The 142560-nt window shown below is 43.0% G+C and overlaps 4 protein-coding genes across 8 annotated transcripts in view; all 4 read right to left on the reverse strand.

The window, feature by feature from the left end:
- Nucleotides 1-598: 598 nt before the first annotated feature.
- Nucleotides 599-37771, reverse strand: LOC134548999 (alpha-2-macroglobulin-like). Of its 3 annotated transcripts, none has more exons than XM_063394317.1 (36): nucleotides 37538-37771; nucleotides 33371-33554; nucleotides 32515-32671; nucleotides 31902-31954; nucleotides 31195-31215; nucleotides 28191-28359; nucleotides 26292-26376; nucleotides 25460-25583; nucleotides 24602-24716; nucleotides 24366-24475; nucleotides 23797-23958; nucleotides 23305-23532; nucleotides 21942-22005; nucleotides 20566-20708; nucleotides 20070-20219; nucleotides 19692-19862; nucleotides 18882-18972; nucleotides 17372-17498; nucleotides 16868-17096; nucleotides 15654-15780; nucleotides 14949-15070; nucleotides 12542-12593; nucleotides 11819-11902; nucleotides 11535-11711; nucleotides 10582-10666; nucleotides 10241-10397; nucleotides 9878-9952; nucleotides 7580-7745; nucleotides 6384-6607; nucleotides 5807-6025; nucleotides 5336-5463; nucleotides 4884-4974; nucleotides 4238-4312; nucleotides 3720-3822; nucleotides 3115-3156; nucleotides 599-1708 (listed from the first exon to the last, which is right to left on the reverse strand). In XM_063394317.1, the coding sequence occupies exons 1-36, from the start codon at nucleotides 37624-37626 to the stop codon at nucleotides 1683-1685; spliced, it is 4425 nt and encodes a 1474-aa protein (XP_063250387.1). In that variant the 5' UTR covers nucleotides 37627-37771; the 3' UTR covers nucleotides 599-1682. The 3 variants fall into 3 exon arrangements, with proteins under 3 accessions (XP_063250387.1, XP_063250386.1, XP_063250385.1); XM_063394316.1 differs by having other exon boundaries at nucleotides 18879-18972; XM_063394315.1 differs by having other exon boundaries at nucleotides 18873-18972.
- Nucleotides 37772-45053: 7282 nt separating this feature from the next.
- LOC134549001 (ovostatin-like) lies at nucleotides 45054-70270 on the reverse strand. Of its 3 annotated transcripts, XM_063394321.1 has the most exons (37): nucleotides 70186-70270; nucleotides 70028-70100; nucleotides 69336-69519; nucleotides 68846-69002; nucleotides 67664-67716; nucleotides 66776-66796; nucleotides 65572-65740; nucleotides 64916-65000; nucleotides 63994-64105; nucleotides 63520-63634; nucleotides 63207-63316; nucleotides 61849-62007; nucleotides 61266-61493; nucleotides 60888-60945; nucleotides 60281-60426; nucleotides 59045-59194; nucleotides 58340-58510; nucleotides 57908-58040; nucleotides 57204-57300; nucleotides 56491-56719; nucleotides 55807-55930; nucleotides 55358-55476; nucleotides 54872-54923; nucleotides 53999-54082; nucleotides 52924-53100; nucleotides 52330-52411; nucleotides 51699-51855; nucleotides 51215-51289; nucleotides 50065-50230; nucleotides 49589-49809; nucleotides 48800-49015; nucleotides 48269-48393; nucleotides 48004-48094; nucleotides 47373-47441; nucleotides 46353-46458; nucleotides 45981-46060; nucleotides 45054-45265 (listed from the first exon to the last, which is right to left on the reverse strand). In XM_063394321.1, the coding sequence occupies exons 2-36, from the start codon at nucleotides 70090-70092 to the stop codon at nucleotides 45993-45995; spliced, it is 4374 nt and encodes a 1457-aa protein (XP_063250391.1). In that variant the 5' UTR covers nucleotides 70093-70100; nucleotides 70186-70270; the 3' UTR covers nucleotides 45054-45265; nucleotides 45981-45992. The 3 variants fall into 3 exon arrangements, with proteins under 3 accessions (XP_063250391.1, XP_063250389.1, XP_063250390.1); XM_063394319.1 differs by lacking the exon at nucleotides 70186-70270 and having other exon boundaries at nucleotides 70028-70137; XM_063394320.1 differs by lacking the exon at nucleotides 70186-70270 and having other exon boundaries at nucleotides 45054-45294; nucleotides 70028-70137.
- An 8618-nt stretch (nucleotides 70271-78888) lies between these two features.
- On the reverse strand, nucleotides 78889-111199 carry LOC134549002 (ovostatin-like). The gene is made up of 36 exons (XM_063394322.1): nucleotides 111047-111199; nucleotides 109307-109490; nucleotides 108490-108646; nucleotides 107517-107569; nucleotides 107015-107035; nucleotides 106094-106262; nucleotides 105349-105433; nucleotides 104574-104691; nucleotides 103842-103962; nucleotides 103503-103612; nucleotides 102501-102659; nucleotides 101548-101772; nucleotides 101278-101335; nucleotides 100109-100254; nucleotides 99586-99729; nucleotides 98052-98222; nucleotides 97345-97465; nucleotides 96189-96279; nucleotides 93881-94109; nucleotides 93541-93667; nucleotides 91992-92113; nucleotides 91295-91346; nucleotides 90866-90949; nucleotides 89708-89884; nucleotides 89152-89233; nucleotides 88104-88260; nucleotides 87561-87635; nucleotides 86064-86229; nucleotides 85333-85553; nucleotides 84054-84269; nucleotides 83808-83932; nucleotides 83523-83613; nucleotides 81038-81109; nucleotides 80385-80487; nucleotides 79543-79617; nucleotides 78889-79090 (listed from the first exon to the last, which is right to left on the reverse strand). Exons 1-35 carry the CDS (start codon nucleotides 111109-111111, stop codon nucleotides 79565-79567), a joined length of 4350 nt encoding a protein of 1449 aa, XP_063250392.1. The 5' UTR covers nucleotides 111112-111199; the 3' UTR covers nucleotides 78889-79090; nucleotides 79543-79564.
- Nucleotides 111200-142161: 30962 nt separating this feature from the next.
- The window catches only part of LRRC32 (leucine rich repeat containing 32), an 11531-nt gene continuing 11132 nt past the window's right edge, over nucleotides 142162-142560 (reverse strand). The window contains exon 3 of the mRNA XM_063394337.1: nucleotides 142162-142560. This exon is cut by the window's right edge and continues 3246 nt beyond it. The gene's annotated coding sequence lies outside the window, so the exon portion shown is untranslated.

Here is a 142560-nt window from a genome sequence, read left to right on the forward strand (position 1 = left end):
TATCATCTTACTCTCAGTGGAGGCCCATAGAGCTCCTCTGGGTTTTCTGAGTAATTTTTAATACTTATTTTTTTTCCCTCCTTCACAACTAGGCTTACAGTGCTTCAGCAGATTTCAATGGGGAGGACCTGGATTCACATCTTGTAATTTGGGTTAACATTTTTCATGTAAATTTTCTAGATGGTTATATTTTCTCTGGTCTAGATATCTCACAGGGATACAGAGGCAGTCAGCCTCAGTTCAAGAGATCGTATGGCACCATGTGTGTTTTACATACATGTTTCTACTTACAAAGGTGCCTTTCACCCTGCCAGTGTAAGCTTAAGCAAACATACCTGTAGGAGTCCCTCATGTAGCTTATTTCACAAATACAGACTCTCCTTCCTCTGGAAAAGCAATTGCCTCATGGTAGGAAAAAAAAAAGATGGCTATATTATTTCTAATTCAAAAGAAAATGCAATTTATCTGTGTTAGAAATTTTGCTCAGCTGTCACTGAAGCTGGTTCATTCCATAGACTCCTCTAAATATGAGGTGTCAAAAGGCCTTGAGTGTGTAAACCCCAAACATCACAGAAAACAAAGTGACATAATATTAATATCTAGCAAAATAGATGAAGAATTTTATTTGTTCCCAATGACACTGTTTGTACAGGCACACTAAACCAAAAATTGGATGGAACAGCCAGTGGTGCATACTTGGATGCACAACATACCATGATACCTAACTAGCATTTCATGACAATAAACAGTCACATATGATTTGTTTTGCATTCAAAAGTTAAAACCACAAATTCATGAGACAAAATGAAGAAACGGGGATCATTCTTGGAGGGGTGTAAGAGGCCTACAGCCAGTTTCACCAAAGCAACTATAATATTTAAATGACTGTATCATTTAAACTAGTCTTAGGCAGGTAAGTTAGTGGCAAATGCCATTAGCTTCTCCTTGGGAATCTCCCAGAAGTAGCAGACATGAGATTATAGAAACTTCCATGCGAAGGCTCAAGCTTCAGCTGGAGAAGAGGCCATTGTAAGTTAGCTGCCAAAGGAATAATGCATGCACACACCCCTCCTGCCCCCCTGGCACTCTCTAATCATTGAAGAGGGCAGACTCTGTCTCCTCCCACTCTTCTACAAACAAGAAACAATCCCAGGAGGGGGAGAGGCCAAATTTCACGTAACAGTAGTTGATCTTCCAGGCTGCATAATGGTGGGAGATATGGACAGGCCTTTGCAGAGACCAATTCAATCGAGGTTATGGTTTGCAAGCCAGGGCAGAGAAATTGTTCCCAAGAACTACCTATCCTTCTCCATTGATTAGACTGCATCTCAGATGATAAGTTCAGAGAACATAACACAGAGACAGATACATTTGAAAGGCTGATCCCCACTTAGACCATTCTGTCCTCTTTTTTGTTTTCCCCTCACTTGTTAGCCGTAGTTCCCTGCACACAGGCATTGTTAGATGAGTTACTCTTTAGCCTAAGAAGCCAGGGAGATTAAAGCTGTGACTGAAAGATGTGCAGGAAAAATCAGAATTAGGAACAAACTGTTCAAGAATCATTGGTGAGTATAGTTAATTTATTTGTAAAGTTCACTTTCCATTCCACGCAGGCACTATTAATCTATCATGCTGTGGTGGTGGTGGTGAGGCAGGCGGATTCCAGCATCTGGGAGTGTTCTTCAGTCGTTTCCCTGGTCTACTTCCTCTGCAAGGGTGAAAGAAGATGGGAGGGAACAGGAGTCAGAGAGATATGTCCATCCGCTTTCTAAGGTTGAGAGACAGAGGGAGCAAGATGTGGATGTGGAAGCCAGGTTGTGTGTGAAGCACAGTACAGGAGAGAGTTGCTGTTTTACCAGGGTGAAGGGTCATCCACAGCACTCACTACTTGTGTCACCTTCAAGGCAGCGAGAGAGGGTTGAAATTCTCCCTGCCCCACTGGGGGAGATAAGCAGAGTGGGATTTGTCACAACTGAGGTGTACACAGGAGCACAGTGAAAACAGGCAAGGCTGGTTGGTGTAGCAGTGTTCTGTTTAGTTCTCTGCAAAGAGTGGAACAAATCTATTGCCCTACTATACAGGGCAGGAAGGAAGATTGGCAATTGAGATCTGCCTTTTAGTCAGTGCGGGCCACCTTTGTATGTTTACACTAGTGGATGAGCCTCTTAAGTAGCAATTTCCCATCACCCTTTCCAAGGAAGATAAAATCTCTGCCTTTTAACTGAACCGGGGAAAAGTAGCCTAAAATCTAAGGTCTCCCCATGAGTCTCACACTGGACAACCAGACCACACCAAAATACCCTTTGGAAATGTTTCACTGCCCACTCAATGTTTGGACTTATGCACATTTTTCCATGAAGGGAGGCTGTAGGTCCAGAATCAGCAGAAAACTCCTGTATCTATGGACATAGCCCAGATTAACAAGCAGTATGGAATAGAAGTGTGGGAGTTCAGACTCTTCTACTTTTTGAGATAAAAACACTAAAGGAGATAAATGCCACCATTTACCACCTTCTCCAAGTTTAAATCACTTTTTCTCTGTTCTCAGGTGTCAGAGTCAGGTCCTGTGAAAAACCATTTCCTAGGAACTCTGCTTTCCAGAAGCCTCCATATTCCAAACACCTAAAACCGGGCAATTGATGGAAAGCAAGACCTGCCAGTCTTCATACTGAAAGACTCCATATAGGACAGGAGAAATAATCTTGGTCAGAGGTTTTTATAGAAGCTCCTAAATTACCTGTGCTCCTAAGCCAAACACATGTGGCCCAGCATTGCAGACAATCCCCCAGAGATGACAGTATCCTGTCCTGCCAGCTCAGACTCCAAATCAAGGCTGAGGGCTGGCTGCCCAGGGTCATGAGGCACAGCTGCCTCCTGAGAGACCCTGGGGCAGCAGGAACCTGAGCAGGAAGCAGCTGTTCCTCTAGGCAGCAGCAACCAAAGGCAAACTTGCCATCTCTGTAACTCCCATGCTGTCTGTTTTATGTGCAAGACCTGTGTCTGTAAGTTGGACCAATGTCATCAGAATTCAAGCAGGAAGAGACAAGTGCTGGCTGGAAGACCAAAAATATAATGAAGAAGAAGTAGAGAGCAGTGAAGGAAGCAGTAGCCTACCTGTGGTGCAGGGAGCACTGTATTCCTGTGTGGCAAACTCATCTGGGAAACAGAAGGGAAGGGAGAGAGTGAGCTGTCATGACCCCTGGCACTGCTGGCAGAGGGATGGGTGCCAGAGAGATGCTTTTCCCAGGCCCCCAGAGCAGGCTGGTGCCACCATTCCCAGTTTCCCCCAGAGACCCCAGTTGGGGTGGAGCAGCCCCAGCCCCAGTCCCAGCCCTGTCTGGGGGCAGTGGCAGCAAGGCAGAGCCATCGTGCACAGGCAGCCCCGGCAGTTTCCACCCCAGTGCACCCAAGGGCTGCTCACACACCTCCTCCCGGCACACTGGGCTGAGGTGGGGACAAACAGCTCTGTCACTGGCACCCTGGCACAGCAGCCAGGACAGCAGGGGCACAAGGAGCAGCAGGCCTGCCTGGAAGCACAGGCACGGCCCCGCTGCAGGGCCAGGAATGAGCATGGGAGCCCCGGCACGCACGGCTCTGCCCCAGCCCCTCTGCTCTCCCCAGCTCAGGCAGGGCTGGGCTGGCAGTGCCGGGCTGGGGCAGCTGCGGGTCCCCACAGCTCCCAGCCCCTCCTGGCTCCCACGGGCGCTGCCCCCACTCACCTGTCTCGTAGTAGTCGTAGACCTTCACCTGGGCTGGCTGCAGGCCCCGCACGGGGATGTCCCGCTCCACCGAGAAGGAGAAGCTCAGGGTCTCCCTGCCCAGCTGGGGGAGGGAAGCGGGAGAGGCTCAGGGGGGCTCTGCACTGCAGGGGCTCCCCTGGGCCTCTGCACTGACCCCAGGGCCCAGCACTCCCCCCATGGCCACCCATGCTCAGGGGGACACAGGGCTGTAGGACTGGCTGAGGGGCCGGGGCAAACCCCGGGACCCTTCCCCACCCTCAGGGAGGCTCTGCTGGTGTGGAAATCAGGGCCTGGTCTGTGCATGGGCTGGAGGGAATGCCTGCTGAGGGCTGGGACAGAGTTGCCTCCTATGAGACAGACAAGGTGAGTGACTTGTTTATGTTCTGTGTTTACAAGCCTGGAGATGTTAGCAATGCTCTCCATCTGCCTTTTGTGCCATTGCCATTGTGCTGCAGAGCTCAACGTGTGCCCCACGGCAGCCCTGAGTTAGTCCTCACCTGCTCAATGTACAGCAAAACATGGTTTGTGTTCACTTCTGTTCGCTGGATGTGGTAAAACCGTGTGTTTGAGAGCTGGAAAAAGGAGACGTGGAGGAGGTTGATGATCTGAAGGGAAGCTGAGTCTATCCTACTCAGTTTCTCCCCACCACTAAAATCTCACCATGTAGGTACTGAGAAGTAAAGCACAGGAAGTGTACTTCCCATGGGACTTGTCAAACACTCTTGTATGAAGCCTTGCATACTTAGACTACCCCCAGCTCCCACCATCTCAGGCTCTTTCACCTTCTAGACAGAAGAATGGAATGAGAGACCAGCAATATCATGCCTGTCATGTATGTCCCAAGGCTTCTGAGTCCCTGATATTAGACATGATGGTCTCCTTCCAGTTTTTGATCTGGGGCTAAACAGCACATAGAACGGCAAGCTACCACAAGAGGTTGAGGAGTGGGTAGGGAATGCTGCTTCTGGCATCCCTCATACACCCCTACTTCAGAGCTGAGGGGTGGAAGACCTGGAGGAAAAGATGGACAGGTCTAAGAGCGGAGAAGATACCAGGAAAATAATTAAATGCTACTTTAAATAAATAAATTGCCCCGGATTAAAAACAAATATACTCAAAGAAATGCTTCACACAGCACCCTACCTTCCTCACTGAGGACTTCAAGGGGACAAATCCCGACAGCATCTTCACATCAACAATCACCATGTTGGAGACATTGCGCTCCCCTGTGTAACTGAGGAACCAAGCAACAAAGATTCAGTGCCCATCAACTCAGAGCCGGACACACTTCCAGCATTTCCATAACACTTGGAGGGCACCCTCCTAGGTCCTGGCAGTCCAGCACCTTCTTCTCCAGCTGTCCCAGCTTCTCCTAGTCACCTATGCAGCCTCCCACTAGCCCAGCCCTGGGCTGATGCACAGCAGGACAAGTCCTTCCTCCACAGCCTCTCCTTACAGAACAGCTGCCTCCTGCCCACCTTCCCAGGAATGTGCTGCACTCCCAGGGCTTCCAGACTGGCTCACCGTGGGGACAACCAGACCTCCCCCAGCTCCCACGGCCCGACAGGAAAGCTCAGACCAAAACGCAGACTCACCTGACATTTATGCCGATGTCAAAGACCTTGTGAGCCTTGGAGTCCACACACGCCTCTGGCATTGTGTGCACATGAAGGGTGAAGGGCGCCTCCTCCTGCGTGGGCTGCACGTTGTACCTCAGGCTTGTCTGGGGGACAGCAGCAGCTGTGTGAGTGTGTGTGTGCCCAGCATGGGAGAGAGGGAACCCTCTGCCCCCAGCCGCCCCACTTCTCACAGCTCCTCCACACTGCTGAGGCATCCCTCCTTCTCTCCCACTCTCTCCTCCACACTCCTCTACTCTTTCTATCCTCTTTCCCGTCCCCACAGCCTTCCACTTCTCCCCTCTCTCCTGTTTTTTCCTCTTCTCTACCTCAATGGAAGGCCTCAATGATCTCAGGGTCTTTTCCAGCCTGGATGATCCTATGGTTCTGTCCTGTCCAGCCTGGCCAGGGGTTCCCTCCCAGGATGCCAGCTGTCCCCATCACCCTCACCTGCAGGTAGACGCAACCTTCACCAGACACCTCCACGCTGTACTCCCCTGGCACCTGGGGAAGGGGCACGTGCTGGAGCAGCAGCCGGTTGCTGGGGTCCACTTGGAAGTCTTGCTGGAAGTCCCCTCCAGAGCGCAGGGCCACTTTGGAAGCTGCCCCACTCTTGGCATAGGTGACAGCTCCGTACAGGGACAAGGCCTGGAGAGCCACCACTGTGTCCTGAAAGAGATGAGTCCCAGCACCAGGGGATGCAATTAGCCTCTCCACAGCCTGTCCTCCTACAGCTGCCCTTTCTGGCAGCTGGCACCCTCCCCTCCATCCTCACTTTCTCCTGTGTTAAGAAGAAAAGACAGAGGGAAAGAGCAGCTTCAGCACATTTCCCTTCCCAGTGGCACTACCTGACATCCTTGCCTGTAGCCTCTGGAGAACCTGGCCACCATGGGAGGTACTGCATGGATCTATTGCAGGGCTACAGTTCCCACCTTCCTGACAAAACTGCCTGTGCTCCCACCTGGCTCTCTGACATGTCCCATCTTCTGACCCTGATGTGTGGGGTGGCCGGAGGGCAGCAGCTCACCTGGGTGGAGGAGAAGCCTCCGTTGGGATTCTGCTGACTGGTGACCCACTTTGCAATCAGGGATGCAAAGGACAGCTCCTCCTGGGCAGGGGCTGGCTGCTGGGTGAGGTGAGCCAGGAGCACGTAGGCCGTCATCTCCACTTCCGCGGAGGGAGCTCGCGAGCGATAGTGCGGGAGATGCGCCTCGGGCTCCTTCCCAGGCCGCTGCCAGTGAACAGAGCCATCTTCACAGCAGGCAGAGAGAGACAACCAGAAATTGTTACTGTTAAACAGTGCAGGGCACTTCTGGATCGGCTGGTGCTCCAGCTGGGAGGACGGAGCCTCCAGGATATGTCTGCCATACAGGCTGAAGTGGGAAGGGTCACGTTTACACAGCTTGCAGGTTTTCAGGGAGTAGGAGACTGCTGAGCCTCAAGCCTAGACACCCCTTTGTCCTAGACTCCACATTCACGTGGACATTTATGGAATTGGGCACTGCAGGGAACCAGAGACCTCAGGAGGATGGCACTCCATCCCTCTGTGAATAGAAGTGCCAGGGTCAGGCAGGGACAAACTCTCTGAGGCCCAGTGGCCCAAAGGATGTGACCAGGGCTTATCAGTCACCTGCAGGTGGAGAAGGCAAAAGGTGGGGGGATACAACCTCCACAGTCCCACTGCTTGGCCAAACCCTCTGTCCAGCCTGACTTAGCCAGATTAGTTCCAAGTGATTACAGGATTCTCCCTGAGCACTCAGAACTTGTGCTGCGGCCTCCAAAATGCCCTGTATGCTCATTTTCTCTCTCAGCACACCCATCCCTTCTCTGGCTGACAATGCCTTGTGCTGTGCAAGGCCACCTTTGTTCTAGGTTGAGTCCATGCCCTGGAAGGAAGGAATGTTCCTGAGCATTGCTAAGCAGTGCCTGGTGTGGGGAGAGGAGAAGGCTGAGGAGAGGTGGGAGCAGAGCCACCCAAGGGCTCAGCACCGAGGGGATGGTGCCTGGTGCTTCCTGGTGAGCTCCCCTGGAGCAGAGAAGCAGGACCAGGCCTGGAGAGGGACTTCCCAAAAAAGCAATCCCTTTGCACAAGTCTTTCCTCTCCCTCCACCTTTCCCTATGCACAGAGGCCAGTGCCTGCAGCCCTTGCCCTACCAACAAAAGCCATTTTACCAAGGGCAGGTGTAAGGCTGGTGAAAGCCACGTCCCTCTGGGAGCACTCACCCTTTCTCACAGCCTCCTTTTCGAGGGAGTCCAGCAGTGCCTTCCGCTTTTCCCTGTTCCCTGCCAGGGCAAAGGCGTATGCCAGCAGTGCCTTGGTGTACACGTGGTTTTCTTTCTGATTTGCTGCTGTTTCCAGGCAGAACAGAGCATTCCGCACCACCGAGTGCTGGAAGGATAGAGAGACTGAGCTAGTGGTGATCATACTGAGCTCCATCTTGGAACAGGAATACCTGGAACAGGATAGTACCTGTGGACCCATAGGATCCTACTTTCTAGCCTGACAAAGATTTTACCATGGTGTATCCCTGCCCTGCAGGCCTAATAATTCCTAGAAAAATGGGCAGCCAAAAACTGTTTCTTTTCTTGAATCCATTTTTCTTTAACATGTCTTGTTGTAATGGTTTTTCCCAGTTTGATTTAAAGTCTGTGAAGCAGGGCTCCAATCCTTCTTCCTGGAGAAGAATTACTGGCCTCATTGTTTTCTGGGATGAGAGGAGTTCTCTGAAATACTTCCTTGCTTTAGGTGTACTGAACACTTGCTTTCCTCCTCCAGCTATCACCCTGAGACTCTTCTGTTCTCTGTCCTTTTCTTTTTGTTTGTTTCCCCTTTTCCAGGACATTTTGGAAAAAATACACTCGCTGAAAGTAATATAGATTCTATTTTGGTGGTGAACTCTGTCTCCGCACAAGAAAAAAGAACTGTGTTTATTTGTATTTTCTAGAATGTTTTTTGTGATGTTCACATTAGCAATGCATGTATTGGTTTAAGAGTGCAATCACTACAGCAAAGTAAAATGTAGCTACTTTACATGGTGTTATGACTAACAGACACTGTTACAACCTTTCAGCAAGACATGACTGCTCCTCATTTGTGATGGAAAAGCTGCTATAAAATTGAAAAAGTAGCTCTGCGGGGAGAGCATGACATGACCTGAAAGCTAGCAGCACACTCACAGCTTAATAAAGGGTCTAGAAGGAAAAGACATGTTCTACTGTTGCTTTATGCTTTGACTTTCACTATATGTGTACTGGAAGATGAAATCTTTTGTTATTCCTTTTGGAGAAGCAGTTCAGCTGGTTTTAAGAAAGCACAGAATAAAACCAAAATTGCTTGTGTCTATGCCTACTACTGATTGTAAGGTAAATGTTGAGGAGGAACGCAATCTAATGACCGGATGTGACAGTAGACACATGCTAAGGACAGTGCTATTAAGGTTTTTGTTAAGGTTTAATATGGCTGATTTTGCTTATAGAAATACTCTGTATGAGCCTTAATTACTGAAGGACTGTGCTAATCTTAGTTCACGCATCTTAACAAAATGCCCCCATACCCCACTCAGATTGTGACAAATCCTTTCCTTCACATTCAGTGGCAGTTTTGGACTCAGGGAGCTGGAAAACATCCTTATTATCCTATATGGATATTTATATATCCTATATGGCTCTGCCTGAGAGCTTGTCTTCTAAACACAACATGTAACGAAAAAAGAACGCTCTTTTGGTGAAATTAGTGCCATCCATGTCACCTTACTGGCAAAATAATTGCTTCTGCTTGTTCTTGCTACACAGGAAGAACTTTAGACACAGAACATTCCCTACTACGTTTGGAGCAGAGGGATTGCAACAGCCTGGCAACCACACTGGCTCAGCAGTCCTTCTGCTGTGATTCATACCCCAGTTTTAACTGCACCACCACCTTCTCTCAAAGTGAGGGGATCAGAATGACCAAACCCACACGGCCCTTAAGTATGCCTCAGGCTTTTCACAAAGTGCCATGATGGTATTCCCTACAAGTATACCTTATTCTTCAAGCATTAAGGATGGGGATTTCCCATAAAACCATCTAGAAGAAGTAGAGAGAATGACAATGAATGCCTGAGTGTGCCATCCCTTTTTACAGCCCTGTGATGTTGTACCTGTCCAGTAGGCCCAAGAGTGGTTCAACAGAATTGTACTATTCTGAGAAACAAAAGGAGATTCTTGTAGGTGTAGAAAACTTATTTGGCTCACTTCAGAGAATTAAATATTATTTAACTCACTGTCAATCCAAGCTGTATGGAGCAAATCCATTATCATCCACAAAAGAACTCAGAGAAATGTTCAGTGAAATGTGTATGTAGGATGGGACAGGGGAGAAAAATGGAGGAAGGTGTTCCTTCAGTCTAGGCTTAAAGGGAAAGACTATTCAGACAGGACTTCTTGTTTCCAAAGGTAAAGGGATCTTATAATCTGGGTGTGGGGACACTAGTAGGGCAGGTTAGTGCCATCTGTGGCTCAGGTTGGGGTGCAGACACGTACAGTTACAGGCAGAGGAATCTCCAGCAGTGCGATAGTGATGTAGGCTGCCAGGGTGACCTCGTCATTCACTCCACCCTGCAGGGAAACACAGAAGTATTTGTTGATCCCACACAGCGCCACTGGCTTCTCCCTGTGCTACATGTCTACACCCTGCAGGGACAAATTCTCCCTGGCCTCCTTTTCATGCTGTGTCCTTCAGAGGATGCTGCTGACCTCTTCCTGCTTCTGTGATAGCCCGCATACATAACTCCCCCCTCCTTCCCACATCCCAAGTGCTGAAATAACTCTGTTGATACCAGAGCGATTTATGGTCAAGTTCCAGCCTGACAGAACCCATGTGGAGCCAACCAGGAGACATGTCACCTTCATAGCATTGTTCAGGAGAGTCCCAGAACTGCGGAAACAGCCGTTCTCCTTCTGTTTTTGAGTAAGCCAGTTCAAAGCATCCTGGATGTGCCTCTCCTCTATGAAGATGTGAGGCCGGGCCTGGGCAAAGGACTTGAGGACAAAGGCTGTGAGCCTGAAAGTGATAGAGGGAACCAAGACATCCTGAGTAAGCCCTGTATCCATCAGAGGTCATAGGGCTCATTTAACTTCATCTCCACCTCCATTCCAAACTCCACAGTGACCAAGCACAAGAGAGCACCAAGGAATGAGAGGACATGAAAAACAGAAATGAAAAGCCAGAGGTACCGAAGTCTTACCAGGTATTTCCAACTTGCCCATAATGTGGCCCAAAGGTGCTGTAAGAACCATCCCGGTGTTTGTACTTCAATTGCCTTTGATACCCTGAAATGAAGAGTGAAAATGTATTTCAGTGCTTTTCAAGGAGCCATGCAAAGGAAAAGTAGCAGACATGGGACACACTGTCCCCCTTGCCTATGGCACAAATGTGACCTATGCTGCTCAGTATTACAAAGAAATTCAGGGCAACTCCTAGCTTGGAATATCTCTATTCTTGTGCTCTTCCTCTCTCCAAAAACACCTGAATAGTGGCTATCTGTGGTCATTGCTGCTCTCTGCCCAAGACTTCATGAGGAGAGGTAAATGCATTTCAGACTTGACAGAAATGGGAGAATGGTTCCCAGAGGAGAACTGTTTAAGAGTACGAGTCCTACGCAGGATAGGAATGCAGAAAACAGGATAATTTTCTTTGGAAAAAATGCAATTTTCTTGCAAAAATAACTGAGTCACAGCATCCCCTTGCTAGCTGGGAGATGCCTACTATGTAGATACTACTGAAGTTGTGTCTGTCATTGTGTCCTAACTAATGTGGTAAAATTCTGCCCTGGTCAAACATGAGCAATACTTTCTACATCTCAGTCTTAAGGAGAATTCAAGATCTACATAAGCAGCTGCCATGATTAATGGTTATGGTTATAGTCTGATTGATGTATTTCATATAACCCTTTTCCTAAATCCTAAGTTATTGCCAGCCCTGGACTTTTTCTGTGTTCCTGTTTGGATGCTGTTTTCTCTCACTCTGTACCTTCAACTGAGTGTAGGAGTCCTTCTTACAGATACTGTATTGTATACCCCTAACCTACCAGCACCCTGTTCCTTTCTAGAGACAGCCTCCAAAGACCATCCAGGCCAGTGGCCAACCGTGTCCTTATCTGGTAGCCAAGGGAAGGGGTGAACAAAGGCAAAAGCTCACCGCTCACTAAGTATCCAGTGGCCTTGGATTTGACCTCTTCACTCAGCTGCCCTGTCTTGTTCAGATAGTCCAGGACGTAGATGTTGGGTGCAAACAGGACCATGTTCTGCTCCCCACAGCCAAAGGGCATCTGGAGGAGCTGGTGCAGGTTCTGCATGGCAGTGCCCATGATGTCACCTGGGCAATGGGACAATTCACAGTGTAAATTGGCCATTAGACTGAGCACAGCCTGAAGTGACAGTGTTTCAAAACAGCCTGTGACACTTTGAGGAGGTTCTACTTACCTAGCACTGAGAAATATGCTCTGGCTGAGCCATCCACCACAGTCTCTGGGAGAACCAAGGAGATTGTCTCTGACACTGACTCCTCTGGGATAAAAAGCAGATTAATTTGGTTACAATTCTGGATGTATCTATAATGCATGGGTAGCAGCTATCCACAGGTGAGACACTACCCCCTGAAGAGGGGTTTCCTAACTTCAGCAAATCCATTAATCTGTAACTTTGTTGATGAAGTTTCCCATCCTGCAAATTTTGTAATGGGCCTGCAATACCCTCACACACAGATTGTCATGGACTTCTACATGGCACCATCAACCAGCCTTGACTGACCAATACACCTTTTCCAGCCTATTTTTCTGGACTGCTCTGCTTTGGTGGGCAGACCTGGCTTACTGAAGATTCTGGTTTGTGATTTTACATCTGGTAAATAAAAGGCAGTAGAGATAACAGTGTCAAATCCCAGATGCTCTCTTCTTGCATTGACCTGGCCAGCCTAATTTCTTAAAAGATGTGCTTCTCCCTAATTGTAGACGTTATTACACACTCAGGTCGTCTTCTACTGGAAGAATTGTTTTCACTAACAGTTGGACATGTATCTAGTCTGATTAATTTTATCAGATCCTTACACTTTTCTTCTCAGAGTGGAGCATTCACAAACCTTTTATTCCACCTGTGGCTTTAGCTTCTACCTCAGCAAAGAAAGTTTTGGAAAACAAATGCTCTTACCAGATGCACAGAGCACAGAGTTGTATGTGGTTTCCACTTCAGTCCCTTCCGGCTTGGGGAAAAAGGCAAGGGAAAAAAAAGGCAAAAAGTGAGAAACAACAGCAACAAAGAAAAGGAAGAAATATCAAAAGGGAAAGTAAAAGGCACTCTTTGAAAATTGCCTAGAAATTTTTCTCTTTCATATGCTAAACTGAGAATAATTGAGGACTGTAACATCCTGGCTAATTACAGCTTTGAAATGTAATATATTTTCTCTTCCTTCGTATAACTGAGAGAGGCCCTGCAGCTTCACAAGCTGTGATGGAGATAACATGCAAGGTGATGTTATCAACAGAGACATAGTACCCGATCATCCAAGCTGCCACTCACTGTGGCCCAGTCTAGCAGAGCTCTGCAGGCTGAGGTGATGGCCTGACACAATGGGAGGATATGTATGCAAGAGCTTTGACTGGTGGCAGCTAGAGCACTCCAGTGCACCTACAAGTGACATGCTATAACAGCCAAAATTTAAATGTGTGCCATAGTCATCGGATTCATGAGTTCTAGTCAAGTCTCCAAAGTCAGGAAAGAATCCCTCTTTTCTGTTGAGATGGGTGAAAATATTTTGCAGAAAACTCAGGAATCAAATGTTTACAAAAAACCTTTTTTTTGGTCAGAATTTATTTTAGTGAGAACCTGCACCATTTTTTTAACCTCTAAATAGGAGAGTTCCCATTGTTTCACTACTGGTTTCCAGCTTTTGCCAGCTGATATTTTCTTACCAGCATGTAAACAATGGTGTTATTGTCTTAACTTTCTCACAATCAGAATACATGGTCTCTAATTCTTCAGTGTGAAAAGACAGAAAAGTATTAAAAGAGCAGGAAAAAAAAGAAAAAAGAAAAAGCTTTTTGGATAAACTGTGACAGAGCTAAATGTTTCTGTTTGAAAAGGGACCTTCTTGTTTGTTTCAGTATGTCATTCTGATATGCAGTTAAATGAAAAATCCATTGTTTTGATTTCAACAGGAAACTAAAACATACAAACTGTAATTGTTTGAAAGATTTTCCTTTCCAGATGAGAAATTCCTGGGTGAAAAAAATCTCTTTTCCCAAAGAGCTCTCAGTGAGTCTTGGTTTCTCGAGGGGGAGGAAGATGCCCTGGGGCCTCTGGCACTCTCACTTCTCTCTCCCTCTCTGGGATGCACTGCCTGCTGCAGGGAATATTGTCACCCATGTGCTCAAGACAATGCAGCTTCAACCCAAGCATGTTACACTGTATCCATCCCTGCTAATTAATTGCTCAGCCTTGGATGCTAATCTCCAATTCCATCCCATCAGGGCTTGCTGTAGATTAATTACCACATCACAATAACAGGAGAGGATGAGCGATCTCTCAGACACCCTGACAGAAGTAGCTCTAGTACTTGTTCAGTAATTTATATTCCCCTGCCATCTGCGAGAAAGGACTTTACAGTGCTTTATCTTCCTGTATCTTCAAAGAACAAAACAAACAGTCTTTTTCCTAAAGGAGCATATGAAATTAGGAAATTTTCTTGAAATGTTAAACAGTTGTTCATGTATTATACATTCAAATCCATTTGTAAATAATTAAAAAAAAATCTAGCAGATAGGACATCATTACATTCTGGTTAGCAAAACATTTCCTGAAGCTACATGAATCCTAGCTCTGCCTTACTGAAAACTGGAATGTCTGCAATGTAAGGAGGACTTATTATTATATAGATTTCCCTATACAACAAGCTGGTACTTTTTGTTTGCTAATAGCATCACTGGGAATCTTATTCTGAGGATTAATTTATGACTGGCAACTGGCAATGTAAAAAACTATGTTTTTATCATTGCAAAACACTGCTTAAGAAAAGAAGTGTACAAAAGAATGTAAAAATGAAAGGTTAATTACACTGTTTTGAACATTCTTAGAAGTGTAATAAAAACAATTCAAAACAGTGGTGGTAGTTTTGTTTAGAAATATTTGTAGATTGTAGTGACTGTTCCATATTCCATAATACTGGCCATGGGCTGGAGGAGAAGCATAAGCTTTCTGGCTGGTGTTTTATTCACAGCCTATCTCTGAGATTTATTACAGGCAAACCCAAGGATTTCTCATTTATCTCTGATATGATGTGCCTCGGAAAAACCTGTCATTATTGCCTGCCTTATTATTCCTGTCCCACTATCTAATGTAAGACTCTGCTTTGACTGTGAGATGGCAACATTATGAGTTATTGGCTCTATTGGCCTGTGTTAGATTTATCAGTGCTTCTTTTGTAAAAGCTTGCAGAATAAGAGTCCCACAAGCCATTATTGCTGCTCTCAGGGCTAAACCAGGAAACCTTTATCACAGAGCAGCTCTTGCTGTCACTATTGCTACTTTTCTGTGCCACCAAAATTAGCAGCCCACGTACCTCCACCAGCAGCTGTCTGATGACCGTGTCCCTCCGCCCTTTCTCAGGGGTCTCCACAATGTAGTTCCCGCAGGGCTGCTGGTTCTGTAGGGCCTCAGTGGTCACTGAGAACTCCACCTGCCCTGGAGGAAACAGGGGTCAGTCAGCCCTGCCAGGCAGAGCCAGGGAAATGCGGGTTCGTGTTTGTGTTGGGGACTCTGTGATGCGTTACAGAGAAGCTTTTCCAAGAGGAGAACTAAATCTGAGACAGGGTTTTATCTAGATCCAGATGACCTCCTTTGTGATGGCCACCCAAGCAGGTGTTAGTCCATCAGCATGAAGAGCAGTGATGGGGTAGGTCTCATAAATCAGATGGTCTTTTTCTGGGAGGCTTCGGAGAAAGCAAGCTTTGATTATACATTTTCAGATCCAAACCTATTAAGACAAGATATTCTTAGCTCCAGAACTGGAATGTCTGAGTTCGTTGCATGCATTAAGGGAGTTTGTGATTTCTATTAAAATGTTGGGAAAGCCATGGCCTGTAAGACATTGTTTGTTTAGCACCTGGAAACACGACACTCTGTGTAAAATGTCAACCTCAGGGTTGGACTTCTGACATAGAGAAGATCCTTCCAAACAGGTTGGGAGTTGCCCAGATCCTCATACCAAAGATCTGATGCCATACACTGATATCTGATCCCAGTATCTTGTCATCTGCTCTCTTACCTAGAGATCTTGGTGTTACTGCCCAAGCAACAGTTTTCCTTTCATTCACGCAGATGCAGTGGGATTCTTCCTGTTTCCCCACTGGTACAGCCAGGAAATGAGTAGATTCAGCCAGAGACACACTGACCTGCCAGGTGTAGAGAGGGGTCATGAGGTCTGGACTTGCAGAGAAGCTGGAGTTATTGCAGACAATGCAATGTACATGAAAATAGGTAGTGGAGCTGGTTATATCATGTGACTGAGGACATTGTGGGTATTGCAGAGCAAGGACTGCCTGATAAAGGAGGAAATGACTGAAATTTGTACAATTGTAGGAGATCAGGGAGGTAAGTGTAGAGAACAGGGTCTTTGGAAAGGAAATCAATTCTGGGAAAATGAATAGCACAGACCAGTTGTGCCATGAATTAAAGATCTCCCTCATGATTAGTTAGGTAAAGTGATAAAAACACCAGCAGTGGGAAAGGTAGTAAGGGAACAAAGAAAAGTAGAATAAGGGAACAAGGAAAAGTGGAATAAAGAGCCTGAAAATAGCAAAAAAAAAAAAAAAAAATAGGAAATACAGGGACATAAGTGAGAGTGCATTGGGATGACTGGGTAAGTGCCCCTCCTTGTTTCAGCGTCATTCCTTTTAGAATAAAAATCTGTATTTATAAAAAACCTGAGCAAAGGTGATTGAGATTCTGTACTAATCCCTTCCCAAATTTTCTCTTGGCCTTTTTCATTAGAAAATAAATATAGGTAAGAATGGTGAAGCTATACAGTTCTCCTCAGTGTTTTAGGGACAGATGCAACAAATTACAGGGACTCTGCACATTCCAACAAATCTTCTGTGAAGTTTTGTGAGATGAAACTAAAGGCTGAACATGAATATCCACCCTGGTGAGCCTGGAGTTTCCATTTGAATATGCAATGATTCTGTCATCTGTGAAGAACCCAAGTTTTCTATTTCTGTAGAACAATGACATAAATTTGTGATGACAAGGCTTGGGGTCTCAGTAGCAGAGCTTCAGGCTCTGGATCAAATGCAGCTTTCAAAACTTTGGCAGGAAAACACATTCCCTCTTCACTGAATACTACAAGGATTTGTACATATGTACACCTACATGAAATTACATTTGCAGATCAGTCATCTGGCTTGAAACACCTTGTTAAAAGTGGCCCACTGTAGTCTTCCCTAGGCTATTAGGCTGAACAAAGCTGTGAACATCTCTTACCCTGATGCAGGCAGGCAGGTAGTTGAAAACGGTGGCTTTCAGCGTGAAGGACTCCCCACGCACCACAGAGTAGGGCATGGTGAGCTCGACAAAGAAGGGCTGGAAGGCTCTGAGGGACACTGTTGGGGACAGGCCAAAGCCCGTGGCTGCTGAAGTGCAGAATGCATTGGCTTTCCACTCTGTGATGGTGTCAGGGATGGTCACTTCCAAATCAGCTTTTCCCTCAGAGCTGGTGAGGCACAGAGAACAAGTTATATTCTGGTGTTCATTTATTCTCCTCTCAGCCTGCTGAACAACATCTGCTGACAGCAACCCCCTGACCAGATGGATACAGGCATTGGCTTTTGCATGTTCCTCTAAAGCATCCTATTCTCAATGTCCTTAAAATCCCTTTGTCTACCAGAAGTACCTCTTTCACTGAAATACCCATGCATCCACTGTGGCTTTAACCTAGCCCAAGGTTTTGGCCTAGTGACCACACTCTACGTTCCCTTAAATACTTACTTCACTGAAACTATGTCCCAAATCCATGTCTCAGGGAAGTACTTCCGGACTGTCTCCGTAGGACTGCCATCAACCATATCTTCTGCCATCTCGTAACTCAATTCTCTGTGCAGATTCATTGTAGAGACTAGCAAGTTTATTCAAGGACAGGAAGAAAGAAAAAGATATGTCAAACTCCATTTAAACCAATAACATACTTTCCCTCCAGGTAGTTGTTATTCTTAGGTCAAATTTTAAAATTGACAGAATGCCTTTGCCACCTTGGCCACTGGAAACTTTAACTTTTCTGTTGCTATCTCAGTATTTAATTTTTCTTAATGCTGCTGCTTTTCTTACAGAGATTGGATTCTTTCCCCACTGCCAGCAAACCCCTCAGTGCCAAAAACCCAAGCATGAAAATGTTATTGAGGGTCTATTTCTATAGCAATACAGAATCAAATGTGAAACTTATGGTCCCCAGATGTTACCATGGCAAACAGTTTAATAGTCTTGTTGAAGAACTGATTGCATTTATACATGACCAGAAACAGAAGCCACACTTAGCTCTCTGTCTATAAATTTTTTTAAAAACGATCATGGGTCTTTACATCTCTGGCCATTAACAAAAATACAGGAAGATGCTTTCTCACAGTGTTTGCATAATGTTGTGCCTTATGAAAAGCTTCCTCATCAGCCTTGGAAGACTTTACATCTTCTTAAAGTAGACAGCTCTCTTGAGCCATACTCTGATGACAAATCCTCCAGTTTGAAACCAAGGATCTCATCTCGTATGAGTAGGAGGCTATAAGCTGCCACTGGACCAAAAGTTACAATTGTTTAATAGGAGCTGAGGTACTGCACCATTAAAGTCAGTAACTGGGAGTGATATAGGGGAGACTTTTATGTAGATCTCAGATCTGTTTGAGAAAACAAGTGAACAAGACCAATATCATTCTCCTATCTTCACAGTCACTGAATCTGCAGAGAAGTGACACAACTTATCTAGCCCCTTATAGCCATGTAAGTGGGAAAACTGGGAACAGAACCAAATTTCTCAGCCCCCAGTGTTAAATATCAACCCACGGGATTGTAACACCTTCTCATTTGTCTTCGTCCACTTTTGCCCTACTTGTACCTCCAGCTATTGCTAGAATGTGGCTGCCTAGAAGCAGATGCTCCTTTTTTAGGTTTTCATAGCTGGACTCAGATCTGATGGGAGAAACCCCCACTGCTTTGTGCTGAAAGACTCTTTTAGTTCCTACATGCCCTCCTCTGTTGTAGGGGCTGGCGTGGCAGTCACCAAGCACACACAGTGCCAGCCAGGCACATCTGGCTGCCTGGGAAGATCACTTTCATATTTCACGACTAGGTCCAGAAGGGAGGGATCCTGAATTAGATCAGCATTATTTGAACACAATCAGATCTGCCTGTGTAATTAATATTCAAAGATTCAAAGAGGGAAGGAAAGAAGCAGGGTGGTAAATTTTAGGAGGTTGTGTGAGAGGTAAAACCAAAAAGGTACTAGAACCACTGTAACTTCTTTCCATCATGTGTTCTGGGTAATGCTCGCAGAGTTCAGGCTTATGGATCTTGCTGCTAGTGAAGACTTTTAAGCCCAATTCCTAGTAAACAAAGAGAAAGAAAAACAAAAAGTATGCAAAAAATAGTTTGAAAATAAACTTTATTTAGTATGTCAAGAATGGACGTACCTAAGTCTGGTATTGATCAGAATAAGAAAGGTTTGTATGTAAATTCCAGATAGGCTGGTTTGACACAGATGTGGAATCTCTGTCATGTTATTCTCATACTAAGGCTAAATCCTGGCATGATCAGGTGGAAAGGTAAGTCCACAGGCCTACCTTGGGGTCAGCTGCTTGGGTGAAAATGGCATTTGTGAAATGAACTGGAGTGAGGGTACCCAAAAAACTTTATGCAGGACACTTTGAATGGGTATGTGTGGATTTCTGGGTTACCAAATTAACTGATACTTTAATAAAGATCTATTTAAACCAAAGAAAGAAAACATGAGTGAATGAGGAGTTTCTAATATTATGGCACTAGAGGTAATTTCTCAGGACTGTTTCCTTACTGAAACCCATTTGCAGATGTCTCTACTATGAGGACACCTTTCAAAGTTTTAATGGTTTAGAGAAGCACTCAATTACTATTTATGGGATAAGTAGATGTGGGAACTGGGCCTGGTTATTTTCTTGCATACAAACATGAGCAAGTTTACAGCAAGTGAGCTTATTTCTTTATTAAAAAGCCCTTTGGGGCATGTGAAAATAAGAGAGGAGACTGGATTCAAAAAGGGAACAAAAGAGAAAAATGAAAGGCTTACTTTGAGAATTTCGTAGGCATCCCCTTCGCCGTCAGAAGAAATGGGTATGTAGAGAAATCCATTTAATGACAGATTGTCAAGTGACACACATGGATTTACATTGTCTTCTTCCAAATAGTAGTCTCTGAAGCTATAACCCTGGCTTTCCTTCAGTGGGAGAAGATGATACACCTGGGGAAATGCAAATAACAGGGAACAATGCAGCAGGTCACCACCTACAGGGACAGACACAACCTAACACTCCATTGGTAAATACCAGCTTCTAAAGAGCAAGTGTAAGGAATGCAACTATAAAAATACACAGCCCCATGTCTATAGTGTTGTTAGTGGGTACTTGCTTGGTTCTTGTATTTATTGCCAAAAGTAGCCGAGACTTACAGAGCTGGCAGAAAGCTCATCTTCAGGCTTCATAAGGAGAACACTCTTGTCCACTGCACGGAGGGCACACAGGGATCTTGGAGAGGTGTGGAGTTGCAGATGTGTGTTGGAAGCAGGAAGACCTTCCTTGGGTGCAAAATTCAATCTCACCTGCAAATCCAAAAGGAAGTTCAAGCAACCACTTCTATAGACATCGTTACATTATCATTCTGACACTCCTAGCTTTGTGAACTGAGCTCTGCTAGTGTCTAATGTATATTCACCTCTGATCAATGTAATTAACAAGGATGAGTGATTCTTTTTTTGTTGCTGTCTTGCTCCACTTTTTATTTTCATAGCTTTGTAGCTTATTCTGGTCACCAATCCTCAGTCAACATCTGGTCAGAACATTTCACGAACCCATTGTGAATTCTGCCTTCATTCCAGAAAGCTAAACTGAACTGCTTGTGAGTCCACAAGACAAACATGTGTTGCATAAACCATGACTTATACTCACTTTATTGGGGAGGCACATTTCAACCTGGAAATCTTCTGAACTGGCGATGACCTCCCCACTGGGTGAAGTGGTGTACACAAGTATCTGTGCCACGGGAGCAATTGCTGCCTCGACAGAGAAGCTCAGCCGGAATGTCCCGTAAGCTAACAGAGAGAACAAAAGGCTATTCAATATGCAAGAGGTTCCAGTGCATGCATTTGCCTTCCCCAGATTAAAAAAAAAAGTCAAGTTCACCCATGCTGAACATTTTTACTTATCAGGGGTTGGAAAACTGACACATAACTAAAATTTATGGCTGCTGCTGAAGACATCTGTATTCAAAGACTGGTTGTGAATTGACAAAAGACATGAGTTTGGAGGGCCTCAACCTGCCTTCTAGATTCTCCCCAATTAATATGTGGCATAATTTCTTGATGCTCTCAACCCTTTTTTTCCCTCAAGCTCCAAGATCTATAAAAAAATAGTTGAGGAAAAAAGAGGTAACATGACCATTGCAAGGGTAACAGGCAGTCAAGGTTGCAGAGTGGCTGAAAGAATAACTTGACAAGGTTACTGCTAAGCAAGTATCTATCTAGAACACCAAACTATTGCTCCAAACATGGTAAAAAATGTCCCTCTGTGCTGGAAAACTCTTTCCATCTAGGCCTGAGCTTTATGTCACAATCTAGACAAGGTGACAGAACATCTCTTGGTACCAGCCCGAGTGGGAGTTTAGTCACTGCTACTAGTGAGAATACAGAATTTTGTACAGCACAAGAAATCTTTTACTGCCATAATCTGTTTATAGCCACTGCAGTGCAACTCCTTCTCACAGACTTACAAAATGCCTCTCTCTTCTCATTTTCAAAAGTCATTAAAAGTTGCATCACGGCCTGTCTCTGTTACTGAAATGTGTAATCCTTGGACATTTATGCCAATAAATTTAAATGTGTTAATTAGAATATAGGAATGCATGCTTACAAGGGAGGAACAATACAAAAAAAATTAGGGAAAGTGAGAGACACAAAGAAATGGAGGCATACTCTTCCTGCTTGTTGTACATGTGAGTCTCACAACACTGGTAAGCATCCACAGTCAAAATAGGGTAGAGTGGCCATCAGAAAGCAGTGGTTTTAGGAAATGGCTGAAACATTATACTAATTTTTGGTTGAATTTTCTAACATGTTCTCATTAAAAAAATAGCACGTGTTGGAACTCAGAGAAAACAAAACTAACCAAAGCCACTTCATCTAAAAAGGCTTAATTTTGAAAATTCAAACATTAAGTGCAAAGTTTGAATGAAATGTTAAATTCAGTGCTTGAATTGAAGTAATTTATCTACACCCCCCTTCCCCAAATTACCATCAGAAATGCTAAAAAGGCATAAATCTGCTCACCATCTCCAGGATTCACAGTCAGATCATGGGTGTCAGCTAATACAATTTGTCCCTTGGCCATCACCTGTGTAACAAAAAAATCTTCCTGGAACTGTTGTTACCAGTGTTGAAAGGCAGGAGAAGGAATGTTCGCTGGTTTAATTGTAAGAGTGCGAGCAACACCAAGAAGATGCTAAACAAGTGCCAGGCTGGAATTTACTGTGTCTTTGGAGACAGAAATATTTGCTCCTAGGAGGACCACATTGCTCATACTTATCTTAGCTTTTGTACATATTACGTATTTATATCAGGTTCAAATGCATTTTGTCTCTAACCACACATAACTTTGGGACATCTGCACATTTCTAATAATTTGGAACAGACTGGAGGTCAAAAAATCTCCTCATTCCTCTCTCAGTTGCATTGTGAAAGAGTATGAAGAAAAATTTCACCAGGATTAGTTGTATAACTGCACAGAATTGAGACAGAAGACCACAGGCTGCAAAGAATAAGAGCTTGAACAAGGTGCTTGGAGTCAGGCAGTAAGCAATACCCTAAATGCTTCCTGTAATTCCCTTATTTCTAGAAAAAGATTCCTTTTGCACAGTCAAAAATGCTTTTTATTCAGTTACTTCTGATATAGAATATTTATTCCATAACACCATATTTGAATTTCAAAATATGGGATCCACATCTGTAAAAATGGAAGTTCTCTCACTGTTTGTTTACCTGCTGTATGTACATACTTAAAATCAGTGTTCCCAGGCAACTGGGATAAACAGGTATCTTGTCCTGCCATTGTTACCAGTCTTGAAAATAAGCACATAGACATATCTAGCACAGGTTTCTATTTTCGTTTCTGAATATCAGCTTAAGTTCCCTGATGTTCTGTGCAGTCCACCAGAACTGAAGTGCCAGTTCTACTGATATTTTTATTGTTCTATAAAGCTACTCTCCTCTTCTTTGCTAGTGTCATTAAATGGAATAACCAGAAAAACAAATTCAGGGAGAAAGACATTCTATTTTGATATTCATTTGATTCTTCCTGTTCTCCTGAGAGGGACTGACATGTCATTTGCTCACAGTTCAATCTCTCTTCTCTTATCCCCCAAATGAACAAATTCACAGTTCTTAATGCCAGCATGTTACAGTCTGTTCTAATTACTGTGTTCTCCCAAAATTCTGCACACAGAAGACAGAGGAAAGAGAAACATGAGGGAAGTGTATTTAGACTGCACTACTGCAGGCCACACTTTCTATTTCAAATGCTCTCCATCATTGCTGGCCATCTAGCAGTGCTCTGGTTGCTCATCATTGAACACAGCTAGAGGTGACACTGCACTTTCCGTGGTCATAGATCAAAGTAACCCCAAATATGTCTTACCAGATAATAAATGACAATTTTCTTCTGCTCCCCTGTGGCCTCTGGTGTGAAGATATAGTGCACCTGGACCTCTGCTGAGGAGCCACAACTTAATGTCTCAGGCTTTGGCTCAATTTTGAGGAAGCTTTTAGTGAGGGAGTAAGAGCGAGTTACTCTGCGCGTGGCATGCTCGTAGGATGGTGTCATCCAGTCACTGTCATAACAGTTCAGTTCAGGTTTATGATCTGCCTGAGAAAGAAGAATAAAAGGTTCATAGCCAAACGAATCAGGTATAAAGTTACATAAAAGTCCATAGAAAAAGTCTGGATATGTTCTGTTTTTCGCATTCTTAGGAGACTGTGGATAACCTGCAGGGAAGAGATAGAGAAGTGAGGTGACCCACCAGGAAACTTGCCTTACTTTCCAGTTGGCAGAAAAGACTGATAACCCACGGATAGACATTGCCCCTGTTGAAGAGAAAGACAGAGGCTTACCCCTGTCTCTGCCACTCACTCGGATTTCCAGGGAGAGTTCTGTGAAGCTGGTAGTGTCTATGGAAAACCAGGATTGTCCCTGCTCATCTGTAGTGTAATTCCCTTTGTATTTGTTCCCACCCACAGTAATCGTGATGGTTTCATTGGCAAGTGGAGCATCAGTGCCGTCGACCAGCTTCACCTAACAAGGCAATAACAAAATACAAGTTTTAGACTAGCAACAAAAAACAATTCCCAAGTAATACATCCTCTTCCCTCTTTTCCTCCTTGCCAGGCAGGATATTTCTTGATATAGAAGAACAAAGGAGAAGAATGAGGAAATGTGCAAAGCGTGCCCTGAATTGTCTGAGGGAACAACTAAGAAAATTCTCAGCAAAACAACCCAGTCAGCCCATGGAAACTATCTGTTAGGATCCTAAGTTCCTCAGTAGTTTTAACTCCCCCAGCCAGCTTCACTTGGAACCTCCACCAAGTACCACCTGCCTCTTGAACCATGTCACCTGCACACCCCCCTACTCCAGCTGATGGGATTGTGCCCTTGTGTGTTTGCTGTGCCATTCATTGCCCATGGTCTCAGAAGTCCCCTACCGTCCCAAAGAGTGGGATCCCTGGCTTGTACGCATGATCCAACAGGTCAAAGTGGATCCTGCTCATGGTGGATGTGATACCACAGGAGCCTGTTCCAGTCATCTCTATTCCTGAGACAGAGCACAGTAAAGAAGGATTATGAATGAATTTCTAGTAGTGTTACTCCACCTTCTTTGTGTTTGCCAGTCCTTCCTGTTATGGCCTGCTATCACTTTGCCTTCTTCATGCCTACATACCTGTGCCATCTTCTGTGATTTTGCCTTGTACCTCAATGTTCATCTCATATCCCTTGCGTAGGAGCTGAAACAGCTTGGTCCTCACCACACCAGAAACACAACCACGAGCATCTGCCTAAGTGAGGGATTGGAGAGAAGATTGAAATTCTGTGAACAAAGTTTGCACCTTGAGGAATGAGAATAGATACCCTAAACCCAACATGCTTAACTTTTGTTCATGAAATTCCAGAATTTCTTCAAGGGTTGTCTCCAAGACCAGAACTTGTGTGCACCCTGCTTCCTAGTATTTCATCCACACATTTTCTGTGTTCTGTGAGGTACCTGACACACAGTTTTCTAAGGGCCACACTGGTTTCCTTGTTAATTCCCTCCTGCCTAAGTTCTGTTTTTCTTCCTGTTCTTCCATTGTCTTCTCTCTTTATCTTGTTGCTCTTTTTCTTGTTGCTCTGCATTTACATGTACATTTACCCATATACAATAGTACCTCATCTCTGTTCCTTGTTCTCTATACAGTTTTCTTGTTTCCTCCTCATCTTTGCTCCTTGCTCACAGTCAGTCCCTCTCAGTTAGAAAATTCCTTCAAAGATTCTTTTCTCAGTTTGTGGAACAATGCCAAAGACCTCATGGTTGGCAGCTGGAGGTTTTTCACTGGTTTCAGTGGGTCAGGTTTTCATCATCAGTTCTGTTTCCAGTTTAATGATCCCTCTGTTAAGAATGCCTTCCTCTAAGATTCCCTGCTTTTCCCTGGAGAGAATGCTATCTCTGATGCCCTACTGTCTCCCAACATATTTGATCTCTTGAGACAACATTGCCCATTAATCTTCGGAAAAGCCATTGCATTTTGATTTTGGGACTCACCCGTCTCGTGAATTCTTCACACACAGATTCTGCTTCTTTTCCATAACAACTTGAAGCAGACTGAGAAAACTTCCGGCACACTTGGACATTCACCAATCCAGGAACAGGCTTCCCATAGGTGTACCTAATCACAGTGTGTTAAACAATGTATCAGATAAGGAGACAATCAGTCACAGTCACACACAGACACATCTCCTTAAAGACCTCTGTGGATGATTTCCTAATAGGTCTTAAAGGCTGACTAATCTGACATTTTAATGATTTCCATCATTTCCATAGTGAGATTCTTCCATCATCCACGGAAGATACATTCATCCTGTTCTAGGTGGGATATCTCTGCAGAAAAAGGTAGACTTCAGAAAATTATTTAAGCCAGGAGCATTCCTGTATTACAAACTTCTCAGGGTTCAGTGAAGAAATGGAAAGGCGACCAGGTATTCAGGAGTGATTTATGAGTTAAAAAATGAGAACCCTGGATTTGCATCACTAATTTAAATTATGTCTCATCTGACATCTTGGAGTATTTGAAGGTTCATTATTGGCAGTGAAGCTCTAACTGAAGAAATGTAAAGACAGAAAGAGAAAATGTGAAATAAACCGGGAAGAGAAAGATGCAGATTTGTTTGATATAATTTTTTAAGGAATACAGAGAAGACCCTTCACTTTGACTGTTCAGGCCAAGCAGCAGGTTCCGGACTGACAGAATTAAGTAAGTGTTCACTTTATGCCTGGGAAAAGTTTAAAAACCCTCCCCGAGCACTTCTTTTGGTCCTCAGCAAAAAGGCAGAGTGAAGGATAAGCAAGAGAGATTTACTGGAGCTCTGTGACTCACAGACCACAGACAGACACTGGAAGCTCGTTGTCCTTAATAGTGATCATCTTTGGGACCTTCACCAGGACCTCGAACCTGGGCAGCACTAGATGGAAGAGAGAAAGTCTGGTGTGAGGAGAGTGAATGAGAGCTGTGTACTACAGCAACCCAAGCAAAGAGCCAGGATCATCTTCATATGAACCTCTCTGTGGTCTTCAGCGTAGATCTCCACCCCTTCCATAGGTTTTCTCAGCCTTCACCACTCTTCGGGTTCAAAGGCAATTAAGGAAGTTTGTAGTCCCCACCTTCCCTTATTTGCAGCACAGCCTTATGTGGCACCAGACAGCTGAGCAGATCCCTCACCTGTGTCCCTTCAGAAGGACACGCTGGTCCTGTGTGTTGTGTTCACAATGCATAATTTGCAGATGGGACATTCACCACCTTTTTAATTTACCACACTGAAATGCCCCAATCACTGATTCTCTTGGCTGATCCTTACTGTCCTGGAGATCCAGAGTTGCTCCTAGGCTCACTAAGATATACCATGGGATATTGTGCTGTATGCCCAGAGAGTTCAAGTGAACCTAGCCACAGACTCTCAGATCTATATTTTCAAGTGGAAGAGGCAGCACCAAAGCCCAATATAAAGGGGAACAAATAAAATACGTATTTTGCTACCGAGTTTAAGTTACATCCCTCCTCCCATATTGCATCCTGCAGCCCTACGCCTCCAACTCCTCATGCCCCGGACTGGACAGGTAATGTCCTGCTTCCAGGTGGTGCAGCTGAGGGATTTTTCACAGTGCAAAGAAATAACAGCAGAGTGGGTGCACATCCAGGAAATGGAAAATAACCCCGGGTAATACAGTTTGGACATAAATTTGCCTCTAAGATGGGAGGCAAGGCTCAATGTTTCAACCCCAGGGCACATTTCCTCAAAAGACTGTAAGAGAAATGGCAATAGGAGAGATTCACAAGAAAAAACTGAAGAACAAAGGAAAGAAAAATCAGTTTAGTAGGAGGCTAACAAAGCGACATAACACCTTTGATTTTGTGGGGCATTCAGAATGGTCTTTGTGAGAGGAGGAACAGGCCATCTGTCACCGTGGCAGGTTGAAGCCTATAACCTTGTTTGTGATCAAATTATTCACCATTTGACTCAAAGCCAAATAAACCATCTCCCATAGACTTCAATGGCAATCAATGGTCTGCATATTCCAGAAACAGCAGGTCCTGATCAATATTTGGTCTTTGTGTAGAGTCAGTTGAGAGCCGGGGAGTGTGAAGCATTGGCCAATCAGCCTGCTCAAATGTGCACTACAGTCAGAACACACATCTACCATCACCTGAGAAGTTCTGTTAGAGAACTGGGGTTTAAAAGGCCCCTGCAGCAGCATATTTCTCCTTATATCTCTCCTAGCAGTCTGTGATATTCATGGCTTGCTCTTCAATCACAAGTTTTCTACCAAACATGTTTTCTAAGCTTTCACAGAAACAAGGAAGAGCATAAATAGAGAGGACTATGAATGGAGAAAGAGACCTTATGCAGATGATGAGAGATGCAAAATATAATCACCAAAATATTGTCATCTCTTACTTCATATCTAGTGCTACTTGCAACAAGCTGCTGGACCGGAATCAACTAAGACAAAGTCAGCTGAAATTGGTGCCACAAGCCACACACAGGAATTCTGCCATGCCCTGTGCTCCCAAAAGCACTGTGAGCAAATATAAGCTCAGGCAGGTTGCAGAGATGCTGTAAAGTCAGCAACCACTTCTGATACTTAGCACTGTGTGGCTCAGCCCCTATGAGCCTCATTGCCTGTTACATTCAGTCCCTCCATTCTCCATGTTGTTCCCAGGAAAATCCAAATTGAGTGGTCACAGGAAAAGGCATTACTGTCAAATTCCTCTCCTTACCAAATTCCTCCACACTGAAGGAGTGCTCCACATGGGACGAGAAGCTCTTCTGCACAACTATTTTGTAGGAGCCTTGGATGGGATCCGAGGTGAGGGGGAAGGAGAGTTGTGTAAAGCCTGTTTCTAGTTCCACCCCTTGCCACTGGTACACACGGTTCCTCTGGGGATCCTGCAGGTGAGGGTAACAGTGTCACGAGACAGCACAGGAGAGTGCCAGGGACAGAGCAGTGCAGTGCCCAGTGTATGCACATCCCAGCTGGGAAACACCTATCTGTAATTATTCAACAATCTGCAAGGTTCTGAAAGTGCTTACCTGTCACTTCTGCATAACTTGCATGCAAGAAAGCTTTTAAACACTTCTAACACCTAGCAGTGTTGTCTCCCCCTCAGCTCTACCTGTAAAGGATGGGGCCAGGAAGCCAGGCAAGACTGACTGCCAGGGTAACAGAATTGATATTACAAGTAAGTAAGGAGCACATGGAGAAAAAGAGGGAAGTTTCAGCTTCCTTGACTGGCCATACAGCATGCAACAGTTCTGTTTTCCCCCTGCTGAAATGAAGACTGCTGAAGTACCAGTACACTCTGCTGAGGAATCAGACACCTGAGTTATCTATGGGACTGAGAAATGTACATGTGTAAGAGTCCTAAGCTAATGTTCAGGTGGGGGAATGGTGACAGGAACAGAGGAAAGTATACTTCCACATAAAGACATCCAGCTGAGAGCCCTCCCTCCTGTCTCCATTCTCCCAATGCTGGAGCTGAAGTCTCACCACTACTACATTTGTGTATTGCTCATTATTAACTGACTGTCAATAATTTATCCCCTTAGCCCCAAATTTCTTGTAGAAGCCACTGAAACAGCACAGTGGTTCTGCATAGTTTAATGCATCCCTTTCAGGCTCCTCAGTAGGATGGTTAATGTTTATAGTCTTTCATTTTCTGCCTTCTCTTTGCATTGTACCTTGGCTGTCACCAAAAATTTATTTACTCTAGATAGGTGTGTGACTCAAGGTATGTGACTACGTGCATTTACTTCACTGAGATACTATCTCAGGGCTCAGGGAAAATGGGGATGTGAATGATATCTTCCAGCTGGAGGCCATTGGTCAGGGGGCAGAAGAGGTGGGCCCTGTTCCCAAGAAGCCACCTGGGAGGGTGGCACAGTCAGGAAGATGCATCCCATGGCTCTGACCAAATCCTCTTCATCATCCCATCCAACCCTGCTGAAAAGCTCACCACTCATTGTGAGGGACACCACTGGGCTTCCTCGGAAGAAGAGTTCAAGAAAATGTTTACATTTCAACCTGGGCTTGTGAATTTATTGCCATTCCTGTGATGTATCTCTAGGGAAGGCCTGAAAGCCAGATTGATTTCTTCCTCAGAAAGGTGTTCTATTTTTTTAAATTACATAAGCAACAGGTCAGGATAATAGCTCAGAAGTAGCAGACTCAAACCAACTTCTGCCTTTGTGCTTCACTAAGATAAATTAGTGACATCCAGCGTGTGGATTGATGGGCATTTATTTCCTTAGAAGTGCTGACTCCTGAGCTGTCACCTTTCTTCACTCCTGCCACTCTTTCCTTTGGTCCAGTCCAAATTTCATGCAATCATGCATGTAAACTGCACTGACAGGTCTGATCTGGCTGAAAAAACTACTCTGGAGTGAATTTTCTGCCACTGGAATTTCCTGCTCTACAAGAGTGCCTTGTAGACAGCTGTGAAATTCAAACAAAGGGCAATACTGGACTGAGAAGGAGCGTTGAGGAAGGGAGAGGTGATGGTGAGGATGAAGAAGAAGGCCTACATAAGCTGGCTTAAACAGCACAGACAAACACCATGCTTTACAGGATAGAGCTGAAAACACAGCTGGCCTTCCCAGGGATTTAAAATTGAAGGTTTTCATGGTATTGACACATACACACAAAGGTTATGAAATTATTCAGCTTGTTAGGAAAAGACATATTTCTGGAGGCAGTGGAGAGGATGTATTTGTACTTGCTCCTTTCATGAAATTCCTGTACTCAGTACATCTCATTGAAAGGGAAGGGACTTCATGGGACAGCCCTAGCAAAAGGTAGTTCTGAGATGCTCCCCTAGCCTGCTAATCCACACCTCCCGCTGTCTTACTCTTCTTTCTCCGATATTCACAGATTGTCAGCAGCTCACCAGCTTTGCAGCTCTTTTTTGGAAGTTTGTTGATGGGAAGAAGGAATGACAGCACCCTGAAGAGGATACAAAAATGGGGCACGGCCTGGTTTTGGCCTACCTTATGCCTCCTCTGCCTTAATGACTCTCCAGCTCTAGACAGAGATGGTGCAGAATGGAGACAGCAACCCCACACAGCAAGGAACAGTAAAAGGACTGACTACACAGGACTCATTATTCACATAAACCAAAATAAAATTTGTGCACACTAATTGCAGGGTCCGTCCATGAGCCCTCATCATTAGTTTTTTCAAAAGAAGATATCCCAAATAATAATTGAAAATTTTCGTTCTCATCTGAAAAAGTGAGTGCTTGCATCATTGAAACATCATTCCTATTAACTTTTGCCTACCACTGAAGTTAAACCATTAAAAAAAAAAAACAACAGACAAAAAGAACACGCTTGGGAAGATGAGACGTCTATACCTAATTTTGTTTGGTTTTGATAGCTTATTTAACACTGATCTCTAATTTCAACCACACTTGGCAGACAGAAACTCTCAGTTCTGACTGGGAAGAGGAATAAGCCACTTTGATGACCTCTAGCCAAGTGCAGTTTTGTTCACAGCATGACTTGTAATGGTCAATTAGTTTTCTCCTACAGCTCATTCTGTGATCAAAGAACCATTGTTGGAACTTATTTTGATGCCTAGCTACTCAGTCTTCCTTTAACCAAAGGGAAAAGGTCACACCCCCATGATTTTTCCCTTGTGCCTCAGCCTGAAGACGCCACTGCTGGGGACTGGTACCTCTGTGCCTGCACATTCTTTTGCAAATAATGATATAGCTGTCCACTCACCTGAATGTAGACAAAGGGAAACTGTGGGGAAAGAGCAAAAGAAAATCAGTGTTAGAAATAATAATCACACGGAAGTAATTTCCAGATTTGGATGAAAGGGCAGAAGAACAAACTTCTAAGAAGTCCTTTGGGTTGTTCCCTTTCTGCACATGATCTTTTTCCTTGGTTCTTGATGGCTAAGGGAATCTTTTCTATAATATTTTAGGGCCCTGACCATTTGTCTTACCACAGTATGAAGATGTGATGAAGCATGAGTTTTCAAAGAACTTGTCTGCATGAGGAACTGATTGTCAAATAAAATAAAAGGTGGGCTTGCACCTCTGACCAGCTCCACAAAACCAAGTTCTTGTCATGCTGTTCTCTAAGTGTGGGATTGCACCCACTGCCAGAAACAACTGCACACCTGTCACTGCCAATGGAAACTTGTCCCACATGTTTTTTTCAGTAATGAGATCCCTGCCCACATGCTTAGCCACGTACATTGATTTGCAAATCTGGTTTTAAACATCTATATGCTTCTAAAAATGGGGATTTTTTTCAGCCAATAGAGACAGGTGGAGTGAATAGGATAGAATATGGAACAGGTAAAGCACGGTGTGAGAGAGTATCATATGCTTTAAAGGCTGTCTTCAGTGGTTCTGGATGATGACAACACTGGAGTTAATTAAGAATGAAATCTGGTTAACATCAAGTAATTAAGGCTCTACCTTCTCATTCAGCGGGTAGAAGTCTTTGTCCAGAGAGACGATCCGAAACTGAACTGAAGAGCGTAACAGAAAAAAAGGAAATTACACTGTTAAATTTGTAGCTATCACCAGGAAGTGTCAATGTTTCAATAATTTACAACAGATTCATTCCACGCATCAACAGGCTCTGAATTGAGATCTCCAAGTAACAGAAACAATTACTTCAGGCTCTTTCTCTTGCAGATAGTGAGAGGCAGATAAATTTAGAAGCATAATCAGGTCTTGGCTGAATTGAATTATCTCTTGGGAGTGCCTGTCCTGCTCTGCTGATTCTGTTGCAGCCAAGGGAGACTGTGCTTTGCAGTCATCCCAGTTTTGTGCCTCCACTTGAGCAGAATGCATTGCAGCCTGTGCCTGTATCTGGCTGAGATGCTGTGCCTGGATAATGAAGATCAGGAATGATGAAAGTGCCATGAACTAGACCTCAGCTGACAGAATAAAGATTTACTGGGTTCCTTAGATCACTCCATGAAGACATCTGGAAACTTTAATGCAAGTCTGGCACCTCTGGAGAATGGAACCTTTAAGATTTTATGCTGTCAGAGTCAACAGCAGCCCAACAGCAGCCCAGTACCTGTCTGTCCAGGCTTGTAGATGGGTTTGTCTGTCTGGATGAAGACCAGGCTTTCAGAATTCTTGACCAGCACTGACTTGCGGCTCTTGAACTGCAGTGTGTCCCCTGTCACCGTCACAGTGAGAAATGCCACTGATGTGCTGTTGGATTTTGGAAGCTAAGGAAAATGAAGAGGACAGCTGCTTTACTGATTCACCCCATTGCACTGAGCGTTGAGGGAAGAAGTGCTAGCTGGGTCAGAAAGTTCCCTAAAGGGACAAAAAAGACTCAGTGTGGGGAGCAAGAAAAAAACATGATTGCCTTCCTTCATTTATATACTTTTCTTAGAGAAATATTGAACCTGATCTTATTTCATCATGTGATTTATCAAAAAGAAAATTAACCCAGATTCATTAATTAGGGTATGGAACCTGTTGCTTACATTACTCACCAACCAGCCTTCTGCAGTAAAAAATTGTGAATAAGCTCCAGAAGCAGCCACATGACTTCATGGACCTCACTGCCTTTAATAATTTCCCAGCTTCTACAATTTTCATTCCATGCTGACATTTTTCATCTCAGGCTTACACATATCAAACAAACATGGGGCACATTCTGTCAGTCAAAGTTCCAAAAGACTTCTCTAAAGCATGCATGCAAAGAAGTATGATGTAGGACACAGAATTTGATAATGGGGGAATATTAGTCCTCCTAAGACTACCACAGTCAGTTACCCAGATTGAGTTAATTCTTTTGTTTGAATTAGCTTAGGGGTCTCTGATTGCAGTGTGCCTTATTTCTCATTTCTGGGCTGTTTGGATCTACTATGCCACACCAATAAACACAAGAGATCATCCCACGAGGATGAGATACTCACAGAGAAAGGGATGCAGGTGAACACATCTTTCTCTGACACCACATCATCAATCAAGCTCCTGTTCTCCCCCTGGTACTCGAGTGTGGCACTCAGAGTCACAGACTCGTTCAGGTGGGTCAGCTGAACGCAGATTTTCTCTTGAGAATCCGTGTGTATCAGAAAGGGCACCAGCACCATGTATTGCCTGGGAACAGAGGGAAGCAAGAAAGATCAGAAATGTGAAACAGTTTTAAGGCAACAGTATATTAAGTGAAGGGAAATTAACAAATTAGCATGCCAAATCCATTGCCATCCCTGTGAATTGCAGGGCATATAACATGAGCATTCATTTTATTTTGGGTTTATACATATTAAATGGTCTAACTAATTAGCCTAAAAGCAGGAAAATGCTTGCAGTAGAAGGAACAATTTCTATGCTAATAGAGAGTGCTTTACAAAGGATGTTTTGTTTGGCTTCACAGCAGGAAATAAGGACGGTTTGAAAGGTTTCAGGCTGTTAATTGAATTTTGTATATCCCACAATCTCCTTTTGAGACTCAAAGGCATTAGCTAAAAACAGCTGAGGAGAAAAACCCACCCACTTGTCTGGCTGCTCCAATCTTTGCCTATCCAGGTTACCAAATCCTTCACATGCTGAGCAAAGATGTGAATGCTTGCAGTTTGGGACCTTATTAAGAAGAACACACAAAGGATTTCAGCCCGTAGTGTTTTATTGTAACTCAAGTGTACTTGCATCTTCAAAGAGCTTTTAACAAAGGTCCCTCACAAAGGACCCTTAAACTAAGCTGCCATTCAATAAAAGGGATCATTTTACTAATAAATCAAATTATTAATTCTGTCCTGGATTAATTGGTTGAAGAATAGGACAGCAGGGATAGGAATCAGTGAAAACCTCCAGAGTTTGTGTTGAGACCCCTCTTCTTCAGTATATACCTAGATGATCTCAGCAGTAAAATTTTCTCATAATTGTGCAGGACAAGAAAATTCTAAAAATTGACTTACATATTTGTGGAAAAGATTTTTTGTATGATGGAACTGAGTAGCAAAAATAGCAAATGAACTGTTCATAAAGGGAAAATAATAAGCCAGCTCCAACCACTCAGACTTGGGCTCTGTTGGTCAGTCTTGGAAAATTCTCAATCAGTAATAAGTAACAAACAGACTGTCAGGAAGTGTTCAGAATAGGAATAGAGGATAAATATAGATGTGTCCATCCAGAGCTACATTTCTGCCTGGGCTCTGGGCTTTCTGGGGAGTCCTAAAGCTATTGTGGAGGCAGTGGGATCCAGGCAGTACCTGCATTTCCTTCACCATGAGGCAGCACTGTGATGAAATGCAGTGAGGACCCTGCTGGCAACTCAGCTCAGGCAGTGCTGCTGCAGAAGCTGTGAAAGGAGGGAACTCCAGCCTCCCAGAGAGTGAGTTACAACTTGTGACTCTCTACCTTCTCCAACATTTCCTTTCTTCCACAACTTTCTTACCACGGCTTCAGCCCATGCTGCTTCCCCTAATGCCATTCCCCCTGCCCCCCATCAGTGGCACTGGCAATGTGACAATAACATCCAGTCTACAGAAAGGACAGCATGACCTAGTTCGTGGGGAATTTGGCCTCATTTCTCTTCCTGTTCACTGTTCTGCTGAAATTTTGGCCAACTTGCAGAATTTCCCCTTAGGCTGGCTTCCCTGCCTTGAAACAATATAAACCATGCTGTTTACAGACCTCTCTTTAGGTGTTTTGGGATGTGTTGTTGAGAAGAGACAGCAAATTAAATAACCATGAGCATTTTAACTAACTTTGGTCACAAAATCGAGGTGTAGACATTCCAGGTCAAAAAGCATCTGGGCTGACAAAAGAGACCTCAGCATGCAATGAGCTGTTCTGACAAGAGAGATGGTGACTCTGACAGAGACATGCATCAGGGAGGAACTGGAGACCCTAGAGATGGTGGCTGAGGCAAAAATGATGAGTTTGTCTATACAGAGAAGGTAATACTGCAGCTTAACGTGGAACAATGTCTGTCTGTGTATTGACTCTCAGCTACTTACTTGAACAAGTCAAAGAAGGCAGTGAATTTCATCAGCCCAAATCCACACCTGCCAATTCAAGTGTCATTATGACCTCACATTTATGACCAAATGCAGAGTACTCCCAAGCATGTCCACTGCACTGTAAAACAGCTTAGATGCACAACTAGAGTAGGACAATAACACCTTTGGCTTCACTCTTCCAGAATCATGGAAGTTTTGGTTACAAAGGACCTCTGGAAGTCTCAAGCCCACCTTCCCTCCTGGAACAGGACTTTTGCAAAGGACACCATAGATGTTTCTACCATCTATCTGGGTCACCTGCTCCGGTGCTGCACCAACTTGATGAATATGTTTTTCTAATATGTCATCTGAGCCTTAATTGTGTCTCCTGTCCAGCTGGCCACTGCTGAAACAGAAATAGCAGCAGCTGTTTCTGCCCAAAGAAGTGCCATTAATTAAACTTCCAACCAAGACTTGGTTACTTGCATAGAGCATAGTAACCAAGTCTTAGCTGGAAGTTTAATTTTTGTCTTCAGTTCAAGATGCTGTGCTGTATACAGCATCTGACCTCTCCTGCACCCATAACAAAACCACTACCCTTATGCTATCTGGCAGTTCACTGCTCAGAACTGCCTCACTACTGGGCTCCTGTCCTCCTTCTGTGGACCCCAACAATATCCCTCTCCCTCCCACCTCTCAGCCTTTCTTTGTTCTTCCCTCCCAGAATGGGGCTCAGGTAAGGGACAAAAAGTAGCCTACAAGAAAGATGGAGAGAAGCTATTGCCAAGGGACAGGACAAGGGGGAATGGATTCAAGCTGAGAGTAGGTTTAGAGTAGACATTAGGGGGAAATTTTCTGCACTGTGAGGGTGGTGAGGACTGATTGCCCAGAGAAGCTGTGGCTACCCCATCTGAAGTGTTTAAAGCCAGGCTGAATGGAGCCCTCGGCAACCTGATCTAGAGAAGGGTGTCCCTGCACGTGGCAGGGCAAGTGAGTGATCTTTAAGGTCTCTTCCAGCCTAGGCCATTCTGTGATTCTAGGAGTCTGTGTTGCCCACTGGTCTGAACAACATGGTTTCATTCACTTTCCCCCATGTTGGGCAAGAATGAATTAGGGTTACTTAATCTTAATTACTTAGTTACATGAGATTACTGTGGGGGGACCAGAGAGCTCTGCCTGACCCCAAAGCAGACTTGGTTGGCTGATCTACCCCAGAAGCACCCAAACAGGGCAGATGAACGAGGGGCTGGTGGTACAGTGCGAGTCAAAGGTCCTTCAGGCTGAGCCAGCCACAGCTTTACCTCTGACACACAGTGGCAGCGGTAACGCTGCACCTCCTGCCAGCACTGTGGCACCGCTCGTGGGCATCAAATCTCTGCAGCAAGCAGGGCAGGACCCGTGTGGATGAGAACCCCGCCAGAGGAAGGGCAGCCAGCGTCTGCAGAGGGACGCTGCTCCCACCCAGACATGAGGCTTTAGAGCAGCACTGTCCTGCGGGCAAGGCTGCGGTGGGCATGCCAGGCTCTCTCCCGCCGTGCCGTGCCAGGCTGCCCCTGTCCCCGCGCTCATGGGCAGGGCTCAAGCCCAGTGGCGCTACTGGGTGTCCGGGGAGCGCGCTGGCACCAGGCTCCGTGCCGGAGGAAGGGAATCTGGGTCACAGATCCTCTCCAAGAAACGAGTACAGCTGATGCTGCCAAGGGAAACAAACTGGCAGGAGAAAGGGGAACAAACCGGCCTGAAAGCAACAGGGGAATGGAGACAAGTAACTCAGTGGTTGAAACTAGGATACTGCGGGAAAGGTAAGCACCTGGGTTCTTGCATCGTGCCCACAAACCCCCAGGCCCCGAGAGGTTTCTAGGTAGAAACACACTGAGGCGAAGATGTGTGGGGATGCAGGTCTGCACTATCAGGACCGCGGGCACTGTGGGCAGAGATGGGGGAGGGTGGAAGGAGGGCACTGGCAGAGATAGCGGTGGGGAGGGGTCCCAGGGCCGGACAGCCGGGGGCTTACAGGGTGGGAGTGAGGAGCACACAGCCAGAGCTGCGCAGGAAACCCAGGGCTTGGTTATTAGCGGAAAGAAAACTGAAGGGAATAGGGAGCACTTAGACCTCCCTCCCCCCTCCGCACGTGTAGCTTACGGTTCTGCGTTGAGAGGAGTATTCCCAGGAAGGAAGAAGAGAAGGAGGAGGAAGATGTTTGGTTTGCTGGGCAGCTTGTCCTTCCCCATGGTGCAGAGCAGGTCGCGGAGAGCCAAGCAGCGCTGCTGTTTTCCTGCACCTTGTAATTCCCCCGCACTCTGTGCTCCGCCAGCCTCTTTATAGCTGCTCTCTGCAAACAGCCCGGGGGCTGGAGGAGATAAGGGCTGGGGGCCAGGGCCCATCCGGAAACAGGGAGAGGCGGTAAGGAGGAGCTGGAACACAGGGACACCATTTGGCCAGGGACTCTGCAAGTGGGGGAAGGGTATTTATTTGGATAATGCTTATATTAGAAACCTTTGAATGATTCATGCCCTGCTTTCCTTAACCCATCAGATATCCGCAGCGTTGGGGACATGAACTGTGTTCAGCACATGGTAATATTGCCTGTGGGCAGCACCCAGTCACAGCAATCTGGTTTAAATTTCCACAATACTTCTTTCACTGTTCCTCTTCATCAGCACTTTCAAATATGTTGTTTTGAGTTGGAATGACTGACACAAAAGATGAAATTAATAAGTTAATACAGGCCATCATGAATATTGATAAATTCCACTCACAGTGTGCCTCATTCTGCAAAGTTTCTTCTGAGCCACACAGTCCTCACTGCTTTGCCTGGCAAAGATGACACAAAGATTTGATGTGTCCTACACCTCCGAGTTTATGATCACTATAGAAAACATATTTTCCCTTGAAAATAACATAGTATATTGAGCTGTGTAATTTTCATTACCTTCACCCAATTCTGGTATAGTGTCCTCTGATTTCAGTTTCTATTTTTTAGCTTTGTAGGTGACTGCCAGTTGTCCAAACCAGAGTGGCTCGCTGCTGACTGCAATTGCAGGAAGAAAAGGTATCTGTGGTTGGGTGTAAATACTCTCTGTACTATCACAACAGTAGCATATGTGGGAGTCCTGGTCTGCTCCAGAAGTCTTAAGCAATTTTGGGACCTCTGCCACCAAAGGTAAATAATCTGAAGAAAGACACTTGTTTCTCTAATATGTTCCCATTCAGTCTCCTCAAGGACGGTAGCACAACGCTTAACCCTCAAGGCCAGAGAAAAGCAATAAATTGAACTTTAACCTTTGACTTTGAAGAACAGGCATGTGTAAAAAGAAAAAGCTATGGAAACATTTGTTGAAGACACTGATATCATGCCTAAGGTGGTCCATGCCCTTTCACCTAAGAAATGTTGGAAACCAGCAGCTCCAGCAAAGGAATGTCTCTCCTTAGTGCCTACTTCAGCTTTGTGAGGTGACAGGTGAGAAAAAACCCACTGTAAAACCCAAGACTTATATTAACTGCTCCAGTTAACAAATTGCATTAGCTGTTCAGCTAAAGGCGGAAAAAATACTACAGAAGAAGAAAGAAAATCAGTATTGTTATTTTAAAGGAAATCCAAATTATGATATTACTTTTCCCAGCCTGTGAATCTAAAGCAAACAAACCCAAAGCAATTTATTTCATATGACAAAAAAAGTATGACAGGAAAAAGTAGTCAGATAAATCAACAGGAATAAAAGCAACACCCAAAGACATAAAAAGGACTTTGTCATTGTAGAGGAAACAAAATAGTTCACAGACCACAGTGAAGGGAAGGTCATCTATCAGAAAATTTAAGACAATATGAACACTTTACAGCTTGCAACAGGAAGATACACAATAAAATGAAATACCATAAAATGGCTTAATCAGCTAAACTTCGAATAAAACTGAAAATGTCAGAATGAATAAAGATTATCCACTTTAGTTGCTTGTTGAATAATTTAACCCGAGAGAAAGGCCTGACAGCAGATTAATTGCCGTTCCCAGACGTGGACAGCTGGGCTGTCAAATATAACTGATATTTCTGTGGTGTCATATGAACAAATGAGTAAATTCAGGCATGGCAAAACCATCAAGGAATTATTTTCATTTTAATGCACTTTGTGGATTAAATTGCAAACCAGATTGGTAGCTGAATTTTATAAATGGTCCTGTGACCATATTTTGTGTGATGTGAGGTGGCCATCTGTAGGGTAAGACCTATACAAAGTAGGGGGTTTCTGTCTTTCTCAGCTATATTGTAACAAACATCCACTCTGTGTATAAACTTGGTCTTGCTTTAGAAGAAATTTACACGGTTTATTGTAAAAAAGGCTATAAACAAGGTTGTTTACCCTCAGGCATGAGAAATCTAGTGTATCTTTTTGATACTTACTGTACATAGCACACACACAGAGTAGGATAAATTGTTGAAATCCCATTATAAAATCCATCTAAGGTAACTAGTGAATGATGTCTAATAATTTAAAAACCTATAAACAGGAAACTGCTTGTGTGTTAGCAGATATTTTTGGATATTACAGAGAATTGAAGATAATCCCTGATGTAGTAATGAATAACAAGCTATTTTAATTTATACTTTTGTACTACTCAGAATTTTGCCAAGGAGGGGGGTAGAAAAAGCCAAAACATTTACAAATGTGTCTCAGAACAGCACTCGGGACAATCAACTGTGCTCTTTTTGAGACATATGACTCTTCAGACAAAAATACACCATATAAAAAGATGTATTAAATGCATACAGACTTTCTGTTTAGCTTTGGCTGTTAAGTTATTGTCTGAGCTACCTCTCTCCTCAGTTACAGGCATCTCATGAAGGTTCTTCTGCTGGCCCTGAGGTTATGTTCAGGTCAGGTTGAACAGTGTTGGAGCCAGGCTTTTCTCAGAGGTGCACAGTGGCAGGAGCAAAGGCAATGGGCCAAGCTTCATACAGAGAAACGCTGAGCACATGGAAGGGAAAAAGTGTTTCTCCTATAGGCTATGTAACAACAGAACAGGCACCCACAGGTGCCAGGAGAGATCTATCCCCAGAGACCATCCACACTTCATAGCACAAGGCCATGAGCAGAAGCGCCAGTGTGGAAAAAACCGATACTCATAGTGTGTAGGCATTTCAGAGCTTTCTCCCATTTAGATTTAAAGTTCACTTAGCCATAGAACAGTAAAACTCCAAATCACTGCCTCCCTCTGGAAGGCTGGTGGAAGAAGGCAGCAGAAGGCTGAGCCAATGCCACCTCCCTGTGGCACATGCTGTGCCCACCTGGTGCAGAGGAGTGCAGGGGCTCTCGCTGCTCAGCCCTGCCTCCCAGAGCCTTCTGTCTGAGCTCAGGGGGCCAAGGGGACAGGCTTTGTGCTTAGCTCGTTTCCTGACTTGCTGGCTAGCATAACCCAAGGCCATCAGGCTCTGTCTGTGCTGCAGCCAAGCCAGATGTTTGGTACCCAACACATGAGCCTTTTCCCAGTGCAGAGAGGAGCTGCTGTGTTTGTCCAGGCTTTTGAGATACAGGATGCTACAGGAAAGCCAAGCAAGAAAGTCCTACTGGAGTACAAGTCAGATATTGTCACATTTAATCCTTCCCCTTGCACCTCTGTTCTGTTTCAACTTGTTAGGCAGGGCAGAGTTGATGTTTCAGGTCAGGGGAAGGTGTGTGAGCCTTGGCAGTGTAACACAGCTGGAGAACACACCATTTATCAGGACAGAGTGTCCTGCTACAGAGCCTGTCCTGGGAACAGGACAAGACCTGTCCTAAGCAGCCATGGGCTCTGAAGAGAGAGCCGGCTGTGCATCCCACAGTCAATGCACAGGACTTCCCAGATGTGCTTTACCAAGGCACAGGCCTTGGGGACACACCTTCACAGCAAGGACAGCAAGGGGAACCAGTGGGACCTAGAGCTTATCACTGCTAGAGAAGAGAAGTAGAAAACATTTGGCACAGTTATGCAATTGCTTCCAGTAATAACCCAGCCTTAACCTCCCTATGGGTAGTGAGTCAAAGGGTAGGAGGCTGAAAAAATGTGTGAGGTTAGCACTTTAGCAGCATGCACAGAGTCCTGTCAATAGCCAGTGGTGATTTTTATTCCCATTACCTCTGACTGCCTTGTTCATATGTACCCTCTCTTCTCTCTCAAACAGGACTTTTTGAATCTCCCAGGTTATATGTGCACAGTGTGACAGCATGGGGTCCAGAAGCCCTGCTGAAATCATGTTCTTAAGGGAAACCCTGGTTTGCCCAGCAGGAACAGTGGTGTGCTAGAAAGGAGATCAGTGTGCTGAGCTGCAGGAGTATCAGAAAGGGGAAGAGTGAGACATTCCCGTGAAGGAGGCTATTAGGTGCTGTATGCAATGTGATGCTCTGCTTTTAGGATTTTCTTGACCCTCAAAAGGTGTCCTTTACAAGGTCAAGCAGAAAGAAGTTATCTCTTGCTGTGAGCTACGGGATTAGCTTACACTATATTGCTTTTCCATGTGAAAAATCCTTGAGGAAACTTTTCATTGTTGGTCTGAATAAAAAATTCAAATGTGTGAGTGGTGTTCCTAGGGGAATCCTTCTCTGACACTCGGTGTTTCACTGCCAGTGGTGCCAGAGAAGTGCCCACACTTCTGTGTCACTTGACTGATCAATCAGATGGTGGGGGTCACTTCAGTGCAGACAAAGCCCTACCTCCCTAATTGTCCATCAGGTAGAAATGATCTCAACAAAGGAATAATCAGAGAACAAGGCTGAGTTTTTTCCTCAGAGCAGTTTGACATCATCATTTGTTGACTGAAGGGTCTTCTGACACATTTCTGGTCTTCTCTGATCATTGAATTAGTTGGCTATTACTCACACTTCGTATTTGACACAGGTGCTGAGAAGAAGACCTGAAGATCTAAATCATACAGGTGGGATCTTGCTGTGCCACTGTTAATAGCTTGGAACTATTACCTGTGACACTCTAGGCATCACAGAGGATTTGAGTCAAAAGGTGGAGCAACCAAACTCCCTGGACTGAGGCCTCCTTTGTCTGACCCTAGCTAAGCATCTGAGAGGCCTGAGCAAGAGAATGCTTCTGCAGTGGAGCTCATTTTTCTGGAGACACCTGTTTTTTTTCTCTAGATTTTGCATCCTGCTGCCTGCACTGAAGATGAGACTCATTTTCTACTGTAAAAAAGTTTGTTCACTTTTCAAAGCAAGTATGATCACTATAAGTCCTCTTCTTAACTAGGGCACAACATCAGTCTTTTGTAGATCCTGGAGTGTGGACTCCACATAAGCAGCAACTCAATTCCCACAGTGAAAATAAACTCTACAAAGAATTATTTAGAGCATTTTAGTCAGACACTATGATGTGATTATATTTCATTAACTCATTTTTATTAATAATTTTTTAGTAATTAATTTTATTATTACTATTATAAGAATTGCATTTTGGAATGTACTTCCAGCAGAGCCATGCATGGACCGACAGAAGATCCATGAGCTTCAGAGCAGGTACAGGGACACTGGCAGACACCCACAGTGAAGCTGGGAATTCCCATCCATTGTAGTGTTGCTGACTCAATGTCCTGCACAACAATTTCAGCATTTTTAGACTGGGCTGTGCAGTACTAAGCACAGTAAGCCAGTGCATGTGCCTTTGAGCTGGCAGCAGTGTGGTACCCCGTGGCAGCTCTTGGGCCAGTGAGCCCGATCTTACCACATTTGGCCAACGCAGTCTGCTTCCCACACTCCCCAGATCCCTGGCATCTCAGGATTATCAGATGACAGAGGAAGAAATGACATTCAGTCCAGTGGGTGTCCCTGGCTTGGTCAGTCCACAATTCATATACTTGCTTCAGTTTCAGGTGTGTGTCACCAAACCTAGAGCTGAAATATGACGCCAAGGTTCCAGACGTCTTGGAGATGTTAGACTGTATTTTAAGAATATTGCTGTTCCCTGTGAGAGTGGAAGCCAGGGAGACATGATCTAGATGTAAAAATCTGGAGAAAGAATCTGAGCATGGGATGTGTACTAGATCTGACTGCAAACAGCAATTACCTGTTTGAGTTGAAGGATAAAATTGGGTAACAAACATTACATTTTCAACATGCAAAGGAAGAGATTGCACTGGGAAATGAGCATTTCATGTTTTAATAATCAGGTGTGGCCTAGCAGGAAGATAAGGTTTCAAAAGTATGATAAAAACGCCTTTTTTTTTGTTTTTGTTTTGTGTTTTGTTTGTTTGTTTGTTTGTTTGTTTGTGGTGGTTTTTTTTGGTTTTTTTTTGTTTTGTTTTTTTTTTGTTTTTTTTTTTTTTTTTTTTTTTTTTTTTTTAACCAGAACCTTGTTTCTTCTCAGGAAACTGTGTTCGGCAGAACAGAATAAAATATTTGGCCAGACCCGAGGGGATTTTTATGAGTTCCATGTGAGATGCTGAAGCCTTGACTTAATTTGTCTTACATTCCTCAGGAAGGTGTACACCCTGTATCCACATCTACTCAGTCTGCTGTCCTTTTCAACCTTGTTACTGTAACTATTGATTTCTCTTGCTTTAGTCCAGCCTGACTCTCCTGTAAATCGAGTCAGTTGCTGCAGTCTGGGCTGTGTCGGGAATGCAAAATCCACAGCCTTTCTTTTCTTCGTCTGTGGAACTTGAGAAAATGGCTTGTTATAGCATCTCCTGCATGACCAGCCCTGTGGAGTTCTAAAACTTTTTTTTTTTTTTCTCATTTTGAAAAGAAAATTAATTTGGGGAGAGGAATATCTCGTGTTGACCGGATGACTGATTTTCACCGGGAAAAAAAAAAAATGCAAGACCGCACGCAGCTTTTGGCAAATCTCCTTGAGGGATGGATCCTGTAAGGACACACCCTAGCCCTCGGCACTCGAGCAGTTTGCACTTGAATTCCTGCTCGGGCCCCTGCGCGGCGGGTTCCGCTGTGCCCCGGTGCGGCCCGGCTCCATCCCCGCTCCCGGGATGCGGCGGAGCGGGAGCGCCGGCGAGCGGGACCCGCGGCACCGGGAGCCCGGAGGGAGGGGCGGGGGCTGCTCCCGGGAAGGAGGAGCAGCTTCCGTGTTTCTTTCCCGAGCCCTCCCGACGTTGCTCTGCTGGCGTGTTAGTGTTTGCAGAAACCAGCACGACTCCAAGCGTGACGGAGTAGGGGATGGCAAGAGGTGCGGGCAAGCGGGGAGGCTTGCTGCTGGTGGCTGTGCCGTGATCCACCGTGGCCTGGTTTGGACAAACCCCGGCCAGACTTGTGGACTGGAGGGTCTGGCAGGGTGAGATCCGCCGTGTGGGCCCGGACACTTGCCTGGGCAGCGAGCTGCCCCTTCCTCACCCCGTCCCCGCTAAGCATGATGCAGAGTGGCTCCGTGATGTCCACACCTAAACCCCTACTCCTATGCCACAGGGGCAAGGGCAGTGCCCCTGCCAGGCTGGGGAAAGGTGCTGAGCTGTCCAGCAGCCGTGAGCAGTGGGTGCCATCTCTGGGTGTGGGGGGCACAGAACACGACGTGTATTGCAGCAGTGGCCAGTGGTTATCGGCTGAGGGATGGGACAGAGCGCCGCAGGCAGGACAGGCGTGTCCCTCTCCTCATCCTCACCCAGCCAGCAGTCACGACATGTGGACTAGCATCAAAATGCCTGTTCTGTGACACTGAAAAAAAGCCAATGCCCAGTGTAAAAGTGTTTATTGGTGGAAAGGAATACATGATTATGTTACAGAACTGAGAGATGTGCTGTGAAAGGAAACAGAGAATCAGATACTAGCTCAATCAACGCCACAGAGTCCCACTGTGATTCCTGAGGATGCAGTGGCCCTTTCCCGGACTTCATGACAGAAGAAAAAAGGGTGCTTGACCACTTGTTCAGCATTTATGGTGCTTCTGCAGGTGAAAATCCAAAAGAAAATAACCTCAATGAGAACAAACCAATAGCTGCAGGTTACAAAACGTGGGTATTTTTTTTTTCAAAATACAGGGTAGTCAGTTCTTTCTGTGTGAAACAGAAAAAAGCTGTACCAAGGTCTTGCAGCAAGCTATGCCTGGACTCCTCAGAAGCTGCTCATCAGATAGGAGCCAGCAGAATTGCTGTGCTGAGCAGGATGCAGACCTGACCTCCTCTACAGACAGGCAGCATCATACCTCTGTAGTTCTGACTAGTTACTACACTGCCTCCATGTTTCATGTCACCTTGTGTTCTCCTCTGATAATGTATTAACTGTTCAAGAAACAGTTTCTGTTGGTCCCTGTGGAAAACCTTGCTTGAGCCTGGGAAGCATAGGCTCCAGAGGGAAGACTTTCAAGGATGGACATAGGTAAATGGTTCTTTGGTATGTATCTGTGCTTTTGAAGAAACTTTGAAGGTATTTCCCAGCCTTTCCATTATTCTGCACTTTGGCTTTCACAGCAATGTGGTCCTCGCTTGGATTCCACTGGTGCCATGGGACAGGATCTGGCCACTGTCTCTGCCTGCTCTCTGAGAAGCCTCATGGAGAGTTCATTTCTTCAAGAATGGTTACTGCTCTACTCACTCTGCTTTTATTGCTTTATACTTCACTTTCTTATCTGCCTGTTTGGTTATTTTCTGGCTTTCACTTACCTTTTTGAATCCTTAGTCCATTTCTGCAACAACCTCTGCTTGATTGCAAGGTGATGAGTATTGAGCAACAGCATACTCTTCTGGAGAAGAATAGAAATGTTCTTGTTACCCTGGAGAACTCTTCATGTGCATTTCTCTGGAGGTGGATATAACCTATGCATGCTTAAATGGGAAATCCTTGAAATGTCCTTTATTCTGGTACATGTATTTTCATAACTTTCTCGTCATGCCTATTGGTCACCTTGGGCATGAGACCAAGGTCAGTGACGTGAAATGAGTCTCTCCCCTGGCCCTAGATCCATGTACTCCCCTGGCCCTAGATTCAGGTACTGATGGAGTTCAGAGGAGTGCTGGTGAAAATCAAAGACATACCTGTTTCATAGTAATCATAGATCTGCACAGGAGCTGGCTTGGGGTGGGTCACTACAAAGTCCTGCTCAACTGAGAAAGTGATTTCTTTCCTTTTCTTCTGTGAGATCTGGAATGGAAGGTCAGAGATCACATCAGTCTTTTTATTTGTACAAGACCATTTAGAACAGACAAGGGTGGTAACTGACAGGTTGCATATTCCAAATCCCACTGATGCCACATCTACAGATATTATCTAAACATGTTTGGAGAGTCCAAAGTGAAACTGAACTGAAAAGTTAATAGATTTTCTGTCCTGCTTGTATCACCTGATTCTGTAATTATTACATATTCTATTGCCAAAGGTGGAAAATTGTCCAAAGGGACTGAGTTTAGTTTTCCAGGATCTCCCAATGGTCAGGACAGTAAAGTCTGGTATTCCAATCCTCCCATTTCAGACGTGGACATTATGTGCCACCAAGAAACTGGGAATCAATTTACAATGTTCATCACTGGGGCATTTGCTTCTGTTAATTCTACAGTGCTCTGTGCAAATCATTTACAAATTAAATTCTGACTCAGGGATTAGATTACAAGTAAAATTTTGCAATGATCTAGTATAAGAGAAGCAAAGAAAATCTTTCCAGAGGAGAATGAAAACAGTGTTTCCTGTCTTGTTGGAAAGACCGAGATTTATAAGAAGTCTACCAAAAAGACATACACACAAGGGAGCCTCTTTTATGGTGATTATCTGCTTTTAACTGGAAGAAGAAAGAATTTTGATTAATTTCAATGTGCTTTTTTTTAAATTAACTTTTTGAATTTTTAGTTGCTGGTAGGACAAGTGTCAGTTTGAAGCTGTTTGGAAAATTGGGAAGTTACATGCAGTTTGGGAAGTAAGCAGCTTAGTGATTACAGTAGGAAACTGTTGAGGAAGAGAACAGGATATATGCACCATATAGGGTATATCCATATTGTGGTTATATCTATTACATGCTCTTTCCATCCTTTGTGAAAATCAAAAAGACAGTGACCAGAACTTACATTTTGCAGATAAAGGAGGACGTGATTTTTCTTGTTTTCTACTTGCATCACTGTATGACTGTCAATGAGCTTTGAAACAAGAAAATGGAGATAAATATGTTTGTAAAACATTACAAAACAAGTGCTGCCTCAGACCCTACTGCTCCATGTCTGCGGTATTCATTCTTCTCCTAGTCAAGTTTCAAGGGCTTGTAGTTGACTTTTAGAGTCAAAATGTTGCTGAATAGATGGAAAGGATGGACAAAAATCAACCACTTGACTTAGCTGGGGGTATGAGCTCTTTCCAAATGCACAAGTCACTGCAATTCACTTGGGGAATTCTGCCTGACTGGTGTGATCTGTGTTTCAGAGCTAGTCTGAGATGTTTCCCACCCTTCCCTTACCTGGGCAGTGCCAGCTCCCAGTTGCAGCTGCCAGCTGCTGGGGCTTGAGCTGAAACCCTTCCTAGATTTATGTATAGGAGTGTCTGTGTGTTCAAAGATCCCTGCAGGGCATTCCCTCCACCCCGTAATGAACAGTGCAGCCATGCAAACACCTCACAAGGTCTGTGGCTGAATGGTTCTTAACCATGCCTCTGGTTTTCTCCTCTGTCCCTGTGGGGAGTAATTTAGCCTTGCTCCTCTAAGTTTACCTTATCCAGGGACGACTTAACAGGAACAAAGCCAGAGAGCATCTTCACATCAATAATGACCATGTTGGAGCTGCTGCGTTTCCCCGTGTAACTGAAACAACAGAGGGCCTGTCAGAGGTCTTTTGGGAGGCTGTCTTACAGGCTGGTATCATCAGCATATTGACCAGCTTGTGGTTCTTAGCTTCATGAGCCGAAGTGAAAACACACAGCAACGTTCTCTGCATGTCTTTTCATCTGCCCAGCTGCTTTGCTGATGGCACATTACCTGCTAATGAGGACAATATCAAATTTTGCTGGTCTGTCCTGTGGGCAGGAAGCATTTGATGTCTGCACTGAAAGTACAAATCCAAAGGACCCCTCTGGAAGGTGAATGTTGTATCTCAGTGCTGTCTAGAAGAGGAAAAAAACCCTTTTGTTCAAGAATGCCAAAGGTTTTCTTTGCATTCCAAAAAACAAGTGTCACACATAGCGAATTTTTCTGGCAATGTTGTGCTTGGCTTTATGTGGAAGATCCTTGCTTACATCAATGATGAACACATAAGACTCTTTAACAATGAAGGTGCTTGTATCCAGAGTCACCTCCCAGAAGAAACCAGATGTTGATCAGAAAGGACTCTTTTTCCATGCCAGAACTCCCCAGGAGTCAGAATGTGGGATAGGGAAAAGAGTGTGTCAATGGTTTAGGGTTATCAAGCAATTAGGAAAAATAAAGAAAAGTCAGCCAGAAAATCATCAAAACAGTGGCTGTCTTGTATGCAAACCATGAGACCCAATGAAGAAGAAAGCAGACATTTACTTGCATAAGTACGCATCCACTGCCATTCATTGTCAGGCTGTACTTCCCAGGGACCTCTGGAAGGGGAGTCTGTTGCAGCAGGAGCCTGTTCTCATTGTTGACAATAAATACCTTCTCAAAAGGCTTTTTGGAAGTGATCTTGACTCCGTTTTGTGAAGCAGAGTTGTAGGTGGCCTCACCATAAGCAGCGAGTGCTTGAAGGGCAATGACTGTGTCCTGAAGAAAAAGAAAATAATAAAAGACAATTGGCTACACAGTGTGACCAGTGCAGAGGAGATCAAAGTCACTGTTGCAATACCAATCGCAGTTGCTTCTTCCTGAATTTGTGTATAATTCCAGGATTCCTGTACAAAAGGACCATTTCATTCTCTCATGTATGCTTTAGGGTAGGAGAATATCTCTCCTAGTACAGGGGTCTCAGAACATAAAATCTGAGCAGCAGAGTTCACTTCTAGAGTTTTTCATAGTGATGAAGCCTGTGTTTTCTGAGGATCTACGCAGAACTCATGGGTCATTTAACAGATGGGACTTGGCATTTTCTAGGGTCATCCCTGACACAAATATCTGTATTTATTGCTAGTCAAATTACTCTTGAATGGTTTTAACCTTTCTATAGTTAAGAAGAGAGGGAAAATATGTATTTCGGTATCCTAATATAAAGGTTTGGTTTCTCTCAGAGACAGCAAATAGAAAAGAGAAACAGGACTAGGTAGTCAGAGCCCTGCTGGAATCCTGAAACTGTGACCTGAGTCCTAGGACTAGCTGTGGAGTGGAGGGTAGTTCTGGCACCTGGGTAGATGAGAAACCTCCGTAGGGGTTCTGCTGCCTGATGATCCACTGCACAATCCCTGAGGCCTTTGTGAGATCCTCTTTGTTCCTGTTGGGTTTGTAGAGCAATGCCAACAACACGTAACTGGTGATCTCAACATCAGCTGAAGGGGCATGGTCAAGGAAGGAGGGAGACTCGTCTGATGGGGACCTCTCTTCCTGCTCCCAGTGCTGTGAGCCATCTGAATAAACAAAGAGAGGAACTAGTATTGATTACAGGTGTCATTGCTCTGTACTGCCTTGGAGTCTCACTGCATCCAGGGCTCTTCCTCAAAAGGACTCCCTGCAGATCAATGAATGCACTGCAGATTAACTCCACAGATTATTTGTGTGGTTTGGTTCATGTGCCCACACTCTCAGTATTGTCAAGATTAGACCATCAGTAAGATCTGTTCCATCTTCCCACTTCCCAGATTCCCCAAATGACTGAAACTCACCAACTTCCTTTGCTGACTTCTGTAACTCTTCAAGGAATGATTCACATTTTTCTGCCTTGCCAGCTAAGCAGAAAGCATAGGCCATGAGTGCCTGAGTGTAAACTTCACTGATATTCTTCTCAGATGCAGTCTCCAGACAAAAGAAGGCATTTCGGATTACAGGGTACTTAAAAACAAAAAAGCATATGGGTCTAATTCAGAAAAGTAGTCTTCACCTGCTCAAAAATTTGTTTTCTTTAAACTTGTTCCTCATCCTGTCACTATCACAGCAATGAGAATGGGACCTCAGCCTGTATAATGACTTCAGGGGAGAGAATGCAGAATTCGCCAAGGAGGGATTTTGCAGGAAACATCAAACAAATCAAGTAGCTTTCAGTGGTGTTCTTGACGAGGTTGATCTAAGTATTTCACAGATAATTCCTTCTGCTTACCTCCATGATAATTATTTGCACTGCATTTCTATGGTTAAGTTTGCTGTCTTGAACAAATCTAACTTAATGGTTTCTATCCTCACTGACTTTGGTGTAACTTTAATTCTGTGATGTTATACTAGGCTTACACCCACAAAAAATGTTCAGCTTGACTGTCCTCAGAAAGGATATGAAAAAGTGGAATCTAACTTATGTATTGAAGTCTAACATCTCCTCTCTAGTCACCTTTGTACTGCCAACTTTTTGAAAAGGACAGATCACCTTTTGCTCTGATGGACATTTGTTTTTCCAACATATCTTTTAGTTCCATTTTTTAGACTTTATAGATTTACCTGCAACAACTTACTTTTTTGACTGGGCTGTCTTTGAGGCTAAGCCATAGTCTATGGGTTACTACCTGTCATGTGTGGGTTTCTGCCTGTCAAGTATTTTTATTGGAAACTAAAGGATATCACTAAATGTTTTGTGTCTCGCAAAGAGAAGATCTAATCCCACTGAGGTTTGTTCAGTTTCTGCTCAAAGACTGGTGGTTTAAGAGGTATAGAGATGGGGATTTGCTCTATCACTGCAACCAGTGCAGATACACAGCATGGTCACCCACTATGGGAGCTCTCTCCCCCTCTTTCTCTCTCCTTACTACCTAGACAATTTAGCAGATTCTGGACTCCAGGCAACAACTGGGGACCAGTTCCATCTGAATATCAGGTAAGTCTCCTTACCAAACTGGAGTGCCCAGCTTCCAGCATGGCAACAGTGATGTAGGCAGAAAGCGACAGCTCGTCATCGACTCCTCCCTGAAAACAGCATGGAGAGAGGAATAATCAGTAAATGCCATATATGAGAGCCTTTAAAAATGAACTGCCATGCCCCAGCTCAGAGAGTGTGGGTAGTTCTGGAGGTAGCCCAAAGACAAGGAGAGCATTTGCATAGCTCTTGATTAGTTCACAGGAAGAGAAGCCCTTTGCTATTAGGTCCAAAAACAACACTCCTTCAAGCTTATAGTCCTGTAACCCTATCTCAGGTGCACATAACATGAACAGTAGGTGTACGAAAGCTGAGCTGAAAATAGTCATTAGAAGATGTGGAGAATTAGCCCTTGGAAGAAGACAGGCATTTGGAGCGAAATATCCTTTGTGGCAGTAATAGAAAAACATATTCTTAATGAAAAAATATAAATTTGACCAAGTAGTAGTTCTCTGCTACCTTCAAGGCATTGTTGAAGAGTGTCCCAACACTCCGGAAACAGCCGTCTAGCTTCTGTTTGCTTGACAGCCACAGCAGGGTTTGAGACTGGACACGGTCATCAATATAGATTAAGCGACCAGCTCGTGCAAATGATCTGTACACAAAGGCAGTGAGCCTGCAAGGGAAAGATGAAGCTGTGAGGTGAGCACTGGAAGAAAGAGAAGGAATCAGTCCTCCCATTCATGCTGTTGAAGAGCATGAATAGTTACAGCCAGCGTGTTGCTGGCTTGCTTTCTCTTTGTGTACTCCTCCAAGAGAGAATAGTTAAAGGAGCAGTAGCTAGATGGGCCACGGGAAGGATGCCCAGCACACTCTGTGGCTGATCCTGTCTACAGAGCACCACAGTGCAAGGGGTTTCACAGGAGACAGCAGGAGTATGAATCAGAAAGTCAGCTGGGTCTTTGGGGATCAACTTCTTTTCATGCACCCCACCTGGCAGAGGATGGAGAGACATTTCCTTTAGTGCTTTCCGACCCCCAGTCCTAGACAGCTCTGTACATCTGATCCAGCCAGTAAAGCTGCCTCTTGCCTGCACCATGGTAATTGAATGCAAATTCATGTCTGAGCCAATCTGCTCCCAGTCACTCACCAGGTGTTGCCTTCTTTATCTCTGGGGCCAAAGATGCTGTAGGACCCATCAGGATGTTTGTATGACAGCTGCTTCTGGTAGCCTGCAAGAATATGGAAAAGGAACTATTCTTGGATGTAAAACAAAACCCTATTTTGTTTGCTCACATATTTGTCTGAAACCACAGTGGGAAAGAATGGAAAGGCAATGTATATCTAGCAAGCAGGAAGGGAGCTCTAAGGGATCCTGTAAATGGAAGTATGGAACGTCTTCTCTTGCAGAAACACTAAGAGAATAAGCAAGCTCTCTCAGCTCTATGCTCCAACTGAACATGCAGGATCAGGATACATGCTGTGCCTGAGTGGGAAAAGAGAAGGGGACTGAGAGACGAAACCTTAATGAAACATGGCAGTTGAATGTCAGCAAAAAGGCACAAGATAAGAAGCTAAAGGAAAATAAAAATATGTCTTGTTCAGGGCAAATCCTTGGATCACTGGGCTGTGCTACAACTGTGATGCCATTGGCCGGGGTAGCCACGCTGCTGCTGCTGCTTCCACTCACTGGCCCTCAGCAGGAATTTCAGCACACATTGCAAGGGAACCACAAAGCTCTCACCGCTCACTAAGTATCCAGTGGCCTTGGATTTGATCTCCTCACTCAGCTGCCCTGTCTTGTTCAGATAGTCCAGGACGTAGATGTTGGGTGCAAACAGGGCCATGTTCTGTTCCCCACAGCCAAAGGGCATCTGGAGGAGCTGGTGCAGGTTCTGCATGGCAGTGCCCATGATGTCACCTGGGGAAGAGGAGATGAGAGGGGGGTAGTAGCACAACTCATGGCCTCTGAAATGAACAGTATTTTCCATTCCACAGCCAGAGTCCTAAAAGCCTAGCAGGGTTTGAGAGCCTTCCAAACAAACTTGAAATTCTCAGGGCCAAGTTCTGTTCTGCATTGCAGCCAACAAAGAATCCCTTCTCGCCTCTCCTTACATAGTCTGAATTGCCCTTACCAGAAACACTCCTTATTTCAGTGCCACTTCAAGCAGATACTTCTTGATGGAAATGAAAGGAACTTACAGGAAACTTCTATTTCCAGAGGATGGAAGGGAATAGCCAGAGCTATTTATTGCAAATATTTATTGCAAAATTAACAGCTAATGCTGCAAAGGGACCTTGATAATGCAGATGTATCACAGAGCACCTCTTAACTGTTATTTCTAGGAAAGGGAGCAGACACCCAGCAAGGGATTTCTGGAATGAGCTTCTAAAAGTCACCAACTTTTAGATTACAATTACAAAACAAGGATTTTATGGCTAGTGAGTTGTGTAACCATATCCATGTCCTGAAAAGACTGAATAGATTCTACTGGCACCTCTGATTTGTAGGTGGTTGTGTAGGAAAATGCCATACTAGCCTGAATCTGGCTGAGGACATAAGTCAGAACTGTGCTGCTATTTCAGAGAAAGAGTTTCAAATACACTAAATTTTAACAGAACAGTGAAGAGTGATGCAACTGATAGTTAAACTTCATCTCGTTGATGCAGAGCCCTGCTGGACAAGATCAGAATCAGTCTCTTTTCTCAACAGTTTCCCACACTAGGAGTGGAAATTCACATTTTGAATCCTGAAAGAGCTTTCATGTTACATTTTCTATATTTTCCTTTTTTTAACGTTTTATTAATTATATATTTACCAACAACAGAAAAGGAGGCTCTGGCTGATCCTTCCAAAACATTTGCAGGTAGCTCTAGAGCTATATCTTGAATAACTACATCATCTGTGGAGAAAAACATTTGTCATTTATACAGGAATACTAATTATAACAGTGAAATGCTCCTGGTACAAATTGCACAGTACAAAATTTCTCACAAGAGACAGCAATAAAGCGAAACTCACAGCATTCACCAAGAACATGAAGAGAGAAGGGGACACAGCAAAATCAAAATTGTGAAAAGTAGATCAAGTGGTGTAGTCTCTGCCATTGCTCAGTAGAAAACAGTAAAACAGGGTAAGGTTGGTGCTCACAGGTTGTAGTATCTGTGACCCTTGGGGATTCCTTCAGTGACACAGTTGGTAGAGCTGGTTGGTGAGGGTCCAAACAGATTTTTTGCCTCTTTTAGGCCAGTCAGGAAACCTTAGGAGCTGTTTGCTGTCAGCACTGAGATGGTGTGGAAAGCAACATTACAATTCCCTCTCCCAGTCCCACTAGAGGTGAGAAGCTGTAAGCTACAGGTATCCATGGAATAGAGGACAGCAGTCAACATGAGTGAATGAAACACAGGACATAATTTGCACAGAAAGATTGTGTCCCTGTGAGAGCTTCATAGCAGCCTTCCTGCAGCATCTGAGCACATCTGACCAAGGCACAGATGCTGCCTCAGTGATATGCACCAGACCACACAGGAATTTGGTAGCAGGGAACGGAACTATTACACTCATACTAGCTGTCATATGGACAACTCTGGGAAAAAGGGAAGGGAAAACATCAACAAACACTGCAGGAAAGAGTGCAGCCTCCAACCTTCCTTTCAGTTTTTCTGAAGACAGCGGTATATAAGACCCTTACCTTCTGTACAAATTAAGGAGTTTTGAGTCTTTTCCCTTCTGATTCCTTCAGGCTTCATGGAGATAGAAAGAAGAGACACATGCAGTGGATGAGACAAAAGCATGCAGAAGAAACTCGGTGAAAAAAAAGCCACCCCCTTCCCCAACCTCCTACATCATAAAACAGGTGGATTGAAGCAACAGTTTAAAAGTTCATGCATGATGTGGTTGCTCCTAAAAGGGAGATCACATCAGATGGAGTCCCTCATTTCCAGTTTCTCCTCTGCATGAGGGAGACACGCACTTGCCAACACCCACTGATCCTCATGGGAGAGAACATCAGATGGGAGTGGACTTGGTCAGACTGAACAGCCAAACGAAGGTGGAGCCATACCAGGAGTTCTTTAGAGAACCTGAAAAACTTTTACTTGCTTTTGGTACCTCTGCTGTGTGTTAGTTTCCTCATGAAAAGGAGCACAGAACAAACAGTAAGAGCTGTCAGCAGTACCTCAACCAGCAGTGTTCTGATCTGGGTGTCCCTGTAGTCAATACTGATGTTCCTGGGAGCTTTGTCTCCACAAGCTTCACGATCCTTGGTCTCTGCAGTAATGCTGAACACTACATTACCTTAAATAGCAGCAAAAAAAGGAAAAAATGTATGTCTACCATGCAGGATGATTGACAAAGTAAGAAATTTCATCTGCTGAATAAAATGAAGTAGTTCAACATAATGAATGGTCAGTCACTGTAGGTGAGACATATGGGAAGACAACTGGGCTCTAAAAATGGCAATGATAAACACACTGAAGCTGTGGAGAAGCTCTTTAACCCAGACATCTGGAAAGAACAGTGGTGCACAAAGCTCTCCAGGCTGGAAAAGGATTAAGTTTTTTTCAGGTGAGAGATAAATTAGTATCAATCTTGGAACAAAAAATCAAGTAGATTCAAAGTACTTACCAATTACTTTGGGGAAAATATTCCAGACATAGGTCTTTCTCTGCTTGGCACATACACATCTGTCATCCTCTGGGGAGAGGAATTTGGCTTGATAATCATGGGAATCCAACAGTGAAACATTAATCTGAGAACAGAAAGAGTAGTGTAATGGGAGGAAGATTTTGTACCATATTGCAAATGGTGCTTTATTGTCAGAGGGGATGAGACACTGTCTGCTCACTTCTAGAGTTAAGTGCAGAGCAGATTTAAGGCCTCAGATGATGATGTTTGATTAATCATCCATCAGATGTAACCTGAACAGTTTTCCCTCTTGCTTCTCTCAACTGTCTCACTGCTAACACAGGATGTTAAGCATCCTATGCACACCTGATTCTTCAGGAAAAGGCCTCAGTGAAGCCATTGGTGGCTTGCATAACTGTGGATGGTGAATGATACTCTGCAAAGCACTTGTTTATTTTCTCTATGGATCTTGAGACAGCTGCTTTACAGACCTGCCCTAGACACAGTTGACAATATCTTCCTTTGCTCTGTACTGGTTTCAGAGGACAAATCCAGTCAGGATAATCTGTTGTCAGCTAGAATGAGCAGTACCTCAGTCAACAGCAGATCCAGCCACCTGCACAAATCATTTTGATGCAGCTTCTGTGGAGATGGGGTAAGGTCTAAGAATGTGGCAGAACACACCTTAGTGCACCGGTCAAGGTAGTTGAAGACAGTGGCCCTAAGCAGAAAATCTTCTCCTCGTATGATAGAGTATGGCAAGGTCAAGTCAACAAAGAAAGGCTGCAAGGCTGTCAGGGTGGCAGGCACAGACATGCCAAATCCAGCCAGCTCTTCCACACAGAAAGCACTGGCTTTCCATTTGGTGATGGTGTCAGGGATGGTGTATGAGATGCTGGCTTTTCCCGTAGAGCTGATGGGATGAAAGGATGAAAGTTTTAGAAAGGGAAAAAATTTGGCTTCTCAGTAGAGACAAAAAGTTTTGAAAACCAGAACTACCCTTATTCTATCTGCAGAAATCCCATGTAAATCCCTGGAATTTATAATTTGAGAAAACTCCATTTGAAAGTTCTTCTGCCCGTCATATACTTGAGTTTGGAAAGACAACTCAGAGTTCTTGCTCTGCAAAGCTGTATTTTAAATAGAGGTGTCCTTCTTCTGAGGAAGAGAATATGACTCATGGTGCACACACTGTGGGAACAGGTGTCTTTAGGGACATCTTTGGTAATTTGATCATGGAGAAGAGAGGGCCATATGGGCAGCTCATAATTTAAAAACTAGGTCTTCTGGGCCAAAAAGGAAGAAGAGTTGGCGAGGCATTGCCACCTTGCAGACATCAGAGAACACAGTTAGTAATTCCTAAAGCAAGGCAAAGATATGAAAGAAGCAGTACTCACTTAATTGGAACAATATCCCAAATCCAAGCTTCAGGAAAGAATTCCCGAATAGTCTCAAGGATGAGTCTCCTCTCTCGTTCCTCCCTACTAGCTTCAGCTGGTAAGAGAGAATGAGAATTTGGTAAAACCTGTCTCATATAATGGAGATGCCCAGAAAGGACAGGGTTGGATCTGCATGGGCCAGCATGAACGACAGTAAGTGTTTTACTATTTCCCTTCTTACTGAGACTATACATAATGCCACACAAATATTATTAAATGTTACTTATATAACCCTTAGTTAGGTATCTGGTGTCAAAGGAAAAAGAAAACACTGAAGTGTTTCTGTCTCTCATGAGCATGAGACCTAGGGCTAAAACTCATGTCACTTGGCCCTTAGCTCTGATTACTGTTCTCACTCCCACAGAGTTTTCCAGCTAGCTCTGGTCAGAAGGGAATCAATTTCAACAGTGTTAGTTTCGTTAGTTTTTTAGTTAGTTCCAATTGCCAACAATTCCCAGTGTGAAACTGGACATGAATCAGAGGTGTAGACCTGAAAGACTCTTTTGGGCATTGGGCATTAGCATAAACTGTCTCATTCTATGCCAGGCCAATATTTAATATCAAACCCAAAGTGGTTAATGAGTACTGTCCATGTCTGTATAACAAGAATACCTCTTCCTTGAAGGAGATAGGTAAAATCTCTTTCCTGTCCTTTGTATTACCTGAAGATTTGACATGGTGTGCAGAAGCCACGTGTCCCGCATTCACCACGTATGGTTGACGCCTTACAGTCTCACCAGTGCATACAACTGGCTGCCGAACCTTTGAGTTGGTAAAAAATTTAATTCCCATATCCTGTAAAAAACAGATTTTAGCGTTAGCTGTAACCACACTGTAGCTGAGGTTTGTTCCATTCTTCCCCCTTTTGCATTACTGTGTTTCCACCACAGAGGTGCCCAGAGACGTGTGTAGAGACTTTTGGGAGACTTGTGTGTGCTGGAAAATCACAGTGGGCACCAGAATCAATTGAGAATAGAGGTCAAAGAGGAGAGTTTGTCATGTATGAGTTTTACTAATAGGGTTGTTTGCAGAATCTAACACTACATAAGCAGAAGCTCACTTCAGCATATTTAAGTAACGTACAGGACATTTACCCTGAGGAACTGATACACGTCTGGGCCTAATCCAGACATTACAGGTGTGTAATACAAGCCTTTGTGGAAGATGTGGTCAGATGAGACACAGGGCTCTTGGGAGTCTTCTTCTAGATTGAACCCATGGAAGATGTAGCCTTGAAAGTCTTGTAGGGGATGCAGGCTGTATACCTGTGAGGGGTGAGGAAACAGGAACTGTGTGTATGTAAACATCAACCTTACTTTACTGTCAAATACTGCAAACTGCCAAAACTGAGATGACAGCCTGTTTGAAACCATGCTGTGTTTCCTGGGCTGAGAAATGGCTGGGATTAGAGGGCAGTGATCAGTGGCACAAAGTCTAGTTGGAGGCCAGTGTACCACAGGGTACTCCAGTACCAAGTCTGATCTTGCTCAGTATCTTCCTTTATGATCTGGATGTTGCAGAAAGGGCCTACCCTCAGCAAGTTTACTGATGGCACAAAACTGGGGCACAAAATGCTGGAGGGTTGTGCTGCCAGAGACCAGGTTAAACTAAATCCCACATGAAAGAGGACTTACAATCCACAGGAAACAAAATTTGTTTATTGCGTACTAAAGATGGGTAATGACCAGCACATGCCAGAAGCTGTAGAGCTCTAACTCAGGCTAATGATCTCAAGTGGAGACACATTGTAATGGAGGAGGAAGAAGCAGTGGAAGCTGACAAGGCATTTGGCAGCTTACCATTTCCGTGGACAGCTCTGTCTCTGGCTTGAGGAGCAGCACGCTCTGATCCACTGCCCTCACAGCACAGAAGGAGTTGGCAGCAGCTTCAATGACCAAACTGACACTGGAAGCTGGGTGCCTCTGCTTTTCAGAGAATTCCAGGTGGACCTGAAATTCATCAAACAGGTGTTGGCATGGCTAACCCGTGCTGCTTGGGCTGCTCTGTGTGTGTGAGTGCAGGGCAAGGAGAGTGGAAGGATTTTCTGTTAAAGCACAAAAGATCTGCCTGGACAAGGATGTCTGGTCGCCACTGAAGCTGTTGACCAGGCCTCTGTTATAACAGGGACTTAGGGAATAAGCACACTTAGAATCCTGTGATAGCTTAAATGAAGTCTACCTCAAGAGATTTAAACCAAAGTGTGATTCTTTTGCTGTCATTATTGAACCAAATCAAACCTTGTTATGACTTGACTATGTGCAATAATCCCGAAAATGAGCAAATAATATTTTTCCTAGGTCCATGGCCCATGTTAGCAGACATATAAAACAGATTTTGAATCTATTCAGAACAAAATCTATTTCACATTTGTTTTAGATTAGAGGAAAAAATAGGAGGGGTAACTAGAAATGGATAACTAGAAGCATTTTGTTTAATGTAATTTTGGTTTGTCTTGTTCTATAATTTCATGCATTTTAGTTTTTAGGAGCTAAAGATTAGAACAGTCTTACTGCTGAAATGTGAGTTTATAATGATGAATAAAAATGTACCATAAAAAAAAAAGAGGAAGAAATACTTGAACTTTAGAGTGCTCTTTTGGCTTTCTTTTCTATGTGTGTGTATTTAGTTCTGGTAAACCTAAACTGAATTTCTCAACAGAAAAGTGTAAAAAATTAGATTGAATGATGAAGTGGGATAAGTCTAAAGTGTGTTCACTATGTTGAGGAACAGAAAGTCTAAGAACCGAATGGAACACCAGTAGAGTTTAAAAGAGGCAAAAATAATTTGGGATTTATATGGGTCTCCTGAAAAGTTTTTAATGTTAAAAGAAGATATGTCTTTTGACTATAAGGCCAGGAGGTAGTGGTAGAGGAAAGATAAAAGGCCAAAGAGAAAAAGGAAAAATGAAAGGAGTAATGTAGAGAGAAGTGGAAGGAAACAAGAAACAAAACTGGAAATCTCTTGTGGATGTATACACAAAGAATTTGGTTTTATCTGACAGCAGGTAAGGCTTGCTATATCTTAGTGCCTCTCACCTTGTTTTTGAAGCACTTCTCAACTGGCAATTGGACACTGTCTGCCACCAGCTCCTTGTCAGGGTGTAAGGTGTACACCAGCAGCCGAAGGGCTGGAGCCATTTTCTCACTGACCACAAGTGGAATGGTGAAAGTGCCATTTTGGCCTGTTAGGAGAAATAAAGGCACCAATAAGGAAGGAATAGCAAAGATCTACTGTAGCAGTAGCCAAACTCAAGAGGTGCCACTGTACCAGTCAGTGGAGCTATCTGGACTTAGATGACAAACTGAACAATTTTCCAGGTGACAGGCCTGGGTTTAATCCAGGAGGTCACAGATTTATTGTAGATTTGAACACGTGGCCCTATTCAGATAGGACCCTAAAGCAAACACTCTGCATTCCCTATGTCATCCTTTGGGAAGATCTGTAGAGAACACTACTTGACCAATATCAAATTAAGTAATTGCTGGACTAAACCTGACTTTAGAGTTGTCTTAGTGGTAGTGCTACTATCATGCACACAGACATGGGTGGAGAGAGATCTGGCCCTCCCTATAGCTGTTGTATTTAACCATCTGTGTGTTTGTTTGTTTTAATGCAAAAATATGGATTGGCAACTTAACTTACCAGCTTGGATATTAACTTTAACTTCCCCTGTGAGGACAATCTTGCCTTTTGCCATGCCCTGTGCAGAGAAGATTAAGACATATTGGTTGGCAGAAGTCGGAGAGAGAAAGCAGCAATCAGGTTCATTGTGCATTGACAGGACAATCTACAATGAGATCATAAATGCTTAAACATAAGCCTTAGGGCATGCTGAATGCTCCCACTGCTGCTGCTGGGGACTCTGTTGCTGGTCACAAAGTAGAACCAAAAGGAAGGGAAAAGGTGGACAGAGAATAAATACCATGAAGAGCACTCTTTGCTGTAATTCCTGTGGAGGGATTGACAAATAGCTGTCCAGTAAAGCCCTTTCAGCAAACCAACCCACAACATCGTACTTACCACGTAGTAGAAGTTCATGGTGTTGATTCTCTCGTATCCTTCTGTGTTTAAGACATAGTGCACAGTGATCATCCTCTTCTGCCCACATTTCAGCTCTTTCCACAAGGGCTCAATCCTCACAAAACTGCTAGTCCAAGAGTAGAAGCGCTGGACGGAGAGAGACGCTTCTGGGTAGTGAGGCTCTATCCAGCCTTCATAGTGGCAGTGGTCACTGGTTTTATAAACTGCCTGGACAGGAAAGGGAGTGGAGAAGAAAAGGAAAACAAACATGTATCACTGGGGAAGTTGTCATCACATTCTCACATCAGAATGGTTAGTTCACGTAATGCATATTTGTAAGAATTGCATCTAAAGGCAAACTGGTAAAGAAAGAGCAGCCTTGCATCAAGCCATTGCATTGCAACAACTCAGATGTTTTCCTCACTCCTCTTATGGTAGTTTTTGAGAGCTCTAGACCATGGAGAAAGATGAAGAAAGCATATTTTTATGACCAGAATTAAAACCTCATCCCATCTCTTTTTGGGTTCAGTTTGAAAGCAGCCATCTCTCTCTTTGTCTCTGTTCAGCCTTGGTTTGTACTCACTTTCAGACTGATCTCGGGATCAAACATTTCAAATGTGTCAATGATAAACTCAGCAACACCATTATGATCCGTGGTGAAGTTGTCTGTATTCTTGTTATTGACAAATAGCTGAATAACCTCATTGGTAATTGGAGAGTTGTTTTTGTTTACCAGCTTGATCTGTGAAAGGGAGTGAGAAACATGTTGAGTGTATTGTCTTTTTGTATGTAGGTACTGATATTTTGCACTCCTTTGCTCTCCAAACACAAGAATTACTTTTTCATCTTCCTTCAAAGCAATACTTGACAACTCAAACGTCTCTCTTCACTTTCTGGCAACTATCTGAGCTATCTTATGAGGTTTGGAGCTGGACCTTCCTCAGCATCTGTCACAGCACTGATAATGTCCTTTTGTGGAGCAAGAACTTTCATGTCTCATCTCTTTCCTCATCAGTCCCTTCTGACTATATAGTTACAGTTTAAAAACATATTTTCTTTTCTCCCTCCCTTTTTTCCTTCCTTAGTCTTGAGAATCTGCTGCTGCTGTTTTCAGTGTCTGAAAACCTTTTCTCCACATCTTTGTTTTCAACATTTTTCTAATTGTGTCTACACTGTCTCTGCTGTTTAGGTGTTAGACAGACAGACAAACAAGCAAACAAACAGCAAAATTACAGATCCCATTAAGTAAATGCTGTGTTGCTGGAAATGAGCATTCATTTTTATTTTTTTAAAGAAAAAGAACAGAGTGGGAATGGGAACTAAATAAGAAAGTTATATTTTCCCTTTACTGAGGGGAATAAAAACCACCCTTGAAAGACAATCTTGTCTCCTTTCGGTGAAACTTGTCTCCTTTCAGGTCTCCCTTATCCTTCCCTCATTAACAAAAGCAGAACTGAACGAGAGAGATTTATCCCTACCCTTTAAACCACTGACAGAGTTATGTGGGTATTGTCATGAAACAAAATAATGAAAAACCTTTCTGAGACAGAAACTGTTGTTATTTCCTTGATTTTTTTTGTGTATGTCTTAATTTCCTTTCCCGCTTTCTTCCCTCATCCACCAGTGTTTTTATTCATGTCTGGCTGGCATGTGATGATCACTTCTGAAGGGAGAGGCAGTGATTTATAGCAGGCTTAAAATGCAAGTTAGAGAAATGCTAGCGAATGAATTGTTCTGATTTGAAGTATTTCTGGCAGGATCAAACTCAGAATAAACTAATAGTCTTTAGTATTCAGAATTACCAGTAGGGCATTGCATGTAACTAAAGAAGACTGGGGAGAACATCCCCACTCCAAACAGTCTCCTAGGTGTTGCTATCATTGTTGTTATGTGATTTCCTGTCAATCGTCTTCAATAGAAGCCCTCCAAGCTCTTGCTTACCCGTCCAAAGTAAGGAATTCCTCTTCTGTAGTGGAGATCCGCATTCTCAAACTGTATGGTGCTCATCACCCGAGTTATGGATATAACCTGAGCAGCTGTAAACTGCAGGCCTGGAAGACATGCCCAGAGTCATGAGAAGATACCCTTAGTCCTGCCCAGAGCATCATCAGACTTTGCCTGGAGAGGATCACTGTGCTTGTACAAACGACCCTCCCCAGGGAGACATTCTTGTACTCCGCAAACAGAGGCTATCTCCTACTCTCCCTCTTGACCACACCACTTTTGCTCTTTCTGTCTGTCTGGAAGGGATCACCTGTTCCTTTCTCTGTCACAGTGGCTTTGACGTCAAGGTTCCTCACGTAACCAGTGCGGTGTAACTCAAAGATGTCGGAGCTGAAGACCTGGGAGAGGCAACCATCTGTCTCCAGCTGGACAGGGAAGAAAACAAATCCTGTTGTCAAGGACCACAGCTTGCAAAGAGTGTTGACAACACACAGGACCCTTCTTTAGTGAGTGGAGTCTTTTCCCAGTACTTTTAATGTGATTTATACATGTTTATGGGAAACTGAGTCATGAAGAAGAAACATGTCAATCCTTCAGACCTGCAGGAAACCAGGAAGAGAAAAGAGGTACCCTGACCTCCTAGCTAGTCATACAAGCAAAGAGATGAGTAGGGCAGAGAAGCATCAAAGAGAGAAAGCAAAGTGTGATGGGCAAAGGGAGAGAAACAAGAACACAGAAGAGAGGACAAGCATGAAGAAGAATGAATAATAATTATGTATCATACATTTTTGGTAAACAATTGACAAACTGGGCTTTTCTTGCACCTCCCGTATGAATCAAAATCCCTGCACACACTGAGCTGGACTTTCCCTTCAACAGGCTGGCCATAGGTGTACCTAGGGGAAGAGGAAATAACATCTGAGGAGGTCTACGAACAAATGCTTGAAAAATAATCTTAAGCTATTGGTGCAGGTATAGATCCAGAACAAGAAGTGAGCTGGGAAGCCAGAGCATGGAATAATTTCACAGGTTTTTCCTAAATCTCCTTCTTTAACAAAATAGAAAATACCATTCAGGAATCAAAATTAGGGTTTTTTCACACTTAAACCTATGAAACAAAGCTACAACTTGAATATAAAAACAAATAGCCTTATAGACATAATAAACAGAGCTGGCTACTGATCAAATTAAGACTTGTCTCCAATCTCCAGCTTAAACTGCAGTTCCAGGTTCACTGAAATCAAAGCAAAACTCCTCATATCTGCTAGGAGATCAGGATTTCAAGTCTGGATTTTAAATTACAAGATCTTGGTATTAGTATAAGCAAGGTCCTTCTGAATGACCAAGCTTGGAGGGGGAGTTAGCTGAAACAATAACCTCCTCACTAGAAATTAATGGTGCTCTGCTTTATGAAGGTCTCCCTTGGAAGTGGGTTGTTGGAAATGGATACATCCTACTTTACCAAAAGATTTATTACTCTCAAAAGGTTTATCCACCTTGTAGAACACCGTATGGAACTGAATACTTATACAATTAAAAAAAACACTCAAATAAATGAAAGCTCCAATGACCAAGTCAACCCTCACCAACCTCTTCTGGGGCCCTACATATTTTGGCTTCTTCTCTAAGCCCTGGCTCTTTCCCCAGTCCTTGAGGAGTTCTTCCATTTCAGTGTATTCCCTAACAAAGCTGCCCGTGGTACTTACAACCCACAGACTTTCACTGTGAATTCCGAATCCAGGACTGTAAGGCTTTCTGGTGCAGTGACTGTGACATCAAACTTTGGCAACACTACGATAAAGAACAAAAAGGAAAAAAACCCAACACTGGCATAATGTAAATTTGCAGACCCTCCTAAGATGAAAGCAAAAATGAGGATATATCTCATTGTTAGTCCTAGAGGGAATGGGATCTCAGAACTGCGGTGGCAATATGGTTAAGAACTGGTCTGATCTGAAAAGGCTTACTAAAGTATTTCTGCAACACTTTGAAGAGAAGACAGGAGTTCTGAAGTGAATTCTGTGATGTCTAGATGCCTTGCAGTGTTTTGGTGAAGAAAGTTCATAGATGGGACATAGCTGGGAAAAATTTAGTTTGTCTCACTGAAATTTGCAATCAACTTGCTGATTTCTTATGCAGGTTATTTTGCTGGCTGAGTGTATGAAAAATAGTAAATTTTTCTCTTTTTTCTTTTACTTTTCTCTTTCTTTTTTAATCTCCCCAGTTCTCATTGACAACTAATTGAAGCTGCATTTGCCAGGAAGCTGTTCAAAGTTGTAGCAGTCAATAAGGTAGCTTGATATAGAGGGGTCACCTCTAATAATGTTTCCTATGCTGAATAAAAAAAATGGGTGGCATTTACCGTATTCCTCCACAAGGAATGAGTGATTTGTTTTATCTCCTGACTTCTTTGCTACAATAATTTTGTAGTTCCCCAGGATAGGCTCTTCAGTGAGCGGGAATTCTAGCTGAATAATGTTCATCTCCGACTTCACGTTTTGCCACTGCAGGATCCTGTTGCCCCTTGGATCCTGAAGAAAAAAAGAATGCAGACTCACATTTTTTTTGTCTTGGAAATCTTTTCCTACTAGCACACAAAACAAAGAAGAAAACAGAGCAGGTTGCTTTAACACACTGGAGAAGCTGCTTAATGCATTTGCATTGACTTAAATTGCACCTTTGTAGTCTGATTATTCATGTCGTTATTAATGTTGTTAGAGTCTCATCTACTGTTCCCAATTTAGGCATGCTCTGCCAGCCTACTTATTAGTCTCAATTGTCAGGGAAAGTTGCATAATACTGCTCTTTCCTGCTCTTTAGTATATGTTGTTCTAGATTTGTGTCAAGAGGGGAGAGAGAGAAAATCTTCTTTGTGCTCTCCCTTCAGCCAAGTTTATCCCACACAAATCTTGGCCTTTAGCAACCCCAGCTTTTTTTTCTGGCTGCCAGAAGAAGGAAGGAAACCTTTCTTCTGCATTCTCTGGGGTGGCATTTTCCTCTCAGTATATGTTATGCTAGCTAGGCTAAAGAAAACTCATTCGCACCATTTCCTAGACTCTTTACAGCAACCACTGGAAGGAAAACACGTGGAGGGCTCAAAAGATGTATGCTCTCACTGCAAGGAAAATAAAGTCCCCTGACTTCACAATGTAACATGAAAACTTATAAGTATGCTGTCTAGACATGAACTGCAATTGTTTTAAAAATCACCAGAAAATGCCATGAAAGTACTGACATAGTTAGTAGTAGCATTCACAACCTCTATTTGTTCGCAGTTTTTAGCAGCACCAGAGTTACAAAAAGATATACCCCAAAATAAGTTGAGCAAACTGGGGGAAGGAGAGGGGAATCAAAGGCAGACATAAGAACACTACAAATATTGACTGCTGGAATGATTATAAATGTGTTTCCATGTCAAGCTCAAAGAGTATCCTTGTTTTCTGTGGAGTTTCTGTTAATTTCTGCTGGTGTACTCAGCAGCAAGATTTCTCTGTGTATGGACACGTTCAAACCCATGTAAGGACATGTGCCTGGAGTAATGCAGTACAAAGACAAAAATTTCTTACCTGAATTGCAATCAATGGGTACTGAAAGAGGAAAAAACAGAATGGAAGAAGACATTAGGTGCTTGAACAAACACAAATTCTTTTTCCTCAGGACTGTGAGAAGTCTATAACCATTAATCATAGAAGTCTATGACCATTAATCAGAGGTCCTCCTCTCTTGTTTTAATCAGTTTAACAGCAATTTTACTTGCATAAGAAGCTTCCATAAAGCAGAGAGATGAAATGAGAATGGTGGGACAGTTTCTGATCATACTGGTTTTAGTGCAATCTCAGAGCTTACGAGTGAGCAGAGTTATAGAGGTGCACACAAACCATGATTTAGGCTGTTTATTAGCATAATCATCTTTTTCTATCACTGTGCTATCTCCTGCATTACAAGCACATGTGAAGACCCTTCCATTAATTTCCTTATGCACTATGAGCATGAAGAGAGACTGCTGGCAGTAGAAAGAAGACCTCTGAGGAGATAAATAATTGTGGCAGCAGCTTTCTCTTTAATTTCCCCCATTTCTAAAATGGGCAAAGTGCCAGGTGGATGATTTACTGATGCCTGCAAGCAACATTTGCCTAACTGTAAGAGCAGGAGACCGAACCATGGGCTTTCTGGTCAGAGCTAAGATAATATCTGTGGCAACAAAGTGCAGGGGGGCTTGAGCCTCCTTCCCAGCAATAACAGAAGGTGTTGTGTCAGGAATTCAAACTGCTACACACTTGCCTTCTTCCCTGTGACTCTGATTAAGTAGTGGATTACAGCATGTGCTTAGGAAATCAGGTTAATTCTTTGGAATTTAGTCTCTGCAACATCTCACAGCAATCCTTTATGCAGAATTCGAGAAGAAGTTGTCTCCCAGTAATTTTAAATACAGGGGAGTATTACTGGTCACTCACCTTCTCCTGAACAGGTTTAAAATTGAGATCCAGGGAAACAACACGAAACCTCACTGGAAAGGCAAGGAACAGGGTGTTAGCACTGACCATAGTTTATTTAGCTCAGCGTGGTATTTTGCATTCGGTAGTACTTCCAGTTTCACAGGATCTTCCAACAGTCCTGTCTGCACAGGATGAACCTAATAAAATGCATCTAAAAGTAGAAGAACCCTATACAGACTTTGATTAAGGGTCTTTTCCCTGGCATCAAGTTCTTGTATTCTTTCATAAAGGTTTCCTTTAATGTTAGTCATGAAAAGTTTACTTTCATTAAAGTTTAGCCTCACAGAAAGGAATGACTGAACAAATAAGAACTTACCTTTTCATAATTTGATTTTGTCTGGTGCTTGCTCCAGCTCAAAACCAAGCCATTTGACCAACAAACAACCCATACTGGACACCTTGTTGGCATCAAATTCTAACTGGTAAGCTGTTCTTCATACTATGTATCTATGTAGACAGAACTCAGCCTAATTAAAGTAAAACCAATCTAGTCTAATGGCAGCATTATGTCACTAATCTCTGGGAAGAAGTCTTCTTCTGTTGTTTCTTGTCGTGTGTACTAGAAACCTCAAAGCCTAGAAATGAATTGAGGAATGGATCTAGAAAAATTGAGCTCTGCTTGATGGCCATGTGAGAAGCATGGATAAGGGGATAGCATAAGTGCAGGAATACAACCTGAAAATCTAATTTCCAAACACATTGTAGGTCAGAAGGTAAATAGCATGATTTTGTCTTTAACAACTTATAATTCATTTTAAAGTAACCCATTTCACTCTTGTTTTTTGGACTATTGTGATGCTGACCAGCACCACAGAGGGAAGTGTTGTTTTACGCCAGGTATTGATCTAATCACCTCTTCTCACTATCCTGGCCTGTCATCAGTAATGAAACAGATGCAGTGATAGCTTCTGTCACCTGAGAGGAAGGGATGAAGAAAATAACAGAGACCATGGGATGACAGTCTCCTGACATCCTGAAGATGATTCCCTAAGCTCCACAGCAAATAACTGTAATAGTTTTAACAGAACCTCTGAAGAAACTGCCTAGAATGTAGCTCAGCCTGAAAAACTCCAGACAGGGAAATTCTGTCTGAAGAAATTGCCTCCTAAGGCCCACGTTATCGATGGAATGGACACTCACCAGTCTGTCCTGGTTTGTAGATGGGTTTGTCTGTCTGCACGAAGACAATGCTGTCTGTGTTCCAGATCATCACTGACCTCCGCTCCTCCAGGCTGACGGTGGTGCCCTTGGCAGAGAAGGAAATGAAGGCCAGTGGTGCAGAGTGGGCAGGAGGAATCTGTGAAGAGACAGGAAAACATGGGGAGGTTGTTAGTCTTGAAGAGATTTTCTCCAGAACCTGTAGAACAGCAATGCCTGTGGCTTGGACTCCTACAACAAGGCACAATCTCACTTCTACCAACTTCACCACCTTCCTTGGGCTTTTTCTTATTACTTATGTCTACAAAACATGCCTCCTTGTCTGTTACCATGTTACTCTCCTATGCTTCCTTTTCCCTTTAACAAGTCTTATTTCTTTCCGTGTTTGTTCCTTTCCTGTGCTCTCTGCTTTAATTTTCTTGTCCCCATTTACATTTCTTTTCCATGGGGACATAAATTAAAATTAACTTACCTTGAACTTGAAGCATTGCAGACCATTGCTTGCAGTCATGGTTTTCTTTAAAATAGTGGTATTAACAGAGCTGTATTCTAGGATTACTCTGACGGATACTGTCTCGTTGAGGTTAAAGAACTGCAGGCAAACCTGACCTGGAGAGTCATTTTGGAGGACAGCAGGCACCATCAGGACATACTGCCTGTAAAATCCAAACATCAAGGTGATCGCATTCATATGTGAGGGAGAAACAGCCTCAACAGGATACAGTAAACACATAATACCATTATTCTTCAGTACCCACAAATTACTTTAGATTAAATAGGACAGACTGCCAGTGCCCCTCACTCTGTCCTGCAGCTCTAAATTAGCCCAGTCCATTACTGCCCACAGCAGTATTGCCCCCAGGTCTTGCCCTTTTGCCCTTTATCTGAGCCCTAGGCCCACCTGGTTTTAGCAAAGCACCCTGCTGTCCCTACTGCTGTTGCCTTTTCTAGACACATGTCAACTTCCATGGAAGTTCTGCAATAGGTTGAAGGTCTGATCAGATTAAATGAGAACAATTAGCTTGCCATCCCCATCCTGCTTTGGCTCTCCAGATATAAAAGATGAGCCCTGGCAGTATTTAATTTTTAGATAAAAATTGATAACATTGATTAGCCTTAAAGCCTTTTCAGAAATACTAATAGTAGTAATAGGGTAGTTCTTACGGCTCGGGTTCCTTTGCAGCTGTTATGTGCCAGAGAAGACCAGCCAAAAGAAACTTCAGCCACATTTTTCTCACTGGGAGACAGAAGAAAGAGATAAGTTCTCTTCCCATGAAACAGTTCCTTGCCTACTAGTTTAACAGCTCTGCAGCATTCCTCACCCAGTGCTCCAGAGGAAAGGAGTTTTCTCTTCACCTCCTCCCTGGCACCCTCCTTTGATGTTAGTGCCTTTATAACTGCAGCAAGGGGTGGAGATCCCAGTCTATTCTACTCCTTGCAAGAACCTCCCCTAAGACTACTGCAACAAAAATCAACCCACCATCTCCAGACTGTAACATTTCACTGCACTTCTCTGAATGTCTGCATGAAATGCATTTAGTGGTCTTGTTTTCAAGGAAAGGGGCTTTGGGTTTTACACTGAGACTTGTCACAGTACTGAAAAGCACAAAATGACTTAAACCCGAGTAAGTCTGTCAAACCAGATTAACATTTGAGGACTTCCCCCATTTTTCTTGGAATTCACCAACTGGATTGGCAGTCTGGGTGAAGTAGTCCAATTTTCCATACTTTGTCACCAGATTCTGGCAAAAATAATACACTGACTTCTCTTTTCCCTTGCTTCATAGGTATTTTGAAAATTAACTAAATGGAAAAATAGAGAAGCTAGAAACAGAAAGAGATCTAAAAAGACTTAATTACTTCTACCTTAGCCATTGAACACTTGGCAGTGCTGTTGAAGTTTGATTAATTTCAGCTCAGAATTAGCCAGTTGCTGGGTCTATGGGAATTTGTTAGTTCCCCAGGTTTCCAGTTTTCACACCTGTGTGGAAGCTAATGGAGCTTTTTTATAAGGGAGAAAGAAGTTCTTTTGTTCTTTTGTACTCTGAAGAAAAAACAAAGCACTCAGGTGGGCTAGTCCCCACAAGAAAAACAATGCTGGAAAGCAGTTATTTGAAAACTGTAAATAATTTTTTCCATTAATGTTGGTACTGGGTCCATCTGGCATGAGGTTTTGAAGTCAGCTTTCTTCACAGCAGCCTGCTGTGCTTTGCATTTGAGGCTAGAACAGTGTTCATGACTCAGCAGCGTTTTGGCTCTTGCTGAAGAGTGCTTGCAGAGTGTCAGGGCTTTCGACCTCCCCCACCTCCCAGAGAAAAGCCAGGAGGCTTGGGATGGCCAAGGGACTGTGAGGGGTCACAGCCAGGACAGATGGCCCAAACAGGCCAAAGGGAGATCCTGTGCCTGCCATATGACACCATGCTTAGCAATAACAGGTGGGGGAAAGGACGAGGAGGGACAACGTTTCTGGTAACAGCATCTGTCTTCTGAAGCAACCACTACCTTTACTGAGGCCTTACTTCTCAGGGAGTGGCTGACATCTGCCTGCCAATGGGAAGCAGTGAATCAGTCCCTCTGTTAGCTTCTCTTTCATGTGCACCTTCTGCTTTTAAAACTTCTGTTATTTCAACTCACTAATCTCTTTGACATCCTTTCTGGAAAATGGGGGTGAGTGAAAGATTGGGTGGCTGCTTGGCTGCCAGAGAGATACGGGTCCAAGGGCAGAGTACCTGTATGGGAGCATGATTTTCTCTAACATACTGATTTGTTTCATGACTTTCTCTTCTAATTTCTTGCTAGTCTGTGAAACTTCCTTCAATAGAAACACGGGGCACATAGGGTGGCAATGAAATGTTTTCCCTTATGCCTTCAAAATTTTCACAGAAGTATCAAACCATTTGGAAATGGAACATGTGGAATTAGCAGGTGGTTCCCCAGAGGTCTCTCTGTGGCATGGTGTGGGTGCTTAGAACACAGACAACAGACTGAGGTTCTGTTCTGAAAGCTCACCTCACTGTCATTTCTGTGCAGAGGATCTCTACAGATTCTCCAGTTAAGGAGCTTCCCTAAGGATCAGTCTTTATTTTCTCTGCAATGGGATACCCATACCAGGAGCTGCCAAGAACAGAAATTCACTGACAAGGGCTTGAACTTGAGCTGACATTGTGGAAAAAGGAGATAACCAGTATTGCAGGTTCTCACTTTTCTTGGCTTCCTCAGGTAGTTACAAATTTATTGCAACATAATAAAGTACTCATTCCAAACAAGTCACTTTGACAATCACCACAGAAGCTTTTTGAGTTTACCTTTGAATATTTAATCAGAGGGTTGAGTGGTTTAGGTGACATTCAAAGGTTGTAGAGGTAGAGAAGGGTAGTTGTGTATAACTTACTGTAATAACAAGCAGGTGGTTTGCCCCAAATATAGTCTGGATTTGGTCAGAAAGGGCACAATTGTATGTCCAAGAACTGGCACCCGTCACAATGTCTTCTGTGGACTTACACCTTCTGAACAGTAAGCAAATGAAGGACAAAGATGACCCATGCATCCTATATCCAGATAATTCACTGTACTAGTTTAAAACCTCCACCAATCACAATGAAGAAGGTGCATCTGATAAGGAAATAAACAAACAAAAGATGCATTAATCTGTGATAGAGAAGCCATTGAATTAATAAGTTTGCAATGAAACAAGTCCCCTGGGTGAAAAAAAAGCCACTGTAACCTTATCACAACAAAGGAAAATGGAGGTCATCCCATTTTCTTGGCTATAACATATAATAACTTTTCTTTCATAGGGGAATCAAACAATGTTCCACTGGATAGAACAAAAAGGTTGTTTTCAGGGCAAATATTTACAAAACCATTGACATTTGTTTTTTATGATTTTTAATCATTATTATTTGCTGACTGCATGTCTCTGCTTTTCATATCCCACCCATTCTTTTAAACTCAACTGCACATGTTCAAGAAGCTTGTGAAGATTACTCTGTAGGGAAGTTGGAGAGATGATACTTCATCACCAGGTCTGTATTTCAAAGAATCATGGAGTGGTTTGGGTTGAAATGGACCTTAAAGATCATCAAGTTCCAACCCCCCTGCCATGGGCAGGGACACCTTCCACTAGACCAGGATGCTCAGAGCTCCATCCAGCCTGGCCTTGAACACTGCCACAGATGGGGCACCCAGAGCTTCTCTGTGCAGCCTGTGCCAGTGCCTCACCAAGTTCACAGTCAGTAATTTCTTGCTAATATCTAATCTAAACCTGCTCTCTTTCAGTTTGAATCAATTCCCCCTTGTCCTGTTACTATAGGGGCTTTTAAGTAGTCTCTCTCCATATTTCTTGTAGCTTCACGTACTGGAAGAGGTTCCTGGTTTTGGGTAATGTTGGAGAAATGTCAGTATACAGTCAGATTGTCTTGCATTCTTGACTCAAAAAGAGGTTTTTGCCAGCCTAACTTTGAGTGTTACCCGCGCCATAACTTCAGACCTCAGTTACTTGTGCTTAGCTGTAGCACACAGAGAGAGATCTGTGTGTTTGTAGATGGAGAGAAATGAGAGGGAGCCTTGGCAACAGTAGAATGAGCCATCTGATTTAGTTAAATTTGATTTAGTTATCTTTGTTAAAAATGTCCCACCAGCTAAGTACAGATATCTTTCTGCCACTGAAATAATCCTGCTGCAGCCATAGTTCAACACCAAAAATTGTGCCTTTATGGTTGTGGTTTGGTTTATTTGAGGCACTGGATATGTTCCACCAGTACAAGATTTTCTTTACAAATAAAATCTGTCTTGCTGTGAAAAGCTACAGTAATACTACTCAACTGCAAATACTTTTTTCGTATAGGGCTGCTCAGTCACAGTAATTTCTGTGTCTTTCTGTGTGATTTCTTGACCTCAAATTCACTCACTATTACTGTGACTGAGCTGTATTTCTTTCCTGTGGAAATCATCAAATGGCTTTAGGAAAATTACAACAATCTCTGGAGCTCCATGTTTTGTTTCCTGTTTTTGAAGCATTTGTGGCTGCTAACATTTCATATAAGTCTAGTACTCCTTCTCACTCATGCAGTCTTAAACCAGCTTGGATGTGTCTGCAAGATCTGTAACCATGTATTTGTGGTGTAGGCACTGTCAGCTTTCTCGTGAATGGGTTAATTGCCGCATTCAGAAAAGGATCAATGCAAAGAAATTTGGTCATTACAGCTACAAAAACTAGTTGAAAAGTACTGAATCAACCTGTGATTTTGGCCATGACTGCGTCCTATAAAACCATCTCTAAAAAGACTAGACTGTAACGATTTGTTTAGGCACAGTAAAGGTCGAAATGCTTGGTTTGGCCCAGGTGTTTGGGGAACAATACTGAAACACGGTAACTGCAGATAAAGTTCTGCTTGGTCAATAGGGTCTCTAGTCAAGCATGCAAGATTTCTTTCATTGTTCTAAGATATGTGAGCCTTGGCAAAGTCCTCTAGCAGCTACAAGGATGGCAAGGTCATAAAAGAAAATACATGTATCCCTAGCAGAATAGTCACAGCTTGAAGTGGTTTTGATGAGTGATGGAATTTTTTTAAACAAAATGTGGTGGTGGGGAGGACTGCAGTTTATTTCAGGAGTCTACGATGCCTAGAAAAGGCAGCTTTATAAAAGATGAAGGTTGTTGAAGGTCAGCCAGTTGCAAGTCTTCAGTGACTTTGTTGAGTGTGAATGTGGAGGGGTCATCCATAACCTGCTTCCAAAACAGGGACCTTTCTCCACATCTGTGTAGAGACCGAGATCTGAGCAGGAATAACTGTGAGCTGAAGTATTAAGCCTGTCTTTGCTGTGGAGTTTTGGTGACAAATGCTAGTGAAAGCTGAGTGAACCTGGAATCTGACTACTGTCAAAACACTTGGACAAGCTTCAGAGTGGATACTAATGGATATAAAAATGAAATTATCTTTCCTAATTATACAAAGATTACCTGGCAGCTTTCTGGCTAAACTATGAAGGCAGTGCTATGGTTAGGCTGATAAGAGAGTGTGCATTTCATTTGGGAGTGCTTTGCAGTTTTACTGTCCTTGCATGGACAGGAACAAGAGTTTTTCAGCCCTCCTTTCTTTGTGGTCTTTACAGGCAGCATCAAGTGTTCAGCTCAAATGTGAAGAGGTCACCAATAAAAAATCCGAATAAGCCCCTCGAAAAATCTCTGGTACTTAGTCAGTTCATTCTTCACACTTGCAAATATAAATCAATTTTTTATTACAGGGGGAAAAGAAAATACTTAACAATGAGTAGCATTAAATGGGAAACATTTGACATGTAATCCATAAAATGTAACTAGTTATGGTGGGACAACTAGTCTGGCTGCATGTTACCCCCTAAATCTCTCCTACCTGAGGCTGGTACTGAGAAATCATCTTGTGTACCAAGAGCTGATGCAAGCTGCACATGGTGGTGTTGTGTATTGGCTTTTCTGGCTACCAGAAAGGTGCCTGAGACCAGCCATCTCCAGCATGCTGAGGAGTGCCCAAACCATTCTCTGACCTTTTCACCTCTGATCAAACCCCTAACTCTTTGTTTCTATTTCACAGCTGTGCACAACTATCTTCTCTTTGTAGCTGCAGCTTCTGCACTCTGAGGGTAGAAGCATTTGCTTTCATTTCAGGTGATAACTCATGACAGGCATATGTAGAAAGAAGTAGCTCTCTGAGGCTTTCATATTGCAATGGCTTTTCTCTGCTTTATGAGAAGCCTGTTCTTAAATTTCATTCTGCAGAAATGACTCATAAATGCATTGCAATGACAGATTTGTAAATGTTTGAGGCCCCATTAGTCCCTCTTATTTTCTTCTCCTTCCGTCCATCAGTTTAGAGTGGAATAGCCTTCCCTGGCTGGTTGCCTTTCTTCTCTGGATTGACTTGAGAAGGGTCATACAGTTCTGCTTTCCTTTAGGAATTCAGCCATCAGCCTAGAGATCCTACAAGGATTTTACTGAGGTAATCATACCCCTAAGGTTTTCCTGCAGCTTCAGGCACTGTTGACATAAGAGACTTGAATCTGAACTGTCTGAACTGCAGGTTGGTCTGTGAGAGGAGTACTACGAAGGAGCAATGTTTTCACATGTGTGTTTGGATGCAGCTTTATGGGCCAAAGGAAATTTCTTGGCCATAGCTTCTGGGCAAATGCTGTATGTCTAATCCAAATGCTCTGAGAAAAGATGGGTGGATCTCACTTCAAGGTTGTAAAATGATATGATCAGAATCAAGAGTTCATAGGAGATGCATGCAAGACATCAGACCTACCTCTTTTAGAGCAGGGACTACTTCTTCTCATTTCTTTGTAGTCTGTCTTCAGTGTAGGCATGAAACTGCTAGGACTTGAATGGGAAAGAGAGCTTGGGCTTACGAGTCACAACTGGCTGATAACACTAAATGTTGGAGGCTCAGTCTCTTTTTGAGTGCTTTGATCTTTTTGCCATGGACCAACATCTTGCTTCTAAACCCATTTTTTGTCGTTACAAATAATTTTTCTTTCCACTACGACATCCCAGAAATTGAACTTGTTCCAGGCACATTATGGAAGGCGTGCAAATGCTATTCAGAGCCTGCAGCTTTCTCTCCCTTTATCTGTTATTATTATCTACTTGGCAGCGAAACAATGCTCTTGTGTTACCTGATATATTAATTGCACCACTTTAGGGATGCCCCCCAGGGAGAGCCTGTTTGTGCCTTCAACCCCTGACCTTATGCCTGAAAAGTTTTTTGATTCATTCCCCTCACATAAAGGTTATGTTTTCTGCTTTGTCTCCAGTGAAAATATATTCTGCTGCTATATATTGAACTGCTGAGCACTGTACAAAACAAGCTGGAGGATCTGTCCTTGATGAAGGCTTGTCAGTCTTTATTACCTTTTATTATCTTCCTAAACAGCTGAGGTTTCCAAGTTGTCTCAGAGCAAAGAGGCTGGCTTCAGGCAAACAGGGAATAAGAGAAAGTCCTGATTGTCCTCTTTTGAAGAACTACAGGTTTTTTATTGTTATTGACTCATAAATGAACCAGGCAAAACTGTCTGCTGGAGAGCACTGTGTGGAAATGAGGGAGTGACTGGAGCATCACACCCATGTCTAGTGTCACTCATAGTTGCTCATAGCACAAGTGTATTGCTATTACACAAAACAGTGTCAGAGTTCTGGCAGTTTATACCTCTGGGAAAAACTTCCAGAGCCTGTCCTGGCACATTCCCATGGACTACAGCAGATAGGTCCCATAGGAACTGCACCATTTGCACGCTGAAAGAGAAGATTGATTTGTGGTAATTTTAGAGTTCTAGAGCACCTTTCTAACTATAGCAATCAAAGAAAACAGTGTAAATGTATTTGCCGTTTTTTGAGATGGGATATGGCCCTCACCATTTTCTGCTTGATTCACATGGTCCTACAAGCTCAGTATCTGATGCTCCTCTCAATTGTTACATCTTTTCATCTGACTTGCATTGAGGTTAAGCAAACTGAAATTTTGAAGCAGCAACTTCACATGATGCAAGCTCCATGAGAACAAAAAATTGAGTCATTAGTTGCACTGCAGTTAAAAGAGTCACAGAGGTAAAAGAAGGCTGTAAAATGCAGATTTTGCTAGGTACTTTTGCTGGCATTGTTCCTTCCACTCCCTCTCAGCCTAGTGTTTTGGAAATTTGTAGTAAAATTTAAATGCTGTGCGTTTGAAAGCATCTGCATTTCATCTCAGTTTCCATCTGACCAGGCTTGCAGTTGGCCATTCACTGGAATGGCATTAAACAAAGGCTTTTGTTTAGCAGCAGGCTGAGTTTACACAGCTGAGGAAGGTGGATTGAAGTAGCCTGGCTGACCCCTCTTGAAGCTCACACAATCTTTTTTGCTGACAGGGATGGGTGAGCAAGGGGGAGTTTGGGGTCAGTTGGCCCCTTAACCTCCTCAGAGTCATAACTTACTTCTCAGCATGTGTCTGTCTGTAGCAAAAGTCACCACAGGTCTCATGCAAACATGAAAACATTGCTTTCAGTGTGACATTTTCGGTCAAGGGTTGGGCCCAGGGGTTGCTTCTGATGGGAAGAGAAATGCTGGGGATAGAAACTCAGTGTTTTGCGCAGAATTGAAGGACTTGAAAGCCACTCACCTTACAAAATCTTTTTTCTCAAAATGTCATTATTTTTTTCACAAGGTAGAAATTTCTCCATAATTGTCAGGGAAGAAACTATTCTTGTTTCTTGATAAACCAAGCTTATATGCAACTTGGGGAAAAAAAAAAAAGAGGGAAAAAAAACCCCAGAGAACTTCATTCCCATATTTCTGTCCATCCTAAGGAGAATAACCAGAAATATAGGTGACACATGGGCTCAAAATGCTGCTTTATGCAGCAGTGTGCCCCTTCAGGCTCGCCTGCATGCACATGAAAAGCTGCTCTGTGCCTGATGCTTTCACATGCCAGGTGGTGCATGTAGATCATCAGGGCATGGGGCCAGGTTCTCAAGGGTGTTGAGGCACTTAGCTCACATCAGCCAGAATCTAAATTCACAAAGAGCCTTAGATTCCTACGTCAAATTCCTCATCTGTTTAGAGCAACTCTCTAGCTGCTTGCCAAGGTCTCCTAGGTCCTGGTGTTGCTGAATTGCTGAAGTCTGCTTTTTTTTCTGGACCCCAGTGCCACCCACAAGCTGAACACCCTTCTGGTTAGTTTCTGTTGGGCAGTTCTTAGGACAGGAGGCTGCAATTGGTGTCATCCCCAGGCTCTTCCAAACCAACATTTATGTTCTCCCACGGCTTCCAAATTGCTTTTGCATCTTTCTGGGATTACACTGAGCCTGAGGGTGTCTGTCATGACTTCCCCCTGTCACAGAGGTTCCTGCACTGTGAGGCAGGATTGGTTTCACTTGAGCTGTCCCAGTGCAAACCTGACATCCTCCTGAACAGTGCTCTCAGGGCGTGGACTGGACTGCTCCTCTCCCACCATATCCTGGGCTCTTGTGTTCACCCAGTTCTAGACAGACCAAGGAGTGGAGACTGGAACAAATACCATTGCCAATCAGAATGTTTTATTACAAAGAGAAACAAAAAACATGAGATGCTAATCTGAAGAAAACATTTCTTTCTAGATAGAGGCAAAACTTGTACAGAAGTTGTCTTCCTGTAATTAGAATTCTCTCATCTGTAGATGATTCAGTTCAATTGCCAAAAAAGGTGAGGATCAATGTAATTTCTTCAGGATTTTCCCTCTGGATAATGAAAAGACCCAAAACAAGTAAAATCTACAGAAGCAGCAGCAGCACGTTATTATCTGAGATTAGGATTTCTTGAGAGGAATCTGTGGCCCAGAACACATTTCAACCATTTACCTTTACACATATCTCCCACTGGAATATGTAATAAGTTTCAAAACAAGATGGATGACCAAAGTCAACAATTGCACAGTATCTCCCTTGTCAGGAAAAGGACTTTATTTGCAGTTTCTAATCCACATTGGACCCAGTTCTTTTTGAAGTGTGGGCTAGAATGGGTCATTCTGATATATAGCAATATGGGATTTGCTTATTCTTCATTATTCTACGTTTTTCATTGTGCTCACAAAAAAAAACCCCAACCAACCAACCAAAACCAAACAACAACAACAAAAATTTATCCTCTTCTTGTTCTATAACTGCTTGCCTGATATTTTCTGTATCATTACCTCTTCTGGCACACATCTGATTTCAGTTGGAAGATGGGGAGAAGGGTGTGTTGTACTCTGAAAGGGCATATTCATCTGGAAAGGAGAAAGGAAGAAGACATTTGTGTGAGAGTGAGAAATCATTCTGACCCCAGTCTATCTGCACCTGTCACTAACATGCTACAAAACAGAAGACATTTGATAAATTTTCTGGTAGACTCCCAATTGTCAAGGCACGCAGTTGCAGGGCTGCATAGTCAGAGACCAGTGCACTCTGACCATGTTTGTCAGGACACATCATTGCTGTCACCGTGCAAGATGTGGATCAGGTGGCAGAAAATGCACTCCAGGGTCAATTCTCTGACTGCTGCTCCTGATCTGCTAGGATGCCGTTCAAGAAAGATGGTCAGGCACTTAATTTTCTACTTCTGGTTATTTACACTAACTTTTGTTAAGTGGGACTGTAATTCCTACTTAAGTATTGAATTCCACTAATGAAGATCTTTTTGCTGTAGCCTACTATGACAATATTAAGTAAAAAACCTAGCTAATGCAGTTCAGGGAAGTCAGGAACACTGCTGCCTTTGAGTTACTGATTTTAACCATCATGTCCAAACTGCGGAAAGAAAGTGGAACCACATGTCTTTTTGTATGTGTTTTGTGAGACAGAAACTCTCACGTATCACTTTCTTATCTGCTTTATGTTGAAATGAAGCAAGAAATGTAAACACAGGAGGGCAGGAACTGTTTATGCTCTGCAAAACCTTTGCAGTCTGGTAATCAAAACCAGCAGAATTGCTAAGTGGAACTCCCCTTCTCTCTCCTTTGTCACAGGTTTTACCAAGGCCTGCTGGGTCACCTACCTGTTTCATAGTAATCATATATATGTACAGGCACTGGTTTGATGTCTGAGACAGGCAGGCTTTGCTCCACACCAAAGGAGAAGCTGATTTCCTTCTGGGAGACCTGGAAATGGCAAGACAAGAAGATGCATCAGAACTCTTCATAAATATCTCTAAGGCTAAGGTTGAACAGATTAATTTCTGAATCAGACTGTGTGACAATGTGACATTCTACAGTTCCCTCCAGTTTGTAAACTTGATGTTAAATCAGATAATTGTTGAAAAGATGTTGCTAATTATGTTTTGGTGTCAAAACTGTGTGCTCTTTTCTTTTTTCCTCTTCCTATTTCCATTGCCAATTGCCCAAACTTTATTCCCTCTTAGTGTGGTTTTCAGCACATCAGCATTCATCCTGCAATCAAAAATTCCTGTTAGTTTCTTTCCTTGCCTTCTCCCAGCTAAAATCACCTTTGGTACTCCTAAGACTCTTCTCTCTTTATTACTTTAATTGCAGTATATCTATTATCCCCTGTGATGTAGGATTGAGTGAAGCACCTTTACATCTTTTAAGCATGGGTATGGTTAATATGCTATTAATAAGGTATTTCTTTTATCTGGGAGTCTGTTTGAAACTTCCAATTTAATAAAACCAAAAGGAAACCTCCCAAGCATACCTTCTGGAGGTAGAAGAGTATGTGGTTGTTCTTGATGTCCACACGATCCACAACAGAACTCTCAGACTGAAGCTTTAAATAAGGGAAAATACAGCAATGTTAGCACTGCAGGCTTGCCAAGGAGACGTACAGATTCCACAGCAAAATGCATTTAAAGTGGCTGCTGTGCTCCTTTTATCCCACCCTGCCATCTAGTCGCCAAAACAAGAAAGGCAAGCTGAGTGTTTTTATAACCTGATGCGCGCAGACCAGTCACAGTGGTAAACAGTTCCACCAGTCAGCTTTGATACTTGTGACTTTCACCATCAACCTAAGATCTCCCATTTCAAAGAGAATTTAGAATTAATTTCTGGGCTCAAGCTGACTCACTTTCTCATCCATTGTATGTTTTAAATGAAAGTTTAAAAACACTTAGAAAAGAATGTGAACAATATTGTTTTAATATCAAAACATACAAACCTAAAGTATTCCAAACTTTAAAAACCAGCTATTTTTCCCCAAGTGTATATGAAGAAGAGTAGGATGTCAAACAGAATAGCATCTCAACAGAAAAAAATCTTCCAAAGAATATTTATTAATTTCATACAGTTCTAGCCAAAAAAATTCAGGCCTGAATGCTGAAAGATTATAAACACACAAAGGTATGAGCAGACTCTACAAAGAATTTCATTCTTCTTTTTATCTACTTGAAAATTACAGCTCATGATTTGAAGGTAACTCATCTACTGTGAAGCTGAATTGTATTAGGAATCTAAACGAGGTGCTTATCAGTGTTGTCTCCAGAATTGTCATCATCATAACCAAATTTCTGGATAGTAAAGGAGTAAACCTCCTTTTTTTTTTGTAATTTGTTAAACTGTACTGTAAGGAAGAAATAACCCTTGTCAAAGGGATAATAATGCAAAATTCCAATTCAAGCAATTTAACAATGGCAGAAGTATTTCTCCCACAGATTCTGTTAGGCTGTGTGACTACAGACTCCTACACACAGACACCAAGGAGCACAGGGAAACCCCAGGGAACCTGAGCAGAGCCACTGGAGCACTCTGATCTCTTCCCCTTGGGGCTGCCATGGGGCAGGGACCAGCCCATTGCCAGTGTGAGGCCCACCAGGTGAGTCAACAGCAGAATGTCCCCAGATCACCTTGCAGACTGAAGGGGAATGCTGCCTACAGACCATGGGGCTGAGTATGGGATGGTGGGAATCAAGAAAGTTATTCCAGGTGTTTAGGGTAAGAACCAGAAGTAACAAAGAGAGGGATAAAATCCAGTTGGAAGGAAAAAGGGTGTAAAATGAGATAAAATAGGTCAGTTGCACATTAACAGGTTGGTGGTCAGCACACTTGTCTGCCCTGCACCTGGTCACCACAGCCTCTCCTGCCTCCTTAATAATCTCTGCGCCTGGCAATTTTCCAGGGTGAAAGGCTCTCTATTCTGTATGAACGTGTGTGTAGGGACTGCAGGTCACCGAAGAGAGGATCAGAGATCACAGGGACAGTGTGCCTGGAGTGCCAGCATCCTGAGACACCAGACTTCAGCCTTGTAGTGGCAGGGGTGTGTATGTCAGCATGTGGTCACTAGTGATAAACCGGAATAGCAGCCAGCTGCTGAGTCAGGTGTAAACCTGACCCAAATGTTGGAGACACCAGAGGATCCAACACAGCTACCAAAGGGACCAGGGTGTCTGAGCCTGGAGAAACCATACAGTCTTGGAGGTGGACATTGGTCTGGAGCAGCTTGTGGAGACTTGCATGTCTCAGTGTGTATGTGTCGGTTTGACAGCACTGTGAAACCAGGGGAGCCCAGCTCGTCTGCTGCATGTTTAGGAGTGCTTACAGAGGCCCTCACCATGCACACCTGTGGGTGATGGGGACCTCAGTTCCAGGAACTGAGGTGGAGCTTAGGCCTTGAAGGAGGCACATGTCCCGGTGCCAGCAACTCCACAGAACAAAGGTCCGGGGCAGCTGCTGGGCAGACTGAGTGCCCGAGGCCACATCATGTGTTTGCATTTATATATGTGCTTGTGTATAATTATGCATTTATTTATTTCTCTTTTCCACAAATGAGATTTTAATCTGATCAGGCAGAAAAAGGGAACAGGACAAGGCCAATTGTGCTGTGTTTGTGGAAGTGCTGTCTTTCCTGTCTACTGATCTGTGGGACACGTATATTATGTATGGATGGATGTATATAGATGTGTGTAGTGTGCATGTCTGCTTATTGAGAATACAGACTGAACTTTGCTGTTGGTTGGACCTGGTGATATGAAATCTTAGCTCTTCTGGACTACTGGATTTGGCAACTCCTAATGGATTTGTCTTCAACATGTAAACAGCTACAAATTCAAAACACAGAGTATGTGAGAGAAGGCTATGCTCAAGGACTTTCCAGTATTCCCATAGGCTCAAATTTGCTAATCAGAGACTATGTTTATCAACTTCCTATGTTTTTAGGCTTTATCATTCACATTGGTCCCACTTTTTACCTGTTTCAGGGAAGATTCTTCAGGAACAAATCCCGAGAGCATTTTCACATCAATAATGGCCATGTTGGAGACGTTGCGGTTTCCTGTGTAACTAAAATGAGAAAAGTTCTGTTAGTCTGGTCTGCAAATGGAAAAGAGACCAGTGAATGACATTTTTAGCTCCCAGCAATCCTGTTTTTCTTCCTACAGCTGCAGAGCAGCAGTTAACTGTCTGTACTTAGATCCTTTCTTGGATGCTTTAGCAAACTGCGAATGCGAGGGGGTAGGTCAGTGAAAGGAAGTTACCTGGCTGAGAGGACAAGGTCAAACCTTGGTGGATAGTGACCTGTGCCAGACACATTTGCTGTCCTTACAGACAGAGAGAACCCTGCAGCTTTTTTTGGCAAATGGATGTTGTATCTCAGGGTGGTCTGAAAGAGATAAAAAGTGGTCACAGATTTAAAGGAGAACGTGACATATGAAGAGGAATAAACCATGGAGAGTCCCCTGCTTAGTTCCCAGAGGGTGGTGCTGAGTTCCCAGCTTGCTTACCTGCAGATAGACACAGCCAGTGCCATTCACCTCCACGCTGTAACTCCCTGGGATAGTGGGTAAGGAAGCCTGCTGCAGTAAGAATCGGTTCTTGTCATTCACTTGGAAAATCTTACTGGGGGTCTCCATGAAGTGGACTTCGACTGTATTAAGACTTTCTTTGGAGAAGGTGAGATATGCATACTGGGCTAAAGCTTGGAGAGCAACCACAGTGTCCTGAAAAGAATAACATTATCCCAAATTAGGTACCCAGGTGTAAGATGGTGTGTGGGATTAGTGCAGCTCCTGTCTCCCTGATGCTTTGTCAATACTCATAAATGCAGGGGGCCTTTGCAAAGAGCCAAGGAGACAAGACACAAGTTCTTGTAGAACTCATCCTGGTGGGCAGAAAGCTGTCCCTGAGCCACCAGTGTGCTCTGGTGATCAGTAAGTGCATCTGTGGTGCATTAGGAAGCACTTTGGCAGCAGGAGGAGGGACCTGATCCTGCCCCTCTACTCAGCCCTAGGTTGATGTGTCCAGTCTAGGCTCCTCAGCACAGCAGAGACAAGGAGCTCCTGGAGTGGGTCCAGAGGAGCATCATGACAAGAATGATTAAGGGACTGGATCATTTCTAACAAGGAAAGGCTGACAGAACTGGGCCTTGAGAAGAGACAACTGAGAGGGGATCTCACAAATATCTGAAGGGAATGTGTCCAGAGGATCCAGGCTCTTCTTGGTGGTACTAAGTAATAGAAGAAGAGGCATTGGGCAGAAATGGATGCACAGGAAGTTCCACCTGAACACGAGGAAGAAATTCTTCACTGTGTAGGTGACTGCTCATTAGAACAGGCTGCCCAGAGAGGTTGTGGTGTCTCCAGCACTGGAGATATTCCAGAACTATCTGGACACAATCCTGTGCCATGTGTTCTAGGATGACCCCGCCTGAGCAGGGAGATTGGACCAAATGACCCCCTGTGGTCCCATCCAGCCTGACCCGTTCTGGATTTTGTGATTCTGGAACAACAGATTTTAATTATCGCAGAAGACCTGGGATAATGTTGTGTGAGCAGTGACTGCTGTCCGTGGCTAACTTGGAACTCAGGTAAATTCCCAGTGCTTAAAACCAAATTACATGTAAAGCTATGAAGATTGCCTTTGACAAGGCAACCCATGCAAGCACCATTTATCCAGTATTATTCAAATCCATATGCAGTCAGAAAGATTTGTCATTGGTCAAGATTCAGCTTGCAGACTGTACTGCTCCAAGATGCTTTCTTTTTTACCACACCCAGTTGTTACCTGGCTGGAGGAAAAGCCACCATATGGGTTCTGTTGTTTGATAAGCCAGTACACAATGCGGGAAATGTAAGATAAGTCTTCTGGAGTGAGTTTGGCTCTGTTGAGCAGAGCCAGGAGCACATAGCTGGTCATTTCAATCTCAGCAGAAGGGGCACGGGAATAGAAGTCAGAGAAACGTTCTGCTGGTGGCTTGTTTTCTCTCTGCCAGTGAACAGATCCACCTGAAAACAGAGAAGTAGAGTGTAAAAAGCACAGAAAAAAAGGGGTTTTTTAGATCCTGGTGTCCTGAACTGGGTAAGTTTTACTTCTGAGCTGGAAAAAAAACAGGAAGGGATGGAAAGGGAATTTATTAAAGCAGGCTATGTAAGACAAAGAGGGATGCTAAGACAGTTGCAAACAGAGGCACATGACATAGTTAAGGGAAGTGGGTTTGTTCAGCATTACAAGAGGAAACTACTTGGAAAATTAGGTACACCTTGGGCTGAGGCATGCAGGGGAGTCTCTCTCCTCTCAAACTATTTCAAAATTTCATAGATCAGGCCACAGCTCGTACTTTTGTGAAGCCAAAAGAGACAGACAGAAAAACTCCTAGAGATAAATTCAGTAGCATAGCAGGCTTGAGATGGGAAGGGAGAGCATTCATGACAAAACTGTGCATCAGAACAGCTTACATGATATAACAGACCACTCCATCAGCTGCACTGCCTCCACCATGGCCATGCTGCACTTACCAGCCCTGACAGCTGCCCCATCCAGATGCTCAAGGAAGAACTGGCATCTTTCCTCTCTGCCAGCTAAGCCATAAACATAGGCAAGGAGGGCCTGGTTGTACAGGTTGTGGACCCCACTGTTAAATGCAGTCTCCAAACAGTTCATGCCACTCCGAACAACAGGATGCTGGTAATGCAAAACACAGTAGGGTGTCAGGTACTTGGATTTGTGTCTCCACACAGTCCTTTTTAAATACTCCCATCATTGCTTAAGCTGCAATCTCTGACTCTTCATGCTAGAAGTGTACATGATCCATGGCATGTTTAAGGGCCTACAGAGCGTATCCTGTAAAAAAATGCTCCTCAAGTCATGCTGCCTCCTTTCTGCATTTATTTAGAGGCAGCATGGCCAGAATAAGAGAGCACTGTTTCTTTTCCTGACTCATGAGATGCCTCTGTTCAAGTGAAACCTTTGTCCCTTGGTTGCTTCAGCAATAAAATATGGACCATTTTTACAGAACCATGTAAAATGTATTGAGACCTCATGATTTAGCAGGCTCTCTCAAATGGATATTGCTCATTTTCTAGCTATAACTACCAAAGTAACTATTCAGACCTTTTAGCCTTCTTCAACTATCTCTGTGAACTCTTCTTCATCTCAGACATCACCAGCACACCACTAACCATGTTGTGTCTCTGCAGCTTCACTTAAACGTGTGGCACCAGATTCTGGAGCTTCTTAGGAAGATATTGGAAACTAAATTCTTGTTGCTATAGAACTTTTTGATTCTGCACAATGTTTTCATCCTGTTGGTGTCGTGTACCTTCATGATGGCCCATACCCCATGTCTGAGGGATGTTCAAAGAATCAGCACATCTAGAACATGTTCATCAGATTTGGAACAATACTCCTCCTCCCCATTCTCCCCACACAAAGAACAAAGTCAGCATAAAAACAAGGCAACAAGGATATGCAGGAAATATATTACAGAGAACAGACCTAGGCTCTCATTTCCCAATGCCTAGTACTACAACCAGCAGCTCATAATTTCCTTCCATTATTAAGATTTCCATAGGGAAATGGAAACACAGCTTGGAACTAAATGCACAAAGTGAGTTTGTAGATTGAAGATTTGGATAGCTTGAACTTTGGACTGGGCAAATTCAGAGAAAATTCCAAAGTGGACTCTGGATGGAGTGGGCAAATTCAGTCTGGATTTTACACCTACTTAGACTACCATGGTCTAAAACAGCTGGATTCCTCAAGGGTGTTTCCAGTGAATCCACAGGCACTGGATATGTAACTGATTTGTAACACTTGTTAAATACTTCCAGGAGACTGAGGGTTCTGAAAATGACTGTCTACAGTCATCTACTGTCCAACAATCAGTATTAGAGTTCCTCATTGTAAAAGAATGCTGATGTGAGGAATGTGACTTGTGCAATGTGACTGTGACTTGTGCAATATGACTGTGACTTGACAAATGGCTGACTGGGCTAACAGCACCAAATACCTACTGCAGCAGAGTGTCCAGCCTCCAGCAATGATGCCACAACATAGGCTGTGAGGGAGTATTCAGCTTCTTCTCCACCCTGATGAAAAACAAGCAAAGAACTGGTTAGGATGAGTGTCCTAGAAAGAAAGAACGTATGAATTTATTCACAGTTCATATGCCAGTTAGATTTGAGATCAGCAGTATTTTCTGTCTCCCTGTGTGCACAGGAACAAGAAAGATCGAGTTCACACAGGATAAAGCCAAAGTAATTGACTGCATCTTCTTGACTGTCGTATGTGTATAATAAAGCAGACAATAGCTTGTGGCTGAGCACACAATGCAGGGGTGGAAAATAAAACCCAAGACGTACAACTCAGAAAGTTCTACTTGTTTTTACCTCATCATCAAGGGCACACATAAGAATTATGCCCTGCTTGTATAGGAGAGACACGAGGCAACAACACTAGAAAGAATAAGGGTGTGGTGAAGAGTAAAAGCCTGTGTCTTATCCCAATAAATCCAGATGGCAGGACTGGGAGACTGCGTCTATACTTATCTCAGTTACCTTCAAAGCATTGTTGAAATGTGATCCAGCATTTTCAAAGCAGCCATCTGTCTTCTGCTTGCTTGCCAGCCAGATCAGAGTTTGAGACTGGACACTGTCATCAATGTAGATGTAGCGTTTGGCTTGCTCCAGTGACTTGTACACGAAGGCAGTGAGCCTGCAGGGGATCCAGACACAGGAAGCAGGGACGGTGTGAACAAGACCAAGGACATTTACCAGTGCATAGGATATGCATAGGAAATTACATTAAAAGCATTTAATAGTGTTTGAGGTAAAAGAAGAAAGTGTTTTCTAAGTTTTAAATAAATAATATACATAAAATCCTGATACTAAAACATGACCTGATATGTCTCCATTACTGTGCTGAAACCATTATTTTAGAGCAGTGGAAAAGTACAGACACAGCTTGATGATTGATGTTAGTAATTTCTAGTCTTAGTTAATTGAATTGTGAAACAAATCAGGTTGGAAGGGACCTATGGAAGTCTCCTGTTCAACCACTGCTTAAACTAAGACCAACTTCCGAGCTGTGTCAGGCTGCTCAGTCTTTTGTCCAGTTATGTGAAAGTCTCTAGGGGTAGAGACACCCACACCCTCTCTGGGCATTTGTCTCAGTGCTACAGCCTTCTCCTGGGGAAGATTTTTATTCCCTCTACCCACTTGGAGTCATCTCTGTAGCAACTTGAGTAAGGACAAACTCTTGTCCTTACTCTGTGCAGCTCCAGCAAGAGTCTGACTCTGTATTTCCGGAGTCCCCACCTAGGCAGCAGCAAAGTTTATCCAGTTCTCCCATTAGCTTCTTCTTCTACAGGCCAAACAAACCCAGATCCTTCAGTTTCCTGTTGAACATCATGTACTCCAGCTCCCAACAATCATACCATCCTTTTGTTACTCTCTTTCCTGTTATTAATTTCTCCTTTACCAGGAGATTCAGATTAATTGAACTATATTCATTTAGTCTATTAAAAATAAGAATCACTGAATACTTGGATTGTTTTTCAAAGCCTAAAGGTTCTGTTCTAGGGAAATAGAAAGTGTCATCACTTACCATACACTCCCTTCTCCATCTCGCAACCCAAAGGAGCTGTAGGAACCATCTCGGTGTTTATAGGAGAGCTGTTTCTGGTAGCCTGAAATCACAATAAAGAAGACACATTTTGTGATCGCAGAAAAGGATTAGTTCTGCTGTTTGTTCAACTGAAGCAGTAAGACTTTTGGATTTAGTATTCAGTCTGGCGAATAATGCCAACCACTCTGAATTCCAGCTGCTTTTGCTCCTGAAGCAATGACATGCTGCTTTTGGGGTGCTCTCATTGCCTGCTTCTATGCAATTGTTGTGGTACTGGATTTCAGAGATCAGTGCTCACCATGTAGAGCTGAAGAATTCAAGGCAAACAATCACAATACTACATCACAGAATCACAGCTTATTCTGAGTTGGAAGGGACCAACAATGGTCATCAAGTCCACATCTTAACCATGTAAAGAACCCCCAAAATCACACCATCTGCCTGATAGCATTGCCTAAATGCTTAAACTCTGTCAAGCTTGGTCCTGTGACCATTTCTCTGGGGAAGAAGATGGAAGAATCTGAAAACCTCTTACCTCTGGATAAATAGCCAGTGCCCCTGACTCTAATCTCTTCAGTCAGCTGCCCAGTCTTATTCAGATAATCCAGGGCATAGATGTTGGGTGTGAACAAGGCCATGTTCTGCTCCCCACAGCCATAAGGCATGTGGAGGAGGTTATCTATGTTCCGCAGGGCTGTACCCAAAATGTCTCCTGAAGAGTGAAAAATGTGTCAAGTCAGCTCAGTTCAGACAGGTTTTTATTACACAGCATTATACATTGGTCCATACTTTGTTATTATGGACCCAAGGGCAATGACTAATATAGAGTAATCATAGTAACCAAAGGCATGTCATAGAAGAAAAGTGCTGAACTGTCCCCATCTTTCATTTCTTATCTGGATGATGGACAGCTGGGAGAGACTGAGACTGTGAGAGAAAAAATGAGCACCAACACTGGCTGGCATGGCTTCTGAGAAACAGCTATGACTGCTTGGAAGGATTTGGTTTCCCTGCCCTTTACAACCTGCTTCCTGTTTTTGCACAGACGTGAAAATGTTGTGTGGGGTACGATGCTGATTGGCTGCTGAGGCTGTAATTGCACAGCATCACACACCTCACACAGACACAGGCACCTAAACCAACTGTGTTTAGAAAACAATCTGAGTTCAGAACCTCAAAAAATTTTCACTGAAGAGAACCCTCAAATCTTAATAATGACTTTCAGATTAATAGAGTTGATTGGGACCTGAAACTTTTATTCTATGGGAGCTTACTCTCTTAAAATGTTTTTCATTATGCAAAATGGTAAATTTGAAACTATGCAGTCAGCAAAGTTCTGAAGATTTCTTTCCAAGAAATTAAGATAATTTTTTCCAAAGAAGTCTGCCTTATGCTACTTTTCATCTGAATTGGCTGTTTTACTATACTGAACTGGATATGTAAATTCAGTATAATCTGAAATATAATATAAATGGAAATTATTGGACCATTTTGTCCTCTCTTGATATGAGAGAACTCATATCAAGCAAATTTTGCCTCTCACTGCCATTTTAGAAAGTAGAAAACTTACCTTCTAAAATCAGGAATAATTACTACTTCACCTTTACATAAGGTTTGTGTGTGTATACACAATGGCACTTGGTGCAGCACAAGAGAAATGCCATTTTGCATTTAGTCTAAGTATTAAACTTACCAATGACAGAAAAATAAGCTCTGGCTGATCCCTGCACTAGGTTTCCTGGCAAGCTGAGAGATACTTGTTCAGAAATCTTTTTGCCTGGTAAGAAAATGTGAAAAGAAGAATTGTTAAAATTATGGTGTTTTTTACAGAAGTCTTGGCTCTTATAGTCTTCAGTCTGGGTAAGGAAAATGCCATGGAGATTTGCCCAATGAACCAAAGGTATCTGAAAATCCTGAATTTTTGCCTAGCACTCTGACTCTGTGTCCTAGTCACCCTAGGACACCCTGAATATCTCTTTCCTCCACTGGAAGGGTCTCTGGTTTTGTAGGACAAGATCTACAAGACAGTGAATCAATTCCACTTAACTCCCTGGAATGAATGAATAAATGAATGAGTGAATTAATTAATTAATTAATTAAATAAATAAATAAATTGACTTACCTTTTGCACAGACGAGGGAGCTCTGAGTCAACTCCTTTTTAATACCTTCAGGCTTGTTTGATTGCAGTGAAGTGGTCAGGAAGAGAAAAAAAAGTGCAGAACATCACCATGAAACTATGACATTTAGCAGTGTAAGACAGTATGTGAATATGGCTATCAGACCATGCACCTTTAGTGCCCAGTCCTACCATAGCTCCACTAGAATATCTCTAATGGCTCCTTCTTTTACACAACATCCTTTCCAGAGCACCTTTCTACTCAAAGAGAAGTTAAAAAACAGGTATTTCTAGCCTCTGAGAGGGACTCTGTCCAATTAATCCTATGTAGCTGTTGCTTTATGCTGCTCAAGATAAACCCTTTTCCTTTTATATCCTCCCTCCACCCTCCTCCCTAGTATTTGAGTCACATGCTAAAGGTGCTTAAAAGTAAGGTATGGAATCTTCTCCCTTCTGGCAACCTGGGCTGTCAGGACACATGCTCATGGTCCCAAGAAGAACACAGTGGGAGGAGGACAGTGGATACTGTGACCACCATGATTTTCACTTATTTTGATATGGAGAAGCCTACTGTACACAAGTACTGTGCTCCCTCCACACTGTAGTGCAATCCCTCCCTCCCTCCTAGTTGGTTCTAACCCTCAGCCACAGGAATTCCAGTTTCCACAAGACAGAAAGCACCTGCAGATTTCCTACCATACCTCAACAAGCAGGGTTTGAAACAAGGTGTCCCTGTAAATGGTCTCATCTTCTGGAGGTGTGCTGTTTCCAGTATCTCCAGTGTTCTGTTTGGCCTCCGCAGTGATCACGAATTTCACCTCGCCTAGAAAGCCACCCAACAGCCCAAGAAAATGAAATTATCTTCAATGTCTACAACTACCCCTGGTTTTGACTGCCTCTTCCAGGCTGATGAACTGCTGAGAAATATATTTGCTCTAAAGACAGCTCAGTAAAACCAAATTCCATCAAGATTCCATATCTGTTTGTTAGTAGAAAGGAGTGCTTGCCTGGGGCCCTGGAATGAGGAGTGAAAGACGGGTGTTGGGGGTTAGATTTGGTTTTGGTTTTTTTTTTTCCCTCTTCTCACAGAATTTTTTCCCATAAGTTTCCAAGAAGCCTTAATGACTACTTAGTCAGGACAAAAAGAGTGCTTGAGGGATATGGCAGCACGAAGCTACACCTATTGTTTTTGAGTCCCTGGGAGTGTCCCTCAGACGGGAGAGATGATTAGCTTTGGGGAAAGGCAAAAAGACAGATCTGGGGGAGGGGGAGGCACTCTTGCTCTCAGCGCCGAGGAGGACGGTCAGGCTGCCCTCTGCCTCTGCCTCGTCCTGGGAAATCTATCGTCATCTGCTGTGTACCCGGGAATCCTGAACTCGCTTTCTCCAGCCTCTCCCCTCACCGTCGCTGCTTCTTCGGACCTTTGAGGCTCTCCTGCTACTCTGTAGCCCTGCACTGCCCAGCCCTGCCGGGACACCCCTGCTGTTCCAGCTGCCAGCGCAGAGCTCCTCATCTCATCCACCAGCCCGGGACTTTTCCTTCCTTCCAGTTCGGCCTCTCAGAGTCCTGCAGGGGCACCCAGATCAAACTGCTCTGGGCTTTTGTAAAAGAAAGCCCTCAAGGTTCTTGGTTCTGTTTATTATTGATGCTGTAGTTGTTGTTTGTTTGTCGTTTTGTCATATATACTAGTAAAGAACTGTTATTCCTACCCCCATACCTCTGCCTGAAAGCTCCTTTAATTTTCCTTTTAATTGGAATAATTTGGAGGGAGGGGATTTGAATTCTCCATCTCTAGGGAGGTCCTGCCCCTTCCTAGCAGATATCTGTCTTTCAAACCAAGACAACGGGTTATCCTGGCCAAAACTCAGACATTAAGTACCAATTTCCACCTCTTCTTAGCTTTGTACTGAGTTTTCTCCAGCCTAGGGCAGTGTTGCAATAGTTTAATTATAGCTCTTCTGCCTTTATTCATATTTCAACTTTTGGAGCACTTACATATGCAAGTAATTACAACTGCTTTTAAGAAAAAAGACAACGTGGACTTGAAGGCAATGCAGACTAACACAGCTACAAAACCAGGAAGGAGCAGTGTCCTTATTGCCCATTGAGAATCCAGTCCAAAATTATTAGTAAATTTATTAGCAATTAATGTCCAGAAATGCCTGCTTGTGGATTATTGATGTTGCCCTAAAGGGTTGGAGAAGAAAGAACAAACAGAGATATATCAAGGTGGTAAAAAGACAAACTTACCCAGTTTTTGGGGGCTAACAGCCCAAATATATGTTTTTCTTTCATTGGCACACACAGTTGCTGTGTTGCCCCCTGATGAAAGGATCTCTGCCTTGTAGTCACTTGACTGTGCCAGTATGGCACTGATCTGAGACAAAGAAAGAAGGAGCAAGGTTACAAATGAAAGGGAATGGCCTTAAAATCAGGCTGCAGAGCAAAGGAGGCTGCTGCATTACTCAGTATTTATTGTGTTTTGCACAGCACAGCACCCACACCCTCTGCTGAAGTTCCTCCTTCAAGAGCAAAAAGATCTCTGGGAAACAAGCAAACCACATAGCAAGTAAAAGGGAGCTTGGTATACCTGGACACACTTGTTGAGGTAGTTGAAGACATTGGCTATTAAATTAAACTTTTCCCCTCGAGTGACAGAGTATGGCAGGGTGAGGTCCACAAAGAATGGTTGAAATGCTGTCAGGGAAACAGGTGAGGAGATGCCAAACCCAGCGTCATCCTGCACACAGAAAGCACTGGCTTTCCATTCTGTGATGGTGTCAGGGATGGTGTATGAGACATCGACCTCTCCTCTGGAACTGAAGAGAATAAGAAACACAGAATGAAAAATGGTCTTTAGAATTTTTCAAGACAAGTTATAGAATAGGCTTTCTGCTTGAGTTAGAACTTCTTTCATCTCACTTTCCATAAGATACTTTTCCATATATTAAAAAAAAGTTGTAATGTTGAAGTAAAGAAAGAGGTTAACTACATGTTAGAGCACTCAAATACTCAGCTTTTTAAATTTAGAAATACAAATTGTTGAAAAACCACTATGCTAAATCATAGAGATTAGAATCAATAAATTTAGATTAATGTTCTAGAACAGCTTCTGAAGGCATAGTTAAGATGGAAATATTCTCATTGCAGATGCTATGATAGCCTGAAAGAAAATAAAATAAACTGAAGTTTTTGCTGCTGAATTAAAAATTGGATGAAAAATAACAAGTTCGTTCTCTCTCCTTAAAAAGTGCTTTTATTTCACTCTTAGCCCCTATTTATTTCTCCCCAACAGCACGACAGGAAACAGGACACAGAATATTTGTCTGCAATTGTCATTGATCAAGATGGGAAAAGTAGACCCACATCTACAAAGCAAACATATGTTCCATAGTCCCTTCCCATTTTAGCTTGTCATGGGTTGACATTTGACAAAATGCCAATGCACCTATGAGGATATATTTTACTTAATGAACTCTTGTGAGATGTGGTCAAGAACAGAGCAGAGCAGGCCTACTTCTTGAAACAGACAGACAATTTATTATATTACATAACAATGGACAATAGAAAAGGAAAGAAAAAACCCAGCCACCCAAAAGCAGAAGAGAAAACCTCCCAAAAACACTGCTTCTCCTCTCCCTAATTCTATTCTATACATGCTCACTCAGTTGTCTCTAGCACATTACCTTCATCTACTTGCTTAATCCCTCAACAACCCTGGGTTCTTAATCTAAATCATCATCCTTTAAAATTTAGACAATCTACATTCTATCTAGGACGAGAGGAGTCTCTCTCGCACTACAGACCACCCCCCCACAGGAAACACAGGTCCACCATCCCGTGTTCCCACGTCACCCATGGCACTGCCTCGAAGAGTTTGCCAGGGTGACACTCTCTTTTCTATGTCTGGCACTCTCACTGCCGTCCATGGACTTGCACTGCAACAGGGCTCTTTTTAAGGATGTTTTGGCCAAGTACTAAAAACTAGCTATCTTCTCATTTTGGGACTCAGGTCCCCTCTATTTACCCCTGGGGCCGGGGGCTCCAAGAAGCAGGCCAGAACGTCTCTGGGTTTGAGCCAAAAACATTCACCCACACACAGTCTTATTTATAGTCAGGAGGGTCCAGGGTCCGTCTATGGCTATCATTATGCAAGAAAAGTCCAGCCTCATAAGCTACTCTTCTTCATTCCGGCAATCGAAGGGGCTTCTTTCTATCTCACATTACCCTCTCGGTCCCAGGCTGTCTTCTCTCTCTTCTAAAACTACCAACTATGAGAATACAGTGTCTAGGGATAACTCTCTTTTGCCTTAGAAAGAGTTAAAAGCTTTATCTCCCACCACCAAGGTCAGGCACAGGCGATCGCAGGCACTGCAGCTCTCACAAGCAGCTCCAACTCGGCACCTTCTCTCTGTGGGGGGAGGAGAGAGACGGGACCGGGGGGGGGGAAGGGGGGGGGAACGGGATGGGACAGGGAGGGGGACGGAAGGCACCTCCAAAGTTCTCCTTCTACTCCTCTATTCTAGATGGAAGCTGGACCAGCTCTACTCCAGCTCCCTCTGTTCCCCACCCCGAGGCCCACCTTGCCTAGCCAGGCCCACCTTGCTCCCCTCCCCCACCCGGCCTAGCCAGGCCCGGACAGGGGAGAGGAGAAGACGCTCCCTCTCCGAAAGCAGAGCAGGAAAGAGAGAGTCCTGCTGGGAAATCCGGGTTTTAACCCCTCGTGTCCTCAGAGGCGTGTCCACCTCTTAGTGGCCAACAAAGGTGCCAATACTCAGACCCAAAAGACTGATTGGTTTGACCACTACTTCTAAAAAAACTCACTTCCCTTCAAACTACGACATAGCTAAATGAACCAACTCAAAAAGGAGGAAAGAAGTGAAGATAAACATACTTACTCAGTGTTAACCAGTTCCCAAATCCAGGTCTCGGGGAAGTATTTTCGGACAGTGCTGAAGCCACCACCCCCACCAACAGTCATTGACTCAGCTACAAGTGGGGATATGATTAAAGGATTGTATTAGAGACATCATGTGAGAAGAACCTGAACTTCATGCTTCACCACCACAAATGAACACTAAGTATCCTGTTTGAGCATTTTTTGATTTCCCATCCCCCCATATAACAGGAAAAATTCCAAGAGATATGGGGATATGTGAAGAAACAATTTCTTATCTATTCTCTTTTCCCATGGCAAAATACTGGAAATATTAGCTATTTTACAAGACATTTCACTTCATTTCATACTGAAAGGTCTTGTTACTCAGTTAGAAAAGTGTGTTCCCCATCCTCTACAACTATCTCTCTTTGATTTGCAAACAGTCACCAGAAGCCAGTATTGTCATCAAAGCTTAAAAATGCTATATAATGACTTAGAATCACAGAATCATTGAAAAAAATCTAGGTTGGGAGCAAGCCCTGTAATTCTCTAGTCCAACTTCTTGAAGTAGGACAAACTTCAAAGTCAGATCAGGTTGCTTCTTTTGCAGCTCAATTTTGAAAACCAGCAGTGATGGAGATTCCAAAACCTCCTGGATATCCCCTTCTAGTGTACTACAATTCTCAAGAGGAAGAACTTTTCCTTAATGTTGAATAACACTTTCCTTTGTGGCAACTTATGACTGCTACTTTTGCTCTTTTGCTGAGCAATCTGACTTGATGGAGAGACAATCATAACTTTTGCTGATCTATAAAGGCTTTGGAGACCATGTGCTAAGTGTGCCAAATGCTCTGTGAAGTCTTGACTTTTAAATATTTAATTGTATTATGATTTGATGAAACCTTGTGACCTGAAAACCCCTGAAAAGCCAATATCAGTTTATAAAAGAAGCAGCATCACAGTATTCCCTGTCTTTTCTATATGCACCTGCACCTGAAACAAAATTGATTCTACTGCAAGGACTGCCAGAAGGAGATTACAGGATACAAACTGGCACACACAGGCCTGTTTCCCCAAACCCCCCCCCCGCAATATACTGACTGTTATTTTACACAGGCAACAATTTTAAAGGTCAGGTAGACTGAGACTGGAGATACAGAATGAACTTTTCTTACCTGAGGCCTTGAGATTGGCATCATAATAGTGAGAAGGGTAATTTTCTGTATCTGATCTCTCTTCGTTGCACAGAACTGGTTTCCGTAGCACAGAATTGGTGAACACTTTCAGACCCATATCCTAAATGTGAAGGAATCCATCAAATCCCTCAGGGCATTCACTAGCTGCCAGTGCATATCACTGATTATCACTCCTCATTTCTCCCCTCCCTCACCCCATTTCATCGCATGTTTTCAGCCTTGAGTGTCTCAGCTCTACACCGCCAGCCTCTGTGTATTTCTTATGGAGCAGTGACACCTTGTGTTCTGCAAAGAGCACTGATGAAGAGTCTGATGTTGGCCTTAGGGCACAGGGCCAGTGGGCAGTGCAGTCCAGTGTACCGGGGGCCAAGCTGCCTGCATCACAGACACAGATCTTTACAAGAAATGCCTGGACTCATGAGCCAAGGCCATGGCCCTGCTTAGGAAATGTCCACTGAACCATGGGCGGCAAACCAGTGATTTTCTGGCGGTGATTTTTTGACCTCCTGAGTAAGTGATGAGGGAAAAAAGGCAGAAATTGGGTGATCGGAGGCTTTAGGCAGTTTCAGGCATCAGCTGCCTTCTCTCAGCAGTAAGAACCACCACTTGAGAAAGTTGAATGCTAATGCAGATGAATTCTTCTGGAATCCCTCCCACTTAAAGAGCCTCCCACAGAGACCACATACCCTGAAAATCCTGTAGGCATCTCCGTCACGACTGACATTCACAGGTTCAAAGTACAAGCCATCAGAAAAGATGGTTTTGGATGGGGTACACTGCTGTGGCCTCTCATCTTCCAGGTTGATCCCATTGTAGTAATAGCCATATAAATCACCCCTACCAAGCTGGTAGTACACCTGGAGGTGAGAATGACTACTGTAAGCACAAAGAAGATCTCAGGCAGGTGCAAAATCACAGATATTCAAAGCTTATGGTGGTCCCTGAGCAATCCTGTGGACTTTGGTGGGCTTAACTGGTGATGCCAACCTAGAGATGAACAAGCAATTTGGACTGAACTGTACCCTCCTCCTTCTTAGCTGCAATGGTTTTGTGGAGTGAACTTGAGCAGAAAGCATGGAGATACACTCTTGAGTTAAGCAAAGAGGAGATGAGTTTTACAAGACACCAGCTGTCATCAACAGCTTTTGTTCTAGACCCAAGGCCTATCTGAGCTGTAAAAATGCAGTTTTGACATAATCACTCCATAGTGAGGAAATATGCTATCAAGGATTAACATAAGGCATATTCTTGGGATATATGTTGTGAAATACAAAGTTATGTTTCGTGTCAGGGAAATGAAGAAAATCTGTGTAATCATAGTGATGGAACACAGCCATGGGACAGTTATAAAGATGAGTTCTAATAAACAGCTGAGGAAAGCATGGAAGGAAGTTTTTGAATAAATCTTTTGCTTGCAATTACCTATTATGAGTCTCAAGCTATTCTGTAATAGGTGTCTTTTAATTGTAACTGTAGAAGCTTGCTTTGTATTAAAGAATTTTAAACTGTAGTTTTAGATTGTAAAAAGGCTTTTTTTTAGACAAAAGAAGGAAGTGAGGAGGGGGCTCAAGCCTTCACAGAAGGTGGGAAAACATCCTGGACACGAAGACAAGACTTCAGCTCACTGATTCATGGCTCCTAGAGAAGGAAACTGGACATCACTGCCCGAGATTGATGGATCTGGGAATAGAGATGGGACCCCCATATCTGGAAGCCAGATCCCACCACCTGGAAAAACATATCCTGGAAGTACATCCTGGAGTATTGAAATATCAGAATAGATCACAATGGTCCATAGAATTATACAGGACAATCTATAGATTTATGGCTGTTAGGTATTGAATTGTGACGTTAAAACTAGAAATGGAAACTGCTGAGAAAGCTTATGAATATGTATAAAATACCATCAAATCCAGCAATGGGTGTGCAGTTGGAAGGGAAAACCCCTACCACTGTACCCAGCGCTGCCTCTTTGCTCACACTTTACCATGTTAATTAATTAATTATTAAATTGCTGCTTGATATATTGGCCGTGTCAAGCGTCTTATTTTTAACATGTTACACTGCCATGCTTCCCAAAAGCAGCGTTGTGCTATCAGCTTAATCACAGATGTCTGTTTCCAAAGGAAAAACAAAAGTACAGTCAGCAGCACAGACATCACAGGTGGGAACCGGGTTGTTCCTAGCTCGAAAGAGCACAGGTCTGGGGATGTGGCTTACACTCTCGGGAGATAGATCTTGCCCGGACTGAAGAAGGACGCTCTGAATTGCTCGCAGGGCACAGCTGGAGTTGGCAGCAGCTTCCAGGTGGAGTCCAACTTTAGAGCCCGGGAAACCCTGCTCCTCAGAGAACTTGAGCTGGACCTGGAAATCAGCAAATCCAAGACAACCGCACGGAAATTAGACGAATCGGATTGGGGCAGAGAACTAAATCCCTCCTTCCATCGGCACTCGCTATTCTCTGTAGGACAAAGCTCTTGCCACTAGATGTCCCTTCTGGATCCGTTTGTAAAAATTCACACATCCCCTCTCAGTCACTCTTCCCTCTCCACTGTGTGGAGAGTTTTGTCTGAGCCTGACCGTATGTGCCAATTCCAGGGAGAGCTTCTCATGACCCCGGGCATACCTGCACCTTTTCCATTCCTAAATGCCACCCCGGTGCAAGGCTCTTGATGAGATAATTTCCTGACCATTTTTCAGCAAACCCTGCTATATCCCTTAATAAGAAAGCAAAGGTCTCCACCTTGTTTCTGAAGCAGATATCACTGTGTATCCTGGAGCTATCAGCCACTATCTCTCCATGAGGGTGCACTGTGTAGAGCAGCAATCTGGAGCTGGGGGCAAGCTTCTCAGAGACAGTCAGTGTGATGGAGAATTTACCCCTGGAAGCTGTGGAAGGAACATGGATCAGGGGAGGACAAGCCAGCAAAAGAGCTTAGACAAACCTCAGCTTTGGTGGAAGGACCACATATTTATTCATAACCTATTAGCACCTTTAAAACCCAGGGAATTGGCTATCGGAATATTCATCTCTCAGTGGCTGAGAGACAGCTCTCATCAGCAAGATAACAGATACAAACAGGAGGATGCTGAGACCAGAGCGCTTTGCAGAAGCAAAGGATTCTACACTGGGAAGAAGTTAAACATGGAAATCTGTGCACAATTGCTATAAGAAGAGCATAACATTGCCTTTGGGTCTCAAAACTAGAACCTCCTACACCAGAGGAAATAGAGCAATACCCTGAGTTAGAGTTCTCTTAACACTAAGAAATATGAAATTCTTCTCTATACGGATGAAAACTACAAGCGCATGTACAGGGAATTAAGCTTAAGACCAAAGATGGTAAATATGAAACCAGTCCCATGTATGGAGAGAGGCTTACTTAAGCTATCTACTGAAGTGTGCAAATAGACCAGGTTCTGCAAGAAAAGTTATTTTTAACTATGAAAGAATGAAGGTCAGGATCACTGTCATTTGTGGTTATTTGGAGATTTCTGAAAGGGTGACGAATTTCAAGTTGACTGCTAAATATCCCTTTCAAACAGGACACCTACTATTCCAAACTTTTAAAACATTTTACTATTCTAGTTGGTGAAGACTAGGATGTCACACAATAACTGTGAGACCATAAATATTCCTTGGCATTATAAAATAATACAATAAAACAGATGAAGGTTGCATTCCATGTGTTTGATCACAAGAAAATATCTTTCCATTGACAAGATAAAAGTGATTATGATGGGGAGGGGGAGGTTGGCTAGATGCTGCAGCAAAAGAAAATGATTCTGTGAGCAGTAACAGATCATGGGATTAGGAACTAGTACCTGATTTAGCCACAGGTTTTTTGCTTTCATCACTTGCAAAACTTACAATGCTCTGAAGTATGAGTAGTAATACGGTCTGGAACTTACCACCAGAAATGCTGACTTTCTTCTGGCCACTGAGAGTAATTTTTCCTTGTGTCATCACCTGGGCATAGAAAAATCTCATGAGAAGGGATCAAAAGCACCTTCTCCCTTCCACCATGAAATCATTGATTTTGAGAACTGTTCTGAGAAGTTTTGGAGGTCATCAGGTTGAGCCCTGATTTATAACCACTGTCTGATTGCGAGATTTCTGCCTTATAGGGTGCTCGAGAGAAGGTGAAAAAAAGGAGTTATAGGAGTAACATCAGGACTTACTACATAGTAGAAGTTTGCGTGTGTGGCATTGTTGTAGCCTTCTCTGTTGAGGACATAGCAAACGTTGATTTTTTGCTGCTGGCCACAGCTGAGCTCCTCTGTCACTGGCTCAATTTTCAGAAAGCTGTTGGTCCGTGAGTAGAAACGCCGGACAAGGAATGAGGCTTTGGGCTCATTATCAACCCCCCAGATAAAGTCTTCACATTCATCTGGTGCCTGTTTGACCTACGGCATAGAAAAACATACATGTAGAATCAACAGCATATTAAAAAAGAAAATGCAAGGCAGGTGAGAGGCAAAGGCATCTTTTCTGTAAAATATTCTGTTGGAAAACTGATTTTGTGAGACTGTTAAAACCATGAGCAAGAACTGGTATGAAAAATTTGTGTTTCACCAATGCAGAGTAAACGGTCTTCTGAATACCTTTAGGCATCCAAATGCCTGTGGCACATTGCAATAGAAGGATTATTTTAGTTTTTTTCAGGCTTGGGACCAGTTGCGTAAACTGCTGGGACTTACACTGAATTAGAATGGCATAGTTCTAAATGACACACATTTTCCCAGCTCTTTCCATCACACCAGAACAAAGGCATGACAATACAAGGAGACCATGTGATGATAACAGGCATGAGTTTGTGCCAGCAGAAATGCAGGGAAGCAGTCAGCAGCAGTGAAAGGTGCTGGTATGACCAAGGCTAGATGGGGAAGGCAGTGCAGTCTCTGAGGAAGGTCCTCTAACACAAAATAAAGAGAAGGAAGATGAATGCAGAAAGAGCTTCTAAAGGGGAAGGAAAAGCAAGGAGGGACTGAAGATCACTACAACCCAAAACCAAAGCTGAGGTGCAGTGGTGTTTTCTCGTATGAGTTTCACAGAGTTTGCATGTACTCCTTCTAAACCCTCTCTCCCATGAAGCACTTATTAATGAATTAGACTGTAGCCTGTGTTTACTTACTGTCAGCTTAAAACTGGGATCAAAGAAGTTGGACGTGTCAATGGAAAAGGCAGCAGCGCCATTTTTGTCGGTGGTGTATCTGGCCAGATAATCTCCATTGAGCTCCAGCAGGACAGTGCTGTTGGCAACAGGCTCACCATCCAAATTTGTCACAGTGATCTGAACACAACGAATACCCAAGGGATTCAGAAAAAAACCAAAGAACAACAACAACAAAACAAAAGCTCTGTTTACTAGAGGATGCTCACTTAAACACTGAGGAGTCTTGCAAGGAGTAGAAATCAGGAGTGAAATGTATTGAAGAGGCAAATGCTTCTCAGTATTTTGAGGGAAAGGGAGTTCTGTGACAGGAAAATTCCCGATCACTGGGGAATTCCCATCAGTGCAGAACCAACTATGTGTCACAAAGGGAGGAGGAATTTTTATTGAAGAACATTGATTAACACATCTAAAACAATCAGATGACTTCATGGCCACAGGCAACCTGTAGAGCTCAGTAGCTCCTTTCAACTCCTACACATCTGTGCACACCCACTGTCTCCATTGCCTGTCAGGATGATGCTGTACAGGTCATTGTCCTTTTAGTGCCTGGTTTATCCTGCACGTGTAGATTGCTAAGAAGGAGGAATGTGCTATAAGTAAACATCCCTGGGACTGCGTGATGCAACACAGGGTGAATTCTACCTTTAGTTTAGGCATAACTGTTCCTGAAGAATTTTCTTGAACACTCCTCTTCCCCACTCATATGACCTTCTACTTACTCACTTTTTAGGCATCCTCTGACTACAGCAGAAAAGAGACCCTGACAAGCTAGATATGATACAATTCTCTTTTTTTTTTCTCTAGGAGTATCAAGAGAACTGTGTAGTCACTGTTATGCAGCATTATCGTGGGAAGCAGACAACACATTCAGGTGACAGCCATAAATGGGGCAACACAGAGATCATCATGTTGGACCTCCTCAGGGAGTCTGGGTCTAAATGTATCCTCTCATGTACCTACCTCACCATGATAAGGAATTCCCCTCTTGTAATAGGAATCCATATTCCTGAACATCACCTGGTCATTTTCTTGGTTGACTGAAACATAGTCATAGGCCTTCATCTGGATACCTGGCGAGACACACCCAGTACAAAGGAGAGGAAACAGAAATCAAACACAGGCAGAAAGCTGTTCCTTTTGAAAAGCTGTATGGAATGACGGTGCTCTGGAGGGACAGCTACACAAAGAAAACCATAATTTCTGCCTGTTAGCCACACAGGTGCTGATCCAGGGGATTCCTCTCAGGAAGACCCATGCCTTAGCTTTAATCAGTTACTCCCAACACCCACTTGGTGTTACCTGTCCCCATTTCAGTGACGATGCTTTCTACATTGAGGCTGGCATACATCATGGCATAGCTGCGGTAAAGCTGGAACTTCTTGATGGGGACAACAGTGTTGAGGCAGCCATCCTTTCCCAGCTGAAATAGTAACACAAAGGGGAAAACCCATTTTTTCTCAAGATCAACAAAATTACTCCTCATTACGTATTATCGGGTCTCTGAAGAGCTCCCTGCCTACCTTACATTTCTTGCTCCCCAGCTCCCATCCCAGATGACTCTTTCAATATCATTTACTCTAGCACCTGGAAACTTCTCTCCTTGTCCCCTCTAGTCTTCTTTATGCTCATGCTCCTTCTTAAACCCATCTTGCATGATGAGCCACAGCACCCTGAGTCTTAGCTAGTGGACACATTAATCATTCGTTTAATATTAAGTGTCCTCAAAGACTCCCAGCAGAGATCTGCTGATTAGATTTGGTAAGAACACAGCTTCAGTGTTTCTGAAATTATTACAAATTTACAGTTTCATAAGCTTCCCTCCTTCCTACTGAATCTTTCTGAGGGAAAAAACAGTCTTTCAGTGAGGTCTTTCGCATTGCCTGTGAGATAGTGAGAAAAACCACACCACTGAGATTGTCTCTCTGGTGTTCCCTTGGAAATTAATGAGGCCACTGAATGTTCTGCTACATGTTGGGAAAAACATGTAGCAGAACAGCTGACAGGGAAAAAAGGACTTGTTATGTATCATACCAGTCCAGTGACAGCTTCACAGGTCTTTTTCCGGTTTTGTTCACACAGTGGACGATAAAAGCGCTGCTGACACACATTAATTTGGGCATTCCCTTGCACTGGCTGGCCATAAGTGTACCTAGGAGAGGAAGAAACATGAGAATTCAATCACGTGGATTTAACATGAGACCTGCAAAAGTTGCAGAACAATGCAGACTCTAAATCCCTCCACAGGACCCAGAGCACAGACAGAAGAGCAGCTAGGAATCAGTCAGCCCTAGCAGAATTGCCTTCTACTATTTTTAGGCTGTTTCTGCCATTTTGTTGGAAAATCCTTGCTTCACCATTGCTTTGGTGCGGTCATTTTTTTAAGGTCTGAAGCTGGAAAGTGGTGCTGGACTCAGGATATCATTCTCTGCAGCTTTTTCTCATTAGTACCTTACACAAGGAAGAACATGTTGCAGAGAGACCCTATTCACCTTTTTAGCTGCTGGTACCCTGCACCTTGACCACATCACAGCCAGCAATTTTAATGATGGACTCTCATTTTCTATATTAATAAAACACAACAGGGAAGTGCTCGATTTGGACACACACAAACTCTCCCAGTTTTAATTCTGCTGTGTAGCAGGAGAAGAGTTATCCTATCTTATATCAGAAAAGCCGTAGCTAAAGGAATTGCTCCAAGCCACATTCTGAACCAGCAGCAGGATCTCTGCTTCCCAGCAGAGCTCATCATCCAACGCCTGTACTATTTGTTGTGCACAACTGTGTTGTCTTCAGCTCTGATACTTACGAAGCACAAACCTTCACCTTGACTTCTTCATCGAAGAAGGAAATTGCCTTTGGCCCAGTGGTTGTCACTTCAAATTTTGGCAGCACTGAGAATGTAATGTGAATATGTCTGATCAGCAATTGCATGCCATACTCAGGGGTGTGTGTGTATTTCTGTGTGTGTATGTAAGACAGTAAAAAAACAGTTGGCAAAGATATTTTCACCTACAAGGGAGAGGAAATGGATCAAAGAAGAATCTAACTAGGAACTGGCAGTAGTATATTACAATAGAAAAAATAACCTTCAGTGGTAAGATGAGTAACTTCTTTAAAATTAAATAATATTCATACTAATAACTAAAACAGTCACAGCAAAACCCATGATAAATCACTTAATCTCTTTTCTTAAAGAAAAATGAGTAATGCCAATGTCTCAAACTGGTTAAGCCCTGGAGAACAAAAGTTATTATGCAATCCAGGTGCAGTGAAGTAGAAAGGCAACAGATTAAGTGAAATAACAAAATCAAATAGATTGTTGACACTGTCTGTCTTCAACTTATCTTTTATCCCAGGTTACCAACAATAATGACAACATAGCTGGGAAAGGCCTGTTTCTCATGCAATAGTCCACCCAGCTCTCTCCATGTCTTTCTTTTCCAGGCATGATGCAGAGTATTCAAAGGACTTAAACTCTGCACTGGTAGCTTTTATCTGACTTAAGCCAAGCCTCACTGCTAGCACAGAGTAGTTTATGAGCTTTTGCTTACCATATTCCTCCACTCTGAAGGACTGGTACTCTTTTTCACCTGACTTCGTCTCCACAGTGATTTGGTAGGACCCCAGAATAGGCTCTGGGATTAATGGAAAGGAGAGCTGGACAATTCCACGCTTTGATGTCACGTCCAGCCACTGGAAGATCTTGTTTTGCTCTGGATCCTGGAAGAAAGAGGTGTAGCAAAACCTTTGCCACCATTTCTTGCCTTCTTCCAAGGCCTCTCTTCTGACATATTGGCTGAACATGTCACCAGCTAAGAGGGCTTTGAGGCTGATGACGTGTGCTTACTTTCCATCTCTGCTTGTGGATTTAACAAACCCAGGTTTCTGTTTAACTGGGAATTAGCTACACTGACAGATGGCCTCAGATCATTCAGAAACAGTTCCTGATTGGGACAGGTTACATATGGGACACAAGCTGCCTATCTTTAACACTTGTACCATGAATCTTTCTGACTCAACTGCCTTTGTAAAGCAGGGACATTATGCTGGCCTCTCTCAGAAAGTGCTTGGAGATGCAGTGATGTGAAATGTGTAGAAGATGATTCATTGTTAGCCTGTCCCCATGAGAATGTGGCATTTCAGAAATGCCTGTGTATGAGAATGAGGTTGTGTCACCAGTTATTTGCGGCAGTCCTCCCAAGGTAAGCCTTGGGAGGACAGAACACTCCTGTTTGAGCTCTAATGAAAGGCAGCGCAGCACCCCACACCATCTCTGACTAACAGCTCCAGTTCTGCTGATTTCTTCTCCTCTGCTGCTTGATAGAGGATATTGCCACTGCTCAACCTCAAATCCATTGGATTTAGATGGTGTGCTCTGGATGAGTTTCCCTCAGCTGTTCACTCTGTGGGGAATGATGAAGCATAGTCTTTCCAAAGGAATTTGTGCTTTAATTTCATGTTGTGTCTCTTACCTCAATGATGATTCTGGGATACTGGAAGAGGAAATAAAGGGAGAGAAAAAAAAATCAAAACAATAATCTAACAGTGGAGGTTGATAAACACTAGAACATAAGGAAAGCTGTGAACAGCTTTTTCTGGATAGAGAAGACTGGGCTAAGGAAACAATTTGCAACTCATGTCTGTAATTAAAGAGATAATTTTAAGAGGATAACCTATTTGTGAATTTAAATTTTCTGCAAAAATATGCAGTCTTTTTCTGATTATCTGGGACTACAAAATCTGTGTGCTGTGAGAGATTTCCACAAGTGCTTTCAGAGCCTTTCCCTCTACAAAGGCAGGGAAATGACAGAGTGTGAAGGTAAGGAGTAACAGCAAATACATAAAATACAAAGAATAAAAAATATAAAAAATATCAGGAAGCCTATTCCAGGCCCTTCTTATCAATATCTAAGTGAGAGTCTCAGTGAAGAGGTACCTCAAGAGTGTACTTGAAAAGTTTTGACTATCACTCACCGTCTCCTGAACAGGTCTGAACTGGGTGTCCAAAGTGACCACACGAAACATCACTGAAAAAGACACAGGATAAAAAAGGATTACAGAATCATTAAGGTTGGAAGAAACCTCCAGGACTGTCTAGTCCAGCCATTAGCCTGGCATCAAGTGTCAGATCTCTGAGTGTCCCATGCAGATGCCTCTATCATTTATTTTATTAGCAGCGATAAATAATTTTCAATAACAGCTTTGCCCAGACTTTTTAGGAAAACTAAAGAGTGCCCAGAGTACATTAAAGGATTATCTTAGCCAGTGAAAAAAGAAAACCAAAATAAATGTCAGCCGAAATATCTTCAATTGTTACCCATTTGGACTAAAGCAACCTCTATAGTAAATGCAATTTACTGCCTTCAATCCTTTTTGAAAGACTCCATTCTTTGGAGCATTTCCTCAAAAAACCTGTTTATGTAAACCAGTTCAATGAAAAAATCATAGAGAAGGAAGAATTTGTCTTTCTTCTAAATGTAGACTCTGTGTAGCATTGAAGTATAATTATGCTAAAGAGATAGCTAACTCCACCACAGCTAATACTGTCATTTGAATATTGTGATGGAATCAGCACTTTGAAATAGATCAACAGTTCTGGAGAAAGAGCTGTTGACAGGAAATGAGGTGCTTGCTTCATTTTTATATTAACTTTATTAGCTCCAAATGTAAACTATTATTTTCTGTATTTTTAAGGATACTTTTTATGTGACTGTCCTCAAGTAAAACCTGACAGAACCTGAGATCTTGTAAATGCAATTAACTAAGCACAAACACACGAATTCTACTACTTTGTTGCACTGATGTGAACTGGTTCTATTTTTCACTCACTTTGACAATCCCAAACTCAGATGAGATTTTTATTCCACAAGAGTAAGTTTCTGTCATCCTCGACCCACCCTTGCCCTCAGTTTCTCACTTTTCTAGCTGACTCAAACCCTTCATCCACCTTTTTGTCCTGCCTTGTAGAGGGGTTTGTCTGTCTGGATGAAGACAGCACCGTCCACATTCTGAATCGCCACTGATCTTCTCTCAGCTAAGTCGACTGTGGCACCTCTGGCTGAGAAGGAAATGAATGCCACGGGATCAGAAGTAGCAGGAGGAACCTGGAGAGGAATAAAACCCCAGAGAAAAAGTGGTAAATGAGACAGGCTGAGGTTCCCTGATGCCCAGGGCTTTGGAGTAAGATGTCAGTTGAGTCATAAATAGCTTATGGAGAGTCATAAGATGCCCCACCTTTGTCAGTGAGATAATTTCTGGGAATTTCTGCTGTGGAAGGCCTGTAATCTGTCACCAGGTAATAAGATTTGAAGCTGTGCTCTGTCCTATGAATGTCCCTGCTTACATGCAGGTTGCTGCAGCCATATACATTTAATTCTGAAGTGTTTTCTCCTGCTGCATTCTGGAAGATCTCACCTTGGGACTCTTTCTTATGTGTACAGATCTTGCAGAATCATGGGAAAGGGGATAACTGTGACTCATCTGGATTCTCTTGCTTGATACTGAAGCAGTTCCATAAGGAACATGCAACTGTGACAACAATCTACAGCTTTTTTCTATTCACTTTGTGAATGGAGATGGAAAGTCTTTCTCTAGCTCCCTTCTACAATCCATAGGTGGGGTTTTTTTCCTATTTTGTCAGCCTTTCCAAGAGTTTATCTCATTTTTAAACACTTTGTCTTCTTTTCCTCACTGACAAGGAGAGTTGCAATCAGAATGATTTCCAGCTACTACCCCCTCTTCGGGAGTTTCAAAAGAGGAAATACCTTGAACTCGCTGCACTTGAAGAAGTCCTTCTGTGTCATGGGCTCCTCAAAGAGAGTCTCCTGGGCCCTGCCGTATTCCAGGACAACGCTGACGGACAGAGGCTCGCTGAGGCCGTGCAGCTGCACGCAGGCCGTCTGCGGAGCGTCGCTGCGCACGACCGACGGGACCAGCAGCACATACTGCCTGTCAGACCAGATCAGAGAGCTCAGTCAGGCAGCAAAGTCACAGCAAACAGGAGAGGAAAATACCACAGGAGTGCCGTAGGTGTGGAGGAAGACACGATCCACAGCTTGCTCAAACCAGTGGAAGGATTTAATTTCTTTCAATGGATTTTAAATAATATGCTAAGAAAGTACAAATGTCAACTTTGCAGTCCCTGACAGTTCTTTCTGAGCTGAGGGTTTGGCATCATTCTGTGCAGTGTCTTACCCAGCGTGATACTGAACCTCTGTTCCAGGTATTTACACAGCTCCAATTACTGAAGTGGTAAAGCACAGTTGCATTCATCCTCCCATGACCTAGGTGTGTACTTAAACCTTTGCAGCCTCCCGAAAGGAGGAGAGATATTTACCTTCTTCTTGGGATCAGTGACAAAAATACTAGTTAAGGGTTGCAACAATCTTTAAATTTCCCATTCTCTGGATATCTCTCGGATAAGAACTGACATAAGTCAATCCACTTCATGCACAAGAAGTGATCTTGCTTTTCCACTTTGCAGAAAAATTCCGGGGAATGCTCAGTCTAATCTGCATGCTCAATTCTGTTTCCATGCTTCTGTTTCCATGCTTCTCCCTGTGTTTTCTTTGTTTCGTTCTTCCATTGAAGTTTTTTAAATAAAAACCTTTTTCTCTTTATAATTAGGGCACCCTTCCTTCCCTGGAGTCCTCCTTTGAAAAACATTCCCTCCTATTTGCTATGTTTGTCTAAAATTCTGTTGCTGCCCACCAGTTTGCTACCCTAACTACTCTTTCCAAACAATGTATGACAGGATTCATGAATTGGTTTTGTAGCACAACATGAATCACACAATCTTCCTTATCTGATCCTTTCTCTTTTTTTCACCACAGTTTTGTCAACTTATATTGCCTTTATTTTTATTTTCACTTGCCCAGTTGAGGCTGCATGAAATTCAAAGACCAAAATTAAAAGTATTAAAATTAACAGTGTATTGGAGGAAGCCAAGCTGTCTTTCATGGTGTTTTCCTTCAGAATTTTTGAGAAGAGGGTTTAAGCTCTAATGTTGGTGTGTTTTTGACTACTGTGGCTGAAGTCTTCTGTTTACACAAAGCCATGGACACCGACAATGCTAATAGGAGTACTAATTGTGCTGGGTTTGCCATTCAGCATGGTCTTAGTCCCAGCCACTCTCTGGCCTCTGGCACCTCCCCGTACACCGTGCTCTCTCTGTGCTGCTGATGCATATCAGTCCTAATTGTTGGTATTACTTGTTAGTCTAGTCCTGAGTCTCCTTGCCACTTTACCCTTGCACACTACACGTAAGCTACTCAAGTTCCAGATTTCTGTCACTCACACTAGATTTCACAGCAGTTTTATGATGGAGCCATAAAACTGGAGCCATTCCAAACCATCCTTCAATGTCATTTACTTCCAAGTCAACACATTTAAGCATCTATGTTTCAAATATCCTGTTTATTATATAGCAGTCCCAGAAGAAATAAGCTGGTGGGAAATACAATAAAATATGTTATCATAAAGACAGAGAATGTGTGACCACTTACGTTTCAGAGGACACTATCGGAAACCAGTTCAAGGACAGAATACCGAGAAGAATCCTTGACCACATGTCTGTACATGAAGAAACTGAGAGACTGATCTCAAGCTGACAGCCTGTCCCTGGTTTTTAAATTGGCCTGAAATGGTGCTCCTCCTCCACGGTGTCAATCACAGTGTAATAAAAGTTATTTACATAAAATTTGCATACGTTCCATTTCCTCAATACTGTCTGTTCTCACATTCCTTGAGCTCCCAAACAATAGCTTTGGAAAGCTCTCTTATTTCACATAGCTCTGTGAGGTGTTGCGAGCCAAACCTGTTCCTGCCCATATGATTGTTTCATTGAAGCTCACCTCTCTGATTATCATGTCATTGGCTAAAGACTCTTTAATGTTTCAACTTGTTAGTGTTTGCCACTGCTTAAGTACTTCCTTATTCTGCAAAGGTGTCTTGTAGACATCACGCAACAGAAATCATCATAACACACTGTTTTTTTATGTCTGCATGGGAGCCAGGATGGGTAAAAATACACCAGTACTGCTAAGGCTGTATTGAGAATGGCACTAAAGGAAACTCCCAGTGGTAATCTGGATTTCTTACTGCAGACAATAACATTTGGCAAGGAATGGTGTTGGCTAAGGGTCTACCATTTTTTGCCAGCAGTTAGGATAAGTATATTTCTAGGGAAAGTAATCTGATAGCATTACTTCATTTTTTCACTCACCTGGCTGTCAGTCTACTTCTCCCCCCTCATCCCTGTTCTCAGCATTAAATGACTTGTAAGTCTGTTAGTGAATTTTAGTAAATCTGAGAAGAAGTTTCAGAATAATTATTATATAGAATCACAAGGAACTTCCTGACATTATGTGCTCGAATTTCTCATTTAAGCAGGACTAGTTTAAAAGAAGTCATATTTTGAGTGCTGCAGGAATGGAGAGTCCACATCATCTCTGGACATCTGCTCCCATGCTTAACCATCTATGCTGTGAACACTTCTTTTCCTTAAATCGGGATTCCCCAAATTATAGCATGTGTCCATTTTTTCTTTCCCTTTCATTGTGCACCTCCAGGAAGAATCTGCCTCTTTCTTCTCTATAATCCCACTTTACATTGTAGAAGACTGAAATTATGTCCCCACATAGCCTCTTTCTCCAGGATGAATTAAATTAGACTGTTTCCTTCTGTAGGTTTGGCCCAGTCCCTGGTCATCCAGGTGATCTTTCACTGGACTTCCTTCAGTCTGTCAGTGCCTTTTTTGTACAGGATGCAGAACTTCATTATGGTCTCCCAACCACTGAATAGAGAGGAGGAACCCGTTTCCTCGATGTGTTGGCTAAACTCTTGATAACACTACCAAGGAAACAAAATAATCTATAGTAATTGGGGACTGGATTCACGCCTTTACATAGGAAATGGAAAAAAGAGCCAGCCTGAAGGAAAAAAAAAAGGTAGGCCAAACAACAACAGTCTGTAACTGCAGCCCCAGGGAAGTAACAGACAATTTCCTTTCTAGTTTGTCTTCTCAACCAAACAGATGATGAATAGGAAGAGGAAGCTGAGTATACTCCAGCAGTAATTAGGAACATGAAAAAGAGCTGGGGGCACAGAAAAAGGTGTTGAGCAATGCAGAGAGGGCATGAAGTTATTTCAGTGGTAAAGAGTATGAGGAGGAAATGAGGACTACTATGGCAATGTGGTGTAGAAATTGATGTGTGCCTGTTAAAAGCCAGATTTTGACAATTTCAGCTTTAAGGGTAAATTATGTTCTTTCAACCTTTTAGCTAATGGTTCAGCCACACTTATTTATTATTAAATAATAAATTTAGTAATAAATTAAATTATTCTAATTAAATTATTCTATCCATCAGCATAGCTGACATTTAAAACTACCTGTGCCTAACCAGGTTACCCACTCATCTTTCCTGAAACCTTTCTGATGACCAAGTTGGGACACAAAAGAAACTGCCCCAGCTGCTGCTGGAGCTATGGGAGCTACTATTCCCACTGTGTGAGAAATAGGACACAAAGCTTCCCAGAATGATGTGGCCTTACAGTGACAGTGCTGAGTGGCAGGTGTGTGGTGAGCAAAGAGGGCAGCCACACTGTGAAGGAAGCTGCTTGTGTTAGCTGAAATGATGTCAGAAGACAGTTAACAGTATGTCATAGGTATTTGCAGCTTTGAAGTGCCTCAGACCCCATCTCTTACTTTAAACAGGTACTAAGTAAGAGGCAAAAAAAATTAAGGAGGGAGGAGGAAATAGCAAACAACCCCAGGGGCCTGGTGTAAATTGCTCCAGAAGCTCACCCTTTATTTAAGTGCAGTGTGCCTTTAGCAGGATGGTAAGAGGGCTTTTTTTGTTAACAACCAGACATGTAAAAGATAAAGCATTCAAAAAACTGAAGCCCTGGAAGAAACTATGTTCAGAACAATTGAAAAGCTCATGTTTGTCTGGAAACAAGCTACTGAATTAATTACATTAGTGAAATTACTGATTCCAGAGGACCTCTTTGTGTTTAAGCAATGTTGCAATAAGAACACATCAGTACCAAGACAGGCATAATTCTTAAGATCCCAGTGCAAGGAGGAAACTATTCCAGATGTCTTTGGTAGGAAGGGAAAAAAAAAAACAAACATTTCAGTTCTATGATTACGAAACTAGGAGCCAGAGGGGATAAATCTAGAAGCGCAGAGATCAGGATTTAACACGGAGAAATAATGAACCTCACACTAAGCAGCAGTTACAAGAAAGACATACAGAAAATTCCTTGATACTGGAAATCTTAAACCAGTCTGTGGACCCACTTTGTGCTGGCGTAAGGAAAGATGTCATTGGATATCATAGTTTGGCTAGAAACTTGATGAAAAGAGGAATAGTGTCAACCTCAAGACCAAGGCAATGCAAATACAGATGTGCATTTATAACAGATGTATGCTTCATTTTCAAAGCAGAATCGTGTCACACGCTGTTTGGACAGCAGAAAATCAACATGTCTTTAACTCGCTCCATCCAGACTTCAAAAAGTTACTGCATTAGCTCTCTGTTATTAAGCTATTTTATAGATACATATTTTCCCACCCCCCATTTTTTTCTATAGATGAGTCAAAGTGATGATTGGAGTTGGATTGAAAACATATCTTTCACAAGTTAATTTTCTTTCAAATAAAGTTGAATTTTCCAATCCATTTTATCAGACTAAATGCACTTGCCTTCTTTTCTCTTTCCAGTTGGGCACACATATAGGCCAGGGCAATGTGAATGTGAATGTGAACTTTTTCAACAAAAGTTGAGTCCACTCATTTTCTGTGAGAATTTCAGTGTTTAGCATGTACACTGCTCTATCAGAGCATTCTGTGAAGCTGTAAGTAGTCACATACAACACCCCAATTACCTTGTGTAGGCCATGTCAAATATCCCTACACTGTCCCAAAATGCCCAGCATATCTGTATGTGCAGAATCTAGGCACTAGATACAGTCACAAACTAGAAAATAAAGCAGCTGAACAATATCCATCTGCCATGCAGAATGCTGCATAGTCTGAATGTGGAGCTGAGACATTCAGATTCTTGGTCAGTACGGATCTAAGTCATGCCTGTTTTCCTTTTTGTCAGAGAGTCAGCAGGAAGTTAATGAGAAACATGGACAGCTTTTAGCAATGAAGCCTTGGATTTTCCAGAAGAGTGAGTAATAGATAATTACTTGTTTCTGCTCTATGGCTTCACTTTGTATTTGCATAACACTGCACAGCAAGGACTGTAAGTACTTTCTAAGTCATGACTTCACCTGAGGTAATGTACAGACAATCCACCACACCCCACACATTACAGTATCTGTTTTACTGCCTGATTTCTGCACCTGAAAGAGGTGGATATGGGATCAGAGCCCCAGCTTCCATTTGACTTAGGCAAACACTCTCACAACGGTCCCAGATTATATTTTCTTAGGAAATTATAATCTGATATATGCTTTCCCACAACACATTCATCAAATGCATTGTGATGAAACATCTTGTTTAAAAAGCCAACATATCTCTGAAAAGTGTTGTGCATGTCCTAAAGTTTACATTTTTTGGATAAATTTGCCCACACAGCCTTCTATTTTTCCAAGGCATGTCTATTTCTGCAAGCTTTTAGGTTTGCAAGTGAAAGTATTTCTCAGAATGCTCACTGGCAAGAGGCCACAGTGTGGTTAGTAGAGTATTCTGTATTATTTCGTGTTGAATGGATGGAACATTTTTTCTGATATTGTTCATTTTCTGATATTGTTCATTTTCTGTAGTAATAAATATCAGGTAATGTTAAACATTGTAATACTGTTCTATTGGGAAGAGCAAACCATAAACTATTCACTACCTGAAAGGTCTTTTTTGCCGACAGACTGTTAGGAAATTAACTGCTGAGCTTTCAACACCGTATTTATTGAATATGTTTTAGTTCTGCTTCTGAAAAATTAAGTATTACAGCCCCATAGATCATGAAACACTTGAAATACCAACCATTTTTCTTTATCTATAAAGTAATGTAATGTATACAGACATCCTTGAAAAATGCTTACAGTGTCTCAATGATGAAAATAGGAGAGTGTAAATGTAGCAGGGCAGGTTAAGAAAAAGAAAGTTTAAAAAAGACCATCAAAGACAATCAAAACCAGTCACCAGTCTTGCTTCAGAAACAACAGAAATAGGAAGCCTGCAAGAGGATCCACAGGACCATATAATGAGGATAGATGAGGTCAAGCAGAGTGCAAGAAGAATGCAAACAATCAGTATTGTTACTTATTGGTTTAGTTAATCTAATTATTAATGAATATTACTCTATTTAAAGGAACAACTTGATATAAAAAATTCATTTATCATAAAACAAAATACCCGACAATCTATGAAGAAAGCAATTTTTATGCAGTAATTATGTTGCTGACATTATGAATTAGCTCAAAATCTTGAAAAAAAATTACGTATTCAATGCTAAGATTTCATTGTTACAGACCTTTATCATAAGAAACCACAAACAAGTATTTCATTTGATCAGAGGACAGAGGACAAAAATGTGTGACAGTGAGCTTTCTAAAGAGTAAAATTAATTTTTACTTTAATAAAGAACTTTCCTGTCTTCACTGTTTTTCTTGCTCCCTTATTCATATTGTTCTGTGCTTTAGGTCAACATGGGCAGACTGACTCACCAGGCTTTGAAGCATCCAGACAGTAATGGAGTTAAAAGAAAGAAACCTATTTGAGAGCTTCCTTTTTGAATTGTCATCACCTCAAATTTTGTGCTCTGACACAAAGAAAATGAATCAGTTCACTCTAGACTGATGTTCTGAATAATCTCCCACTCCTTGTAGTTAAAGGACTTCATCTGGGTTTTACATCTTTTTATTTTTTAAAGAGAGAAATACACGAGTCCCCACACAGGTCCGTCCGCTCAAACTCCTCCAATTTCGTGGCATCCTCTGGTTTTACCCCTTCAGAAACACTAGTCAAAGCAAGAGTTTGCAATCTTAGGAAACTGAGATTGATACCCCAAAAACATTGCTGCTTTTACTTCTTTGAGTCGACCCAGTTCTGGGCCCCTCAGTTCAGGAAGGACACTGAGATGCTGAAGCACGCCCAGAGAAGGGCAATGGACCTGGTGAAGGGTCTACAGGGTAGGGAGAAGTGGCTGAGAGCTGGGGTTGTTCAGCCTGGAGCAAGCAAGGCTGACAGGAGACCTCCCCACTCTCTACAGCTGCCTGAGAGAAGGTTGTAGCCAGGTGGGGTTGATCTCTTCTCCAGGCAACCAACAATGGGATGAGGGGAAATGGCCCTATCTTGTGCCGGGGGAGATTCCGGCTGGTCATCAGAAGGAACTTCTTTGTGGAAAGGGTTGTTAAACATTGGAATGAACTGTTCAGGAAGGTGGTGGAGTCACCATCCCTGGAGGTTCCATTCCAGGAGCAACTTGACGTGGCACTTTATGGCCATGTTCTAGTTGACAAGGTCGTGGCCAGTCAGAGGTTGGACTCGATGATCTCAGAAGTGTTTTTGAGCATTAATGATCCTGTTATTCTTGCCAAAGGCATTTCTCAAGATCTGCTCAGGCTGAGGTTGTAGTTGGTCCGTGATCCAGGAAAGATCTGCTCACTCTAGAGCATCAGCTAGAATACGGTTGGAACAAGAACCTGTGGGCAACTGTTCCCCAGCTGCAAGGTCCAAAGAAACAAAGAGACAAGGGGACTATACCATGCAGGTAACCAGGCATCTTGATCATGAAACTTCAAGCTGTAAACATTACAAAGACCAGATCATTTAATGGATAACCTGAGAACTAGTTAACATGGTCTTATGTGCTGCCAGATGTTGAGCAGAATTGGTAGTTCAACGACAGGAGAGATCTTGTACAAAGTGAGGTGATCCCTATTTGTATGTGAAGACCTCATTTTTCCAGTCTTTTAAGCAATGTGTAAGTAATGGCTCCAAGACAGGACCCACAACTCCAAGATTTCCATTTAGTACAAAGCATTTTTCAGGGATGTTATTTAATCTAACAAAGGCTTATAGGCTTTCTTCTGGTGATGTGAAACAACATTCATGCAGTTCCAAGTCACATGCACCTGCTGTGTTGTCTGTTGTAATTCTGCAAGGGGCAGCACTTGATTTAAATAATCTGCGGGCTAAAGAATGCTGGTGAAGGCTTTAAGAGTGACTCTTCAGGCAGCACAAATAAGTCTTGTATTCCTCCTCATTTTTCTGACGAGGCAGTCATTCTTCCAGTGACCAGGGACCAAAGACTATGCAGATCAAATCACTTTATGTGTCCATCTCAGTTTTTCCTACCAGTAAGATCACGCTGCAGGTCATTCCCTTAAGGACCTTGCGTTTTCTAGGAGAATCACTTTTGGTGGTACAAAGCCCTGACAGCTGTTGATGCCTTTTGGGATCATGGGACTGGTCTGTGTGTCTGTGTAGAAGATCCATGTAGCCATGCATTTATTATGTATCTGTGGTGTGTGTGTGTGCATATGCCTACTAGGAATAGCAACCTCAGCCTCACTACTAGTTGCACCAGGAATTTCACCTCTGCTGGTTGAGAAATTCTGCCCTCCTAAACACTCTTCTGCACTGTGTCCTTCAAAAGAGACATTCAAAGACTCAAGCATAAGAAGAGGGCTCTGTCTTCTATCTGATTAGGGAAGACATTTCAGTAGAAGGGATGTTGAAGACACAATCAGAGCTTGAAAACATGGTACATTATTTGCAGACTTCTGTGTCAACTCATTATGCCAGTCTTTTCCTAGGAGGAAAAGAAAATAAGCAGAAGCACCAGTGTCCCAGTCTCTCTCTTTTTGCCTGAGTAAATCTTAGAAATTTTTAAGCACTCCTAGCTGCTGAGTTCCTAAAAAAAAGGCCACATGAGAAAAAAAAAGTTCCATAAATTAACAATGAAATGCTTTGATATATAATTTGTATTCAGTGTTCCTAGAGATCCTCAAATGTAACTGCATGACTGAATGTGGGGAGCCTTTACATTGAAGACCATACCTCTGGAGGCAGCATATTACCAAGTAGAGGCTTTACATTTTTGTAGCCAAGAACCATGTCAAACCTTTGCAGCAAAAATTGGAATAAGAGAATAAGTCTAGGTGTGGCCCAAACATGCATTTTTTAATGCATATTTACTTTTAATTAAAGTGCCTTTAATTGTAGAACCGAGACCCATTCCCTTCCCTTATATTAGTAATTGCTCTAATTTTCTGTGTGCCTCAATCTGAAAGGAGCAAATGATCTCTCTCTCAAAGCAGTGAATACTGTTCAATCAAAGCTAAAAGCTAATGCTTCGAGCCAGTGACGCTTAAGGAAAAATTGAACATACCAAGAAGTGGCCTTGGGTCAGTGGTCCTTTTGTGAGGAGTGGTCACCGAAAGGAGGAAGTAAAACGAGTCTTCCTCATTCTAAACTTTCAACATTTTCAATGCAGATGTGATTAATGGATGGTAGAGCTCCCTGTTTCCTGTTTTCCAGGACTATTTCAGTGGGTTTCTGGAAACAGGAGGTCTTGTGTTGTATTGATTAGTTTCTCTGTTTGACAAGCAATGAGCTATTAGATCTGGGGAAGCTTATCTTAAATCCAGTTTCTTTTAACTATCCTCTAACTTTTAATTGATTTCAGCAAAGCTTATCTATTCATTTCAGCTAAATCAGCAATATCTATTGTTAACTATAACCTTAGCTTTTCTAAAATCTTCAAAATTAGTGTCTCATTATGTCACCTTCCAGTCTACAATCAATTTTTCTGGGTATTGCTGCTGCAGTACAAGGAGGGTATTTCTACACTCTCCTGTTAATGCCAGCTGTATACTTATAAAAATCCTGGATCACACTGTTGTGTTGCAGCCTTCTGACCCTAGTTCAGGCTCCATAACAGCTAATAAAATTAGCTGCTCCTGAGTGAATACAGGAATGACTCCAGCTACATAGCTCAGGACTCTCTTGAGCAGGTGGGAATAAGGTCCTCCAACCACAGACCAAAGCAGAGCTGGTTTGAAAATGATTCTGCAGTAAAGTCCTCTCCAGGCCTAGTGAACCACACTAACAAGGTGTGCAGGGATAGTATCAGCTTGGGATTACAGTCTTTGCATGACTACCTAGTAATTAATGAGCAATCATGCACAGCTCTTGAAATGTACCCAGCCATGCTGGGGCTGTCAGGAATTGGGAGTGGTGGCCATGGGTGTGGTGAAAATGCACAGACAAGCAAAGATAAACCAAATGCACACAGAACTGCCAAGGCCAAAAGCTGCTGTTAGGCCTCAGCTTTCCTTGGCATTTCCATCCAAAGCAAACAAAATCAGACTTCTGTCTCTGCTCTAACTCCTAACCACGGAGGTGACCACAGCCAGCAAGAAAAAGGCCTGCTGCCAGCTAAGGCTTACAGAGAAGGAGTGGTCAGCCCTGAGAGCTGTAGCTACTGACAGCCCATTTTCTAGTCCCACCCAAACCAGAGCTCCTTAATACCTAATCATCACTATCACCTAAGCTGTTGAAAGGCTACAAATTCAAAATGAAGAACCTAAATGCACCATGACACTCCGCAACTCTCCCCAAATGCAGATCCAAATTTGAAAATATCTGGTGAGTGCTCCCAAGGAAAGGTGCCAGAAAGATGTTACTGGCTTTTGCTTTTTCCCCTGCAGCTTTTCAGCAGCAGCACCAACACTAAAGGCTACGTGCCCACCTAGCCAACTAAGTGTACCATCACACTCTCTGACTTCAACAGAGGTAGAGCTCCAAAACCGAAAATGCCAGTTTCCAACAGAAAAAGTGTCAGAACAGCTGTTCCTGGCCTCATCCTTCCCCACGTAGCCTTTCAACAGTGCATCCAGATGGGAATATGAACTTGCCTAGCCAGCTAAATGCATCATGACACCAAATAAGCTCAGATACTCAAAATACCTGGTGATGACTCCAAAACAACAGTTGACAGATCAGAAAGGTGTTGCTGGCCTTTACCTTCCTATTTCCTTCTTTCCCTGTGCATCCTACAAGCTGCAGCACTGACACTGGGGATATGCACATGCCTTCCCAGTTTAAGTGTACAATCACACTTTTTTCACTGTTTCAAATGACTTGTGGTACTGGGTGAGTTCACCTGGGATCTTAGCCTGTGCTGGTAGCGCAGTTTAACAAAAATTACAGCAGCTTACAGGCTGCAATAGGAGAGTGAAGGCCAGCAAGAGTTTTCTGCCCTGGCACCTTTTTGTGTGGGTACAATCAATGAATCTTTACACTTTTCTAGCTTAGTTGCTGGCTATTAAAAAGACAGGATTGCACATTTAGGTGAGAAGGAAAGCGCATGGGCCCACTGTTTCTGGTGTTTACAGACTGCTTGAGGAAAGAAAAAGCATGCAGCAACTCCCCAGCCTGGCACCTCTTCTGTGGGAGCAGTGGTTGGACATTATCACTTTTGGAGCTGGAATCCGACACGAGTAATTGAATTTATGTACATGGAGGTGGGAAGGAGAGCACAGAGCCCCAGAGCTGGTGGAGCAGTTTTCAGGCTGCAGTGCAGGAGGGAAGGTCAGCACTGCGTTCTGCCTGCATGCAGTGGAAGGGGGAAGGTCAGCACTGCGTTCTGCCCCGATGCAGTGGAGGAGGGAAGGTCAGCACTGCGTTCTGCCTGCATGCAGTGCAGGAGGGAAGGTCAGCACTGCGTTCTGCCCGGATGCAGTGGAGGAGGGAAGGTCAGCACTGCGTTCTGCCTGCATGCAGTGCAGGAGGGAAGGTCAGCACTGCGTTCTGCCTGCATGCAGTGGAGGAGGGAAGGTCAGCACTGCGTTCTGCCCCTATGCAGTGGAAGGGGGAAGGTCAGCACTGCGTTCTGCCCGGATGCTTTCTGCGGGGGCGCGGTGCGCTCAGTGCTGGCGCTGCCCTTGGGGTCCGTAGGGAAACCTCCCGGTCCGCGGGGTTCGCTGTTCGAGTGCCTCGCCCCATCTAGTGGCTACACCCAGCGCCGCCCGGGGAAGGTAAAAGGTAAAATCCAGCGCAGCTTTCTGTCCTGCCACGTTTCGTGGGGCTGAGCTGCAGCTCAGCATCAGGGCCACCGGCGACACCAAAGCCAGGGTTTCCATTCCCACTTCAGCCTGCTAGGACAGCACAGGTAGAGGTACAAGACCTTGAGTGTCTTCCCATAGCTAAAAGGGACTTTCAAGAAGGCTGAAGAGAGACTTTCCACAAGGGCAAGTAGTGGTGGGACAAGGGGAAATGATCGTAAGCTGAAGGAGGGTAGGTTTGGATTACTTTACATTCCTCACCTGCCCTAAACCTTCCCACCGAAGCTTTTTAGGAAAATTCTGCCCAAATTCGGGGTAAGTTCAGAGATGAACAAAATTATTTTGTCAGGTGCTTAAAATTATTGATAATAATAATATTGAGAATAATAATTTCCCCATTTCAGCTCCTGCAGTACATAATCATAGAATCAGAATCACAGAATGGTTTGGCGTGGAAAGGGCACGAAAGATGATTTTGTTCCAAGCCCCTTGCCTTTGGTAGGCATGACATCCACTAGACCAGGTTGCTGAAAGCCCCATCCAACCTGGCCTTAAACACTTCCAGGGATGAAAGAGACATGGCTTCTCTGAGAGACACATGCCAGTGCCTCACCATCCTCACAGGAAAGAATTCCTTCCTAATACCTAATCTAAACCTTCCCTCTGTCAGTCTGAAGCTAATGCCCCTTGTCCTGTCACTCCATGTCCTCGTCAAAACCCCCATTCTAGTTGTCTTGGAGCCTCTTTAGCCACTCAGAGGGGCTCTAGAGTCTCCCTGGAGCCTTCTCCAGGCTGAGAAATTCCAACTCTCTCAGCTTATCTCTATGGCAGAGGTGTTCCAGCTCTCTCTGATCATCTTCATGTCCTCCTCTGAACTCACTCCAGCAGTTCCAAGTCCTTCTCATGATGGGAGCACCAGAACTGAATAGTTTAGTTTTATGTGATTCTTAGAGTATCACATCTTCTTGTGCAGCTCAGACCCAGTCCTTCCCATGATCTATGATGAGTGTTTTGGAGCAACCTCTCTTTTCAAATCTCTTGTCCTTTGCAAAGTCTTTTTTTTAAAACAGATATATTATGGGATTGATCCTATCACAGACTGCGCAGACTGGTGTGTCCTCTCTGACGGTAACAATTTTTTTTTTTGTTTGCTCTCTCTGAGTGCACCTCTGTGTTTCTAACAAATGAGCTGTTGTAATTCACACAACTCAGGTTTATTCAGCACACTGTCAGACCTGAGTGCTGTCAGGCTTATTTATTGTTTTATGTCCTTTCAGGCCTTTTGTTGGAAGGCACAAAGAGCCTCTCTTTCAGCACGTACACCTCTTATCAAGAAAGTGCTGAGTAACACTGTCATCCTTCCTCTGCATGGTGGCTTGTTAAATAAAACTCATGTCGTGCGTTTGTTTCTGAAGAATTGGTTTTGCCTCCATAGATGAAGAAGATCCAGACAAGCTGACTCATTTCTATGACATGTTCAACACTAAAATATGTTAGTTTTGCATGGCATTTCTCAAATTTGGGTCAACAGAGAATCAACAAAAAGAAAGAAAAAGGTTTTTGTATAATCTTTTAAAACTTTTCCTGGTAGTCAAGGTTTCACTCTGAGTAAATGCTTCAGAGGAATTTCTGTAATTGCTTCAACTGTGCAAATCTTTTGAATGTTGCTCTTTCTTGAAAGAGGCAGTGCTGAGATAAAATGAAGATTTATTTTTCAAGGGATCTATAGGTCCTTTCATGAAGCTTACAGTAAGATTTGTGCAGCTCCTTGAGCTAAAATAGAAACACACTCCTCATCCCCTGCACAAGTCCTCCCATCGCTTGCCTTGGTGACCTTTGAAAGGCAGGATGAGGAAAGATGGTTGGGAGGTTTGGCAGCACATCTCTGCTGACCTTTACTGGGGTGCTTCTTGCTGCTGAGCTGTCATCACCGTGCGTGTTCCTGCTCTCGGTGTGCGCCAGCGGCCCTGGGAACTGCTCGTGCTTAAATCTCTCCCCCACCACTCTGGAGTTGTGCTCTTGCACATTAAGAGCATGCACAAGCCAAGTGCCAGAGCCCAGCTGACAAGCTGTAACTTCCTAACCACCCACTTGAATATATATAACTGTTTGCATAAGGGCTTTCATTTAGTTTTTGACCCCCTGTGATATTGATAGTATTCATGCACTTATTTAACTTTGTGTACACGAGTGTCTGATGTCAATTAGCCCACTCTGATAAATGAAGTGTAGAACATAAGTAAATGTTTGCAGGAAGAAAGTTTAGATCCTGTTTATATCTTTCATATCTCTGAAGGAAAACAAACTATTGTCTCATAAATCAGTCTCTATGAAAAACTCATCATATCATTTTTCTATTGTGCAATAATACTGCTGCTGCTGTGGCAAGAGGACAGAGTCTGAGAGCTTGAGCCAGTCAGTCCTAAATGGAATTCATCCTACAATATTTAAAACTGGATCAAAAATATCCAGAGTAAGGAAAAAATGTCCAAAGTTCAGACATTGGGAAAAACTTCTGTGATACTCAAATTAGAACTTACTGATTCCTGAATTTTACCACTGCACTTGGTTTTGAGCTTGTTAGAAAAATATATGTCAGGTTGCCAGCATGTAGTGTAAAGATAATATGTTGTCAGATGTAGAAATGAGGTGGAATAAGGGCTACATTTCTTCTTGAACTATGCTGAAGTGCTCTTTCTAGAAAGGGCAGGGATTTGTAACCCAAGAGGTACCACATGAACCTGAAACTGTGGTCACCCATTTTCTGATGAGACTGATCTATTTCATCCCTGCTCATTTTTGGGTGGGCCATTCAACATAATGTTGTGAAGGATGGAGAAAGAAGTAGTTTGCTGTAATAATCACTGATTTGACATTTTGGTGAATGGGTCAGAGATTTAAATCCTTTTCCACATACACAGGAAGAAATCTTTGCCTTCTCCAAAGACTAATTCTAGGAGTTTCTGAGACTTTTGGTGCTGCACTCATTTATCAATTATACTTCATTGTAACAATATGGTAGAAGGTGACCTTCAATTCATTTTTGAACTCCTTCTAAAAATTCAAATAAAATTGCTACCTTAAAATTCAAATAAAATTGCCTTCTTCCCACTAGTTTATTAACTACTGTCTGTCAAATCCAGATCATAAGTTTTCTCACTGCTAGGAGTTTTCATTTTGACAGAGGGCAAACATGGAATTTCTCACCTGGTGCAGCAGAAGCCCATTGATTTATAGACACGTAAGATTCTGGAGAATGTTTAATCTTCAGTTCTACATTATCATCCTGTCCTCAAACCTTCCACCTACTCAGTGCTAATCATCTTCTTGCTTAAACATCTGGTCTCTAGACAACCAGAAATTGCACTGAAATATAAACTGTGAGGTTGCTCTTCAACCTCTTACATTATCACTCAATAACAGATATCAGAGAGACTTTACTTTGAATAAATATTGTATTCATTGCAATGCCTTTGGAAATCTTTGTCCTTTGCTAGAAAGTAGGAGATATCCAGCTGCAATATCAAAACTGTAAATATTTGAGACTGAGTTGCACAAGATGTGCTTTCTATTTGAACCGTAATGGTGGGATTTGCCAGATTAAATATAAACACATTTGATGGTGATGTTTGTGTTTGAACTTACTTTTTGTTGTTGTTGGAGAGAAAGAGGCACTTTTAGAGACTGATTGTAGAGGTTTACATTACTCTGATGCAGTAATTGATCTTTATTCCATACAATATTATAGAGCCACAGGCTGGGAAGATCTGGAATAGGTTACCTGAGCTCCTATTCAGTCTCCGAGGGTGAATCAGGTACTGCTGGATCTTCCTTTGAAAAGTTTGTCTGAGCTTTTACTAATGAAAGGGAAAGACCAGTTGACTTCAGTAGAAAAGACAGGCACTGATGGCTAATCCCTCAATAACTGATGATTCTTTGTATCTGACACTTAATTTCAGCTTCTGCAAAGTTATGTACCTGCTTTAAATTGTTCTGCTCTTGGCCACGGAGAGCAAAAAGAATCTCTGAAGAGCATCCTTTCTGCCCCAAAATATGTAAAATCATTTCTTAGTGATGTGACTCCACTGGAGGTACCTCTGTCATTGTTGGTTATAGACCAACACCTCAAATTGTCTGCCCATCTTTAAGCACAATGGAGTGAGATGGGATTGATCTGACCATTGTCTGGCCAGAAGTCAGAGCCCATATCTGAAAGATGATGTGATGTGATCAGATTCCAGACTTAATTAGTTTAAAAATTTATTTTAAAAAAGTAAAAAAAAAAAAAAAAAAAAAAAAAAAAAAAAAAAAAAAAAAAAAAAAAAAAAAAAGCCTCCTCTACCAGAATAAAGACTTAGAACATGCTTTGTGAACAAAGTAAGCCCATTGTGGCTTAGGTGGAAGAGATTATCTATATATAAGGAAAAATGCCTGCCAGTGACAAACTAAGATCAGATCCCCTTAAATGGTTGATTTGATTCAAAACATAAAGATTTGACATAAAAATTCTTGGCAAGTAGAGAGCGAATGGAAGAGCTAAATGACCAGGAGATCATCAGTCTTCTCTCCCACTTGCTATTATTATTTTTCCATCAGAGCCTGATGGATAAAGTGCATCTTAAAAATTCAGCACTCCACTCTGATGGCAACAGGAAGAGTTTCTTCTGTCATTTGCAGTGTACACCAGAATATTATCTTGACTCTCAGGATTGTAAATGCTGCTGCTGCCATATCCCAGGTTTAATGGGCACTTGAAGGGACTACTTGGGTAAGCAGAATTCTGTGTTTGAAAGGCCCTTCTTAGTTCTGGTTATGTCGCTAACTACACAAAGTGCATAAGAAAGCAAATATTGTGGAAAGGAATAAGAGGACAACCATTGTGTAAATAAGGGAATTGCTTACGTGTCTAAAACAGGATTTCAGATGACAAATTGTTCAGCATTACACTATTATGCAGTTTCTATATATCATTAACAGTCTCCCTTTGTAATCTGCATAATATTCCTTTGGTGATAGTCCATTTCACTATGCTTGGTGATTTTTCTAATTACCAGAGCAGTGCCCCATTATTTTTGCTGTTATTACACTCATTAACGATCTGCAAAGATTTTTTCCTTTTAGATATTTTTTCCCAGCACAACACAACACATTGCTATAATGGAAAGTATTATTTTGAGAACCAAACTAATTTTCCTGGTAACTGTTTCCTGATAATTTCCTGTTTTCTGTTGAAGCCCAGACATAAGTTTGTGATCTCTCTTGGTGTCTACATATTCTGGAGATGATGAGACTGAACACATTCTTCAAGAGCAGTGATGCAGTGATTTATACTGGATCATTTAAGACTGACTCTTGGTGCTTTTCCTGTGCTCAGCCAGTTGTACTGGAGTTTAGGTGGGTCTCAGGTCTTCTTCAGATCTCAACCAATGCTTTAGAAGTAAATTATATACTTCAAGTGTAAAATGGCACACCTTGAGACTGGAATACCAAAACTAGAATGCAATAAATCTGAATTCATTCAGGAAAATATCTGCTGGAGTCAAAACTGAGAACAGACATTCCCAAGCATAGACAATAAGAGAAAAGAGAAGAGCTTATAAGGAACAATGAGTATGGGTTTTCTAGTGTCTATAAGAAAACAAACCCAAATACAAGGTTTTGGACGTCTCCTTTATGAAAGAAGAACAACCCAAATTTGGAAGCACAGATGCACACTCAGTTCAGTCTTTCAAATATGGATCAAAGTGGTCTGCACCACAGAGGCATCAGTCAGCTCTGCTCTGCTTATGTTTCCTGAAGGCATCTCTTTGTATCTCATTGGGACTGCTGCACAATTGTTTTCTGCTATAAATTGTGAGTGACTTTTTCCCCTGAAAATGAAAAACATAAGTGGCATCTTACTAGCAAACCAATAATTCCTGGGTCTGGCTAAGCCTGTTCTGCTCTAAAGGGTGACTGCTTCTGTCTAGAATAGAGCTGGTGGAGCTGTGGTCGATAAAGATTAATCCTATCACACATATCCCTGGTTCAATTACCAAACTAGAAACTAAGCAGATAAGTTATATCAACTTGAAATGAAACTTTTAAGCCATTTTCTGCTGAAGTGGTCAAATAAAACAGTTGGGTTGAACTGTACAATTTGATCTATTTAGATCAGAAATCAGCAGAAACCAAGGCAAGGATTACATGCCATTCATTAAATGGAAGATTAGAAACAGCTCAATATCAATCACAGGGAAAAGGAATATCCCTGGAATAGAGAACAATGGTTCAAATGCCTCCAAGTCACTTCTAGTGAAGGGAGCCCCACTGCAAAGTTTTGGATGTGTCCTCAGTGCTCTGCGCCATTTGCTGTGCTGAGTTGGTTGGGGGACACAGGCAGCATCACAATCTCTTCCCCGTCAGTTAACCATGGTTAAAAGGTTCATGGGTTAAGTGCCTCTGGAATGCAAGCACAGCTCCAAGGTTTAAATATTATTTGGGACACAGAAACCTTCATAAGCCTCTTCCAGAGAGCTCTTCTTCAGGATCATCCTTCTCCTTCTGGTGTGCACAGCAGTCTGGATTTGTGCTTGGAGATGAGAGACAGGCATTAAGGTGTTGTGTGCCCTTCTTTGGCATTAGATCTGGATCCCTGGACCAGGCTGCCCCATGGCAGCACCTCCATCAGTAACATCTGGAAAGCTGTCACATGAGTCATCATCAGTCATCAGTGATATCAGCAGCTTCATGCTCTTTCCCTAAGGTTATTCATGCAAATTTTCATGTTGAAATTTGGCAGGACATACAGCCCAGGTGAAGCCATGATTTCAAGGCAACATGATACATTTTTTTAGAAAAAAATAAATAAGCTCTCTTCGGTCTTGTTAGAGCCACGTGTCTATGCAGTGAGGTTTCCCAAGTCCAAAGCTGTGTGATCAAAGCTCCATTCTGCTTCCTCTTCTCCCAGCTGTGTGAGATCATGCACACTGACCTTCCCCTTGATTTTGCTGAATGGCACATATGTAAAACCACGTAAGTGGTTCTGGAATCACATTGGCACATTGGGTTTTCAGTAGGGCTGGGGACTGAGGCTGTTGTTTCTCCTCATCTCCATGGTAACCTCTCACAAATGGATATTTTACCCAACAAAGAGCGTATGCAATTCAATGGTGTAGGATGTTACATTAAAAAACCTATACAATAACCATGGTTGTTTCACTGTGAACTACACTCCACAGCTGGAGGTCAGGCTGATAAGCTTCTGAAATATTTTGAAACTGTAATTTTCTATCTCAGGTGAGATGGGCTAAAAATATCTGTTTTTCCTGGTTCCCATAACAGTGTGTCAACACGCTGGAGGAAAGGGATGTCATCCAAAGAGACCTGGTCAGACTGAGGAGATGAACTTCTGTGAGCCTTGTGAAGTTCAACAAGGCCAAGTGCAAAGTCCTGGACTTGGGTGGGGGCAATTCCATAGCACAGAGTCTAGGCGGAGAAGGAATTGAGAGCACCCGCGAGCAGAAGGATTTAGTGGCACTGATGAATAAGAAACATGACATGAGTCAGCAATATGCATTCACAGCCTAGAAAGTGAGGCACGTGCTGGTCTGCATCGAAAGCAGTGTGGCCAGCAAGGCAAGGGAGGGCATTCTGCCCCTCTACTCTGCCCCCATGAGACCCCACCTGGAGAGCTGCATCCAGCTCTGGTGTTCCCAAGACAGGGATATGGAGATGCTGAAGCAAGTCCAGAGGAGGACGGGAAGAGGTTCAGAGGGCTGGAGCATTTCTGCTGGAAAGACAGGCTCAGAAAGCTGGAGTTTTTCAGCCTCGAGAAGGGAAGGCTCTGGGGAGACCTTAGAGCTCCTTCCAGTGCCTAAAGGGCTGCAATAGAAGTGGAGAGGGACTTTTGACAAAGGTGTGGAGTGACAGGACAAGGGCTAATGACTTCATATTGAAAGAGGGAAGGTTCAGATTAGAAATTTGGAAGAAATTCTTTCCTGTGAAGGTGGTGAGGCACTGGCATGGGTCTCTCAGAGAAGCTGTGTCTGGTACATCCCTGGAAGTGTTTAAGGACAGGTTGGATGAGGCTTTGAACAACCTGGTCTAGTGGAAGATGTTGAAAGAAGATTGTCTTTACAGTCTCTTTCAACCCAAACATTCTATGATATATTTTTGTGCCTTATCAACATGAGTGCTGTCAGAGATCTTAAGCGTGTACAGTGTATGTACAAGCACTGCTCTTCTCCCTTCTGCATCAGTAGTGTTCTGGTTTGAATTTGCAGTTCCCTTTGTGCTCCGTTAGCTTCCTCAGTATTTTCTCAAATTTCCTGTCTAGCTTGGCACTGGTGCCCTGGCTGAACTCTTGTCACCCTCTGCCAACTAAAACCCTACCTGGCCCTTTTCTGGTCATGCCATCAGTTAACCTTGTCATGAAAAGCAACCTTTCCAACAAGCAGAACCTTTCAAACTGGAGATGTCAGGTAACTGCTAGTTATAGTACTGGTTAGTCTTTAGGGTATTTATTTCTCTGATGTTAATTATAGATTGCTGTTTATTTCTACTGGCCTGGCTAAAGCCACCAGTTTTCAGAAACTGAAGGTTTGAAAACAGTACAAGCAATATAAACAATACAGGGAAATGAGAAATTGACTGTGACTCACAGCTTCTACATTTAGTTTCCACCTACACTGCTACACTCAATTAACTCCTCCAAGACTCAGCTTCAATACTCTGCAGGAGCCCAGTAGTGACATAGGAGTGTGATGGTTTGGGCAACCTTAAAAGAAAGAGGCTTAGATATTCAGACACTGATAATTAATTTAAATACTATAAAAAAGGAAAAATGTTGATTAGTTGTTGATTTCTGGTCTTACCTAGTGATGACAGCTACTTGCTCTCCTCTGGACCTCTGCCCTCCCAGCAATAAAATTAATGTGGACTGTGATTCAAGCCAGAATTTATGGTAAAATTAAGAACAGAGATCCTTCTATCTATCCTTCTATCTCTAGTGAGAGCCATCTGAACAGGGAGTGAGGACACGGGAGAAGAAAAGCTATGCCTGAAGGAAGGATGCTTAGTTTGCCTTGCAATCACTGCCAATAATTGGGTAGAGAAAAAAATGGTAACACCAGGAAAAAGAATAAACAAAATATTCTGTGCCCTATGTCCACATGCACACCAGTCTGCAGTACCTGGAACTTTTCAAGTAGAGGCTGAAGACCAAAAACTACCCCAGGAAAAGTGAGTCTCCTACTTTATATGATCTCTGCCTGCACTCCAACCAATTTCTCATGCCCGTTTGGGCATTTTTCAGGCCACCAACCCCAATAAGGACAATCCTCCCACTGTGAGAAGAATGTAATATTTGTCGTGTTAAATTGACTATCACTTTTGCAGCTGATAATCAGGGAGCTAGTTATTTGTTAATCATCCCAGTCAGGAGCAGGCAACCATAGATTCTGCTCGAGTTACATTGCTGAATCAGCCAAAAAGCCCCTCCTCTGTGCTGCTCTATGGCCCCTTTTCACCCCTCCCAGCCTATCTTCCCTCTCAGTACACAGAGAGCAAAGGGCTGTGGTCTGTCCCCAGGGACTGCTTAAGCTTGTCCTACATATCTCTGTGCTTTGCTGGAGTGTAACCACAATACTGCAGAGAAAACAAACCTCCTGTTGAGTCCTGGGTCACTCTTCCTCAGTAAGAAGGAATGGACTGCATCTAACACATTCCTTAGGCTGCAAAACTAGTTTCACCCTTGCTTGCTTCTTCATCTCCAGGCACCAAATATAGTTTTCTCTGGAGCATTGCTATCCTGCAAGTACCACAGCTTTCTCCAGAATCCCAAAGGGAAATGGGGCTGCTTGTGTTGGCTGATCACGGGTGATACATAGCGAGTCCTTATCTCTCACATCCCTGCTGCCCATCAGTCCAGCTGCCCCGGGTTTGTGGTGTTAGCAGCAATCTTTGGACCATTTTGCAAACTACTTGTTGTGAGGCATGCTAGCACGCTGTGCTGCCCTTTCTGGGGCAGCTTCCTCATGCTGGATAAAAGCACCACTGGACATCAGAGCAATCTACGTGGCTGCTGAGTCGTTGCTGCCAGCCAGAGGGGACCAAGGGGTTGCAGAGCTAATTCCTAATTTAATCAAGTGGAGTGCTGTAGGACAGCTTAATCACCCCTGGCTCTTCAGCCTTTGGCAGAGCTTTGGGATTTCGCAGTGTAGAGACGTGGCAGGGCATGAGCTGACCCTGGCTGGGGCTGTGCCCATGAAAGCTCCTTGGTGGAAGCTGTGAGCTCAGGCACACGAAGCCATCCAGATCCCAAACAGAGCTGCTGTGGGGCTGACCAGCTCAGCACCAGGGTAGAGCAAATATACAGCTGTCTGTACCCATCCTTGCAGGGTACCCTCGGGGAGGCCAAAGGGAGCTGCTGGCAGGGGTTGTCCAGTGCCTCTTCCCCAGAAGCATTTTGCCTGGCACAGGATTTCTCTGGAGCAACCCTCCTCAAGGTGCTGTTTCCTTAATGGAGGAGTGTATTCACAGCCTGAATCAATGTTGGGTTATAGAGACAAGATTTATGACACATGTTACTGCATGAAAGGAAAACTATGGCACCAAGGAGGCAGAGTCTGGGGAGAGCATGATTTATTCCCTACTACTGTATCCAAAAGCCAGTGTTACACAGGTATTGCTAAGCAATGGAAAGGTACTTTCTCTCACAGCATCCTAGGGTCCAGCTCTCTTCTGGCAGCCACATGTGCTTTCCCAACCTAAAGGTGGGATGAAGGCAACCATCTGGACTGCAGAACAATACAGGGAAGCCTCATTCCACTGAACACTGGACAGGTAGCAGATTGTTGGTCTGGTTGCCAAACTGGAAGCCTCAAATTTAGCTTCTACTCCAGGAGATCTAGAGACATGGGGAATGGCCATTACAAGGAAACTCAGTAAAGATGCATTGAGATTAGTGCAGTGCCCCTACCTTGTGCACAATTTCATCCTCAGCCAATGCAAAATGCATTTTCCTGCAAATATAGTGTGAGAGCTACTGATGCACACTGCAGGGTGGGAACAGTGTGCAAGCTAGTATTTACTGTACATGGATGCTCCAAATGGAGTCACCTTGTGCAGTTTCTCTGTGCCCCTGGAAACACTTATTCAGGTCCTCCCCATCTGTGAGAGGAACCAGGTTGTGCTCCTCTCCAACCACTTTTGGTGAAGTTTGACTGGAAGCTTTTCAGACATGTTTTGATACACAGGACAGTCCTGATTCCTGCAGTCAGGGGGGCTATGGAGATGGACAGGTTCTCACTTGAAGCATGTAAAAAAATGTTCCATTTTCTGTGCCTAGGTTCAAAGAGTGCACTGATTTATAAGTGAAATTTATGTAGGTTCTGATGAAAAATCTTCCTTAAAATGAACTTTACAGGTTTATAAGTTATCATTGCTGCTTTGAAGTCCTTTACATTTGCTACAAATAACACACTCCATGACCTGTTGGATGAAAAAAATGCTTTTAGCTATGCTTGGTGATCCAAACCCCTACACTGAAAAAATCAACAGGTTCAGAAGAACATACTACAAGAGGGGAAAAAAAATCCTGTGAAGATTTGACCTTCTACATTTTCAATATGACTGTGGTGGTGTTTTTATGCCTACACTACGAACAGTCATGACACCATTTTCCCTTGGTCAGAAGTTTTTGAGAACAGCTGAATTTTTGACACAGTGCCAGCCCACAATTCATGTTTTCCTGCACCCTTTACAGCACAGACTTGATTTGTACTGTAATATTTTGACACATTGAAAAGACTGTTACAATTAGAGTAGTTTTTTTTTCTAGTCAATACTATTATTTCTAAAAATTTAAATGTTCTAGAAATAATAACCAAGGAAGAGAGGCCTCACTTCTTAATGAAATATGGGTGCATGAATTCTCCTGACCTAATTTCCGGTGCGCTCAAATATGATACAGTTCAAAAGTTCAGCTTGGGTTTAAATTTTGTTCAGTTTATGTTCTGTTTGAGACAGATGGCCCAAAACAGATGGGAGAAGTCCACTGAAGAGCAGAGGGAGAGGAGGTCAGTGGTCAGGGTAGAATACACAGAACAGCTGGGGAAGAAAAAGCTAGAAATGCAATAAAAGAATGAACATTTTGTACAAAGCCTCACTTTTGATGAGGTTTTCACTTTGGTGCCACCAGCTTTCACCTCAGTTGTCCTCTGAGCACAGTTCAAAAAGTTGGTGGGTACATGGAACCTGACAAGCATCACTTCATGTAATCAGCTGTCCCACACACATTGGGGAAAACAAAAACTGAGCACCAATGGCAGCAGTGCCTTCACTGGTGGGACTGAAGCTATCCTACCAAAGGGTTCCCCCACTCAGGAACCTGCATATGTTGGTTTAATTGTTCTGGGACAATTTTCATTCATAGAACAAGAAGGATTTAGGTACTCAGGCTGGTATGACAGCCATCCAAGATTATTAGAATTGTCTTAAAAGTCCTGAATAATTTATATTTCAGCATCTCTAAGTCCAAACTGATGGGAAAGCATCCACTCCTTTCCCTATTCAAAAAGCCTCTTCCAGGAGGCAGACTCTATGAACCTGCATTCCCCAGGTTCAGGGTTGATCCCAACATACATTTACATCTGTGACACCAGTAAGACTGTAAAAAATCCACCCAACATTTCACTTACATTTTCTGTGTGATTCTTCCTGCTTCCCCTCTGATTCAGATTTTTCTTTTCTGTTTATATGCTTAAATTCTCTCCTTTCCTCTGTGAACCAGCTCTCACAACCTTTTTGCAAAGGTCCTGTTTTTCACACTTTTCCCAGTTGTTCCCAGATCTTCTCTGAACTCTCTCACAGTGTCTGGCTGGAAAACTTTGCCAGGTTTTGTAACCTTATTCTTGAGACCTTGAGGAGCAAACCTGGGAGCTCTGCAAAGCAAGAGAGCACAAGGCAGATAGGAACAGCTACCACAGAGTTGTGTCCTAATAAGTTATCCCTAGTCAGGATGTTAATGATACTGGCGATAGTCTTAGCCTGTCTAATTTGTCAAGTGAAACATGAAAATGTTTTAAACTTGCTTCACAAGCAAGGAGAGGTGTAGAGAGCTGTGAGGTCTTGGCTGGTGAACAGATTGTAACTTGGCCTCATTCATTTACAGTTGAGGTATTGTCAAAAACTGGACTGGTTTAACCAGGAAAATCATTTTCATTACTTTCCAATGCAGTTAGCATATTGTGGATTTATGTCTAACTTGTGGGATGTCTGAAACAGTGCAGTGGAAAACAAGAGAGGTTTGAGTATTTGTATAGAAAACTTAGCTGTGTGCTAGGCATGTCTTTTAGGCTTTATTAATGGAATAAATTCTTTCTTATTATTATTGGAAGAGGAAAGATAAGATCTGCTCATTTTATTTAATCCAAACAAAGCGAGATCCTTCTTTGAGATAAGACTTTATTCCCATAACAACTCTTGCACAAGACCAAAATTGCAACAAGCAAGTTGTGAAAGAAGAAGTGGTAAGGAAAAAGCACCCTTTGGTCGATGAGATGCTGGAAGCATTGCTCCACAGACAGCAGAGAGTGATCTGTTTAAATGTGCATCAGTTGGGTGTTTTGCTAGGAAATGCTTTGTGTGGGTGAACCCAGAGGCCCACTGAAAAGTAGTTGGAAGTACCTGATGCAAACCAAATGAAGGGACACATTCTCTGGTGCACAAACGTGTGATGTCATTGCACTTTTGTTGGATCTACTGGAAAGCCTCCTTATGAGCAGTCTAAGGAAGCAGGAGGCGGAAAAAATAAACAAAGACGACAACATGACATTGGGTATTCACGCAGAGGGCTGTGCAAAGTCTTCTTGGATGAAATTTTATCCTGATTTCTAGTTCTGGTTACTTTTTACGAGAGTAAGTAAGCTGACGTAAGACTTCAGAGATCAGGTTCAGCATATCAACCTGTTGAGTTAAAACATTTGGAGCCTCTGTTTATTGAACTGAATTATGACTTCCTATCCAACAGTGAGCTCAACTGGATATGCACAAACTGGTGTTCAGTCGCCTTTCAGATACCCAGGGGTTTGCTGATGTCATACTCCTTCATGGTGGCACCTTCATTTTATCCTTCCTCAGTGACTTAAATGCCTCAAAATCTGGGCTGTAGAGGGAGACAGAACTGACCCGTGGTGGCTCACATCCATAGACCTTCCACATGGAACATGGTGACTGAAAGTTGTGGTGGCTTTTCTTTTACTTCTTTTATACAGCCTGGTGTTCAGAGCACCGTGTAGAGTATGGCACAGCATGGCTCAGTGTTCCCTGAAGGAAGGAAATTGCTTTAAGGAACACATCAGGATATGGATAGTACTTCCCAACAGTCTTGTTCAGGCTCTTCCCCTCATCAGGAAATACGGGAGGATGGTATTTCCCAAAATTCTTGTTCAGGCTCTTCCCCTCTGCTTCTGTTGTCCCAGTGGCCAATTTGTTGTGTTCAGCTCTCCAGAGATTATTTAAATGCCCTGTAAGGAGCATAATATTCTACAAATGGAGCCAAAAAAGAGGATAAATTGATAGGATCCAGACAGAATTCCCCAAGGACTGCCAAGGAAGGCACTTGGCAATAGAAAATACCCATCAGGGAAGAGAACTGGTTTGGTCATCTAGGCATGGAGTTACCATGGCAGGTCTATTTCCAGCTGCATTTTCTACAGAGCTTTTTCCAGTAGTGACACTTTGGCAACATTTACCTGCTTAGGAGATGTGATATGGGATTCTCAACATGACAGCCCTGTTGAGGCTTGCACAGATATAAATGGTTTTGTGCTCTTTGTGGCATTTCCGAATGTGCCAGTGAACAGAGTGAAATTCATAAGTAATTTCAACATTAAACACAGTCCTCTGCAGACTCTAGACACCAGATGGAAGAATCAGCAACCGGAGAAGGACAGTAAAGATTTATATTTTGGACTTAAAATATCTAGAGAGGCAATTAAAGCACCTGGAACCTCACCTAACTGGGCATCATTCTCTGCAAATAGCTCGATTAAGGCGTGTTTGGTCCAGTTCAGCAGTGCAATAACTTGTCTGATGTCTATGCTGAAACACAAGGGGCAGATTAGGGGGAACATATGGTCTTGAATCACATATGTAAGGCAAGAAACATATGCTAAAGTCTGTTACAAGGAGCTATTTCCAAGAGTAAACAACAATTAATGAAGCTGGAGGTTTGAAATTCCTCAATCCACTACTCTTGCCAGATTTTTTTGTAACATTTTAAAGTGAAAGGCAGCAGAGTCATAAAACTTGCAAGTATTATAAAAAGCACAAATTACAGTATAAGTACTCATGATGGAAGGAAGTTTTACGATAAAAAACATTTTTAAACTAAAATCTTACCTGATGGGTTTCTTCTGGAATTTCGTAAGTTTACTACCATTATTTTATTTTATGCTCTTCCTGTGTCCAACACTAATTGGAGTGTAAATATATGAAAAAATTTACATAGTTTCAACAGCCTAATATATTTTTTACTTTGTTTTGCTTTATTTTTCTTTGGTTTGTTTTAGTGATAGCTGGGAGGGATGTTATTTAGGATTAGCTGATAGAAACATTTCCTCATCTAATCTTGAACAAAGATAGTAAAAGCAAACAATGTTGCAATGATTATTTTATTATATAAGAATGTGCTTGTTGCAGTAGGAATATCTGAATTCAAAATGAAGCTTTGGCCTTACAGAGGACACACTTCCCAACATCACATTTTCCGAACTTTCATGAAAAATTTTGAAAAGATTAATTTTAATTTTTAGCAACAAAAAATGAAATTAAAGAAAAAACGGAAAGATGAGAACGATAATGTGAACTCAGGCTCCAATAATCTGACCAGCTCTGCCCACATGTGACATCACCAACTACTTTTGCCATCTCTCTGCACACTTTTACTGTCAAATCTCTTTCTCTGCATCAGTACAAGGCACAGATCCTGCTTGTAGGCTTTGTTGCTCCAAAGCTTCTCTGCTGTCTGTTCCTCACTGAAGTGCATGACCCGTATCTGTTTTGCAAAGGTTTGGAGAGTAATTCAAATTGGAAGGAGCCTCTGGAAGACCTGGTCCAGCTGCCTGATAAAAGCACGGCCGACTTTACTGTCAGAGTTTGTTGTTCAGGGCTTTGCCCTGAGGCGTTTTGAAAGTCTACAAGTGTTTTCCAGAGTTCAGCCTCTCTCATTATTAAGGATTTTTTCTTGTATTTTATGGGATCTTCTGCAGTTGCAACTGGCAGCGGTTGTATCTTGTCCTTCAGCTGAGTCCTCCCGGGAGGAGATGATGCCATCTTCCTTGTAACTGCCCATCCAGTCTCCTTCTCTGGAAATATTCTGGGTGAATGCTCTAGCAGGGCAGCTGGACTAGACCATCTGCAGAGGATGCTTTCAGCATGAACCATTCTGTGATTCTTTGATTTGTTCTCCAAAATGCTGGTTTAGCTGTTCTTACTCCTATTCTGCTCGCCTCATGCCACACCTCCTACCCTGTTCCAGACTTTCTTCTCTTTGTTGGGTTTCCTTCCTGAAAATGGAGTCCTCTCCTTCTCTGGTCTTGTCTCTGGCACCCTGGACTCCCTTCTCCTCTCCACTTTCTGGGAAAGTTAGGAACAGCACAGAGGAATCTCCTCTGTAGTCACTTCCCAGAATGTTTCTTCATAAAGTATACTGCTTATGAACTGCAAAAATCATAGAATTACAGAATGTTTTGGGCTGGAATAGATTTTAAAAATCATCTAGTTCCAATCCCCCTGACAGAGGCAGGTTTGCCACCCACTAGGCTCAGACTGCTCAAAGTCCTGTCCGATCTGGCTTTCATGGATGGGGCATCTACAGCTTCTTGGCAACTGGTGCCAGTACCTCACTCCGTCACAGTAAAGAATTTCTTCATCATGTCTAATCCAAATCTCCCCTCTTTTAGTTAAAACCGTTCCTCCATGTCCTGTTTAATAAGCCTATTTAAAAAGATTCTCTTTTTTTTGTTGTTTCTAAGTACTGAAAGGCTGCAATAAAATGTCCCATGTGTCTCCCAAACATGTCTTTGAAGCAACAACTGTCAGACATAGACAGGAGGAGGAAATCTGTGGAACTAGCTTGGCTCTGCAATGCAGCACAACTGCCATGAACAATAGTTTGGGAGAAAAGTGACTCTCCCAGTGTTGCAAGACTGTTCCCTCGTTTTTGCCAAAATTTTCATTAAAATCATGTTTGCAGCAGCCTCCAGATGAAGGAGAAAGAGTGCTATACAGTCTGACAGACCCTCCTCAGAAAATTCTTCTGTCTCTTTCTCTTTTTCCTCCCATTTCAGCTTCATCCCATTTCCCAGTTTACTTCACACCTCCATTTGCCACCCTGTGTGAACTGATGTCCTCCTCTGTTCCCATGCATCACACACTTGTAAGTAGCCAGCATGTGGTCTAACCAAGGCACCCATGTCTCCTCCTGCTCTGCACAGCTCATCTCTGTGCAGAAATCTTTGCAAATCTTTTCCTGTCCCTCTCTACTTGATGCTCTTCAGTTTGCAGTTACACTTCTCCATTCCCCTTCATGAGGACATGAATTGTACTAAAACTCCCTTCTCTCTTCTCTACTTCCATCCTTCACGTCTTCTATCTTCTCTACTTTCATCTTTCACCTCTTCTGTCTTCCTTCCTTTCTGTTCCATTATCTGTCTTCTAGGCTCTCTTCTCACTTTTCCTCTACAAGAGATTGGGTGAAGCTTCTCTGATCTTCTCTAAACTCTTGGGAGAGGTGGATAAGTACCTACCACTGCCTGTTCCTTTAAAGTATTTTAATTTCTTCACTTTTCAGAGGGAATCACATCACAAAACACTTTGTTTTCTCCTTTTCCCATCACTCACTCTGAGCACTTTGATGGCTATAAACTCCTCTCATTCCTCCTTTTTCTTGGCAAAATGTTTTGGACCCTCACCAATCCAGAGTCCATGGGACCAAAATCTGTTCTGGCTGCATAGTTGCAGCATTGACAGGAAGCTGAAGACACTACACTTAATTTTTGTTCTTTTCTAATGTCTACTTTTCCTTTTTTTCACTCAAATTTACCCACAATAGCTGAGGATGGGAGTGAGAGTTGAGGGGGGATAGTGAATTTAGATTAATATGGTCCTTCTGAGGGCAGACTACAGGGAAGAGGAAGTGTTGATATTGCTGTTTTTCAGCTCTTCAGATGCTCCAAACAATTCTGGCAGAACAGAAACAATCATTAGAAAGCTTCAAGTGAAATAATTATATATACATCTGGATAACATCTTTTTTTTTCTTGGGGCTTGTATAAGACATACCACAGGGCCTTGATTTTGAGAGGAAATGGACCCAGTTTTCTGGAAAATATGACTTGTTTCAGGGCTGGCAAGACACAGGCCACAAATTTAGGCATCTGAAATGAATCAGTGATCACTTTTGATAATCTTGATCAAAATGTTTCACATGAACAGACATGAAATAGGAATCCACAAGCAGGAGCACCACAGGCTGTTTGTTGTTGCAGATGATCATTTAGCACAGGCAGTTCTAATTTAGGTTAAACAAAGCTAATCCTCAAATTGTCTATTTCTTAAACTAGCCTTATGAGCCTGTGCCTTTGCGCATGTGTGCCCAAACAGAATAGGTAATTGTTTATGGAAAATAATACGGCTAGAGGATATCTCGCCTGGTTTCTTTCTCATGGATGTACAGGGGATCCACGTTGTTGTGCAGGTTTTTTTCTCCCCAGGAAATTAAAAGGATACTGAATGTCATGGGGATTAGGTAGAATAGGAAAGCAAATTCTTTGGGCTCCCAAAATATCAGGAGGCACTTACTGTGTTGTAAACTAACCTACTGGAGCTAGTTTAGGGCTGAGTGGAGTCCCTGCAGGGAAGTCTGTAGCTAGAGGCCCTGGTACTCTGTAAGGGTGCAGAGTACTTTGCAGGAAAAAAAATAAAAAGGGTGCTTTGGAGAAAAAAAAAAATCCAGTGCTTCTGGAAACTGAGACTTACCTTCCATGGAAGGCTAACATGAGTCATGACTTGCTGAGCCTTACTTATATCCACCTAATGCCAGGCACATTCAGATTGGATGTTATGTAGAAATTCTTTTCTCAGAGGATGGTGAAACACTGGAACAGGTTGCCCCATTCCTGTAAGTGTTCAAGACCAGGTTGCAAGCCTGTTGCAAGGACTTTATGAAAAAGCAGTAAATGAGGGTGAAAATTCTTGCTTGCAAAATTCAAAAGCAGCCTGTATCATGCCTACTATGCTGGTGTGAGCTGGGACAGAGTTAATTTCCTTCTTTATTAAACTTTGCCACCAGCCTATCAGGAAAATGGAGCTGACTGGTGGGAAGGTGTGTAATGTGTGAGTAACATCTACATTTGATGCAGGATTTGGCATTTGGGCTTCTTGAAGACACAGTAACAGACAGGAGAGGCAAGAGCTGGGGCTGTCAACTACGTACCCCCTATTTTGATGCAGGATTTGGCATTTGGGCTTCTTGAAGACACAGTAACAGACAGGAGAGGCAAGAGCTGGGGCTGTCAACTACGTACCCCCTATTTTGATGCATAATATCATGCAAGACTCACATTTCTCCCCGTTTTTCCTCTCTGCTATTTTATTCTTGGTTTTTTGGGGTTTTTTTCCCTTCTTGCTCCTCACTTCATCCAGAACTGGCTGGAGCAAGGTCATGTCACCAATTATCCTGCTAACAGAAAAATCCAAACAAGCCATTCTGCATTTTACTCCTGAGGCTTATTCCTGAGAAAACTGTTTTTGCTCCTGGGGAAGTCAATGGAAATCTAATTAGTCCCAGATGTTTAGTAGTAACAAGCACTTCGTTTTGGGAGAGCCAAACAAAAGCGGTGTGAAAAGTATTAATTAAACGGGTTTGACTCTCTCATCAGGTTATTAACTAATTCCAGTCATGCTCATCAAGTTAATACTGGCTCTGAGAAGGAGGTTGTTGTGCTTGACACAAAAGCCATGAACTCAGTGTGTGGCAGATTAACCTGTGTCTGGGCACACAGCTCAGCTTGCCTTCACACCAGTGAAAATCTCAGCAACTTCACCATCAGACTTCCAGCTCGTTCCTGGGATTGCTGCTTGTGCAATCTACTAGACTGGAGACTAAAGGCTAGACTTTATTTAGTGGCTTGAGCCAATGATGGGCTCAAGCATGGACTTTTGTAGATGTTAGATCAGGCCCCATTGCTGCTGAGGGTTTGTGCAAATTTGTATAATCCTGGAATCACAGAGTGGTTTGAGTGGAAAGGACTTGCAAGACCATCTAGTTCCAACCCCATTGCCCATGGGCAGAGACATTTTCTGCTAGACCAGGTTGCTCAAAGCACCACCCAGCCTGTCCTTGGATGCTTCTGGGATGGGTCATCCACAAGTTCTCTGAAAAACCTATTCCAAATTTTTGCCTATATCTTCAGTAGATCTTCTTGGGTCTCCACTGTTTGCCCTCTGAGATATGGAACAACTGTCTCTTCTTCAGGACCAGAAGGTAAAGGTCTAAGGTAGAGTCTGAACACCATAGAAAAAATAGAAAGGCTTTTCTTTTCATCTGTGGAGCATTTCAAACTGGTGATTTAATATATTCACAACCCTGTGCTTTTTACAAAATTCAAATACATTTTTATTATACAAAATTCCACGGTGGAATCCACCAGCCAGTTTCTTACATAGCTGCTTTAAAAATAGAATTATACACCTTTTTGTAGTGTGCTATTTTTTTCATTCACTAGCTTGAAGAAACAGAAATGAAGCAGCAATTTGACTCTGAGTTATTTACCTAGACAGGTTTTGGTTTGACCTCTGTTTCTGTTATATGCCTTAATGTACAGTTCATGACATTAGCAGAAGACCTGATATAGTTTCTTTTGAAGCCATTGCACCCCATTAGCAGGTCAGGCTCCCACTGTTGGTGAGCTTTTCTTCACTTCAAAAGGGTGAATTTTCTGTCAGGGTA

Source organism: Prinia subflava, chromosome 3, assembly GCF_021018805.1.
Source record: "Prinia subflava isolate CZ2003 ecotype Zambia chromosome 3, Cam_Psub_1.2, whole genome shotgun sequence".
Lineage (NCBI taxonomy): Eukaryota > Metazoa > Chordata > Aves > Passeriformes > Cisticolidae > Prinia > Prinia subflava.

Coding starts and splice junctions, on each gene's coding strand:
- LOC134549001 (XM_063394319.1), bottom strand. CDS start 70,137: ATGGGAAGAGAACTTATCTCTTTCTTCTGTCTCCCAGTGAGAAAAATG. Junction 55,477..55,806: donor TATTTTCCCCAAAGTAATTG/GTAAGTACTTTG, acceptor CTGCTATTTAAG/GTAATGTAGTGTTCAGCATT. Junction 48,095..48,268: donor GATATTGTCCTCATTAGCAG/GTAATGTGCCAT, acceptor CTGTTGTTTCAG/TTACACGGGGAAACGCAGCA.
- LOC134548999 (XM_063394315.1), bottom strand. CDS start 37,626: ATGGGGAAGGACAAGCTGCCCAGCAAACCAAACATCTTCCTCCTCCTT. Junction 9,953..10,240: donor TCCTGAACAATGCTATGAAG/GTGACATGTCTC, acceptor GTTTCCCTGCAG/GGTGGAGTGAATGACGAGGT. Junction 5,464..5,806: donor AAGGTTGCGTCTACCTGCAG/GTGAGGGTGATG, acceptor GCTGTCCCCCAG/ACAAGCCTGAGGTACAACGT.
- LOC134549002 (XM_063394322.1), bottom strand. CDS start 111,111: ATGTGGTCAAGGATTCTTCTCGGTATTCTGTCCTTGAACTGGTTTCCG. Junction 93,668..93,880: donor ACCTCAACAAGTGTGTCCAG/GTATACCAAGCT, acceptor TCTTTGTCTCAG/ATCAGTGCCATACTGGCACA. Junction 92,114..93,540: donor TGTTAGCCCCCAAAAACTGG/GTAAGTTTGTCT, acceptor GTGGCTTTCTAG/GCGAGGTGAAATTCGTGATC.